Source organism: Rosa rugosa, chromosome 5, assembly GCF_958449725.1.
Source record: "Rosa rugosa chromosome 5, drRosRugo1.1, whole genome shotgun sequence".
Taxonomy (NCBI): domain Eukaryota; kingdom Viridiplantae; phylum Streptophyta; class Magnoliopsida; order Rosales; family Rosaceae; genus Rosa; species Rosa rugosa.
The window spans coordinates 43,423,004-43,533,052 of NC_084824.1; the positions used below are offsets into that span (position 1 = coordinate 43,423,004).

The 110,049-nt window shown below is 38.4% G+C and overlaps 1 protein-coding gene, 1 long non-coding RNA gene and 1 pseudogene across 9 annotated transcripts; 1 reads left to right on the forward strand and 2 right to left on the reverse strand.

Moving 5' to 3' along the window:
- Positions 1-23,183: 23,183 nt before the first annotated feature.
- On the reverse strand, positions 23,184-23,892 carry LOC133707856 (small ribosomal subunit protein eS28-like; annotated as a pseudogene).
- Positions 23,893-28,670: 4,778 nt separating this feature from the next.
- On the forward strand, positions 28,671-65,781 carry LOC133708794 (calcium-transporting ATPase 8, plasma membrane-type-like). 8 transcript variants are annotated; one of them, XM_062134325.1, is made up of 37 exons: positions 28,672-28,962; positions 47,248-47,362; positions 48,697-48,867; positions 52,456-52,613; positions 55,823-55,939; positions 56,020-56,059; positions 56,156-56,265; positions 56,350-56,481; positions 56,598-56,687; positions 56,805-56,874; positions 57,186-57,256; positions 57,335-57,418; positions 57,503-57,580; positions 57,662-57,733; positions 58,221-58,304; positions 58,382-58,464; positions 58,781-58,889; positions 58,985-59,040; positions 59,247-59,289; positions 59,376-59,459; positions 59,605-59,742; positions 59,865-59,930; positions 60,021-60,119; positions 60,398-60,508; positions 60,828-60,998; positions 61,422-61,481; positions 61,758-61,919; positions 62,021-62,137; positions 62,260-62,358; positions 62,635-62,772; positions 62,870-62,970; positions 63,137-63,182; positions 63,297-63,431; positions 63,695-63,802; positions 63,884-63,975; positions 64,116-64,242; positions 64,468-65,781. In XM_062134325.1, exons 4-37 carry the CDS (start codon positions 52,467-52,469, stop codon positions 64,504-64,506), a joined length of 3,279 nt encoding a protein of 1,092 aa, XP_061990309.1. In that variant the 5' UTR covers positions 28,672-28,962; positions 47,248-47,362; positions 48,697-48,867; positions 52,456-52,466; the 3' UTR covers positions 64,507-65,781. The 8 variants fall into 8 exon arrangements, with proteins under 8 accessions (XP_061990302.1, XP_061990309.1, XP_061990308.1 ...); XM_062134318.1 differs by having other exon boundaries at positions 28,671-28,962; positions 56,156-56,481; XM_062134324.1 differs by having other exon boundaries at positions 56,156-56,481; positions 64,350-65,781.
- Positions 65,782-105,886: 40,105 nt separating this feature from the next.
- LOC133708799 (uncharacterized) lies at positions 105,887-106,923 on the reverse strand. Its single transcript, XR_009846052.1, has 3 exons — positions 106,822-106,923; positions 106,568-106,707; positions 105,887-106,393 (listed from the first exon to the last, which is right to left on the reverse strand). It is a non-coding gene; the product is annotated as an uncharacterized LOC133708799 (long non-coding RNA).
- Between the last annotated feature and the right edge of the window lie 3,126 nt (positions 106,924-110,049).

The following is a 110,049-nucleotide window of genomic DNA, read 5'->3' on the forward strand; positions in this document are numbered from 1 at the left end:
CGAAGAAGATCCTTTGTTGAAGAACTCTAATTTTGATTTAGATTTTATTGGATAAGGGCATTTGGAGAAAATTAAAGAGGTATAGTTACTTAGTTAGTGTATTTGGTAATTTTAAAAGTAATCGTGAGGGATAAAGAGTCAAGAGGTCCAAATCTGATAGAAGCACCTTCAAAAAAAAACAAAACAAAGACCAAGGACTGAAAAATCGATAATATCCTCGAAATTCCCGCGATATTTCCATTTTTTTAGAGTCTCGATATATCTTTGACTTATCAAGAGAATATCGAGAGAAATTTTCGAAATTTTCGCGATATTTCAGGAAATATTCAAAATTTTCGCGAAATTTCGAGATTATCGCCACCTCTCGCGATATGTGGCTCGTGAAAACTAGCCCTTTGTCCTTATCCAATCCGACTAAACTGATAATATCTAAAGAGGAAAACTTTAAAAATTTATAGGGTCATGTAATGCTCTTTGTGTCTTTTCCCTCCATGCTTATAAATCTTCTAAATTTCTATCATTTAAAAAAAAAAAAAAATTTACTTAGATCGAAATTTCCTCAATATTTTCATTGAAATTTCTATTTTTTGAACTATCGATATTTTAGTCCTTGACAAAGAGGGAATTAGCATGTAGGAATTATGAAATCCTCACTTTCAATTAAATTCCATCATTTTTTCCCTCATCCAAACACACTCTTACGGTGCGTTTGGATGAAAAAATTATAAAATCCGTAGGAATTTATAAATGATGGAATCTTTAACTCCATCAATCTAAAATTCCATTAATTGCAATTTCTGTTGTTTGGTTGCATCTATTTAGGATTTGAAATGTATAATAAATTAAGAAATTAGTTAAAAAAAAAAAAAAAGATAAAATAGAAAAAAGTCGTTTTGGAAATAAAAAGTGAATACTGCAAAGGAATTCGTAAATGACACATATTTTGATGGAAATTGAAGTGAGGAATTTAAATAACGAATTTCTTCGTTTTTTTCCACACAGAAATTTAAAATTTCCAATAAATTTCCAATCTGATAATGCCAAACGAGGAAATTGGCTATTAGGAATTATGAAATCCTCACTTTCAATTAAATTCCATCATTTTTTTCCTCATCCAAACACACTCTTAATGATTTCCATATTACTTTCTAAATTTCTATCATTTTTTTTTTACTTAGATCGAAATTTCCTCGATATTCGATATTTTAGTCCTTAACAAAGACTATAACCATGCTTTGAGCTCAAAGTCTTAACACTGCAGTTCTAGTCTACATATAGTGGGTTCCACATTTGCCGGGTTAGTACAAACCGACCCACAGGCCTTCCGACTCAACCGCAGTAATCGACTCAGTTTGTACTAATTATTTTTGTTTTTGTTTTCTAATTCTTCGGTTCATGTGATCGACTAGATCTTGGATTCCATATTAAGCAATTTCTTTTCAGATATCAACTTCCCAATCGATTTAGATATCTAGGTTTTCAATCACCAGATTTTATGAGTTAAAATTACGATTTAAATACATTTTCTTTCCATTTTTGTGAATCCAATTTGTTTCAAATTAACTTGTTAATGTAAGGTAACTAATCTTCCATTAATTTTATTAAATTTATTTATTAAAATATTTAAATATTACTTCAATTTACTAGATTTCATGGATTATAATTACGATATATATATATACATACACACACACACACACACACCACATTAATTCTCCAACGAAAATATATAAATTTTTTGGACGAATTATATATATATATATAACTTTTTTTTAACGAATTTTATATATATATACACCCATACTTTTTTTTTAATATGTATAAGAGAAGTTTTAAATACACACTCCTAATTACTTAATACACACTCCATACTTAATACACCACCCATTTAATTTCTCATTCTAATAATTTACTAAATACACAACCAAAGTACCTAAAATACCCTTAATCTCAAAAATCATGAAATATCCTACTTTTTGACTATATTAAGGTTACTATTTAATATGATTAGTATATTCTAGTATATTGACATTTTGTAAATGACCATATTGATTTTTTTTTTTTGAAGAATATCATGTCGATATATATTAATACTTAGGCCAGAAATGACCATTACATATCCTCCCCCTACCATCTCTGGGTAGATAAAGAGTTTGTGAAAAATCACAGCGATACATAGATTAGGTTCGATCATTTGACGGTACCCATGCTCACTTATTCAAGCAAGCCTACAGACTATGAAATAACATAGTAAATAAGCAAGCCCAAAGGTAGAAACTTATAGTTACCCTAAAAACAAAGGAAATAGAGTTCCCTAAAAAAGGGAATTATTGAACAAAGTAAGGGGACAAATAGTAAGCCCAGCCCATCTGCTCTCCTGCCTAGGCCCAACAGTTAAGCCCAGCCCATCTTCTCTCCACAGCCCAAAGGCCTTCATGCTCCACGCACACCTGCAGCGGCTGTGACCCTTCACCGACGCCACCGCCCCGTTCAGCCGCCCAACCATCGATCTTGCGCCACCACCCAGCTAGAAGACGAAGGACGAGCTGCAACACATGTCGACCCCAACCCGAAACAGGCAAGGGTCTCTGCATCGAAGCCTCCAACCCCATCAATGGTGGCCGCAAAGGTCGCCGTCGTCTGGAGCGAAACCCCGCCTCCGTCGTCACCTTCCTTGAAACCGGCGCACAAAACCTCCAGCCCCAAAGCCATCTCGATCCAAATAGGCCCAGCTACAACTGCCACACCGCAGAAAAAGAGATTCCAGAGGTCTAAGCCATATGTTGCCCGTCCGGCAGCATCCCCACGACGTCGAGGCGACGCCGGAGAGCCACCGGACGAGATTTAGTGGTGCCTTGCCCCCGCAACCTTTGTGTCCTCGAGAGAGAGAGAGTTTTAGACCTAGAAAACTAATGTGTTCGTTAGTAATGACCATATTGATTACTTGTGTTAGTTATTGAGAAATCCATAAAGATTTATTATTGTTCCCTTTAAATAGATGCATATAAATAGGCTTTGTGTTATTTGAGCTCTTATCCACCAAACACCATGTTAATCAAGTATAAAATTATGAGTTGAACATTCAACCAAAAGTATACCAGTAGTTTCTCCATAGTGGCGGAACTAAATAGTTGTCATTACATCACCAGATTACATCAATATGGGATAACATTCTCAATGCGAGAACTCCCATTGAACTAACAACTTAAACTGACAGAAATTAACTCATGGAGCCAAGGAGGTCCAACATCCTTGCAAAACATAGCTTGAGTCAAGGACAAGGCCGATCTCGCCAACTTATGAGCCACCTCATTGTAGCGTTTTTTCACCTGTGATGTTTTATATATATTAGAAAATAAAGTGATTAATCATAACTCTTAGAACAAAAAAAGAAATTAACTAAAAAATGGGAGTAGTTTAAAAAATATTTAATGCCATTGATTTTGAAATTCTAAATATTATGGTCTCTAACCTCATCTAATTACAATTTATTTAAGGAAAAATTAAATTAGATAGTTTCTAACTTTATTCTTGTATTAAATTGGGAGGCCATGTATAGAAATTTGTTGTGTTTATCTAACTATTTATACATAAATAGAATAATATAAGGAAAATATGACTATTTTTTTCTTCTTCTAATGCATAGATGTCTGTTTTGGTCATTTAACCTACCTACAAAATCTAATTTGAAATATAAAATAATAGGGATGTGTATTAAGTGATTAGGGGTGTGTATTTAAAATTTCTCTATGTATAATGAAAAAAAATCCAAAATAATGAAAAAGAAAGAAAGGAGAAAAAACCAAACAATATTTTTTTTAGAAGAAAGTCAAAATAATTTAGAGCCGTTATATATATATATATATATATATATATATATATATATATATATATATATATATACGAAAATGTTCTGAAGAGGACGTCCGCAACCCAGAAAAAGTGCGGACGTCCCTCCTTTCTCGGCGATCAAGCTCCGACGGCGGCGGGCCTCTTGCCGGACGGAGGCTACATGCATCCCAGACCAGTTTGCAGTGAAGACGAAGGACAAAGAGATCGAGGTCGGAGGTCTGGGCAGCATAGTCGACTGCAAAGTGATAGTCCGATCAAGGTCAATTGGAAAGTGGTTACCGGCGAGTCCACCCGACTGGAAAGTGGTCCGGGATGTTCAAAGGGTTCGTCCGGCAACCGCAGCGCAGCCATCGCCGCCTTCTCGACGCCGGAGGAGGGACGTCCGCACTTTTTCTAGGTTGCGGACGTCCTCTTCAGAACGGTATATATATATATATTAACAAAAATATATAAATATAAATTTTTTTTAGACGAATTATATATATATAATAAAAAAAGAAAAAGAAAAAAAATAAAATAATATATCTTTTCTAGAAGAAAGCTAAAATTATTTAGAGCCATTAGATTTTGAAATGATAAGATAGCCTTTTTATTCAAGAATGACATGACATGATTTGATAAATTAGTGAGGTATATAGGTGACATGGTGTAGATACCTACTAGCATGACTAGTTTGCTATCTTACCAAGCATAATTAACACCCTCTTTGGGACACCCATAAGCCATGGTGAGGCCCAAACGCTACTTGCATCTTGTAGCCCTATGTTCAAGCTACGCTACGGTATCCGGAAGTCGCAAATCCGTCGCCGGGAAGTCACCTTTCCGGCCTTGCCAAGTTGCCTCCACAATATGCATTTCTATACTAGAATAGTTGTTATTTGTCCCACATCGAAAACAATGTAAAGGAAGAGCATTCCTTCACCTATAAAAGGAATGCCTCCTCCCACTTAAACACGATCCCATTACATCTCATGTAATCCCTTTGGGCCGCAAGGCCCGAACACACTAGTTAAACATTCAAGTGGACGTAGTTTCCCGCTAAGGCGGGAAATGAACCACTATACTTCTTGTGTCGTTCTCTCTCTCTTTCTCTCTCTCTCTCTTTAAAGCTAACTAGAGATCCCACGGATCACTAACGTTAACATTGGCGCCGTCTATGGGAAGCCAACACAAAGGCTTCGTCACTTACCACGAACTTCGACTCAAAAGTATCGAGTCAATGCTCATTCAACATCAAATTAGGGCTGGTCAACGCCCGGCGGGGTTGGTCAACGCCCAGCGGAGCCGGTCAACGCCCGGCGGGATCGGTCAAAACCCATCGGGGTCCGGTCAACTTCTGGTCAACGCTGACAAGGTTGGTCAACGCTGAACCTTCAAAAAAAAAAAATTCTCTGGACACCCAGAAAACTTCTCTGGCGCTTATTCTTCATGGTGGTTCATTGTTTATATTTGGCATCAATATGACTATAAGGGCTCCGGCGCTTATTACTTTGCCAAATTGAAATTCATATTAGCGGCACACCGTCAAATATGTCATTCGTTATCATTACCACTACTTTGTTTATACACTTTGCTCAAATTTTATCAAAGTACATATGCAAAAATACATGCAAATTATTGGTGTCGATTTTACAAATCCACATACTAATCATCCATTTTTGCAAGGAAATTCAACTGTTTCTATCAAGCATTCAAGCGCAGCTACGAGTTGACGGACATTATCGGAATACTTTATCCGCCAGGCAATGGACCGTCATGCTTGGCCAACTCCGCTAGCCCAACTCCGCTAGCCTCCAAATCGGCATAAGATAAGTCACTATCTTATCTTTTACGCTCATGCAATTAGAGCTACTACCATGCCAATACCATGCTTTTACTACTTCTAAGCATGCCTACAACATATCACAATTGATATGCTTTTACATGCTTCCATAAACTTTTGAGCATGCCAACAACATTTCGTAGATTTGGCAACACTTTCTAGGCCTTACATACTAGATATGCCATGTTTCGCATACCGATCTCAAGGATCCTTTAGCATATCTACAAAAGTGCAAAAATGATATTAGCAGCCACATTACAAGTACATGCTGCACATGCCATGCTTCTATTTAATTGCACAATTAAGTAAACATGGGACGCTCATACAAAATATTATTACTTGCTCTATGTGTTTATCATTTTTCATTCAACCGCCAAGCGGTAAGGCAACGCCTCATAATGACAATGACCGCTACGCGGCATTGCAGTCAAGTTTCTCCTCTGAGAAATAGCAAAGGGACTAGTTAACACAGCCCACGGCAGCCATTGATCCGGCAGTTAACCCCGACGCTTGGGTACCAAAGATTGGGCTAGCTACCCAACACCCTCTGCTCTGCGCAGCTCCCCTCATCAAACAATTTTCTGACCATCCGGAGGTCTATAGCCAGGAGTGGGGGACTCCTCGCAGGGCCTAGCAGGGGCCCACCCGAAAGGGCAAAAGCGTTCGCTCTGACCAATTCTAGATGGACGACGCACTCGCACTAATTATGCTTGATATACGGCACAAAGCTACGCTTTGGTATCAACCCGCAAGAACAACCTCCTTGACTGGGGACTTTGGGGACTTGTACATACAGCCCAGCATAATTAGCAACGGTCACGCTCATGCCTCAGGGCATCACCTCGAGCTACCCGTTAATGCCTCAGCGGCACCGCCGAGCTTTCACGCTCTTGCCCCAGCGGCACCGCCGAGCTTTCACGCTCTCGCCTCAGCGGCACCACGAGCTTTTCGCGCTCTCGCCTCAGCGGCAACTGCCGAGCTTTTCGCGCTCGTGCCTCAGCGGCACCGCCGAGTTTTCACGCTCTCGCCTCAGCGGCAACCGCCAGGCTTTCGCGCTCGTGCCTCAGCGGCACCGCCGAGCTTTTCACGCTCGTGCCTCCGCGGCACCGCCGAGCTTTTCGCGCTCGTGCCTCAGCGGCACCGCCGAGCTTTCGCCCTCTTGCCTCAGCGGCACCCCTGAGCTTCCGCTCATGCCTTCCCGGCACCCTTGAGCTTCCGCTCACGAGCTTACCGCTCATGCCTTCCCGGCGCCACGAGCTTCCGCTCACGAGCTTACCGCTCATGCCTTCGCGGCACCCCGAGCTTTCCGCTCATGCCTTCCCGGCACCACGAGCTTACCACTCATGCCTTCGCGGCACCCTTGAGCTTCCGCTCATGCCTTCCCGGCAACCCTTGAGCTTCCGCTCACGAGCTTCCCGCTCATGCCTTCGCGGCACCCCGAGCTTCCGCTCATGCCTTCCCGGCAACCCTTGAGCTTCCGCTCACGAGCTTCCCGCTCATGCCTTCGCGGCACCCCGAGCTTCCGCTCATGCCTTCCCGGCAACCCTTGAGCTTCCGCTCATGCCTTCCCGGCACCCCGAGCTTCCGCTCATGCCTTCCCGGCAACCCCGAGCTTCCCGCTCATGCCTCCCCGGCTGAGCTTTCCGCTCATGCCTTCCCGGCAATCCTCGAGCTTTACGCTCATGTCTACTCGACACACCGCACGTTAATGGAGCATTGAATTTTTCTACCATTTGTCGTTTACCGACCGCGACAAATCAAATTCTTTTCGCGTTCCATTAATACGACCGAAAACCAAACAGACACAAACCGTACGCGCGGTCATCGTTCATGAGTTACAAATGCATACCTTCGCGGCACTCATGCAACTTACATCTCACGAGCGTAACCCCATCAAACTCGACCTCGTTCGTCTCCTTGCGCGCATAACACATTTATCATATGCAATCCATTTGCATCAACATGTATCACGCACCCCATACGTTTATATATGCCAACGCATACCTATACAACTCACATTTGTTGCCCAATGCAACGAGCATTCTACGTATGCCTGTTTCTTTGTCTTTGTTGTGCAGGTTAACGAGTCCCTTCTTGCTTACGGAGTTCGGGGACTTGTAGGGGCTCCGTACCGCCCGGTTACTTATGCTTGGTGACATCATGTGTATAACTCCTCAACCAAGAAGCTCCTCTTACTTGGGGACTTCGGGGACTTATAGATACCTACTAGCATGACTAGTTTGCTATCTCACCAAGCATAATTAACACCCTCTTTGGGACACCCACAAGCCATGGTGAGGCCCAACCGCTACTTGCATCTTGTAGCCCTATGTTCAAGCTACGCTACGGTATCCGGAAGTCGCAAATCCGTCGCCGGGAAGCCACCTTTCCGGCCTTGCCAAGTTGCCTCCACAATATGCATTTCTATACTAGAATAGTTGTTATTTGTCCCACATCGAAAACAATGTAAAGGAAGAGCATTCCTTCACCTATAAAAGGAATGCCTCCTCCCACTTAAACACGATCCCATTACATCTCATGTAATCCCTTTGGGCCGCAAGGCCCGAACACACTAGTTAAACATTCAAGTGGACGTAGTTTCCCGCTAAGGCGGGAAATGAACCACTATACTTCTTGTGTCATTCTCTCTCTCTTTCTCTCTCTCTCTCTCTCTCTTTAAAGCTAACTAGAGATCCCACGGATCACTAACGTTAACACATGGCTTGACACCTAGGATTGAGGCCACAAATCTTAGGTCTTATTGAGGCCCTATATCATTGCCCTAATATTTAATGGTGAAGCTAGGATTTTAAAATGGGGTGGATTAAAAAAAAAAGTAATAAAAGCTTACTAACGCTTTAAATTTTTTTTCTTCTAAGTTTTATTACTAGTAACATGTTTTATTCTTTCCTTAAATTAAACCACATCATATATTAAATACATATTAAATAATCAAATAGCTAACTGATCCACAAAAATCAACATTATAACGTTGATAGAGATTCGATAACAAAAGTCTAAGACAAAAAAACATATCTACTCAAATTTTATCTTGTGCTCATGAATAGAACCAAAAATCTTTAATTATTGAATTTGTATCATAATTTTTAGCCAACTCTTATTGTGATTACCTAAAAAAAGTAAGTTTTTCATGCGAATATGTCTCTTAAAGCATAATATAAAATAAAACACAATCAAATACTTCAAGCAAAGAAACAACATATATATGACCTAAAAAAAATTAACACATGGGCTAACTTTAGAAATTTGGGTGGACTGCTTTTTAATATTTAACTTTTTAAACTAAAATTAAGCTACAAATTAATATATATTTTTTTCTTTTCAAAATTTGGGGTGGGCTGTACTGTGTAGTTTGCACATGCAGCTAGCTGGTTTCTAGAAGAGACTATGGTCCATTTTAACTGGTTTTGTACCCATTTTGTGGTCATGATCGACCATAAAAAAAGAAGAAAACATCCGGCCAGGACCTACTCTTGGAGGATCATAATAACATATAACACTGAAATATATGAGAAACCCCCGTTTGGTGAAAAGATTGATCAATGTTACGTCCACCTCAAGGCCTAATTACAAGGGAAATTTAGAAGAAAACTGAAGAAAAGACTACACGATATATATAATTTGGATGCCGTGTCCTGGGGTTGGTGGAAGACATACGCAAGAAAAAACTTGATCCATTATTCATGTATATCCAGTACTGTCAGTAGCAGAAGTGGACTTCTCCTACGTACTAATTATAACGCAGGTCTTAACCACTGGACTTGGAGAAGAAGTAAAAGTAATTGTAGTAGTTGCTGAGATCAATAAACAGAAAATTATTGTAACGAATGAAGTAGCTAGTATTCGTATTCCTTTATGTGTGTCATCTTGTGTGGAAATAACTCAAGCGCCATGCATGGCCAAAAAACAAAAAAACAAATAACAAGAAGCTCTTAAACAAGCTAGCAAATGCATACACAAGCTTTCGTTTTAGCGTTATCGCTAAGGCTTTGACTTACTAGAAATTACAGTCAGAGGATTTCGAAAGTTAATATCGTGGATTCGTGGTGGAGAAGTGGAGAACTTCGTGGTGGAGAAGTGGAGAACTGATGATGGAGATGGCTGTCTTTATTTCTTTGGATCGAAGCTTTTTTTTTTTTTTTTTTTTTTAAAAAAAAAAAAAAAACCCCACCCCATTCCCACCCTTGATGGGGCTCAACTCCTGACCTCATATATATGAGACCAAAGCCTTACCACCCCACCAAACATACACACCCTGGATCGAAGCTCGAAATTGTTGTATAGAGTAAATTTAAATTAGCATCATATATCCTTCATGCGCATGCTTCATGGCTGGATATGGATTGATAGAGTTGAACATCTGTTAACTATTTATTATTCTATCAATTAACTATTTATGTTAGACGTCAGAAGCATTGGACCGATCGATGGTATATTTGGTAAACTTGATTTAACTTGATTATCTTTGAAAAATTTGCTATGCCTTGGTAGACCAACACCCAATATCGATCTATTATATTTGTAGTCAAATTTTTCTAATAACTAAAAAATACATGTACTTGATATTATCCAGCCAGTCATTTTTGTTAGTGCAAGTACACGTTGATGTTTTGAATTTCTTTCTTACTGTCATGATCATTCGCCATGTGTTAATTAAGTTCTCTCCTATGGTGTTCGAATTTGTTAGCTCAACAGTTCTCTCTGCGACTACGAATTGGTACTACACCAGTTCAACAGATCGATCGACAAGAAAATTATTATATATATCAGCTGATATGGATCGAGGTTCCGATCCTCATGCATGACTTTATTCCCAGCTCCATCTTTTTCTACACATCTGGTATCAAATGGCCGAAGCTCATCCCTTTCCTCGCTGCAATAATCTTCATTGTCGGCCGGAAAATATTCGATATTTTTCAAGTCACTTTCTTAATTACCTGGGTCAACTTCACTTTGACCTCCTCAAATCTGCAGCTGACTGCAGCAATAGGAACTTTCTTGGAAACTTCCTCAGCTTAGTACTCACACCTCAGTTGCTTAAAGCTTTCAATCTACCGCCTAGGGCACCTTGATCGTGACATGATGATCTGTATTTTAAAGAACTCACACGGACATCCCTTCTTTCGAGTGAAAAATATAATGGGACAAAAATCCGCCACACTGCAAGGTGTCGGTCCTAGTACTGCTCAAATGCAGTCATTGCCTTCTGAAGTACCAGAAGCACTACCTCCCTCCCATTATGCCTCATTGACTATTTCAAAGGCACATCACTCGTTTTGCAAAGCCTGCTCTTTAGCAAAAACAGGATCGAGACCTTCCTATGCTAAAGATACAAAACAAAACATTTCATTCTTACAAAGGATACAAAAAGATATATGTGGACCTATCCATCCAGAATGCAGACCATTCAAGTACTTTATGGTTCTGGTGAATGCTTCGACATGCTGGTCACATGTCGTATTATTGTCCACAAAAAATATTGCATTTGCAAAACTCCTAACATAGATTATACGTTTAAGGGCTCACCACCCTGATCACCCTATCAAGTCTATAAGGCTTGATAACGCTGGAGAGTTTACATCAAACGCATTTGATAATTATTGCATGTCTATTGGGATCGATGTAGAGCATCATGTACCCCATGTGCATACACAAAATGGTCTCGCAGAAGCCACCATCAAAAGACTACAGATGGTGGCTAGGGCACTGGTTATGCACATGCCAACCTGCCTATATCTGTCTGGGGTTATGCAATATTGCACGCAGCTTTACTTATTTGTTTCAGACCCACTGCTAGCCAACCATTTTCTGCGTACCAGTTGGTAACTGGATATGAGCCTGAAGTTTCACACTTATATTTGGTTGCGCAATATATGTGCCTATTGTTCCCCCACAGCGCACCAAAATTGGTCCTCAGAGACGATTAGGTATTTATGTTGGATACGAATCTCCAACAATTATCCACTATTTGGAACCCTTGACAGGCGATCTCTTTACCGCTAGATTTGCGGATTGTCACTTTGATGAGACAATCTTCCCCTCGTTAGGGGGAGATAGGAAAAAGGATTTTCCAAGGGAACGACAAGAATTGTCGTGGTTTGTCCCCACTCTATCTCATTTTGATCCCCGCACTTCACAATGTGAAAGTGAAGTGAAAAGAATAATCAATCTTCAGAACGTAGCAGATTCGATGCCTGATGCGTTTACTGATATCGCCAAAGTGACGAGATCATATGTACCAGCTGCAAATGTGCCTGCAAGGTTAGAAATCCCCAACAAGGGGCACGACGCTGCAGATAAAGGCGCTGCAACCACACTTAGTGGAGGTGTTGTTGACGCCATGCCTCCCCAAAGGAAGAGGAGGAGGTCACTTGGTTCGACTGCCACTCACCCAAGGAAGAAGAGGGCGAGTAAGGCACAAACCGATCCATTAATCATCCTGAATCAATAGCATCCTGAGATTGTCTCTGATTATAGTTATGTCCATGAATCAATACTGGAGGACGCTCCGATGTTTGAAATGATTGCAGAGAACAAAGAAATCTCAATGGATTATGAGAGTGTGTATGAGTTGATGGAAAGATTTTCCATACACATTGGTGATGTATTTGCATACATTGTTGCTCAAGAAATCATAGAGCACGATGATATCGAACCACGCTCTGTTGCAAAATGTCAACAAAGAGCATATTGGCCTAAATGGAAAGAAGCAATCCAGGCAGAACTAGATTCTCTGGCAAAGAGATAGCTAGGTATTTGGTCCGGTAGTGCTAACCCCACCAAGTGTAAAGCATGTAGGACATAAACGGGTCTTTGTCAGAAAGCATAATGAGAAGAATGAAGTTCTGAGGTACAAGGCTCGCCTTGTGGCGCAAAGTTTCTCACAAGGCCCTGGAATTGACTACGAGGAGACATATTCTCCCGTAATGGATGTTATAACATTCCGTTACTTAGTTAGCCTGTATTTTCTGAAGGACTGGAAATGCAGCTCATGGATGTGGTTACCGCATATCTCTATGGGGATCTTGATTGAGAGATATATATGAAAATGCCTGATGGCCTTACATTACCCAAGTCAAGTGACTCTAAACTACAGAGTGCATTTGCAATTAGGTTGAAACGATCACTCTATGGATTGAAACATTCTGGGCGGGTGTGGTATACCCGATCTAAGTGACTACTTAATTGGGAAGAGATATAAGAACGATGAATTATGCCCCTACGTATTCATAAAGAAACCAAATTCTGGATTTGCAATTGTAGCCGTATATGTCGATGATATGAACATAATAGGTACTCTTGATGAAATAAGAGAAACCGCGAGCTACTTGAAATTCGAATTTGAGATGAAAGATATTGGGAAATCTCAATTCTGTTTAGGCCTTGAACTAGAACATCGAGTTTGTAGAATACTAATCCACCAGTCTGCGTATGTCCAAAAGATGCTCATGTGATTTAACATGGACAAAGCGCATCCTGTTAGCACTCCCATGATCGGTCGAAGTTTGGATGCAAGAAAATATCCATTTCGTCTAAAGGAAGATGACGAAGAGGTGTTAGGAGTTGAAATTTCCTATCCAAGTGCAATAGGCGCATTATTGTACTTAGCTTAGTGCACTTGACCAGACATTGCATTCTCAGTGAACTTGTTTGCTAGATTTAGCTCAGCGCCAACGCAGCATCACTGGAATGGTATCAAGAACATTTTCCGATACCTAAAAGGAACCATTGAATTGAGACTGTTCTTTCCCTACAGAGAGACAATATGGACTGCAGATGGAACTGCAATCCCTAAAGGAAATGTTGATGGTGAAAGCGCCACCCACTACACTGAAACCTCAAATAATGTTTTGGTTGGTTTTGCTGATGCTAGGTACCTCTCTGACCCACATAAATGTGGTTCCCAAACTGGTTATGTATTTACCATTGGCAACACGGCGATATCTTGGAGATCAACCAAGCAAACCCTTGTGGCTACCTCCTCGAACCACTCTGAGATCATTGCTCTACATGAGGCGGTTCGTGAGTGTATATGGTTAAGGGCTATCATTACACATATTCGAGGGACTAGCAGCTTGAGTTCTACCACTGAACAACGTACTTGCATTTATGAAGATAATGTAACTTGCATCGAACAGATGAAGCTAGGATATGTCAAGGGTGATAATACAAAATACAAATCGCCAAAGTTTTTCTACAATCAGCAACAATAGACTCTCCTCAAGATTCAAGTGAATCAAGTAAGGTCTGAGGAGAATGTGGTAGATTTGTTTACCAAATCATTGCCTAAGGCCATATTTGAGAAACATGTGAAAAACATAGGAATGCGAAGACTTTCGAAGCTCCCTTGACTGATGTAAGGATCAGGAGGGAGGTGTAGACTTCAGGGGGGGGTCTAACACACACATGTCATCATCAAATGTAATAGGTGCGTTTTGCTTTTTTCCTTCGACTAAGGTGTTTTTTTCCCCACAAGGTTTTTATTGTTACTTGGCAAGGTTTTTAGTGAGGCTAGTCATGCACCATTTTGTCTTTGACTTGGCACAAGGGCAAGTGTTAAAGGAAAAACACTTTATGTGTCTTCGTCAAAGTAACTGACGAAGAGGGAATTAGCGTTTACAGCTCAATTATCCATTATTGTCATTATTGTAATTGCTATTACCATTGTAATCCTCACCCTATATAAAGGGACTATCTAATGAAATGAGTAGACAAATTTCCCATTTTACTTTTACCTTTACAGTTTATTATTTTTTATTTTTTTCCTTATATTTATATTTTAGATGATAATTATGACTGCTACTAACATAGAATATTTTCTTCCCTCTTAATTTGGACATACGTGTAATACCCCGAAAAATCCAAATTAAATTCCATGGATTTTTAGAAATGATTTCACGATAGTGGGAGCGAGTACGAAGCTTGAAGATCAAATGCAAAATTGATCAAAAACTCCCTTAGTTGAAGAGAAAACCCAACTAGAAGTTCCTCACACAAATCCTTCACCCTTTTTCTCTTAAGAAGTTCCCTTTTTGTGAAAGAAGTCCAAAGTTTGATCACAAGACCTTCTGAGTTCCTTAAGTAAGTACATGATTACATTCCTATATTCTTTTGTCTTTAAGATTTATCAAATTGCATAATCAATGATAAAATGGAAAAGGATCTGCTTTGCTGCAAACCCGTATTTTCGTATATAACAAAGTATGTTTTGTTAAAAATATTTACAGTATTAAATTCCTCATCAAAAGTTCTTCAGTTTAGGCTTTTGAATCACTAAAAAAGGTTAAGAAATGAAGAAGTTATGGCTAATCAAAGTTTTCAACTTTTAAACTCGCTGGAAATCTCATACAGCCATCACAACTTCAAAAATTCATATCTCCCTCATTTCTTATCCGTTTTCTACAAACTTTATATCAATTTGAAGCTTAGGACCTCTACTTGTGATCTGGAGAGTTTGAGAATTAATGGTAAAATACACAGAACGTAAAGACTTAAACATCAAAGGTCAGTATCAAAAATATCGGTTTCTGTACTGTTATGGTTCTTCACCATTTCTGGACTATATCACTCTGATCTGGACTACATGACTTATTCCATTGGATTCCTTGAGAAAAACCCTTTAAAATGGTGTACTCATTTGACTAATTCGGACTTGTGATGGACAACATAACACATCTTGAAGATTGATGACTCTAATCGGAGAAACATGAATACGATTGATGAACTTCAATAGATTTGAACATAAGGACTGAAATACTAACTATAATATAATTTTTGTTAAATTGTTTATAGTTACTTATTTAATACTTGTGCTTTATTATTACCTATTTTACTTTATTTCAATTATGTATAAGCTTCTTTTTAATTATGTTGTTTGCTAGTGAATTTACTTATTTGTGATATACAATTATGTTACACATGTTTTCATATGAGATTATTCCTAAGTATATGTATCTATATGTGTGAATACATATACATATATTATGATCTATAATTCATAAAGATTGTATGTTGTGAATTTGATTATGTTTGAGAAGTACAGTTGTGAAGTCGGGTGATTAGTACTACCCCGTGCTTAAGTGAATTACTGGTAAACGTGTTTTGGTGTTATGTGGAAGTTAGCCTTGGGCCCTAGTCCCTACAAATAGTGCACTATTATACTCATAGGTATAGTGGACCTTGAGTATACATACTTTGGTATAGTGGACCTTGAGTATGCTGCGGCTTACCCGTGCTTTGGTATAGTGGACCCTAGCATGTGGATTTATGAATTGATACCAGTTAATCCGAAAATTCACTAAGAAGAGAAGTGTACTTATATTATTTTGATCAAATATCTGTCTGCGATATATATTATCAATATGTTATGGTGCTAAGTGAAAAGAGAATCAAGCATGTATTGCTTAAAGTTTATTTCACATATTAATGCTGCAATATTTGTTGGTTCAATAAGGAGATGTGATTAAGTGATTTATTACCAGTCTCATAAACCATTCACACAAATGAATATATTTGTATATATGTGTGTGTCTATTGTGTGTATACATATACATATTTAAGAATTCGTATGAACTTATAAATGGTTCTTGGTACATTTTAACTTGGTTGTCCAAGTTTGATTTCTTATAAGACACATTAATATAAGAATGTAAGTTGTGTACTTACTGGGCTTGTGTTGCTCATGATGATACACCTTCTTGTTTTCAGGTAACGAGTAGACGCTTGGGGAAAGTGGGGTGATTCTCTAAATAAATGAATGTTTTATTTTCTACTACTATTTCAAGAGAAATAATGTAATATATTTTTGTTCAACTTCAGTATTGTAAAAATAATAATTTCAATTCCTAATAAAAGTACTATTCAGACTTATTTACAAATTCTCTTACTTTAATTTATTCTTTGAGGAAGTTTTGTTTGAAACAACCCACATCACGAATTCGGGTACCATATTTCAATATAATATTGGTCTCGGGTTTGGGGTGTGACAATACGTATTTTCCAAATTCAATTTATTAATACTTTTTTTTGGACCAAATTAACTAATATTTGGAAAGAAAATTTATAGGAAAGAATTTAATTAAATAAAGAAAAATATTGGTCAAAGAATTTATATATCTCTTAAATTAATACATAATTAATGGCTTGTTTTAGGAAAATTGAAATTGAAAAAGAATTGAGTTGTGCTTTCATTGATAATAGGGGTCTCTTTATATAAAGGATTACAAGCATAGAATTAGAGTTGTACATGGAAAGGTAATCATACAATGATTGGATATCTACTAAGATTCTCTGAGATTATCTCTAATACAAACTCTATTACAACTAGAGCAAGTAACCTAGAGTTTGGGTCTGATGAATTTACTTGAACATGACTGCTATTAATACAATATTTTTTTTTGTCCCCTAATTAAATTCATTAGTGTCATTAAGTTACCCTATAAAATATAAAGGAAATATAAAAAGATAAAACTGGTGTTGCAAAATTATAATTTGGCAAGATATATTATGTAAAATTGAAAATAAAAATGTGTCTCTACTAACCTAGTACACTTAACGTACATTAAAACCATAAATATTAAACTGTTGTAAATATTATTATCTATATGGCTGTCCACGTAAATACTCATTAGTTGTGTACTTTGATGTAAACCCTACCTCTATATAAATGAGGCTAATGAGACTCAATGAGAACACTTCTACTTCCTCCCAATTATTCTCTCTCTATCTTCTCTCTACTTTATAACACGTTATCAGCACGCTTTGCTCTATATATTATTTTTTCTCCTTTTTTTCTAATAACTCCATGATGATCTACGAGTTCGATGATGCAACTTTGTTGCTTTGACCAATACTCTTGATCTATGAGTGTACTCATATTTATGTACTTGTAATTTGATTATACACCTGCACACACTTTGAATGCTACAACAGCATGTACGCAATCTCAATTCTGCGTACGATGTGGATCTTCGATACACTAATCTCTTATTATGTTTTCTGCGAATTACTTTATTTCATGGGTTTTGTTTATTATGGTCGAGATACATCATGATTAGGCAAATTTGTTTGAATGATAAGTATTTACCTGTCTATGCTTCTAGATATGCAATTTGCATCAGAAGATCATGCACTTATATGCCTATATATAGCAACCCATATATATATGATCATGACTATGCTTGTTTGGTTCGATAAGATGATATCAGTTACATAGATTATGTCTCTAGTATACCTAATAAATTGTTCAATACAAGGGCCGATATTATAAATTGTTTTGTTACAAAGCTGCCGTTATCTTATTTGTTTATCAATCGTCATGTATGGACTCTTTGAATAGTTATTATTTTTTTTTTTTTTTTGTTATATCCTTCTCCACTATCAATGGCCTGGAGCACATAAACCATGACTGATTTGTCTTCTAGCATGATAATTATGTTACTATTCCATTGTATATATGAAAATCATTTCCCGTGACAATACGAGATGTACATATCAATCTCTCATTAAATATATTCAGGTATGTTTCATTATTATGATTGGGATTTTATTTGTTTTCTAAATCCTTCAATTTACATTTGTGATTATGAATATTGTAATCCAACGAGATCGAAACCTGAAGTTTCTTGATCCGATTATCGTATGAACCCCCAAATTTCTCAAAGCTTAACAAGGGCCAGAAGTTCCTCAGAATTATACAATGATCAAAATCGCATGTTGCTTGATCCCTGATCATATGGGGACCTGAAATTCCTCTAGGGTCATGAAATGTAAATTGGAAACTTGTGACATGAAGCCCTTCAGAACTTATGCAATTACGAGGGCCAGAAGATCCTCAAAGTTATATAATCGAGCATACGAACTCACACAATTTTGATCCCCCCAATAATTATAAGAGGGCCGGAAGTTCCTCAAAATATTTGGGTATTGAGGTTCCCTCCTCCGTACGACAATGTGAATTTGAAGTTCAATTTTGAACACTTGGCTAAAGCTAGAAGCTACGTTCTCCACAAGATAAAATTATGTTCTTGTGTGACTGGAGGAGAGAAAAAAGATGATCATTTTGTGAACTTAAGCAAACCAAAAGTTCTGTGTAATTTCTTCATTAATGGAACCAGAAGTTTCCACAGTTAATTTTATTGCATAGTTTATCTATTTATTTTTCTTCCCTGCAATTTTCCTATTTTGTTCTGTACTTTCATTACAGTACTTATCTTTTAAATTAATTTTTTGTTACTCATACGGACCAGCAGTCCTATACCTCGAACATATGAATTTCGAATGTAATATTTTTGAACCAGAAGTTCAAAATTTCATAGTAGAACCTGAAGTTCTAACAGTAAAACTCAAACCCGAAGCTTTGAGTATAAAATATAAATTAGTTAAAAGTGAACTTGAAGCTTCACTTTAGTCACCTCGAGCCTGAAGTTTCGAGCACCAAATTTATTTGAACCCGAAGTTCAAATTACGAAATTTTAGAACCAGCAGTTCTAATAGTAAAAACAAAAAAAACAAAAAAAAAAATCATTAAGGGCTGTATTTATGCTATACCACGTTTCATTATGTATGTCGACAAAGTATATTATTGGCCAAATTGGAAAGAGGCAATTCCAATGAAATTAAATATTTGAAACGTGATGAAATACTTGGACCTTTAACCCTACAAGTTACAAAAGGGTATTTATCAAAAGTGAAGATAAATCACTATGACACAATGTCTATTTATAGAGACATGAGATTGTGAACATCTTCCCTTATACGAATGACAATTTTCTATAAATACAGTGTTACATATAGCTGTTATATTGACGAGAGATTTATGGCACGTTGTCATCGTATATTATGAAGATCTTAAAGACACATTGCTAAAAGAAAAATCTCAAAAGTAAAGTGTCATTATAAGCGTATTGCTTATCAATCCTCAAGGGATTCAAATACATGAATGATTCAAATGCAAGTTCATGAAAGGTTGAAAGAGCCTGAAGCTCACTCATGGAATCAAAGAGTCTACAGCCAGCTCATATGTACTCATTTCGTCCTAGTCAACAAGATCTAAATTGCCTTAATGAGTACTATGACGAGACTACTATCGAATTCGAATTATGATTATTGTGTTGCAACATATTTTAACTTCGCGAAGTTATGAATTACTTAGAGCTCTTGAAGAGCCTGTATGAGACATATCAATACACAAAGATATTGATGTGTATGGCTAGGTATGCCATGATGATTTTTCAATGTTTTAAACTATAAAAAGTTAAATGTGTCAATTTCTTTCTATTGTTTAGCTATTACTTTGTGTATGAATTTGAGCATATGAGATTGTTTCTAACCTAATCATATGAGGTAAGGCTTATTGAAAATCGTCTAGCTTTGTTGGTATTGCTTAACCTTTGCAGGTATGAAAATCTGAGATGAGTCCCTATATGCAAAGCACACATGGTCTCACTTCAGTGATAGACACATCAAACCACTATACATGGTACATGTAGCTTATCGCATACATAATTAAGGCTTGCAACAATCAGGGGGAGATTCTCATCAGGGGGAGCATCCAGAAGCATGCTACCTAGGACATATACGCGTTGTGCTCTTTTTGTCCTTCGACCAGGGTTATTTTTGTCCCACTGGGTTTTTGTTACCTGGCAAGGTTTTTAACGAGGCAACAATAAGCGCGTCCAATATCATCATTCATTGATGGACATCCAAGGGAGAGTGTTGTAAATATTATTATCTATATGGTTGTCCACGTAAATACTCATTAGTTGTGTACTTTGATGTAAACCCTACCTCTATATAAATGAGGCTAATGAGACTCAATGAGAACACTTCTACTTCCTCCCAATTATTCTCTCTCTATCTTCTCTCTACTTTATAACATAAACCTCATTAAATTCCCGATCATGGCCTTTATCATATCCCAATTTTTTTAAACAGAAAAGTAAAATCGACCACTCTTTCATTTCAAGTCTTACACCGAAAAGTTTAAACGAAGATTTGCTTTGTTTAGGGGTCCATTGGAATCTTATCCATTCTATGTGAACATGGGATATCTTTTTCCTCATTGACCTAAACTTGACCTCGAAGAAAGAAAAGGTTCATATTATAAATCATAAACCAGATAATCTGACTGTTTTCCAGCTAAACGCTTTAATTTGTTGTCTTCGTCAACGGAAAACTTTAGACAAGAGCGGGTACTGGTTTGATCGTGGCAGAGCTGGCATACAGTCACGTACCCCCAGCTGAAATTATTGCTTTTATTTAATTACTTCCACTGTTCCACATGCAGCTCCATGCCGATGGTGGGTTCCGTTCGTGAATCGTGATGAAGACTGTATATGGTCCTCGTGTAACCCGCTAGCAGTTTTGCGTCATCACAGTTCAGAAAAGAAGATCGAAAACCATGTAAGGAACTATATTCTTGCCGCGCACCGACACCAAGAGAATGTGGACTGTTGTCCCACTTGTATAAGATCTAAGTCGATGTGGTGTGTTGGTTGAATGGCCTAGTCTGGAACCTCCAGGTTTAGCGTTCGAATCCCAGCTCCATCCTGTGGCCAGCAGATTTGAGGGACCCTTTGGGTTCGTGCGTCTGCGGTGCAGTGGATTAGTCTGGCTTTGTCAGGCTTTCGTCGCAATGTCGGTGCAGGTGTCCTGGCGCTGGGATACCACTGCATGGGTGTGTGAGTTACTAACAACTAACCCGATCAAAAAAAAAAAAAAAAGATCTAAGTCGATGTTCTCCAAAAAAGAAAAAAGAAAAAGAAAAAAAAAAAGGTCTAAGTCGATTCACCGTAGCGCGCAGTTGGCGTAATGTTAGGATCATAACGAATGATCAGTACATGAAAATGTACAGACTAGCCATATGATATATACACTGCCATTAGGAAATATGAGAAAGAAAATTACCAGGAAAAGCTAGGGATGATTATCAATGTACGTGCGTGGTGGAGCTGGAGCATGGAGCACGCAAGAAAGAAACTTCATGATAAAGAATTATAGAGAGCCTGCCAGCCACATGCAGCATGTCCCTATCGTCCCGACTAGTCTAAATTATAGTTGGCTGGGTCACTAGAACGCTGGACCTAAATTTTATCCTGAAAATTAAAAAGGAAAACAGCAGAGCCTCTCATTAACTAGTATTCAGTTTGGTTAAAATGTTCTAATTAACTTGGATTCGTATACGTAGAAAGCATGCATCCTGCTTAGGGACGAAGCACTTGTCTGATTGCAGAACTGCATTAGTCATTCTCCTATAAGAGAGATCACTCAGTTCATAATCCAATCTGATGATCTGCAGACTGCAGAGCTGAATTAGGAATCATTCTCCTGTAAGAGCGATTGCTCAGTTCATACTCCAATCTGGTGATCAGATCTAGAACGGATTTTAAAGTGCAACTATGCAAGATGAGAAAAGTAAGAAACAAAGTACGTAAAAAATTTCATCAACTCAAAGTCAATGCTTTCCTACTAACTAACTAACCACTAGCTGATGTCTATGAATTGGATCGCATATGGTAAATTAAACAAAGCATATATATTCTGTATGGATTTCTATCTTGTTTCTCTTAGCATATATGGAAGTTCATCAGATAATCACCAAGAAACATCAGCAGCGGGATTTTATTTTTCTTTAATCCAACCTGCAGTGTAAATAATTAACTTCAATCATTCTTATATTCATTCTTATATAGGAAACGTATATGGTTGGATAGGAATCGTAGGATGGCAAAGGCATGCGTTGTGATGTTATAATCCATGATATCCACGCCACTAACTTATCATCTACAGCTTTCTTGCAGTGTACGTTCATCAAAACTTCACATTCTCTCGAGAGTAATATTTTTGAATGAAGACGTATTTGATATCAGTTGAGTAATAATATCTACTTTCTGGACACCTAGGATTTAAACATATGATGCGGACACAAGCTTATCTAACTATAATAAATCTGATCTGATCACCAGTGTGGGTTGGTTCATGAAATACAGGTACTTTCACTACCTGGTTAAATAGGTACTTGCACTACTAGAAAAACATGTACTTTCACACGGATGGATTCTGTGTAAATACATTGAAATACACACGGAAATATGTGTGTATGGGTCGTTTCACACAGTACAGTCATGGATTCAGAATTTGTACGTGTTGCGAGCGTTGCTAAATCATTTTCACACGGAAAGCTCATCTGTGTGAGCTATATTAGGTGGGTCCCGTATAAATCCCAATTATATTAACTTCCAAATTTACAAACATTTGAATTTTTGTAATTTCCAGATTATTCAAATATTGAGATATTTATTTTTAGGTCCTCCATTTATTTTCATGTTGTTTTAGGTCCATCATTGAATTTTGCAAATCTGGAGATCTTTCCTTCATCGTTATTCATTGAGATTTTGCAAATCTGGGAATTTTTCCTTCATCATTCTTCATTGAAATTTTGCAAATCTGGGAATTTTTCCTTCATCATTCTTCATTGAACGTTTGCAAATCTGGGATCTTATTGCAGTAAATCATACACAAGTATTGGTACAAATAAGATCCAGTTTCAGCTACTCAATCTCTGACACAATATAGATCAGTAAGTTGGAATCCATATAAACAACAAACCAAAAGTGATTATATACACCTTTATGAATCTCTATTTGTTTGCCGCAGTCAATGGTGTCGATCTGTATGCTGTGAGAAAGAATCACAAGAAAGAGCTAAGTGAGGAAATTGAATTACGGATAACACTACAATAACTAGTCTTTCTTGCTAATCAACACCACAAAAAATAAACCCAGTTAAAAGCAAAGAACATAGCTTTTTTCTTTTCCATCGTTGAAGACGAAGACGAAAACCCATCAACGCAACCTTCTTGCTTCTCTATCGGACTCGAGCAGGGTGAGGATCTCGCCTTCCCGGACAGGACCCTTGACGTTTCTCATGATGAACCGGTTCTGGTCATCGAGAAACTTGACTCAGACTTGGGTCACCTGACCTCTAGATCCGGTCCGGCCCATCACCTTCACCACCAGGGTGGGCTTCACAGTCGATTCCATGCTGAGATTTGGGAGCTCGAGACGAGGGTCTGGAGGAGGAGGAGGCGGCTTGACTAGGTGTCTGGGTATGTATGTTAATATCCCAGCTCGCTATCCATTATTGAGAGAGAAAATCGGAGAGAGATGAGAGATCTGTGAGAATGAGGGAGATGGAGAGAATAGAGTCTTTACTCTTTCGATCGGAGATGTAGAATTAGAATTTTATTATTTATATTTTTACACAAATATCCGTGTGAAATATTAAGTTGATATTAGAATTTTATTATTTATATTTTTTACACAGATATCTGTGTGAAATTAAGTGAGTATTATAAAATTTATTTATATTTTTACACAAATATCCGAGTGAAATTAAGTGAGTATTATAATATTTATTTATATTTTTACACAGATATCCGTGTGAACTAATATTTCACACTGAAAACTGTTTGAATTTTTAATTTACCATCTGACAACTTTATAGGAATTTCTAAATTTGACTTTATTTCACACGGACTCCGTGTGTAAATTGACTTGTAAAATATTGGGTCCCAATTTGAATCCTATGTGGCCACAATAGTCAGTGTGAAAAATATATACACACGGATTTCCGTGTGTACTATAACACTTTATACACGGATATTCGTTCGTGTGAAGCTCTGTGACAATACCATCCGTGTGAAAGTACTTGTTTAACTACAACCACGCCCATACCAACTGATCGATCAGTTGGTATGGGCGTGGTTGTAGTTAAACTCAAATCCAAGTTCGATCCCCGCTACTAGCAATCCTGCATTGAGTTGAGCGATTTGTAATTTCCCGCAAAAATCTATATCAGAGGCTATGGAGATAGGTACGTTTCCCACGTCAGTTCTTCAAAATCGAGGTTGTAGGTCTTCCCTGATGTGGAAGTGTATGATACCCTTTCTCTTTCCAAAATTTTTGTAACAAAAAAAAAAAAAAAATCTGATCTGATCCCTCTGTGCATTCCTCGGCGATCTCGAGGTCTTCTGTTAAGTCTCTATCGAAAAAACTTCTGTTGTTCCAAAAAAATAAAATAAAATAAACCAACTAAGGAAATTTCTCAGAAAGTTGGAAGTAGTACAAGCAAAAGTACATAGGTACTATACAATTCTTGCAATACATAGATTAATGTATATTATAAAGATGATAGATCAAGATACCTTTCATGGAAATTGCACAAGTTGTATTATCTATGTACATATGCTTGGCTTTAATTTGTCCAACAATTAACCTTGTTTAGGCTCAATTAAGTCGTCCTTTTTGGAAAGCTACTTTATATGCATCCAACACGGACCCTGTCAAAAACTTGCATCAATTTGATTTCACAATCCAAACCGACTTTTTCACTCTAATTCAGCTCCAAAACCATCACTTGCATGCTGGAATATCTAGCAAGTCAAAACTACTTTATAGGGAAGCTGTGTTGGAGTTGCTCTAACTTTCTCGAATATGAATTATGAATTTTGCAGTCATTCGATCCTCTCAATTCAATGCTGCTTCTTAATGTATATATTTATTTGGCTAATTAAAGCGAACGTCGTATTGTCCTACATCAAACTTATACCCAATTTTCATACAAAAACTCTCGAGATCACGCCTTCTGTCTTTACATGCGATTCTGATTCCGAATATACTGGATCCCATGCACGTATTACTCTTCACACTATCAGCAAGAGTGCAAGACTCCAAGAGTAAACATACACCTCAAGGGCCACTTAGTATTTCATATAGCTAGGTATAGGTTGGCGCATTGTGAACTGAATAATGAAAACTAAGACATAATTGGGCGCAAGGAGAACGCAAAGAAATTTTTTTGTCATAAAGCCGGCCACTGACTGGCCGGGCGCTTTGCCAAATATTAGTACTACGTATCAGAGTCAGCTTTTAAGTAGGGTGTGTTAATAGAGGAGGTGAAATCATTGTTTCATCTCTTCACTTCAGTTATTTGTACTTATTGCCCATGAAAATGTAATTAGGCAGCGCATTTGTTAGCTAGGAACGTGCTTTTGTTTCCTGCTTTTCGTGTTTGGATTGAGGACGAGCCACAATGGCTATCCCGGGTACTTAAAACTGATGTAACTATCTAAATTGCTTATCAATGCAATGCATTTTTCTTCTAAAAAAAAAATGGCTAAATACTCGTTACTTCTCATAAAACCCTTAAAAACAGTTTAATCCAAATTTTTAAAATTAAACAGTTTAGTCCTTATTCTCTCTAATTTTCACACAACAAGTCCTAAAATGACTATTATACCCCTCACTTCCTTTTTTTTTTTCTTTCTCTTTTTTTAATTTTTCTCTCTTTTTGTTTTTTTTTCTGGTTCTCTCTCTCTCTCTCTCTCTCTCTCTCTCTCGACGCGGTCTTCCTCGATTTCAGGCTAAGACTCGAGCTTTTGCCAGGGTCTTTAGTAACCCTCAATTCATCAATGTTCTGAAGTTTCAAGAAGCAAGATTTCGGGCGATCCTGTATTTTCTGAACAGGGGTTACCTCAAGCTTGCTTGGTCACCGGAACCCGGCAGCGGCGATAATCTCCGACGAACCCAAACTCATACCTTATCGATTAACCTTCGGCCTAGCGCTCAAATTCAAAGACTCCTCAATCTTTCTCAACCCATCGGAATTCTTCACACTCTGCTATGAAGGCTCCATGAAATTTGCCGCCACAACTCTGCCACGCTTCTCCACCACCTTCTGGGCCTTCTCTAGTTTCCGCAATTCCAGCCTCAAATTCAATCGGCTATTCGGCTTATCTCCTTCTCGATTTCCTCAATCTTTGAATCGATCTTCCCCATGTCTCGACCTTTCTCTTCTTCAACCTCAAACCCCATCTTCTTCAGCGCCACAGATAGCCACCGCGAATTTCTGTTCAGTGGTTTAAACGGCTTTGTAGACACCGTGAAAAGAGAGGTTTTTGGAACGGGGCTCAGATTCTCTTTGCTGCAATCGGATTCGAAAGACCATGCCAGGAGGGTTTAACGGCGACGCTGGAGAATTCAGAGCCTTCATTGTCGTCGAAGGTGACGCGGCGCTGTTCCAGACCTAAAGCTCTGGGACGTTAATGGCATCTAGGTATTCAAGAACACTCATTTTCGCTTACTGGGTATGAGAAAATTCGGACAATGATTGATGGGTTTTTGGTTCTCCGCTTTGGATTTTTGTATTGAGTTTGTGTATGTAATGCTCTCTAGTTCTTGATCTTGATTTGGATGAAAACTAAACCCTTTGTATTTCGAGATTTGAGAGAGAGAGAGAGAGAGAGAGAGAGAGAATTTAAAAATAAAAAAGAGAGAAAAATAATAAATAAATAAAGAAAGTGAGAGTATAATAGTCATTTTAGGATCTGCTGTGTGAGAATTAGAGAGAATAAGGACTAAACTGTTTAATTTTAAAAATTTGGACTAAACTGTTTTTAAGAAAAAAGTACGAGAAGTAACAAGTATTTAGTCAAAAGAAAAATAACAAAAAAAGTATGGTGACTATCCAGTACTATTGGCCAGATATTCATCCCAAGACTTCCAAGTATATGTCCAAAAAAGATGATGTGTTTTTGAGGGTTTCTGTTTGCCTTGGCTAGGGTTCGTCTTTTTTTTTTTTTAATGTTATTACCAATTGAACCATCTTTTTTGTTTCTTTCTTGATTTTTAAGTTTGTGTGCTGTAAGTCTGTAGAGTATCCGTTGGTTTAAAACAAAGAGCTAGACGGAAACTTTCTTTTTCTCCAACTCATCTTTATTTTTGCCAATTGTTTTCTCCTTGGGAGTATAGAGACACTGTCGTCGATTTGCTCCGTTCATATACTTGTCATACGCGGCTACTTGTCTACTTGCTCAATTGGGAACCCAAAACCAACTAGAACTTCAACCCTTGGTTGTTTTCACCAATCTATAACTATCTATCAAGTGCCCGGACTAAAATATATAAAAAATAAAAAATTCAACCCTAACTACAGGATAGACCGGTGGTGAATTGGTTAGTGGACAGGTAGTTAGGAAAGTAGGAAACATATTTACTTAAAGCACTAAAATGTGCTGTTCATCAAATTTTTTTTTTTTTTTTGAAAGACGAGTTTATCAAATTTGTAATGTCTTGTTTTACAGACATTATATTCATTTGACATCAGTGATATTAACTAACTATTGATCATCGTACACCAGCAAGCTTATAAAAGTCAACTTTTCTTATACCATAAAAGTAGAAAATTGATGTAATTAAGTAATAAGGAATTTATGCTTTAAAAATGTTCAAAAATCATAATATTTATGAAACATGTCAAATAATAATATTTAATTATAACATGAAATGTATTAGAATAATGTCAAGTAAACCAATTTTTTTCTCAAAAAAAAAAAAAAAAAAAGTAAACCAATTTTTTTAGTAGCACCTGCATGTCACCTTATGTAGCAGTTAATGTGCTACAACCACATCATTTAATGAAATGGTGTGATAGACTGAGTTTTCTACTACATCAGCTGTCACATAAGATAGAATGCAGGTGGTATCCAAAATGGTGGTTTAAGTAGCATTACTATATATACTAATATATTGCGGTTTAACACTAATACCTGCTAGGTTTGTTTACTGTCAAAATTAGCAATTAATAATTAATTAATTAATAACATACTCCAAATTTTAAATACTAATTAATTTGAACACAAAAATAACAAGACACGGAGACAATCCAAGTACAAGGATTAGCTACAGGCACAGGTGGGGTTTTGGTCTGCCTATATCCCAAAGTAAAACAGGGGGTGAGGGGGTGGGGTTGGCCGGTTGGGGTGCAATTTCCTAGCAACTTCGTTATTCCGAAAGGACCTAGGTCCATCCAAGTATCCAACCAATAATAATGACATGAGGAAGTTGCTATGAACTTTACCACTGAAAGCGCGTGGAGGCCGGCGTATATATTTGGAGATATGTTTGATCAAATTGTCGACAGAAAAAATGCAAACCCAGCTGAGGACGAGGATCTGAGCCAATAATATTCGAGGGAGATACTTATGCTTGCCATCGCTTTCTGTCTGTTCCAATTCCTTCTTTAATATACGGTATCAAAATTAAGCTTTCTAGCTATCCAAGTACATAAATCAGTTTGATTCACTTCTCTGCATTTCCTGGTGGCCAAGATATTTGATCTTTCAAGTCAGCATCCAGTCAACTTTTGCTTCCAACTTCCAAAAGGCTTTCTCGGCAACGTCCTCAGTTGCCAGTTGGTTTCTTGATAAGGTAAGAATTTAACTTTTGCAATACCGTACCTAATTAGTATATTTAGCTTGCTTTCATGGTCGGTTTGTTCTTTCCACGGTACATATATATGCTTGCTTTCTCTGCCTTTAGTGAGTGCTGTAAATGAGAAACGAATAAAATGATATACGCTAGCAATGGGATAGATGGATTCTAACTTTGTCTATAGTCAACGAACTGATGCTTTTCTTTTGAAACTAAGGTGCGTCGTATTGACTTTTCTGAACCTTTACATAGTAGCATTGCGAATGGAAATGCGACTGACTGAAAATCTTGGCTAGAAAGAATATATACGGATCGAGAACAAAGTGGAGACCTCTACTTTGCATCTTTCCCTGGCTATTTTTTTCTTCAAACTCTTTGAAGATTGTCGATTAGCAGTTAGTCTAATAGACCAAATGTTGGTAGAGATCTCAAGTTTTACTTAAAATTTTCCCATACATGGCAGAAAACTCCCCTTTTTTAGAATATATATAAATGGATAAATCACAACCAATAAAAATTTCACAACTCAGCATTCCTTATCAAACTATTTAATCTAGGGAGAATATCACAAATAGTCACTCAACTTTTACTTGTTCGACACTTTAGTCACTCACTTTTTAAATATATCACTTTGGTCACTCAACTTTAACTCTGTTATTCACCTTAGTAACTCTATTAATTTTTTCCGTTAAAAAAAAAACTTTTTTACCCCAATATCAAGTATATTTTGTCTAACTAATCTTGAAAAATTAAGAAGTCTGAATTGGAATGATAGGGAGAAGTAAGATTTTGATAAAATTACCCTCTAAAAATGTATTTTTATAAGAATATCGTATATTTAACTGAGATTTTAACAGAGAAGTTAGCAAAGTGACTAAAATAATTGACAGAGTAATAGTTGAGTGACCATTTGTAGAATTCTCCATTTAATCCAATCTAGTCTTCGGTCCTAGCCTCTAGTACAAACCAGAAATCGAAAATTGGCAAGTTTGCCAATAATTTTGATCTATGAGGTTTTGAACCTAAAACCTTGTGGACGGAGCACATATCCCAACCACTAGACCACAACTTGGTGTATCTGCATCATGTTCGATGTTTGAAGTCTCTTTTTATGAAAGATTTTTCTTTCTTGGCCCTTTTATGTTTATTTTTTATTCCGCATTCCTTCAAGACTTTTAAATGTTCTTATAATTGCATTTTTGGGTCATCTAACCTCTTTTTGATGTACATATATGTGCTGGTTTGGTTGGCTTTATAATTGGTCGACCTGGCTAAATGTGGCGTGTAGTTTCTTCATTCGGTTGCCTTATATAGGGCATGGATGAGAAATGAATGAGTGCAATTTTAACTAGTAATGGTGTACGTAACTATGAGTATGAGAATATACCAGGTTAAGGGCCGCAAAGAAATTAACTTTAACCGATGCTATGAATGTTATGGCGCTGTCATTATGAAGACGACAGCAACAATCCTAGATTCATTGAGGATCTTTGTAATGTTTCTAATGTAGCACGGGGTTCTGCTTTAATGTCCCCCCCCCCCCCCCCCCCCCCCCGATGCATAATTTGCATTTAAATATAAATAACGAGCGTGGGGCTAAGCCTCCCAATTAGGCTGGTTTAAAAAAAAAAAACGTACGGGTATGAAACAATAAAGATTTCTTGATTGGATCTCAGAAGTACAACATTTCTTTCAGATATTGGAAGAAGGTTGCTCTGAGATTTAAAGGTTCTGCAGCTACATGTTCAGATCAGACTAGAGATGATGACTGAACAACATCGATCATGGTAAAGTCGAGTTAGATCTTGGTGGGAAATGAAGAGACTTCTCATGAATCATTGAATCAATTCTATAGTACAGATCACACATGATATATCTATTGGAAGACAAGTGTGCATACAGTAATATATTGGATTGGACTATGACCTCGAGATGGAAATATTGAATTGTTTATGATAAAGACTGCTTGGTCTCAAGGCAGTAGACCTTGATGAAGGATTAAGTAATTAGTATGCACTTGTTGGCCAGGGTAATAATGATCAATATTGTTCGTTTACAAAAGATCGATCAATTGGAATATCCCAAGTTCATGATGTAAAATTCTAGTACGTGCTTGACATACAAGTTAAGTTTCCCTTTGGTGGATTGAGTGAGAGACCGTAAAACATGGTGTCACAAATGTATTCAATGAAATTCGAAGTATTTCACAGGTGCCTGCTGATGTTAATGTAGGTCAAAAGAAATGTCTGACATTGCCGTTATCCGACTAGCTAGTTGGATCCGAGAGCCAAAATTGACTACAGGAGCAAAGTTTAAGCAGGGGCAAGAAGAATCCATTATGGAATCAAAAGGAGCGAGTTGTTGGGATTTAGTGAGCGAAACATGGTGGTAAACATTATTTATTGTTTATTAGCAAAACTATTCTTCTTTTTTTTCTTTAAAAGAACATCAAAGAATTTCACTCCTACCCCATGGTGACTCGAACTCAGGACCTGCAAAACTTGATTTGATTAACCATATCATGAAATCATGTTTCAACATCAGTATATTATACAGTCTATAAACAAGCTAACATGCACATATCGACATATACATTTGCATAGATAAATTAGGATGTAGATACAAAACTTTTTATTCGTGAGTTTTTTGAGGTTAAAACCAAGAATGTATTGCACAGTTACACCAATTTTGAATGGGATCTTGTGGTTCAAGGATAGCTACAAATAAATCCTCTTCGAGTATCGACATGAACAGTAACAAAGTTTGGTCATATATGATGGAAGAGACGTTTGGACTTACTCTCTCTCCTCCCCTCCCTGCTGCACGACTCTAAGGTTAGGGTTTCTTTGAGTCTTATTTTTCACAAAATCATGTCTCCGCGGGTTTTTTGATATCTTAAGGATGTTGAAAGTAATTTATTTTAGGATATCACATTTCTGACAAATAGAATGGTAGCACTAAGAGTGAAACCTAAGGCTTTCGGGGAACACCTTGCGTGCTCTTGGCTTATTAGCCCTCCCATTGGCTTTTGTTCATTTCCTCAAACCAAAAGGATTAGGCTTTCCTCAGTTCCTGTGTTACCAAAGTCAATATCAAAGAGTATGTTTTGTTTAGTTTAGTTTTTTTTCTTCTTTTTTTTCTCATTTTAACAACTGCACCAGCCTCTTAAGTGACTCTCAATTACTTTTAGCTATCTCGCTCTTAAATATAGAGAGAGCTACATGAAGTTCTCTATTATTTTTTTAATTTAAAATGTTTCTTTTAAGTTATTTATGTAATTTAATAAACTATTTTTCTTCATTCAAAAAATAATGTAAATTCAAAAGTAGTTAAAATAGAGAGAACTGATGCATACGTAAAAAACTATTTTTCTTCATTCAAAAAATAATATAAATTCAAAAGTAGTTAAAATAGAGAGAACTGATGCATACGTAAAAGTGCAGCCAAAATGACACTCAATATTAGCTTCTTAGCTATTTTGGAGAGCATGTTTAATAATTTATCAATTTCAGCAGATGCAATAGATCTCCTAAGTGGTTCTTCATTTTAATTTTTAATTATCTCGCTCCTAAATAGATCTCCTAAGTGGATCTATTATTTTTTTAATTTAAAAAATCCATTTTAAGTCATTCTATGTAATTTATTTATAAATACATTTAAAAAAAAAAAAATTTCGTTCAATAGATAATATAAAGTTAAAACTAGCTAAAATAGAGAGAACTTATACAGACATATTTTACAAGTGGCTAGTCAAAATGACTATTTAGCTAATTTTTGACTAAAAAATGGCTAACATTACTAAAGATGTTCTTATGTCGATATTAATTAATATATAAATCTCTAGCCTTCCTGCAGTGTGCGAATTGTTTTGCTATTAAGTACTAAATATATTTTCTTTCTTCAAAAATCTGCTACCTCACAAACATAGATAGTGAAAGGTAATTCTTTGCATGATCTACTTCATTTCTAATAAACTGAAGCATGTAGTGGAATTTTCTTCAGAAGATACGTACTAATTCTCCGTTTTAATATCAATATATAACAATTTCCATATTCTCTAGATAACGTGGTGGAACTAAATCCTAGAATTCTACTTTATTGAATTGGTTGATTACAATATTAAACATATCCACAGACAATAGATTTCTATCATCAACTTAGTCAACAACTTATTGTCTTTGGTTTGTGCTCAATAAAAACATCGAAAAGAAAGGTTTCTGAAACAGAAAATTAAGATATATATATATATATATATTCTATATCAGGCCTTCTCCACTGCGGACGTCCGCAGTTTTTCATTGGTGCGGATTTCCAGTTTTGACCCACTTTCCGATCATATTTTCACATCTTAACCGTTCAGTTTTTAGGTCCTAATGTATAGATCACCTCTGCAAAATTTCAGCCAAATTGGTGATCGTTAAGGCATCCAAAACTGCAATTTACAACAATGTACACGAACGGTTCCGGTTCGGCAGATTCGGTCCGTTCGTGTAAATTGCAGTTTTGGATGCCTTAACGATCACCGATTTGGCTGAAATTTTGTAGAGATGATCTATACATTAGGACCTAAAAACTGAACGGCTAAGATGTGAAAATGTGATCGGAAAGTGGGGAAAAAATGGAAATCCGCACCTTTTTTCTTAGGTGCGGATATCCGCACCTGAGAATGATTCTATATATATATATATATATATATAAGACCTCAGTCAATAGAATGTTGAACTTCAAATTATAACCTCTTAGATGAAAAACATATGAATGCAGATGAATACATCACTAATTAACAAATAGCAGTCTCAAAAATCCTACAAAGACCCAATAAGAGATGACAATGGAAGTACAGCCAACAGAGATAAACAAAATATATACTTTTATCTTAGGAACAATAATACAAACATATCTACATAATTCACCAACAAAAAGTAAGAACTACATAAAAAATTAGACACACCTAATTTTGCATTTATGTTGTCCAATTACTCGACACAGCAATCTAACTCATCCAAAAAAGTAAAAGGAAAAAGAAAACCATAAGCACTGCAACACTCAGCAAGAAGAAAAAGTCCCTATGGTTAAGATCTTTTCATTAGGTGGTCAAAAATTGAAATCAATGGCAGAGTAAGTTTTCTTCTCTACCATTTGGTTTTTCTACAAATTGTGATGGATTGAAATTGAAACTGAATTGAACCGCTTTTGAGAATGTGAAGAAGCCGCCTCGCGTACTTCTCTTTGTTTGCTGCATATTATCCTTTGAATTTCTTTTTTAATTCGTTATTTTATTTTATCTATACTATTATTAAGAAAAGAGTGCTTGTCATTCAAAATAGAATTATTTTTACTGAAATAGCTCTCAAATATTAAAAAACTTTAAGTTTAAATCTGGGTCAGGTCAGCAATACAGGTCGAGTGGCTAATCCGGGTTGCACTAGAGAGAAAGGGAAATTATGTTTTTTTGACTGAAAATGGAAACTTCTCGAAATGGAAAGTTTCCCTTTACACTTGCTATTTATAGGAAGTTTTCAAAATAGTAACTTTGGCTTTTCAGACCGTAATTTCTTCATACAAACTTTGATTCTTGCATGCCATGTGTTCACAGACTCGGTTTAACATGCCCTACAACTTTTTAGAATAAAATTTCCTTAAAAAGTGAACAGAATAAAAAGTAAACTTTTAGCGCCCCTAAAAGTACCGAAACGAAGGTAAAAAAGTAAAGATAATTATCATTTACCATCTAAATGACCAGTAAACAGGTAAATTAGGTACCAGGTGTAACAACCTCCCCACCTTATAAAAATTTCGATGTCCCCGAAATTTCAAGCTGTCAAAGTAGGAGTGGGGCACACACAAATCCAAAGATCTATTGAGGGGGAGAAAAGCGTATCAATCTCACAGAAGAGATGACAACGTCACAACGATAGGAGTATAAGTCTACTCAAGACAAAAGGAAGTGTTGCTCCTTAGCAGAACTTCCCCTATAAGTGAACTACCCAAAACATCAAACCTATAAACAAAAGGAACACTTCCCATACACCAATCAATTCATCTCAACAAGCGAAAGATTTTTCATACCTAAGCCTAACTCGAAGTGGATTAGTCGGAAAACAGCCCGAAAGTTCTTGACACCCGATATATTCAAGCCTTCGATTCTGTTAATGTACTCTATTCAATTCAAGCTAATTGGTGGTTATAGGGATGACCAACGAGATAAGAGCTTCAAAACCAAGGTGGTGGCGTTGCAGGAGGTGGCCGGAATCCAGATATCAAACTGGGTTAGCAATACGGGTCTGTCGTGGTGTTTTTACTTCGATTTGCTTCCATTGACGGTGATAGGAGGAAACCAACGCAGGAAACATGGCCGGAGTGAGGAGGCGCTCCAAATGGGACCGGTCCGGCAATTTGGGGTGGCCGGATGGCCGCAAAACCCGCCGGGTTTGTATTCGGGTCAGGTTGCTAATCCGGGTCGCGCTGGAGAGAAAGGGAAATTAGGGTTTTTTAGCTAAAAACGGAAACTTCCCAAGATGTAAAGTTTTCCTTCACACTCGCTATTTATAGGAAGTTCTCAAAATAGTAACTTTGGCTTTTCAGATCGTAACTTCTTCATACGAACTCTGATTCTTGCGTGCAGCATGATCATGGTCTTGGTTTAACGTGCTCTACAACTTTCCATACGGAAGTTGCCTAAAAAAGTGAACAGAATAAACCCTCAAAATATCGAAACGAAGGTAAAAAAGTAAATATAATTGTCGTTTACTTTCTAAATGACTAGTAAACTAGTAAATTTAGGTACGGGGTGTACCATTATTCTTAGGCCTTATATTCCCCTTGAGCTGGGTTTGGGTACCCCCAAAATATCATTCAAGGCTCTTGGTGGCAATTCCTTTTTTATCCTAAACTTTTGGTCCGGGAGTTGTGGGCCTTTTAGGCTCGCTCTTTAGTTATATGACTAGGTTTTAGCTACTGATTCTTTTTCTATTTAGTCATCCAGGCATTGGTTACAGACAGGCAGACCAAAGTGTTTGTTTGACAATTTATGTCTAATAGTAAATGACATTTCACAATGGGAAGTTTTTGTTAGATAATTTACTGTCTGACAATAAAAATTAAATGGGATTTAAAAACAAAAATGACTATATACAGTAGTAACTTTGCTTAAAATTAATAATGTGATTGAACCAATTTTCATTCTATCTAAACCAAATAATTCTTTTCTTGAGCGGAACACGACAGTTCATTTCTGGAGTCAATACCTGAGTGGCCCAACTAGAAATACGATAGACATAGCATTGACGTTACTTAGGTAGTGTCTCCTACTGTCATGGGCAGAAGAAGATAGTTCATTTATGGAGACTACAACCCTACCACTGCAAAACCATTAGCTTGAAACTCACAGGTACCTAGACCATAGATGGCAATAGTAGAACTGTAGTCATGACCTTATTAAAAAAGGAGTCGACATTAGTGAAAAAGGGGAACATTGAAACCACCAGCAGCTAGCGAAAGAAGACAGTTGATTTATGGAGCCTACAACCCTATCACCACAAGTCATTAACTTGAAACTCATAGCTACCTAGAGTCCTAGACCATTGACGGCAACATTAGAACTGTCGCCATGACCTTGTTAAAAAAGGAGTCGACATTAGTGAAACCCATAAGAAAAAACACTGAAACCTCGACCATACCAAAACCCTGAAGGCCTCGCCAAACAATGCTAATAAGTTTTGCCTCGCTCGAAAACAAACACAAAGGTCCCCTAACTGTCTTAAGAAAAGTACCACCAGAACTAATAAGCAATACTAGAGGGATGGATGTTAGCATGAAAGCCACCCTCAAGTGCAAAAGGTACAAGTTATAGTGTAGGGGGTTTAGAGTAAAGGATATCGTACCCAAGGGATTGGTAAATCCCACTATATCTAGGGAAGACCTAGACGAAAACTAAAAAGAATATGCAAATATACAATTATAAACAAAGGCTTACAACTGAACCCAAGTCATAGTGAGTATATGCAAGATGGTGTGTAGTGATTTGATTTGATGTTGTGAATAGTTTTGATTCAAATTGAAACAACTAGAGCAAGTAAAGTAAATGAAGCTAAACAAGTTGTTATCAAATGGATGGAAGTTAGAGTATAGGTTGTCCCCCATGCATAGCCTCCCTTGCATGCATTGATGTTCAAACCACAAGTAATGCAATTCCAAATACCCAATTACCCTCTTAGCAATCAGGTGAGACTACTAAGGCCTAAACTCTTTTGATTTTATCAATTCCAACCATGTAAGTCTAGAATTAACTACCTAAGAACAAATCCTATTACTGGATAAGTCTCAATTCATTATTCCTAGATGCATAAATATTAGATTTTAGATAACCAAGCAAGAAAACCAATCCTAGCTCGATCTAGGTGATTTTAACTCACTACCCTCACATGCACACATGGTGTACTTTCATGCTCTTAATGTCCAGAGATGACTAATCTCAAAACACTAATCATGAGATGACAAATTCATTATACCTAAACTAGTCAAATTCAAATATATGCATTCACTTTTTTATTCAGCATGTGAAGGTGGTAATGGAAAATTGCATCAAACATAGTATACATCAATATCAAACAAGATTGGATAGGACTTTCAACTCCAGCCCCAACAAATTCGCTACTCACTCATAACTAGATAGACAAACTTTAACATTCTAAGCAAGGACCAAAAAATCGAAAATATCGGCGAAATATCGCCGAAAATTTCTTTTTTTGGAGGGTCCGAAATTATCTTGAGATACCAGCTAAGTTTTGGGCGAAATTTGCGGAATTTCCCGAAATTTCGGGAAATATCGAGATTTTCCCGATATTTTGGTGAAATCTGAGATGTTTCCCGAAAATTCCAACTATAACTCTATAACTGCCTTTTTGCATGTCCCTTTTTTAGTTCCTAAAATTCAATCAAAAAACCACAAAGTCACAAAGTTTCAAACCTCGGTCACAAAGTTGCTACTTGAATGCCTCAGCCAACTGTGCTACACACACGCGTGTGTTAGAGTTGCAACATTGTAATATTTATTTCATTTTGGCTACGAATCTGAAACTTAAGTATGTCCAATCAAAATCAATAACTAACTTTGAATAATCAATTACATATTGAATAAATTTTACTAAATGTTTTAAAAAAAAATTACACCAACATTTTAAATTTTAATCATATAAATAGTTCAAAATTTCATTAATTCCTTGCACCAAAGGAAACTACAAGTTTTTTTCTTCACTTCTGTCTCCTACTACTTCTTCACTCTAAAATGTATATAAGGCGTGATGGTCTAGTTTCTCATTGGGTTTCCGGCCATCAAAAAAAAATTAGATGTTTTAAAAAAATTTCAGAGTTGTCAGCGATTCAGCATTTACCGTTTCATCTTAAATTATTACAAATCACTATATAACAATGTTTATTCAAAGTCTTCTTTTCATATGTAGTAGACAATTGATAAAACAAATATATCCAAAAGTTTAAATCAATTTTCTTGATTATTTATCGAAATCGATATATCCTCGATATTTCCATCGAAATTTCCGTATTCGGGACCATCGATATTTCCTCGAAACTCGATATTTTAGCCATTGATTCTAAGATACATCAAGAATAAAGAGTTAGAGAGTAAAAAGTGACTATTGGTGATGCTAAAAGTGCTGATGGAGATGAGTCTCCAAGATCATGATGTGGTGGATATCTCCTTCTCCTTCCTTCAAGCTTTTGATGATGTAAGAATGATGAAAATAAGAGTAGCTAGTAATGATTTGTGGTGATAGAGGGTTATGAAATTGGTGGGAAGATGAGTTTGGTGGTGGAAATGGTGGTTATAGAGGTGAAAATGGTGGTGTGGTATTGTAGAGAGAGAAGTAGATGTCTTGGTATGATCATTAGAGTCAAGAATGATGAAGATAAGGTCCTTGGCCTCTTTTGATTAGCTATGTCCTCTTTTGATCAGCTATGTCCCTTTGGTCCCAAGATTTACAAGAGATGTCCTTACACCCTTGTCCCCCAAATGGTCCAAAATTTGTAAGGTGACAAAAGGACAAGGTGTAGGGAGATGTTTGAATTTCAAATGGTGAGAGATTCTCACAACTATGGTCTTCCTTGGCTGGACAAATGGTCCTCATGAGTGGCGGCTCGCCGGGAAATATCGTCGGAAAATCCAATTTGCGTTTTTCGCCCAAATTCCATGACTTCTTCTCCTTGGTCCAATTCTTCACATTTTAAGTCTCAAATGGTCATTTTCTTCTCCGTGCATGGTTTCCTAGAAAGAAAATAAAGGAAATAAAATAAATATAAGTGAAACATAATGAAAAACAAGTTAAACTTCAAGGTTTTGGGGCACAATTGCAAAGCAAATTGTGACTCAACAATGGAAAAATCAACCCAAAGATCTAAACAATAGGGAAGGATGAGGTTAGAAAACTTAACATAAGCAGAAAAAAGATGGCACAAAACTGAGGTGAGTCATGGGTTATTGGTCAGATGATCTAACATCGTTAAGGTCATTAGTTCAAATCTAACTAACATCAGGTATGAGGGAGTTTAGGGCGGGAGGAGTTGGGAGGGGAATAAAAAAGAAGTCGTCAAATTGGCGTCCCAAGCTCGATATTTATAGGCCAGAGAATCCAAAAGAAAAGAAGAAATTCATCATTAACCACTTACCAACAATCCAAACTAGATGAAACCACTACATTAAGTGTACAACAGGCACTAGAAAAGACTATTCTATGTTGCCTACCTATTAGAAAACAAGACATTCAGTACCTTGCAAAACACTACCAATGAGTTTTCTCATGCTCGAAAGAAACACAAATGTCCCGTAATTGGATAATCACAATGGAACCACACCGTCTTAAGAGAAGCACAACAAAAAAAATGAGGCAATGCTTAAAGGATGGAAAGACCAATCCAAAGACCCAAAAAATAAATGGTGCCAAATAGACATCCCAGGCCAACATTTAAAGACCAGAGAACCAAAGAGAAGACGAAATATATCATCTTTCACCACTAACCAGCAATCAAAGCTAGATGAAATCATTGCCATAGGTTTACAATAAGCATTAGATAAGGTTGTCCTAGGTCACCCACATATCGACAAACAACACATAGAGTGTCTCGCTAAACACGAGAAAAGGTCTTGCCAAAACTACCAATGAGCTTTCAACTACCCGGAAAGAACACAAAAGTCTTCTAATCGGATGACCATAATAGAACCACACCTTCCTAAGAGAAGCACAACTAGAACCAAGGCGATACCAAAGAGGTGGAAAAACTAATTCAAAGACCCAAACGATTGGGAAGGATGACACAACAAAATCCAAATCTAAGCAGAAAATAGATGGTGCCAAACTGACATCCTAATCCCGGTATTTATAGGCAAGGGGACTAGAATGAGATGAAGAAACATCATCCTTCACCACTAACAAGCAATCCAAACTAGATGAAACTAGGGTATTACGCCATTGATCGCTCAACACATGTACTATTTACCTGCTTATGCATTCATACTGCAAGACTTTACTACTCAAACTGCGTTTTATACTCATCACCAATACATCGCGGGATTCATTATGACAATGACTTTTGCTCACTGAGCTATATTTTTTATTAGAGATTACAACCCAGAACAAAAATGAGGATAATGTACTGTCCTAAGTGTACAAATAGCAGTAGAAGAATGTTATCCTAGGTCGGCCACCTATTGAGAAATAACAAATAGAAGACTCGAGAATATCTACACATGAAAGTTATTCTTGGAAACTAGGCAAACGATGCCTAGAAAAGAAGTATATACTCCTTTTGATGTCCATCGGAGGTACAAGGCAAAAGACTGACCTCTAAATGAGAAAAGAGAGGAGAAAGTGAAGAAACCCTAGCAGAGCACATTGGATTTGTCAGATTCGTTGAGCGCAATATTTTGAGTTATAGTTTCAATGCAATATATACTAATATTTTATCATTCAATAATTGTCACGCCCTTGATTTTTAACACAATAAAAATCGATATATAATCTCATACTTATATATGCGCGATCATTCAGCCATCAACACAAAATACCTGGAAACTTTTTCACTTTAAACTAAATACATATTGATGCCCTGAACCCACTATGTCAATATATATACACTCACCCCACAGAGTTATATACAACACAAGCTTACGAATTAAATTGTCAACAACAAAATAAAACGTAAGTACTCATCAGAGTTTACTACATAGCGGAAGTCACACAATGACAAAGCCAACAAAATTTGCTTCCTACCCGTTCTGCTGCCAACCAGCTACCTCAGCTTCAGCTACGATTATCCTAACCTGCAGGATTAACCCCTACACCGTTTGAATGGTGCACCGGGTTGCCACACAACAAACCCGGTAAGTTTTTGCAAGCCCGTATGAGTAACTCAAAACAACTCACACCAAAATCACGGAATGAACCCCGCACGTTTCAATCAAGAAACCAAATCACGCTTTGATCCTTAAAAACACGAAATAATGGAGAACAACTCACACTTTAATTCCCATTCAAATCGAAATAAAAGAAAGCAACTTACCCCTTGGTTTCTTTTAAAACGAAACATAGAAAACAACTCACACCTTGAATTCTATCAATCATACCATAGAAAGCAACTCACAACAAAACATATCGGTCCAACCTGGACAAAACATACAATACACAAGTCTTCCCCGGACATTTAAAAGAAAGAATCCCCGAAACTCTCTTTTAAAACACGTACTCATGAGCATCAGATAGCTCTCCGCTACCCCCCATGATGTACCATGGCAACACATCAATCAACAGCTCACACAAATCAGCTTAAGGAAACCATGCAACCATGATTCCTTCTAACATTCCATATCCTTTCCACCGAAAGGACAACATAAGTCACCGCTGTGACAATGTTCTATTTTCTAACTTAACCATCAAGAAGCAATTCAAGTCTCATCTAGACAATAAAAGAAGAATACTTTCGGAACTCTCCTTTAACTACATACTTACGAGTCTCCAGCAACCTCAATCGTTACCCCCATAAGCTATAATGGCAGACAGAGTAGAGCTCTACTGAAATCGTAACCACTCGTCCTGTTAAGGACGTGATTACCTATTTCCTGCCTTGGTCACCATCTGCGACCTGTCACCATCTGTGACATATGATTTCAGACCCCGTCTCGTCATAAATCAAACATCAAGGTCACCATCTGCGACTTAAAAACGTTTCAAACATCTAGTTTCGGCTTTCCCCATCTCTGCTCATCATCTGTGGCTCTTGGTACAAGGACCAATACATTTAAAATGAGTCACGCATGACTCCAAAATGTAACATCAAACTCACTACTTTTCAAACAATAGAAAACATCTTTTCCACAATATTGTTTCCTGAAAAGTCACATTCAACAATAATATGAACACCATCATGCATATTATTCATCACACATCATCCACAAGAATATATATATTTCACGTAAATATATATATACGTAGTCATTCGCTCAGGAATGCCTACTAATACAAACTATAGTTTGCAGTTAAATAAATAACGCCAAAACAATAATGGCAACTCTGTTCGTAAATGAACCTCGTGAGATTACTCACCTCGAAACTCCCGCTGCGTCTTCAATACAGAACAAGGCAGACACACCACAAAACAACCGTCCAAGGATACCTCGTCAAGTACCTAATCACATACGGTTTCAACTTAGCAACAATCCACAAACGATTTAAGTCTGAAACCCCTGTTTTGAACTAAAATCCTCAAAGTGACGCCAATCGAGGCAAAACCACATCCGAGACCACCCAATGTCTTCGGAATACTTCTACGATCGATATGCCAAAACCACAAGTTGATCGGATAGTCGGATCCTCAAGGATTGAATCAACGAACGGTCTGAAACCGTAAAAACCCTAACATACTCATATGATCTCCAAAAATTTCAAACAATATATCGAAATGCTCGTATCGACGAGTTGATCGAACTCAGGAACAGAAACTATCCCTGAGGTGGCCGGAAACCACCGGAAAACACCACCACAGTGGCGGCGCCGCCGCCGGCCTAAAGTCAGAATTTGATAGAACTCCCAACACCAAAGTTCTTCATCTCAACTCCAATTTAAACTTTCATAACTAACACAAAGTCTAAATCATAGCCGTTTGGCCGAAATTTACCTCGCAATATCTGAAATTCGATGAACCCTAGAATTTCAAAGCTTCGATTCATCCTCCACAAGTGAAATCATCCCAAGCCTCTTTGGGAGAAGCATCAACGTCCTATGGGCTTCAAAAGCCCTCAAGAATCACCGGCAAAGGTGGCCGGAATCGGAAGTTCACATCTGGGTCCGACGCAGCTCCGCCGCCAAACTTCTCGGCCTTGCACCGCCCTCCACAGCTCGTTTCATGCTCCAATTCTTCCACAGACCTCAAGAGGGGATTGAGGCGAAGAGAACCCACTTTGAATCACGTCCTATGGTGGCCGGAGGAGGGAGAACGAAGCCGGCGAAGGGGAGAGGGCGAAACCGGGGTCGGGACCGAAGAGAGAGAAAAGTTTCCCAAAATGGAAACTCTGATTTTTCTGATAATTTTTCGGAAAAATCCCATATATACCAAAATGGAAACTTTTTCCGACGGCCATTACTTCTTTATAAGAACTCCGATTCTCGCGTTCGACATGTCCACGAACTCGTATCGACGCGCTCTACAATTTTCGTGAAGGAAGTTTTCGAAGATACCCAACGAATAAAAAGTCAACCCTCGCGCCACCCCCTAAAATGATGCTTCTTGAATAATTATTCGCCCGAAACACTTCCGCCCCATCCACGAGCCACGAAATCGTCCAATAACCACTAATTAAATTCCGGAAAATACTCGGAAAATAAATACAAATTTCCGGGGCATCACAATAATCGACCTTGAGTTAAGGAATGAAATATCTATCAAATCGTAAATGACATTTTGGACGGCAACAAACATAAGATAAGCACACACAAAAAAGTTAGTAAAGTGAAGAAAATCTATTGTTTATTGAAATATGGAAGAACAATTCTTAGGTTCACCCCTAGGTGAACTAGCATATTCACCCCCATTGTTGATTAACATACTTTTACTTAATAAATTTATAATCCAACGGTCCATATCTTAAATTAGCATTTAAAGATCATCTCTATAAAAAATCAATCGAATCGGAAATCGTTTAATTATCTAATTGAACCAAACAAATGGATGGTTCTAACAACACTTACTACCATTATGATGAACCGTCCATGTATTTCATAGAAATAAATAACTAAAAGTCTTCAATTTGATTGATTTTTTACAGAGCTAATCTTTGTATTACGTTATACAATATGAATGGTTGGATTATAAATTTATTAAGTACAAATATGTTAATCGACAATGAGGGTGAATATGCTAGTTCACCCTAGGGGTGAACCTAAGAATTGTCCAATATGGAATATTTGAACTAACAATACAAAGTATGACTGGTGCTTTCTGACAACTAAGTCCTAAATAAAATATAATTAAGAATATTTTCTCAAGAAAGCAATCTTCGAATAGTTCTTCATTCTGTCTCAAGCTAGCCTTTCCTTTTATCTTTTCTAGCTAAATATATTGACATTCACGGTTTATATTGTCATACGTCAAGTTCTCTTTGTAGCCAAATTGATTCTCATTTTTGTTTTTTGTTTTCAATTATATGTTTTTTTAATATGATAATAATTTTTTTTTTTTTAAATTATGAATTTCATTGAATTAGCGAGACATATGGCTCGTAAGAGCATCCCAAATGAAGTTGGGAGCATATATGAACCAAGAATGGTCAGTCGCTATACTAGTTACATTATGAGCTAAAGCGTGAGCCAAACTGTTAGCTTTCCTGCTTATGTGACAAACTTTAAACTCAGTATTTTGGGACAATAAAAGCCTCATCACTTCCTCAATCATAAAACCTAGTAGAGAGCAATCCTCTTCAATAGAGTTAACTGCCTGCACAAGCTGTAAGTAGTTGCTTTCGAACACAACTTTGTGGTACTGTAATCCAATTGCAAAGTGCAGGCTAGCATAGAGTGCCAGCAGCTCGGCATGAAGAGCAAAATTGACCAGCTGCACAGACCTGGCAAACACTGCTCTAAAATAATCTGCATTGTCGCGCAACACACTTTGCAAACCACTAACCTTTGGAACAGGAAGAAAGCTCCCATCAACATTACATTTCACAAAATCTCCTTCCGGGGCTGACCGGCCACTTAGGGATAACATAAGGGACTCTAGTAGAGGACGTATTATGTACTGATTTTATATTATGCAAATCAACCAAGAGTAGCAATAGCAATATAGATATCTATCGGCAATCTAGGTCTATCCTCCCAAAGCTTAGCATTTCGATTCTTCTAGAGAGCCTAGAGAAATATCATGAATATTTCAAAATATTCAATGGAGAGTGTAGAAGCACACTCTAATAACCACTCCTTGAAAATAAACAGAAGAGATAAAGGAAAAGTTAACTGCAAAGAAGCATACTCCAATAAATCCTGAGCAACTGGATATTTGAATCACACGATAAGCAAGATGTCTCACCTTCATATCCTTTAGTGAGCAGCCACTCCCTTGTAGGAAGAATGTTTAGGGCAGCCCCTCCATACACTAATAGCCACCTTTCTAGGCACTTTAGACCTTTAGTCTTCCATATAGTTTCCATAACCTTTCAAAACCATCATCAATATTCTCTCCATTACCAACTAGCCATCGACTACCAGTTTCAATAACCCCTTGAGCTCCCAAAATGCTTCTCCAAGAAAAGGATGGTTGAACACCCAATTTAGCCTCCCAGAAAGAACAATCCGGGAAATATAAGGTCTTAATTATAGAGTCTAGCAATTAATGAACCCGTCTTGTGTAAGAATCTCCAACCCTGCTTTGCTAACATAGCTAAATTCAGGAGGTGTAAATCTTTAAACCCCATACCACCTTCACTTTTTGGGATACAAAGATGTTCACAACTTCACATATATGCAAGAATATATACCAATGAATCTTCTTTTTATTCTCATCATCACCCCACCAGAATTAAATGCATAATTAGTGCATATCATCACAGAAGCCTGAGCTAAAACTTATCGACTCTATTTATTTAAATCTATTTTTTTTTATTAAATTAGAGGGAAATCGAATGTTCATAACATAACTTTCAACCTCCCTCACCATTTGGCCAAACTCAAGGCCTTCTCTGAATTGTTTTTCATACTGAAGCTTTTATTATATCGCCTTCTCTTGATTGTTTTTCATACTGAAGCTTTTATTATATCTTAATCTATAAGAGGTTTTCTCCCTTTCTATTATTTATATCATAAATCCTTACAACTTTATCATCACTGCCTAATTAAACTAATCAGAATTAACTAATACAGAAACCTTTGCGTTCTAAGAAGACGGTCTATATGATATGAATGTCCCGTTTGGAGGATAGGTTTAACCACCCTTAATATGATAATAATATATACGAATCAATGATTCACCAACATGTGATACCAAAACCAAATCGCAAGAAAACGCCAAAGCTAAAGCTATCTTACACATTACACGGTTACATATCAATGTGATTGATCAGTATATATAGTTATATTCGTAGTTTAAACGAAAAGCCAAAAGAAGGATGGCGGCAACCGCGTTGGGAATCTCGTACATGACTACTCCAGGCTTTATTGCCACAAATAGCATGCACGCAGCTAGCTTACGTTTCGGATCTTAATTATGCTTTTTTTGATGACATCTTAATTATGCTTTACATTCCTTGAACCTTCGCAAAATTAAGCAGCCCTTGATATAAATCTCTAATATGATTCTTAATCAAATATAAAATAAGGCAAGTTATTCTTTGGAACTGTTCTTTGATTATCGCTTTACATTGAGAATGGCCGAATAATGGAATATTACTGTATATATCTTTGCCTGCCTTTATCAAAAAAGGAAATATTCGACTGGAGATCGACTAGATTTATAAATTGTGCTGCTCTGTAAGTAATTAGTTGTCCCCATGCGCATGAATTTTCTTCGTTTTGAAAGTGAGTACTAATTCCTTATTATATATGTACGTACAGTGGCTAACTTGCAACTCTAAATGATCAAGAAGAATACACACACACACACACACACACACATATGCCAGCTAGATTACGTTATTGTTTTTGTCAATTTCAAATTAGTATGGATATATATACGTGCAGTCATGATCTCATAAGACTTCATCAATCTTCTTGGTCTGATCTGCAGAGATAGATACTGTCATCTGTTTTGAAGATTAGTCTACATTGTTCTATCTGAAGGTTCTGCCAAGTAGCTAACCAGAAAATAGAGGAAGAAGATTCTGCTGTTAAGGTTTGCTTTGGTACGTATTTAAATTTTACAGCATGCATGCATTCGTTCATTTCTTAAAATGTATTACATATCTGTTATTTTCTTCATCAATTAAAATAAATTGAAGCAAGAATAACCTTATGGCTTTATGGGGAGTCATATCTCTTATAGCTTAATTTGGATGTAACCGCGAATTAGGGAGTGGTCGATCAAATTAAGTCAAGCTTGAAAACCCAAAAGTCTTTTTTTCTTTGAAATTTTTTTAGGGTTGCCGGGCATATATTCTTTCATTTTGACTCATTGATTCTTTGCGTGAGATACACAACCATGGAATGCATTCATATTTCCAGGAAATCCACCTTATTACCCGGGACTATAGTATGCTTTTTTCCTTTCAATTGGGCCAGGAGGGTTTGGATTTCATGTCATAGCTGTTACAAGATTACGAGATCTCTACTACTTTGTATCATTAAGAGTGAAACATGCCAAAGATTGCCAGCCAAAAGGGTGACTATTGTACAATAAAAAAAAAAAAAATTTGAAGCGCGTAAATAAATGACAAATGTGAGCTAGAAACCACGTTCAATGACAAAGTAGTTTGTTTACTTCCATTTGAACTTTCTGTTCCGGCCTCCTCCATTTACCAAATTCTTTCATCTCATTAGAAGTCTAGACAGATAGTTATTATCGTTAGCACTACAAGTCTAATAACCCACCATTGGGACAATATTAGCCAAAGAATACAGAGATGGCGAATTTTAGTTAAAAGGCAAATATACCAGTCTAGTTAATCTTTTGACGTGGGACAAACATGGAACCACTATTATAAGTTACTTTCAAGGTTAATTCTTGATTTGATCTTCAATTGCAGAGTCTAGAGTCTGCTGGCTGAAAATCGTTTCTCAGTGTTTTGCAAGGGTAGTAGCCCTGCATTTGGAGGAGGGCCAGCTTAATTATTGGTCTATCATAGAGTTGAGTTTGTTGATTCTTTGATAGTTTGTTTGGTATAATCGGTTAGATGAGTCAGTCCCCATTAATATTTGGCTTGAATATGTCTTTGAACGGAATTTGCAATTCTGTAGGAAGTCATTGACGACGTGTAATTGGACTGAGATTAGGAGTAAAAATAAAATATCAGGTTATTAATTGCAAGGACTCTAATAGGTTGATTGACTGTGTTCATCCTTAGTGTTATTTGTTCTTTTGTGTATGAAAAAAATGAGCAGTGGCCCAGTATAGGGGTAAAATAGGATGTTTGATGAAAAAAAGGAAGCTTATATATAGACACGCATGTTTCTTCAAAAACATTTAAAACACTACGCGCTTGCTAAAGCTTTGCTGCATCATTTAAATTGTGAATCTCAGTTAAAACAAGGAAGAATTCGATCAGACGCTTATAAGTTGGACATAGATCTCAATCTTCTTGGCCATAGTTCTCGATCAGCGTCATTTTCTGGAGATATTATACAGCTACGGATCAATTGAAGAGAAACAACGCGGCTGTTCTCGATCCATTAATTTCTGCTCAATTTCCTGGTACGTATGAATTCACTGAACTTTACACAGCATTTATTCATTCCTATTTCCTTTCTAGACTTCTTTCCAATCATGCCATCCTTTCTTATTATCTGGCCTTTCATTAGTTTCTTCCGGCTGTAGCTGTTCATTGTTCTCCATATTATTATATGCTACTGTCCAAACTGTTATATCGATCATTCTGCTCCAATTATGTTCTTCCGTACTTATCCAAAATTTATCGATCAACTTATCAAAACGTACAAGCACTTCCATAATAATCTTAATTTGCATTTGCACGAGAGCTAGGCGCGAAGTCCGTCAGAAACAATAGGTGACAACAAAGAAACCGTTGTTAGTCAACCGTGTTTTTTCGACAAATTAAATACGATGGAAACTTTGTCGGCAAAGAGCATCTCCGTACGTACTGGTTATAATAGACAGTGTGGTCGTTGGCCAGTCACTTAGGATCAATATTCGTTGGCCAGCTCTGATATATATGATCTTGTTGCAGTTGGAAGTTAGGCATCTCTGGACTCTGGTATCCTTCCTACGACCCTAGGCCATATAATTCTTAGATAATAAAAGATACTAGCATTTCTCTACACATGCAGAGCATGTGTAAGCATTTTTCTTTTCAAAAAAAAAGAAAAAAAATAATGGATGAAAACAGTTATTGCATAGAGAGGATAGAGGGAGAGAAAAGTGGAATTTGTGGGATTTATTTTGTTTATTTTTATTAATAAAAATATAATTTGCAATTGTCATAATGGCCCTTGTGATTTAATTAATTCTCAAAGTATTTTAATGTTTTAAGGTCATTTCGGTCAAAAATTTTGATTTTGGCTAACAAAGCCTCTTCTCTTAATAATAGTATAGATATTCTCTTAAGAAAAGAAAAAGAAAAAGAAAAGCAAAAAGAGCCAGAATCATATTCCCATTAAGGAAAGTAGCAAGTGAAGATGGAAAGCTGATGGTGAATAATAGTATCCAACACAGAATTAACTTGTCCATTAACCCAGAAACACAATCTAACACCAGTTCTGATCCCAAATCATAATCTTCATCAATTACTTTAGCAGTTTAGCTACTTACATCATAATAAAGTCCGTAAAACTCATCATCTAAATAGCTTTGTGAGTCGTCAATTCTTTGCGTCAGAAACACCTAAACCCTAAAATCAGAATGCCAACTTATGGGCGGGGTAGCTCACCACCAATGAAAATGATACTTTACCCTCCAACTTCCCTTTCTAGGTTTACCTGGCCCCCATATATCTACACTTTACCGTACCCCACTCTCTAACCAGCCGTGAAAACTGATACCTACTCTCTAACACACACTTGGCAACCACCAACCGCCAACAACCGACCAGCAACCACCACCCAAAAAAGGATTTTTTTTGTTAACGGCCATGACTCGTCTAAGCTTTTAGACCTGGAATTGAATTATTAGAGGATAAGGGACGGCGAGACAGAGGAGAGTTGTCTCGGTTCTTCGTTTGTCCCAGTGATGTTGAATTTCTAATGCCACTCGAGTTGTCTGCCGACGTCTTCTGCCACCAGGCACTCGTATATTTTGCCGCTTTACCGCCCAATACACGTCCTCCACTAAACAATTTCTGCAGGGACACGAGTCGGCAGATATATTTGACCAAAAAAAACAAGAGAGTCGACAGATATATGGATCTCTACTTTTAAGTTTTAAATATATGAAGGACCAAATCTTTGACAATAAGTTAAAAGAAAAACAATATTTGGCCAAATCGTGATGGATGTTTCTCCATCTGGCAAAGTTTGTTATGATTTCATATTAACTTTTAGGCCTCGTTTGGTTCGCGGAAAGTAAACATCAGGAAAGGAAAGTTGTTCCTTTCCTGTGTTTGGGATGCAAAAGGAAAGGAAATACTTTCCTGAAGCAAAGGAAAATAGGGGGGAAAATGGTTCCTTCCATACTCCAAAGGAATCACTTTCCCCCCTTCTTTCCTTACATTTATTACTCACAACATATTATTTTATTCCATTAATTACATACTTTTTAACAACTTTCCGGATAACTTTCCTTACATTACCAAACATCGGAATGGAAAGTTATTCGGAAAGTTCATTTCCCTTCCCATGGGAAAGACAAAGGAACTACTTTCCTTTCCGCGAACCAAACGAGGCCTTAGGGTTTTGATTAATTTCCTGCCTGAAATTGAATCCATCTGAAGATCGTACGTATCAGATGCTTTTGTCGTCAAAAGTTCAGGTCGGTCAGGAAATTTGGTAAGTTGGGACATAATTCCAGCGACTCAACATCGTGTAAGCAATGGATTGCTTAGACATAAAGTTTTGCCAACTTGTAACTTTCGTAATATTTCATAAACCATTACAGTGTTCGGTAAGTGGATTGTAGTCTGGGTAAATTCGTTGGACAAAGTGGTCATCCATTTCATGGTTTGATCTTTCGATGTCGCTTTTGATGTTATGTGACACGCCCTCTTTGTATGACTTACTTTTTGACAAACTACAAATTTCTTATACTAAAGTCTAGCAATTTATTATATAAGTCAAAATTTTGAACTCGTAAACGAGAAATTTATGCCAATTGTAATATTGATATGATGACATAGTTAGATATTATTTTTGTATCATATGTGTAAGTGGTAATTTTTTTTTTCTACGGTTAATTCTTCATTCTTATTTTATAAGATTAAAAACACTCCGTATCCAAAAAAAAGATTAAAAACACTCAAGGAAACAGCTAAATAAAAAAAAGGAAAAATCTAAATAAAAATAATCAGTCAAGCAAGTAAAGGAAAGCACAACCCATGATCTTCTTAATTATGTTTTGCCTTTAATCGTGGCGAGAGCAACGGAAAGTGGACTCTTCAGCTCACTATAACGCGTAAAAGCGTAACGCGTTTTTACCGAAAACGGCAAACTTCACGCTCCCCACAAAATCTGGATACCATTTCCTGTATCTTCTACGAAGTTTCTCTGACCAAAAATTTAATGAAATTACGAGGAACGAGAAGTTGTTGGTCATTTCAGTATCTTCTGCGAAGTTTCAACGACTAATCTTTCATATAAGAGAATGTTTGCTCTGTAGTTTAGTTAGATTTTTATATTCATCGTTCTTACTCTCAACCACCGTAGCTACATCTTTATTGAAGAGGACCACCGGTATGGAGATTTTTAACACTGTAGTACTGTAGTGTTTTAAGCTTTTGTTTTTAACTGAAACGGCCGGCGTATAAAAACGAAGTCAAAACGTGTTCTGCTTTACTATATAGTATCGATATTTTTCCTTATCGCCGTTTCGAAAACCCTATTTTCTTTTTGTCTCTACTTACAATCTGTGGATGATATTGAGAGATTTTACCGACTGGGAATACTAGAGTAGTACGGTAATCGCTGCAATTTGAAGCCGAAATGGGTTAGAATTTGGGGAGCGGAGTTTGAAATTGCTTTATGATTGAAGTAAAGTCGGTCAGATTTGAAATCCAGAGAGGGATAATCGGAGTTTGAAGAAAGCGAGGGTTTCTGTGTGTGTGAGATTTTGATATGAGTGAGGACTACGGAGCGGTTTTGAGAAAAACTGACGGTGCCATCTCTCCTGCGACAGGTTACTGAAGGATGAGTCATTCAACGGGCTCGCCGAACCAGATAAACTATGATGTGGAAGCCGGAAGCAACCGTTCCGGCGACGACGAGCAGTCGTCGAATGTTTTTGATATTACCAGAACTAAGCATGCTTCCGTCGAGCGTCTCCGCCGTTGGAGGGTATGGATTCTTTATCTCTAATATATTTTGCTTTCTATTTCTGTTAGAGATTATTTCTTTTCCATTTTTTTTTTGTAATGAATATTTTCGGTGTTGCTTTTTGTTATGAATTTGCTGCCATTTGGTGTGGCTATTTAGTCAAATGAGTAGCTGTGCGCATCTAATTTCCTGCCATATATGCCATGTGTGTGTTCTTCAATTGGTTTATTCTTTAGTTTCTATTTCTGTCAGTTTTCGCTTTTAGATTTGCCCTACAGTGGGCAACCTTTTATGGCAATATGATGTTTCAATTGGTGTTTTGGGTTCGGGTTGGTTTCGCTACCAATTCATCATACATTCCACTTCTGTTATTGAAGACCAAAAAGCCAGATTTCAGAGATGGTGTGATGTCTCTTGAACTATACCTTGCATCTCAATGACCATTGAGTTGGAAATAATTTGTCGTTAGGTTTGTTCTCAGAATATATACAGAGTATTGCATTTAGAAAATAAAGGAGCAACATATTGACAAGAAGTGTTTGATGTACATCATTATCTGAATACAATTTGCCGGGTTCAGAATGCAAACCACTAAAAGAAAGAGGCTTATGCGTGTCCTTGATTATGCCCAAGTGGGCATATACCCTACATTACATTAATGACTGTGCCAATTAAGAAGTTGAATACCAGTGGAGGTAGGCATAAAAATAGCGAGCCCATCTTGTTAGGCTGAAACTGCAAAGTGGGAACCCCTACCTGCTCCTTACTTTGAACAATGGAAGTGGATGGGTTATCTTGTGGGATTCTTCTTTTTCTGAGCTGAACGATATATCAAGTGTGGATGAGATTGACATTGACACCTTGTGGGGTAAATTTTGTTTCTGGGCAGCTTTATGTCGGGCTCATCAGTTTTTAAGAATAGCTCATTGTTTTTGCCATTCATTTAGATTGGACTGCTGCAGTTAGTTAATTATAGTGGGCATCTTATCCACTCTTTGCAAGTTTTCTTTTATTAAATCAATAAAATTTCGTTTATTATAAAAGACGAAGTATAGGTCCATCTTTTTAAGTTGTACAGTGTATGTCTTTTCTAATATAAACTATGGAGAAAGTCATTGTCTAGTCTTAAAAATCAATATTGAAATAGCAAGCATTTGCGTTTGTATTGTTTTCCCTCTTGTGATGCATCTAGTCAAAGCCATTGTGATGATCTATGTGTTTATTCTGCATGGAAATGCATTATTTTCTCGTCATTTGCACCTCAATGCATTAGTGTTAGCCAAATAGCCACTCTCAAATATAAGGGTCAAGTTATAGTGTAGGGATTATGAGTAGGGGATATCGTACCCAATAGATTGGAAAACCCACTCTAGCTAGGGAAAACTTAGAGGATGCTAGATGAATATGCAAATGTACAAATCACAAACAAGGGCTTACAAGTGAACCAAAGTTCATGGTGATTATATGCAAGGTGGAGTAGTGGTTTGATTTTGGTTTTGGAGATGAATTGATTCGAAAATAACTAAATGAATACTTGAAATGTAAACAAGGGTAAGATAAATAGATGTAATGAATGGATGAGAGTTAGGACTTAAGGTTTTCACCTCTAGCTTCTTTGCAAACAATGATGCTTCTATAGTGAATGATGTCATTTTAATTAGCCAATTTCTCCCCTTGCATACCTCTCGGGTATGACAAGGGGCATGCTCCTTTGATGATATCAAGCAACCCCTCTCGGGTGTAGTATTTAACTACTTAAGTCATGCACTTCAATCCGGTTAATTATCTAATGCATTTACCTAAGTGCATAAAATTTGGAGATGAAGAGATTATGCAAACCAATCATGCTTATTTCTAAGTGATTGTAGTTCACAACCCTAACATGCACATATGATATGCTATCATGCTTCAAACAACTAAGGTTAATCAAACCCTAATTGTTTCTTATGTCATGACAAATATTCATACTCAAATTGATTAAGTTACGCATAAACATTCAACTCTTGAACTAGCATGTTAATGTATTAATGAAAAATGCATCAAACATAATATTTACATCAAAGTCATAATCAAATACATAAGCTTTAACATGTTTATGAACACCAAACTAGAAAGTAGGGATAGAGAAGTGACTGATGATGATTAACTTGAGGATGGTGTAGATGAACTCATGAAAGCATTGACATGATGCTAATGGTGATGGTGATGATGATTCCTCAAGTGATGTTAGACTCCTCTCATTCTTCTTTAAAGCTTGATGATGGAATATGAGATATAGAGATGATCTAGTGGTGAAATGGTGGAGTGGTGAAGCTTTATGCATATGAAATTGAATGGGTAGATGGAATGATGAATTTGGTGGTGGTGGTAATGGAGGTTATGGATTGAAGGTGGTGGTGATGGAGGTTTGTGGAGGAGATGCTAGTGGATTGTGTAGATAATAGAGAGAGAAGAAGATGTAATGACTAAGTGTGGGTGATGTCTCTTCCTTATGAAGAATGAGTGCTTAAATTGATAGAGAGGATGTGAAAATGGTGTTGTGAAGTCAAGATAACAGCTAGGTTTTTGAATTGAGCAAAGAGGTGGAGTATAAGAATAGTGATAGATCCCAAAAATAAGGGAAAAGAGTATGAGAGTGATGGTGTAGGTTAGAGTAGGAAATGATGAGTGAGGGATGATGATTAAGTCTAAAACATGATAGATATTGAAGTGATGATGATGGTGTACTTTTGGGTAATAGGGAGTGTTTGGTTGAATTGGAACAAAAAAATTTGGAATTTGGTTAAGATAGAATGATAGTGAATGGATGTAATGGAATAAATGCTATGGTACTCTTTGCTCCATGAATATAGCCGAAAAATACATGGCACCACCGTGAGTGGTAGTGCACGGAAAATTTGCCGGAATTTCACTTTTTTCTCCTCTTCTCAAGATTTTCTATAAAACATGGAATTTGATTAGTCAACATTAAATTAGACTTTAGAACAAGTAATTTCCATGTTTTAGGGCACAAATATGTAATATGTATATGAATTATGATCCAACAACTAGTACATGCAATCTTGCTATATCTGTCCGCAATGGTCTGTCTTATTTTACGGCCAGTCTCTGTATTTTGCTTAGCTAATAATAAAGTTTCTGTTGGTTGCTCAATTTACCATGCTTGCGAATAAATTCATCTGTTTCATTTAATCAAGGTCTGGGCTAAACTGAGTTTTATTTCTCTGTAGCAAGCGGCACTTGTGCTAAATGCTTCTCGTCGATTCCGGTATACCTTAGACTTGAAAAAGGAGGAAGAAAAAAATCAGACGTTAAGGAAGATTAGAGCACATGCACAAGCCATACGAGTAATTTATCTGAAAAGAAAAGCATTCAACGTTTTGTCATTTGCTATTCGTATTATAATGCTTGTTTTTTGTTGTATTAGGCTGCATTTCTTTTTAAGGAATCCGTAACACAGGAAAATGGTACTTCCCATCTGGATTTTCTTTCATCTATTTTTGTAATACAATTTAATGTGATACATTTCCTTCTATAACTGATTTGATACTTCATATTTTCAGGAATTGTGCCACCAAAACCAAGTTGTGCTGGTGAATTTCCAATTGGACAAGAAGAACTAGCTTCAATTTCAAGGGATCATAATTTTACTACTCTGCAGCAATATGGGGGGGCAAGTCTACCAAGGAACTTCTTTTGTTATCTGACTTTGTATATTAATGAGTTTTCTTATTCTTTTGTTGTTTCTTTACATCAGGTCAAAGGCCTCGGAGAATTATTGAAAACAAGTTTAGAAAAGGGAATTTCTGGAAGTGATGATGATTTACTAAAACGAAAAACTGCATATGGATCCAACACATATCCCCGGAAAAAACCAAGGAGTTTCTGGGTACAGTTGGTTACTGATTGTGAATTTTTGCAGTTATTGTATGCAAAATTAGCCTAATGTACATATTTAATGCGATATTGTTATATTTATTTTTTCTTTCTTTTTCTGTTTGATAGAGATTTCTCTGGGAAGCTTGCCAAGATCTTACTCTTATCATTTTGATGGTAGCTGCTGTGGCTTCTTTAGCGCTGGGTATAAAAACAGAGGTGAGCTTAGTCGGGCCATCTAAAAAATAAATAAACTAAAAATAAGGAACACTTGTAAATAACAGTGTGTTTTGGACATCAATGAGTGTTTAGCTTTTGTTTCTTTGTTTGTGATAGGGTATAAAGGAGGGATGGTATGATGGGGGCAGCATTGCTTTTGCAGTTCTCCTAGTCATTGTTGTGACAGGTACTAAATGAACATCTGTGTCAAAGGATGTGTGTAAAATCTGTCTACTTTGATGCCATTTTCGTTTACCACATATTCATTTATTTGCTAGTAGGTGAAATTTATGTTGCATGTACTTTAAGCTTGCTCAAATGTTAAGCATTTTTTATATTTAATGGTTTTTTTTTCTTTTTTCTTTTTTTCTTTTGCTATGATTCTGTTGGGAGTAATGTTACTTGAATCCTGCTTTAAATACATTGGGGGATCTAGTCTTTGAAGTGATGGACAACAGTCTTATCAAACTCAACTGCATGTTTTTTCTTTACCTGCAGCCATTAGTGACTACAAACAATCTCTGCAGTTCCAGAATCTAAATGAGGAAAAGAGAAATATACAAATTGAGGTGTGTTTTCATTGTCTCATTATATCGTACCTTGATGTCTTCTTTTCTGTGTCATTTCATTTTTTTGGTTATATGCAGGTTATCAGAGGTGGTAGACGTGTTGAGGTTTCAATTTATGATCTTGTTGTAGGTGATGTTATACCCCTTAACATTGGTGATCAGGTATTTGTAGCTGGCAGTCTTATTTTGTTGTATATAAGACCATTGATGTTCAAAATTCGTTATCTATCTGATTCTATTTTTCAGGTTCCTGCTGATGGGGTTTTAATCACTGGTCATTCACTTTCAATTGATGAGTCTAGCATGACTGGCGAGTCCAAGATTGTGAGCCTTTATGCCTGTTCTCTGTTCCCTTTTTTAGTAACCTTTTCACTTTTGTAAAGTTGTATTTTATTTCTTTTGCAGGTTCGCAAGGACTCCAAAGAACCATTTCTAATGTCCGGCTGCAAAGTAGCAGATGGAAATGGTATAATGCTGGTAAGGATCCTAATGTCTATCATTTCCTTTTTCGCATGGTGAACACTCTAGTTTTCTCTTCCTCTAGTGCACTATATTATCCCAAGTTCCCAACTTGCGAGGCAAGTCTTGGTTATGAAAGGTTGTTTAGTATCATGTCTGATTGGAGTACTAGCATGGAAGGTTCATAAAGAAAAATGCCACAGTTGTTTAGCAGGTTTTCTCTATATTTGAGTTTGATTGAAACTGTTAAGTCACAGGATTCTGTTCTGATTGTGTGGAAAGATAATTTTCAGGTCAACTATTGTTTGTTTATTCGTTATGTGTTTGGTTTTACAAGTTATGTTTTGTGTTTTGTTTTCATTGTTAGTATGTATGTTGACCGTCAAGAGGTCATTTGAAATTCCTTGTCTAAGTTGGTTCTTTGTTTTCAATTGCCTTCTATTTCACATAGTAGTACTCAAAAGAACTTTCAATATTTTGTTATTTGTTATTATTCCATCTTCAGGTAACCAGTGTTGGGATTAATACTGAATGGGGATTACTCATGGCTAGCATCTCGGAAGACACTGGTGAAGAAACACCCTTGCAGGTCAGTTTTGATAAACTATTATTCAAAAGTGTTTTGTACATGGTATGCTGTACTAACCTATATTCGACTCTTATTAGGTGCGCTTGAATGGGGTTGCTACCTTCATTGGTGTTGTGGGACTCACAGTAGCTCTCCTCGTCTTATGTGTCCTTTTGGTCAGGTGAATACATCTTAAATATGAATAAAATTTGTCATGGTGTATCCCAGTCATATCCTTTACATATATGTCTCATACGGAATGGACCCAAGCTAAATATATGTGGACTTTTCTGTTAAGTTGACTATTGGATATTCAACTATTATTGAATTTTAAATCATTCATGCTAAATTTGTGTGGATTTGATGACTATGATTTGTTGTGATAATGTTAACATTTTACCAAACTACATATATCTGAGGCCGTATTCGGTATCTGTGTGACTGTTAGTACATTACAGAAACTGACAATTTATGATCATATCACAAATTTTCTGCAGATACTTTACTGGCCATACAACAAATGCAGATGGAACTTCTCAGTTTGTTGCCGGAAAGACAAAATTTGGGAAAGCCATAGATGGAGCCATCAAAATTGTCACTATTGCAGTATGTCAATATCTATGACTTATTGTGTCCTGCTAATCATTTACCAATACATGTGTTCTTGTGCGCGTTCCTGACTAATGGGAAAAATATTATAGGTCACCATTGTAGTAGTTGCTGTTCCTGAAGGCCTCCCCTTAGCTGTTACCTTAACGTAAGTAAGCTGAATCTATGATGCTAAAACTAATGAAAAATATTTTTGGTCGTGGGTCTTTTAATTCTAAATTTGAGCCAAGTATGCAACTCAGGTAGTCGAACCTCATCAAACAAGTTATAGAACTCTATATGTGCATTTTGTGTGTACTATGTATTCTATTATTCATTCATCTTTCATCATTCCTTGTTTTTTCCTCTTGACAGACTTGCTTACTCGATGAGAAAAATGATGGCAGATAAGGCCTTGGTATGTGTATTTTTCCTTTTTATATGTATACCTTCATTGATTCTGAAGTAGATCGTATGTAACTAAAATGGAATTTAAAAATGTAGGTACGTAGGCTTTCTGCATGTGAAACAATGGGCTCGGCCACTACTATATGCAGTGATAAGACTGGTACCTTAACTTTGAACCAGGTGGGCTATATTAGACTCTAATTATTTTCCTTATATTATTCATATTTTTTGGGAAGGTTTCGACCTCCTATTAGTTAGATTACTGCAGATGATGAGCTAAATGTCAACCCTATTGGATGATTTTTTGTTTTTGTTTTGAGTGTAGATGACTGTGGTCGAGTCTTGTGCATGTTTGAAGAAAGTCAATGACTCTGATGGCAAGCCAGACTTGTCACCAAAGATATCGTCTTTGATTATTGAAGGCATAGCTCAGAATACAACTGGCAATGTTTATGTGCCTGAGGTATGCATAGAAGTATTTGTCTTGCTTCTCTGTGTACGGTTAGTCTCTGGTAGGATATTAAGCTTTTCCGACTGTAGTAAAATAATTTATGTTTTGTGGCCGTTTCTTTTTTTTTTTGTTAGACTGGTGGTGATGTAGAGGTTACTGGATCACCAACGGAGAAGGCAATTCTGCAGTGGGCACTCAAGGTTCTTTTTTGTTCGGTCTTTCAATTTCATTTCATGTCAGTTCTTGTTGGTAACTTTTAAAAACTGTTTGATATTGAACCTTATTTGCAGCTTGGGATGAATTTTGAAGCCACCAGGTCTCAATCTTCAATTCTTCATGTGTTCCCATTCAACTCCGAGAAAAAACGAGGCGGTGTAGCAGTTAAATTGGTAGAGTTGACTGATTATTCTTGGTTACAGTCACTTGATTGAGTTTCTGCATCAGATTTCTTAAGGATTACTTATTGTATGCTAGTTGTGGTTGTGCTTGCACTTTAGATAATATATTTTCAGTTCTATAATAGTTTCACAACCTGAGCATTGTTGTGCCTCTTGGGCATCTCGTAAAGTGAAAGACATATATTAGAATTTCATTACATTAGACGGAAAAGGATGGCATTTTAATTATTCCCATTAACTGTTGTGTGATTCTCTCTCTGTATATACAGCCAAACAATGAAGTTCATATACACTGGAAAGGGGCTGCTGAAATAATCTTGGCCTCATGCACAAGATATATTGAGGACAATGATCAGGTGGTAGCAATGGACGACAACAAGGTTGGCTTTTACAGAAACAACGTAGTTGTTAACACACACACACACACACACACAGACTAAAGATACACCATTCTGATTATTTGTTTATATTTTAATTTTTCCCAGCTGAGTGATTTTCACATGTTAACTTAATTTTTCAATCTCAACTTTTCCTTGAGCCAAAAGAAAATTGTAACTGGTCCAGAATTTAAACCATTTCAAAGAATATGACAAATAAGGACTTATTTGTTTGTGTTTTAAATGGTGGGGTTGTTTACTTGTTTATACTTCATAAATTTTGTTAAATGCTCCTTCTAATAAGATATGCCTTTGTTTGCAGCTTATGCTTTTCAGGAAATCTATTGAGGATATGGCTGTTGGTAGTTTGCGTTGTGTTGCTATAGCATATTTACCATATGAATTGGAAAATGTTCCAACTGGTGAACAACAATTAGCTGATTGGGCCATGCCTGCAGATGACCTTGTTTTACTTGCTATTGTTGGTATAAAGGTAGTGCCTCCACAAGTTCACACATACGCACATGGACACATAGTTGATGCATTGCTACTTTTTGAAAGCTAATTGGGAGTCCTACTGTGATATACAATTATTTTGCTAGGTTTACACCTCTAGCTTGTTTTCCTCTATTTTGCAAATTGATTGGTTCAGGTGAGGGTTGTGGACTGATAGCTGTCGTTTTATCCTAGTTTTCATTCTGGTTTGATGTTCCGCTTGATTGTATCTGATACATTTTTATGCAATTATAATGCTTCCTACAAAACAAAACAGCTCTGCTTTTGGTGGTAGGCAGTCTAGTATTGTTTTCTGGGCTCCTATGTTTAGCTGTTATTTCCATACTGATTTTTTTTTTTCTTTCCAAATAGATTTCAGTAAGTTTAACTTGTGTATCCACTCTATATTGAAAAAATGCAGGATCCTTGTCGACCAGGAGTCGCAGATGCAGTGAGACTATGCCAAAATGCTGGCGTTAAGGTATACTTCAACTCATTCCAAATATACTGTAAATGTTTATTCTTCAAACGAAGGGATGTTTACATCTGATTAAGATAGGGTTCAGGGACTAGATTTTCTCAGCTTTGTTTAGCGTCTCTTGCTCCAATGGGCCATTTTCCCTTTGTTAACCGATCATTTATAGGGTTTCCATAACTACTTAGCGGGGATTTCTTTTAATTAGACATGCTATAAAAGCAGCACTTGGATTTTGGGTTGGAGTTTTATGTTTCCCTTCCAATTTTATATATGTGATAGGTACGCATGGTTACTGGAGACAATGTTCAGACTGCAAAGGCAATAGCATTGGAATGTGGTATACTGCGTGCTGATTCAGATCTTAGTGAGCTTCTAATTGAAGGGAAAGACTTCCGTGAGCTTTCTGATAGGCGCAGAGAAGAGGTTGCTGAGAAAATCTCGGTAAGATCGGAGTAATGGATTATCTACTTGTTTATTATCTTGAATCAACTGATGCTTGTGCGTATATAAAACGATTTATTTATTATTTATTTTATGTATAGGTAATGGGACGATCCTCTCCTAATGATAAGCTTCTGCTTGTGCAAGCGCTAAGGAGAAGGGGACATGTTGTTGCTGTTACTGGAGATGGCACTAATGATGCTCCTGCACTACATGAGGTTTGATTCTTTTTTTACTTTTATTTTAATTATGTTTTTCGATTCTTTGGTAAGTTGTATTGTCATTTTTACTCGAGTGTTCTAGGTTATAATGGTTTGGTTTTTTTTTTTTTTTTTACCAGGCCGACATTGGTCTTGCTATGGGTATTCAAGGTACTGAGGTTGCCAAAGAGAGTTCTGATATCATTATCTTGGATGACAATTTTGCTTCAGTTGTGAAGGTTAGTATTTATATTTAACCTTTTGTTTTCAAGTTTATGTTGCTCTTTAGTTTCAGCGGTCATAACTTCTCTAGTTAAAGTAGTGATCATGAGATTTGATATGCGTGAGGCCTGCAATTCCAATCTAAGGCCCCGAGTTTGGGAGAGTTGGATATGAACAGTTTTGTTTTTTGTTGCTGTCGTTATTATTATTATTGTTGTTATCTTTATTGTGATTCTTAATCTTATTCTCTAATGCTGATTCATATATAATTGAAATTTGCTTGATTGGTGTAGGTTGTCAGATGGGGACGTTCTGTATATGCAAATATTCAGAAATTCATCCAATTCCAACTCACTGTCAATGTTGCCGCACTTGTTATCAATGTTGTGGCAGCGATTTCCTCTGGTGCAGTACCACTAAATGCTGTTCAGGTTCTTTCTCTCTCTCTCTCTCTCACACACACACACACACACATTTATATCTTCATTTGTGCACCTGTTGATGTGTCTTTGCTTCTGGTTTGTCTAGCTTCTGTGGGTGAATCTTATAATGGATACTCTTGGAGCACTAGCATTGGCTACTGAGCCTCCTACGAATCATCTGATGGACAGACAACCTGTTGGTCGAAGGTAAGACTTCTTTGAGGGTGTTCACCTTTTATACTCAGTTACTTACAGTGGTTGAAGGACATACCACTGTAATTGGCCTGTATTGATTGAAACTTCATGACCTTCAAGCAAAGCTAAATTTGGCTGGGCTGTTCACCTCTCTGATTTTAACGTTATGGTTTTACAGGGAACCGCTGATAACTAATATAATGTGGAGGAACTTATTGATTCAGGTACATGTTTTTTCTCAATTTCCTCAAGCAAAAGTAGTTGTTATTCCTGTCCTCGTGTTTTGTTTTATTGCAGAATATGCCAATGTTTAATGTTTTTTGGTTATTCCAACACAGGCTATCTACCAAATTACTGTCCTTCTTATCTTTAATTTCCGAGGGAAAAGTATTCTCAATCTGGAACATGATTCTACTGACCATGCAGACAAAGTGAAGAACACACTGATATTCAATACATTTGTCCTTTGTCAAGTAAGTCCTTACCTGTTACTGAAAAGTAGTTTATATTTCCATTGTATTCTGGCATCCACACATGTATTGTGTTGAATTCTTTCTTTAAAATGACCATAAAAGATCCATAATAAATGGTTTATATCTCTGTTTCAACAAGGGCACATTTGTGGCTTGTTTTGGGAGTATACCTGTATAATTGAGTTTTAGTTGTATTTTTCACTTGTTCTTTCTGCTATGGTATGTTACTCTACTTAAATAAAATTTCATTGTGCCAATTGCAGATTTTCAATGAATTCAATGCCAGGAAGCCAGATGAATTCAACATATTCAAAGGAATTACCAAAAATTATCTCTTTATGGGAATAATCGCAGTGACACTTGTACTTCAGGTGAGACCTATATCCTCTTGTTTTTGTTTTGGGGCCTTAATGGTACTGGCAGTGGTTTAAAATTTTCTTGTTTTTATATAGATTCTCATTGTCGAGTTTCTGGGGAAGTTTACTACAACAGTCCGGCTTAACTGGAAGCATTGGTTGATTTCTGTTGTCATCGCATTTATCAGGTAACTCCATAACGAAACTGGTATTGACTGCAAGTCTGATTCGTGCTATTGTTATCATAAAAGAAACACAAATGTGTTAGCTGTTTCACTTTATATTTACATAATTTTGAAATTCATAGTACTCTTTTCTTTTCTTGCAGTTGGCCTCTTGCTGTTGTTGGGAAGTTTATTCCAGTACCTGAAACTCCTTTCCACAAGTATTTCACTAGGAGTCCTCCCTTTAAGTTTATCACCCGAATATTCCATTGGCGAAGAGAGAGAGCAGAGGTGAGAGCATTAAGCTGTGTACATGTTTTTGAGCTTCAAATTATTGTTTATCCGTGTTTTACCAGCTTCTGATTTATTTATTTATTTTTTAATTGCTTATCTTTCAGGGTAGTCAGTAGGAAGTGTGGAGTACTAAGCATCACGGTTTTTGTGGATTTCCATTTTGTTTTTGGCTAACATGGCGAAGCATTTTTTTCACGGAACGTCAAATCTTCTGTTGAGTAGGTGATTATATTTGATGAGAGAGAAGAAAGAGGCCGGTGACAAACCTTTCACTACCAGGATGTTAGCAGAGCATGGAAGTGGAACAAGTTTTACCTGATGATGAATTTAGAGTGCGTGGTGCTCTGAAGCGGCGGTGCTGACTGCATCTTGACGGCGCTGGCCAGGAGCGGAACATGGACACGACAATGGAGGGAGGCACTTATGATGACGTCCTGGAGGAAAACGACCTACATTTTGGTTTGTTGATGAAAGCGAGCACGGTTGAACTGGATGAGACCGGCAGTTATCATCAAAATCAGTTTTCATCCGCAGACCGTAGAGCTGAGATCCTATCTCCTGTGTTGGAGGACGCGGGCTATGACACGTCAACTCCGCAGTTTGCATCTCCAATGGATCCTGGGAGAAAAGCAGAAATTACGGCAGTGTATAAAAAGAGAGGTAATGGGCCTGCAAGAGGAAAACAAACCTGGGCCTGAGTCTGTACTTTCGGATGCTCCCAAAACAGGAAAGCATACTGCCTTGAGAGATTCTGTTGTCCATAAGCAGTCTATTCAGCAAGGAAGTCTGGAATCACGTACTTCTATGACAATTAGCAATCAACAAGCCGCCTGGGCCACTGATGTTGTTTCCAAGAAAATGTGAAGAGAGGTTTTTTGGTTGGCAAGCATTCTGGAGGGTGGTGTTTCATTCTGCAAAGAAGAGTTCTTAATGTGCTTCAAATCGTTCCACCGTGATGGGTCCGGTTTCATTTCATCACGAGAAATGAATGTATTATGTTGGAACTGCCATATTGGGAATTCTTGGACAATTAATTCTCTTAAAGGGCTGGTTTCCCTAAATAGTCCCATTGTTATTTTTCTTTGTGAAACTAGGGGGATGTTTGGTATGAAGGACTGGACGGGATTGGCAACAATCGGGACTGTGTTAAATGAGACTCTGCAGTCCCTAAAACACAGCTGAGAGCTTTTACGAGAGTGACGCCAAAACTCATGGGATTGTGGAAGCCTATTATCGTTGGTTCTGCTTTTCGCCTCAGAATTACTCCTGCCATTCTTTTGCTTCAGCCTCCTTCAACAGCTCTTATTCGAGTTCAATTTCATGATCTCTCTTTGCAATGATTATTTTTCACTCTCTCCTTGAACCCCTCTACCTTCTTCTTTCTCTATCTAATGTATTATAGATGATTTGTTTATGGGTTGTAATTATTTTAAAGGTTTGGTGTCTGGGTAGCTTGGCCTGGTAAGAATTGTATCAATTTCACATTTTCTTTCTTTGTTTTTTTTTTTCCTGGTTTAAGGATTGGTTTTTGTTGAAGGTTGAGATTTGTCTCTGATTTTTGCATAGTTCCCCAAGGTTTGGTTAATCATTAATGGGAGAATATCACAAATGGTCACTGAACTATGACGTATTCGACACTTTGGTCACTCAACTTTCAAATATATCACTTTGGTCACTCAAGTTATATCGTCTATCACTTTAGTCATTGCCTGTTAAATTGAGGGCAATTTTGTCTAGTCACTATTTTTTTATAAGAGAAAATTAAAAAAAGTCTAAAATTTACTATATACTATTTCTCAACGCACTGTTCATCGGCTTATGAACAGTGACTGCTCTAGCCGAGCCAGCCATGGATGAAAAAGTCGATTTTGCCCATGCGTGCTGTTTCTTGCTTCGACACCTTGAGTGTTGTTTCTTCCTCCGACACCTGGGGTGCAACTCAATGCTATCGTGTCTTTGCCTACTTCACTCCACAGAGAGAGGTAGATAGTGAAGGAAGTGGTGTTGAGAATTGCACAACCGAGCTTAGATTTGGAGAAATTAGCATGTTGTCATCGAGCTTAGGGAGAGAGTTGCAGAGAATAGGTTCTGGGTTTCTGCATGTTGTCATCGAGCTTAGCTTTGGAGAAATTAGCAAAGATGGGTTAAATTTGAGGGCGATTATCAGTAACTTTGTTGTTTTCAGTTGTCGTTATTGCTCGATCGAAAGAGAGATAGGAGCAGAGTATTTTTTTGCATGTTTTCATTCTTCTGAAGTCTACTAAATCCGGGTCCGGCACCGACAATACTTCCAATTCTGAGGTAAACTATTTCAATTTCTTGGTAATTGATTGTTGGGTTCTTCAAAATTGAATCTTTAGTTTTGGTTTGTGGATATGACTTTCGTTTTGCGGGTGATTGAGTATTTTTCTTTAAAACTGCAGTTGTGCTTTTTTGCTGGACTTGCACAGGGAGAGAACAAGGTGTGGACTGCTCTTCTCCATCAAATTGTGACGGCAAATTCTATTTCCAGACTCAGTTTTGTATGAGATAAATTATGGGTTGTGTTGATTATCTTTTGCATGTGTCTCGTTCATCTTTTGTGTTTTGATTTCAATTATAGGGTTTTCTTGATAGTTTTGATGTTTTTTAAGCTGAAATTGTCACTTTCTTAACTATTGTAGAAAATTGTAGTTCATGTAAAATATTTCTATGTTTGATTCAGTTTCAAGGTTGGAGTTGATTTTCACGTTTGCGGCTTTATAATCCTTAAAGTCAGAAGAGTTTTAAGGCTTGACATAGTCTAAAAGCCATGTGAGAATGTGTTTCAGTGTGTCTCTAACAATATGAGTATATTCCAATTCCAATTCCTTCAAACCTGTTTGGTCTTTCCTTTCATGATATCTGTTTTTCACATTTTTGGTTTCATTTTAATTTTTTTTTGTGATTTTAGTCTGAGCTGTATTAGTGCCATCTAAGCTTATTTATTTAGCTGGCAATTTGAATAGTTCTCTGTTTTTTGTAAAATTTTGGGGTTCTGTCAGACAAAGAAATGTGTTATAGGCCTAACTTTGTTTTCAAGAATTGACCCTATAATTTGAAGAAAGCTGTGATTGATTTGTGGCTGTGTTTTGCAGGAGGTTACACATTTGAAAGGGAGATTTGAATAAGTAGATGAAGAACTTAGTGATGGTCATGAACGACCTATAGGCTTTAGGCTTCGATGGCTGCTTGAAGGACGCAGGTTGGGAAGTTGGCTGTGGTTCGTCGCGCATTGTGCAGATACCCCTATCGCGCAAGGTATGCTTAAAGTTGTGTTTGTGTATGAGTGCAGACCGGTTGTTTCTGGAAAATATTGATTGAGTTTTGTGTGAGTTGCAGCAAGTCTTATGTGTTTCTTCTATATATGTCTGTGTATAAATTTGAGCTTTTGATCAATCAGTGATTGGATTTCTCTGTTGGGTTGTGATTTGAAAGAAGTTTTCCATTTTTACTAATAGAATATTGTTCACTAATGCAGATTCTGTTTTTTTTTTCCTTCATTCTTAGTTTTGTAAATTCATTCTTTGTTCTTTTTTATCTTGAACAGTTGCTGGGTTTGTTGGTTTAACATTTATTTTACGAATTCTTTCTCTTAGTGGGAATGCAATGACTGAAGCAGAATTTGGTGCAATTAAAAAAAAAACAATCAATGATTATTAAACCAATGAGTCGGGTGACCAGAAAGAAAAGACTCTTATCAATGATCATACTGTTCATATCTGACTGTTCACTACTTTGCTTTTAAGGTTCTGAATGTCTGCCTACCTATCTTCAAAACAAACTCTGTTTTTTATGTTGCTGATCAATCTTTTACTGATGTTGGTATATAGAGTTTGGTAGTCTCATTCAATTTTTGAGATATCATTTTGTGTTTTTTTTTTCCTCCTTTTGTTTTTACTGTATAAACTTTGTATTCAAGTTAATTTTGGTTGTTTCATAATTAATTTCAGAATCTCATTGTTATTTTGTTTCTGTCTTGCAGATTCTATGCAAAAAAGTCTGCACGTGATTTTGTTGCCACTGTTCCTTTGTATGTTATTCAGTGCTATCTTGATATACTATTTTCATTCAGGTAGAAAGTCTACAGTTTATTAGATAATTGTTACACTCAATTGGTTTGCATAAATGTGGTGATAATGGATTGTCTGACTGCTGCTATTGCCTTATGTAGATTCTGTGCCATTCCACCACTTCATTTTGGGTTTTGTCCCCCTTTTCTCGAGCATTCGATTCAATTCCATATTTCCTCTCAAGCTCTTCTCTATTTGGGATCCACACACACACACACACAGGGGGGGTTGTACATATTGAAATATATACATCAATACGGATAAGGTTTATCCAAAACCTAATCTCTTGGCTAACATTAATGTCTTATTTAAATCTATAGTCAATTGGAGGAAGTACAATTTACTCTTAGGTGCATTAACATATTTGCTTTGGAAATATGCAACTAATCATTACAACCATTACCCACAATATTCAGACCATACAGGATGTAGAAACATAGTCCACAAAGCTGTGATATACACATAATCAAATAGGATGTAGATTGATGGAGATGATGGCTTAATGTAGGATGGAGATGCTGGCTTAATGTAGGTTGAAGGGTGCTTAGACATGGTAAGAGGTTAGCCAAGGATTAAAGCCAAAAGTTGTCTTCCTTTGTCCATCGAGGTCTGCATGTTACCAATTTGTTCTTATTTTGCCTCTCTCTTTGCAAAAACGAAATGCTGAGCTTTTATATTTGATCTCACATATTCTAATGGGAGTGGTTCTATTGAGATAACAGGCGCGCTGCTTGCTTTTCTGAGGTACTTTCTTCTTCCTCAATATTTACTAATTCCACATTTCAATTCTATTTTCATGCTCATGACTTCTTCTGCTTCTTTTATCTACTCAATTTGAACATTGAAGTAACAACTGCTATAATATATATATATATATATATAAAGATAAATTTTGTATGGACTATGAGTTATCTGCGTAAGATTAATCTGTACAGTGTATCATTAGTACTTTTGCATTGAATCCAACCGATGAAATGGAATGCCTTCAATTTTGTAGGGAAAGAAACTGCTTTTGTTTCATTCTATTTTTATCTAATTATTGACTGTGAATCCTCTTTTCTCCTTTCAAAATCTACAATTTTCTTATTCAGTTCAGATTATGGGGCTTTATGTCAAAATGAGGTTGTTATTAGAGTTTGAGTTGATAGGTTTGTGAGGCCAAGTTTACAACAATCATACAACTATTCAGATCACTCTGAAAAGTTCAGTTTTTTGTGTTCTGGGTTTTATTCAAATGGTCAAATTCTGGGGCTTTATGTAAAATGTAGTTGTAGAAAGTAATCTATATGTGATAAGAAACTTATTGTCAGAGTCTGACATAATCGGTGTGTGAGGTCAGGTTTACTACAATTATACAACTACTTTGTTAAGCTTATTTGGTTATTATCTGATTTTCTATTTTTATTGGCATTACTATAGTGGGATTTCAAAGAAATGGACTTCATTTTTTAAGCTTCTCATTACCCGCAGGAGAATCTGTATATAAAATAAGTTGTATGTAGGGTTAATGGGTTTATGAGGTATACTACAAAACAATATGGGGATGTCATCCACTAGAAACTCAGTTTATGGATTTAGAACTTTTTGAACTGGCCAAGATGAGTGTAGACCTTTAATCAAGTGAAGTCAATATAGAAAAGTTTGTATTCTGTCTCATTTTGAATCTAAAAATCTTCTAAGTTTTGCCGATATCAGTATTAATATAATTTCTCACTTTCACAATGACAGGGAAGGCAGCATTGAACCCGCAACATCATCTATGGAGTACTTCAACAAGGAGAAAACCGACTGAAGTATGATGACACACTTTGTGTAAACAGAACTGGAGGGAGCAACTTTTTGGACAACCTCCATAACTGCCCATCATTAGGCTAACAACTTTCCAGCATACACCTATTTTTGGCAAGCAGATCAGGCAGTGATTGTAACTAAGCTAGCTTACAACTAAAACAACCTATTTTCTGCAAGCTAATCCAGCAGCAACTGTAACTATGTTAACTTTAAACTATGAAAACCTATTTTTTGAACATTACCACATCTATATTAGTGGTAATGTTAGTAGGACACAATCAACATCTTCTGTTATAAATGATTTGTCATCAGAATTTACTTCTCAACTACATTCTCTATCCTTCTAAACTTTCAGATTTTATTCCAAAACCCGCAGCAACGCGCGGGAACAAATTCTAGTAATATCTATTTGAGGGTTGTTGGTTTTTTTTTTTGGTCGAAAAGAAGAATCTCTCTCTCTTTCTCTCTTTGTGATTAGCTGAACATAGTGAACTACCAGTATCCCACAATATATATAAATTTTAAGGTTATCTTGCTCCCTCTCCCTTTGTTCCCTTTGATCTTGGTTCTGTTTCTTTTTTATTGTTATTGTGATTGTGGATTTCCTCTCCACGTCTGTTTGACTGTGGGTACTCCCCATGTTTGTTTGATTGTGGTTTTACCCTTCACGATTGGTTAATTGTGGGTTCTCTCCACTTTGTTTGATTGTGGGTTGCCCAGATCGTGAGTAACGGTTATTGCTGTGAATCTAAGTCAAATTCAAGGGCTTGTCTGCAACCCTGTGTTCATAAACTGAAACCTGAAGTCCTACAACCACAATTGGAATTGGGGGAGTTGGTAAAAACAGCAACGTTTTGGCGGTGATTGAAGTCATCAGGAGTGGAAATTTGTGTTTACATTTTAGGGGACGTTGCAGTCAATGATGAACATGCCAGTTTTTTCGACGGCGAGAACCAAGCCGTTGAGGCCGGGGCCGCCGACAATGATGCCATTGGTGAGGGAAGCTCGGAACTGGACGCAAAGAAAAAGAAGCCGATCTAAGCCTCCAAACCCATATTTCAAATCCCACTTTTGCATCTAACTTAAGTCAAATTGGAGAAAAAGAAGCTCCAAATCCAAATGCCCAGGGTCATTCATATTCCATTGGTTCACCAACATATTCAAACAATGGTTCATGCTCCATGCGCGGATCAAAGAGTCCAGGGAGAGGAAGAAACAAATAAAAAGCAGAAAAAGAAAAAGAAAAAGAAAAAGAAAAAAGTTTAATTTTTTAGTAATTTGACTAAAATATCCTTGAGATAATATATTATTTACGAGATTTCGATTGATAAGATATATGGAAATAAACAGAGTGACTAAAGTGGTAGACAATATATAACTTGAGTGACTAAAGTGATATATTTGAAAGTTGAGTGACTAAAGTGTCGAACACGTCATAGTTCAGTGACCATTTGTGATATTCTCCCATCATTAATTGAGTTGGTTCTCCTCAGTTAGTTTTCAACTCCACTCATCAAGCTGTTCTTTCTTCTGTTGTTGCTCTTTCTTATTATCAGTTGGAGCACTAAACATGGGTCAATTATTAGTATAGCACTAGTAAATTGATCCGCGTGATGCTGCGGTTTTATTTTTTATTTTTTCAAGTTTCAAATATAATAGATGAATATTCACAATTTAAAAAACATCGACGCTATTTAGAATATAATTTGTTTTGTTGTTAATAATAGATTAGCAACAAATACACTTTTACCAATAACTCTTTTTAGGGAAACCCTAGAGCCTAGAGTGGCGGCACACAACCCTCTTTGGGTTTTCTCTGATCTCCGTCTGAACTAGCAACACCGCGGCTTCTCGTTGTGGGTGTTGGGCTATCATCATTGAGCAGTGGTGGTGGGTGTCGGGATTTCTCTTATCTGGCAGTAGAGTTCTATTGGTTTTCTTCTCGCTTTGTTGGGATCTTTGTCGTGCGTCGAGGCAACACAGGGTGAGGGAGAGGCTGGATTGTCATTGACCGATTCCGATTCCGATTGAGACAACATCGTCACCCCACTGAGATCAAAGGCAACCCTGACAGATATGCGTCACCCCACTGCAGTAGAGTTGAGGTCTGACAGTACCAGCCGATATTCTATCGAGTTTTGTCCCTGTAAGGCTTGTCAAAGAAAGATAGTGACGATTTGCCTGGTTTTGGTAGTCACTAATCGAGGAGAGATGGTGTGGTGGAAAGGCAAGCCGCCAGATCTGTGGCAGGCGGCGGCGGCGATGGCCTTGCAGCGTGATTGGGCTTCTATTTACTTAGCTCGGGCTTGGGCTTGGGTCGTTAGGCCAGGGCTCAACTTGAGTCAGCAGATTTCAGAGAGCAAGAAGACCAACCTGTTGCCGAGGTTGTTAGATGCTGAGGGGACTGAAGATGGTACTACCTCCAACCCTAAGGGGAAGGAGATGATGCTTTCCTAGATCTCTATGGTGCCTAGACATCTGGATGCAAGTCTTTTAATGTAGGAATTTTCTCTATGAGCTTTTCTAAGATGTTTCTAGTCTTTAGTTTGTACCACAATTGAGTGTTGGCGGATTAGGCTAGATGATTGATTTTTCCTTAGGAAGCGAGTTATTCTTGCTTAGCTAGGCTTGCTCTCAAGCGAGCGTCCCTTTCGACTTTAATGAGTTTAGTATAGGCTTAGATAGGATATCTGGTGTTTGTACCAGGTTTCTTGTGTAAGTACTTGTTAGACTTTGGCCTGTTTTCATGGCTTTGATTTCTAATAATATCAAATCCTATTAAAAAAAAAAAAAGATTAGCAACAAATGCAAACAATAATAAACTTTTTTCATGATTTGTATAAATTTACAAATACAAAACAGAATTGTTCTCCCTTAAAAAAAAAAAAAAAAAAAAAAAAAAGATATGGCAAAATTGTAAAAAAAAAGAAGATAAAGGATATGGCAGAACTGTAATTTCAGTTAAAAATTAGGGGCAAAACGGTCACTTCACTGTTACATGAATAGTAATAAACAATGATGAACAGTGTAACCACCTTTAGTATATGTATAATAATAAGCCGGGTTAGAGGAGTCCAAGACTATTATAAAATTTAAGGTGGAGGATGATAGTCCTGTGAAACAAACATCCCCTAGGTGTACTGCTGCGGAGGTGGTGCCTATAAGACGTCGGATTGGTTGGCGAAATGTTTTTTTCTGTAAATTTATAAATAAAAAGAATGATAAGGGTGTTAGCAGGTTTGGAGGTATTAGTTTGTTATGGACGGAAGATGTTACTGTTTCTCCAAAGTCTTGCTCTTTTAGCCATATTGATGTGTCTGTTAAGAATGACGGGTAGGATATTTGGAGGTTTACTAGCAACTTGGCTAAAGAATCACCCTCTCTTGCGATTAACGCATAATATTGATGACCTTTTAATTATTCATTTCTATTAAATACATGGACGGTTCATCATAATAGTAGCAAGTGTTGTTAGAACCATCCTTTTGTTTGATTCAATTAGATAATTAAACGATTTCTGATTCGATTGAACTTTGTACAGAGATGATCTTTAAAGGTTAATTTAAGATATGGACCGTTGAATCATAAATTTATTAAGTAAAAGTATGTTAATCGACAATGAGGGTGAACCTAAGAATTGTCCTAATTTTAGTGAAATAATTTCTACATCTAAAAAGGAGGGAGCACCTCTGAAAAGAGGTATGTTGGTAGCTTTTCTTTTTTTTCAATTCCATCATGTATATCTGGAAGCAAATAATGTTGCTAATAAATTAGCACACCTTGCTAGTATTGATTATTTAGATGAACTATATTTAGATGAAAGTCTTGTTATCATTCGTGATATTCTATATGAGGATTATTGTTGTAATTCACGGGGCTTTGGCCATAGGGAGAGGATCCTCTCCTAAGCTTCTTATCTACCTAACCTGCCTAAGCTTTTAATGGCAAATTGACACGTGTATAAAGTCAAATCTAAAGGCTGATATTGATTTGCCCACTATACTTTCAATCCTTCCTCTATACTTTCAGTCTCTATTCGCGACCAAGTCTGAAACTCTTCACTAAAGACTTTCTTAGCAGCCATAGCCACCTCTGGCGACGGCACTAACGGGCTTTATCAGTGCCGTGGTGACCTCTCCCCTGCCGAGTGCAACACCTGCATAAGCAAGATTTCCCCTTTTGTCAGCCAACTCTGCTGAAAACCTCCACCGATTAATTAGCCCTCTGCTTTTCTCTCTCTTATCATTCATTTCTTCTCCTCCTAATCAATCAGCATGAACCCACCCATCTTAGATAGAACCAAAGGTTGGTAGAATTGAAGATTTCAAGCAAATTTGAAATTTCCTTCCATGAGAGAGAGAAGATCTGGAAACTGTGGCAAAGAAGAAGTCAAAACATAGTAGGTAAAGAAGGCAAAGAAGACCACTTATTTTTTTGCCTCAGCAGCAAAAAATAGATAAAATAGTAGGTATTTATGAAAATCAATATAAGTCGTTGGATCATGATTTTATACACGTGTCGCTTTGACATTGAAAGCTTAGGCAAGTTAGGAAGATCCTCTCCCTTGGCCATATGTCCTGTTGTATGAATAAGATTGACAAACGTTTGGTTGAAACTCCTAGCTGGGCTAGGTTCCAAAATAAATAAATAAATAAAAAGATGTTAGACTTGCCCAGCTTATGGTTTAATATTTACTAATTGATATGTTGTAGACATTATCGATTACAAATCTGAGCAAATGAAATACTATTGCATCACTTGGTAAATAAAATTTAAGAAGTATAAAACGAGCTCTGCAATTACCTGAAAACACTTCATGAGATACCATCTATACCTGTAATTTTCTCAACTTCAATCATTTGATGATTAAATAATATTCAAGTGGGCTATTATTCTCCATACTAAATGCATGTCGGCCAGCCCTCAACATTTCATGGTCCATTTCCGTCTACACCATGGTCTATTTGTAGACCAACTTATGAACTTTAAACCCTCAAAACTGATTTTAGTAATAGACCCAGATGAGGTTTAAAATTTAGACTTTGAACCTACGAGTGGAGATAGCTTAATGAGTATTTACGCGGACAGTCACACACACACACACACACACACACACACACACATATATATATATATATATATATATATAATATTTACAACATATTTCTTTATTCTCTCTAATACTCTCTAAATTATTTTATTTTTTTTTGTGAAAGAAAAGTTCATTGAATTACCGATTGAAATCGCTCAAGAGGGCATTCCAATGGGGAGCATACAAAGACTAAAAACGACTTGGCCCTAGAGCTAAGGTAGAACAAACTAGAAGGTGTACTACACCAACCAATTGTCCTTGTACATTATAACAATGCTCTAAAACTTTTCTACAAAAACTATCAAAAACTGAAGGTAAATCTTCAGCCTCCTCAAGATAATTACCAACAATAGAACTATTGTCACGACCTTGAGATTTGTAGACCCAACCATCAGAATCTAGAATCCAGGCATACAAAGAATCGATAGACCAATCAAAACTAAACTCGTCCCAGTATAAAGAATACTGCTAGCCAAGGCACTCAATTGTGGTACTCACAATGTGATTATACTGAAACTCCTTGTAGAATTTAGAAATGAGCATTCCACCTGAAAGAAAAAGCAGCACACCCAGGGAACAAAAATAGCACAATTGAGCAAAAAACCTGGTAGAAGGTCTCCTGGATCCCATATGCAGACCCATGGAGATGTTTGACCCACGAAATGGTGAAAATGGGTAAAAAGAGTGACATAGGCCCGATAGCAGCCCAAAATCTGGGAAACCCAGATTGATCTGTACACCCACAGTAGGGCACCCAAACTCAGCCACCCCCCACCGTCAGACGACGTCTGCCTCCATCCTAGCCACCAAATCAGAGACCACTACCTCCTTGGAAAGCCTCTATCAGTCCCAGCGGTAACAACCATGCATGCCCAAATTGATCTGAACACCTAGCCATAACCACCAATCTCCCTATTCATTGCCACTGCAAGCAACGAATTCAGTACCGTCGCGACCCAGCGTAGCCATCACAGCCACCAAAGCATAAGCCAACTGCCGCCCAGAGATCGATGACGGAGACGGCCACGTCTAGGCCATGGCCAGAATGCACCCAGCCCAATTGTGACCATCAACCATAGCCACAAACAATCCCCGAATCGGAGAAAACTCGGCTTGAAACCTGTAGGCGCGGTGGCAAAAGTCGTCGCTGTGCTTGGCCGCTGGTGCGACTGTTGGTGGGGAGACACTGAAGGCTCCCATAGATGTCGTTTGTCTTCGGCGACACTAGGGCAGTGAGAGCTTTCGCTCTCGAGGGTTTTCATTTTTTTTATTACGAACGGATGGCTACAGCGTATCTCTAAATTATAATTGTATCAAACTTTCTAACAAACTTTGAAACTCGAACGCCAAACCGAGTTCTATAAACAAGCTTATTTGATTGAACGAGTTCTGTAAACCGATCGAGTTGATGTAGAGCTCCTCATTCCCTTCTGGTCAACAAATTATGGTTGCGAGATGGACACTGCAGCCCAAAATTATGCCAGGACCTAGATCGACTATTATTCACTCGAGCTACACAAAAATCCGAAACAACTTCCTTTTCTTCTTTTTTTTTCTTTTTCCTTTTGAGAGTTTCTATTTATACCTCCTGATTTCATGCATGCTGGTTTGCATAAGGGGGCGTCTTTTACGTGGAGGAGTATTATGCATGGGAGGGAATTGTTGAAAAAGGGTTTGACATTTCAGGTGGGCAATGGGGAAGATATTTCGCTTTGGAATGATCCATGGGTGCCCTTACCCTATCATTTCAAACCTTTTTCTATCCCCATGCAGGGTACATAGGAGTTTAGAGTTGTGGATCTTATTGATGAAGAGACTAGGGATTGGCAAGAATGGTTATTACATGAGCTGTTTACACCTATAGAAGTGGTGAATATTATGAAAATTCCTCTGAGTCTAAATGGAGGGGCTGATAGGCTTGTGTGGCATTTTGATAACAAAGGAAGGTATAGTGTGAAAAATGGGTACCATGTTGCTCGCGTTACGGACAGTTTGGAGAGAACGGCTTCTGGCTCAAGCTTAGGGGTTGACCAAGCAAGTTTGTGGGGAAAGCTATGGAAAGTTAACGTACCACCTAAGGTACGTATGCATGCATGGTGTCTGGTCAAGGGAACGTTACCCACTCGAGCTTCCCTAATTAAGAGGGTCCAGCTCTTAGACGTGAAATGTGTGTACTGTGCTAATGGGATAGAAGATAGCTTACACTTGTTCAAAAACTGTGATGCTTTGAGAGCCTTCTGGAGGCATAGTTCGCTGGAGTTACAACCCGGTAAGCACCCCTCTATGGTTATTGATATTTGGTTTTGGGATATGATTGATGCACTTAATGGTGAGAAGTTGGAATATTTCTTGATGGCCCTGTGGGTGATTTGGATGGAGTGAAACAATATGGTTTGGAAAGGGTCAGTTTTCAACAACAATAACATGCATGCATGGGCTACGTCTTTTCTTGATGAATATAAGCAATTACATAAACGTCAAGGAGGCAAGGCCAAGAGACCTCTCACCAAGTGGACTTGTCCACCAAGAGGAATGTTGAAAATTAATGTAGACGGAAGTTTTGCGTTGAAACTGGTGGAGGAGGTGTGGGGGTTGTGGTCAGAAACTTTGAGGGAGCGTGCATAGCTAGTTTTGCAAGACCTTTTCACTCTGCACAGTCAGCCATTCATATGGAAGCTAAAGCTCTAAGGGCAGGATTGTTGATTGCAATTCAACAGGATTGGAAGGAAATTGAAGTTGAAAGTGACTGCGTGAACTTGGTGAGTGCATTACATGCAACTGATGAAGATTTTTCAATCATTGGAAGGATCTTAGATGATTGTAGAAGGTATGTTAATGCTTTTACTTTGTTTCATTTTCAACATATAAGTCGTGAAGCAAATGGTGTGGCCAATAGATTAGCCCACCTTGCTAGATGTGGTCATTTAGATGAGTTTTCGTTAGAGGAGACACATGTTATTATTCAGGACGTTCTCTATGAGGATCTTTGTAATATTTCTTATGTAACTCGGGGTTCAGGTTATATGTCCCCCCCCCCCCCCCCCCCGATGCAAAATTTTAATTCAATAAATGGAATTGGGCGTGGGGCTGAGCCTCCTAGCTAGGCTGGGTTCCAAACCCTTTTAAAAAAAAAAATTTGTTATCTAGACCTCCCAATTTTTTGATAATTTTTAACATCTTATTTTGGCCTTAAGGAAAAAAAAATCCAACGAAACTGACAAGAATGAAAGGTAGGATCAGTGGAGTAGATATAGATGAGTAATTTTGGCAATATCCTTTAGTGGATCTAGCACAGCGGGCCGATACCTGCGGCCCAAAAATAAGCCTACTAGGGTTTGGGTTATAGCTTCGCCCATTCCGGAATCCATAAGGAAAACGAAACCTTATTGGAATCAAGTAGCAGAGATTGACTAGGAAACTTCAATCAATAGTCCTTCTACAACAAGGAGCAGTCAAAACCCTAGGTATATATACCAGGTTTCAAGGAAGAATTAAGACAGCTCTCATATCAATCAATCCTAGCGATTACAAAGCCTCCCCGGAGCAAACCTTCAACCTTGTTGAAACCCGGTGATGTTTGGCTCCAAAACCAGTTGGCTTGCAAACTGTCTCTTTTGAGCGAGTGATTGCGCAGGCGTGCCAGCACCGCGGGGTGCAGTCGTTGGGGTAGTCCCTTGACCTGACTTCTTCTTCAAGCGCTGTGGACGAGGAGAGCACCAACCTCGTCACAGGGTTCTTCTCTAGCCTTTCGGAAAAGGACTTTTGCCTTACGGATAAGGACTTTGGTTGTGATCTCTTGCGTTCACCGAATCGATACTTAGTGTTGTAGACTAAGCAGAGCAATCACTGGGAAGTTGGGAGAAAGCACGGGTTTGCTAAAGCGTGACTTTAGCTTCGCTGGGTTGCGAGGGCGTTACCCTTGCTTCGCTGGTAGTAACGGTGGCGGTTGCGCTCGCAGTCGGCTCGCTGGGAGACTGGGACTGGAAGTACGGTCGCCGGGTTGGTCTGGTGATGCTGACAGTCGGCTCTTGGAGAGACTAGGACTGGCGCACGGTCACCGGGTTTCAACAAGGTTGAAGGTTTGCTCCGGGGAGGCTTTGTAATCGCTAGGATTGATTGATATGAGAGAGGTCTTAATTCTTCCTTGAAACCTGGTATATATACCTAGGGTTTTGACTGCTCCTTGTTGTAGAAGGACTATTGATTGAAGTTTCCTAGTCAATCTCTGCTACTTGATTCCAATAAGGTTTCGTTTTCCTTATGGATTCCGGAATGGGCGAAGCTATAACCCAAACCCTAGTAGGCTTATTTTTGGGCCGCAGGTATCGGCCCGCTGTGCTAGATCCACTAAAGGATATTGTCAAAATTACTTTTGGGCTCAAACATTGCCCCCCAGGCCTCGAAATCAGGCTTATGAAAATGCAACTGATTGAAGGGGCCTAAAACGACGCGTTCAATGCTTGAAACGATGTCATTAATGAGGGTTGCGTCCTTTCACTCGCGAAACGCCTTTCTGTCGTATCGTTTCCCTCACAAAATCTCTTATTTAAACCCGCAGCCACTTCAGACCTGTCACATCAGAAACTCTTTTAGTCTCCTAAACCCAGAAACCCTCTTTTGCACACATCTTCCTCATCGAAACCCAGAAATGGCTCCCCCGAAAAAGATAGTTATCGATCAAGAAGAAGAACTGAATGAACAAGCCGCCCATTCTTGGGGAGCCAACATCGGTGCCAGCCTGATCCTCCAGACCATTATCCAGAGACCCCTGCTCCTCAGACTCTCGAACAACCATGCCGGACTGGGTCCAACGCCGCGGGATTCTTTCCCGGCTGACGCCATCGCCTTCTATGGCTTACCTGTTCGCCGCCCCATCCCAGTCCTCCGAAGGACTCCTGGGGATTTTACCAGTTGGAGTGCCCCTAATCATCGATCAAAAATAGGGCATTGGCCATCTTTTATCAGTGCGGCGGAGCTTTCCTGGTATCGTGAAGCGCGAGCTCGAGATCTGGCTCGCTGGAACGCAGCAGGTATCACCCATACTATCGATCTTTGTTTTCGTCTCCCGCGCGGTGGCAATCGTTCGCCACTCGCCGCCTTTCTCTGTTTTTGGAACACTGCCACCAACACCTTCGATTTTTGATTTGGCCAAATGAGTATCACTTTATTGGACATTCTCACCATCACTGGCCTACCCATCGACAGCGAGCCTTATCTGCATGGCCAATTCGACTCTGATACATTTACTTCCACCATGGCCCAAAATGGTCGCAGCGCTCATAGCGGCTCCTATCCGCGGTGGTTGGCTTATTACCGCCAGGAGCACAACGCGACTGGCGGGATTGCTTTCTTGGAGTACTGGCTTTGTAAGTTTATCTTCTGTACTTCCTCCTGTAAACCCACTGGTGCCTGGACCTTGCTGGCAACGGCCCTCTACAACGGCTGCCGCGTGGGATTAGGACAACCAGTGCTGGGTGCCCTCTATCGAACTTTGTACCAAGCCACAATGCATCCCTTCGAGACTGGCATCTCTGGCCCTTTTTGGATTCTTGACTTCTGGATTCAAATTTACTTCCCATATTATCGTCGCGACGACATCCCATTGCTTCCACCTACTGATCAACTCCTGGGACGATGGCTCTGTCGCGATGAAAGGTACACATCCCCTCCTTATTCTGAGTGTTTCACATACTTGTACCTTCTGCACGAGATGCCATACTGCGACTTGGTGCTGAGTCGAAGATTCCCGGCTCCGCTTGAACACGGATTTCTTCCTGGCGCCTCTCGCTACAGTGATCGCGCTCGCTTGGCCTTTCGCCGCGCAATCTCCTGTTCTGACATCAGGATTGCCGCTGACGAACTTAGTTATGAACTCTATGCTCCCAACCACTTCGCTCGCCAACTCGGCCTTGTTCAATTAGTTCCATTCCCTCTGTATGATGCTTGGAACTATAACACCTCTTGGCGTAGATTTGGGCCTCTTTCTGGGCCTCCGCCAGCACAAAGCACCCTCGTACTGGTTGACCTCCCTGACTGGGCTAGAGAGATTGACTCTGTGGATGGGACTGAGGAAGGATACGAGGCATGGTGGGCAGAAGTTTCTGTTAACTGCTGGAGGCAACAGCATGATGAGCTATTCGCTGCCATTTTCGGGGAACTGCGATACCCCTACCCTGCCGACGTTGATCTACTTGCTCGCATCCCTGAAGACGCTGCACAAGTTCCTCCTCCTGCTGCCGAGCCGGCTCCGCGACCCGCGCGAGCCCCACGTCAGGCCCAGGCTGGTATTGTAATCCGCGAACCCCCTCAAGAGGTAAATATCCTGATTCGTGTCTTGTCCTTTGTTCATTTTCTCTTCCCTTTTAATTCAAAATTTTGCTATTCCAGGGAAACGCGCCAACCTCTGGCAGTCGCGCCGCCAACGCTTCCCAAGCCACTGGCCAGTCTGGGAAACAAAATGCAGTAATGACAGAGCCTGAAGACAACGAATCCTCCTCTGATGATGATGACTCGCAGACGGTAAGAACTTTTTGTTTGAGTAAAACATACTTCCTCCACGAATCAAACCTAATCTTCTGACCCCAACAGATCGCCGCCCTCTCGGCTCGGAAACGCAGTCGCTCCGATCCTCGAACTGACCTATGGGCAGAAGATGAACCAATCGCTGACCGATTGGTAAGACACAAGCCTACTCAGTACTTGTTAGCAATTTCTTTCCATTCTATGCGACCATGTAACAATCCTCATTCGCAGGTTCGCCATAGGTCCTTGAGACACACTGAAGAAGGATCTTCAGCTGCTGGTGAAGGCACATCTGCTTTCCAAGCCCAAGCGCCAACTATTGTGAACAACTCTCCACCTCCTGCGGGCGCTGCTAATAATGCACAGTTGGCCTTGATCCCAGTGCAGATCATAGATGATAGCTCGCCTGAGGCCGAAGATAGAGTACCGCTACCGGATGCACTTCACGAGGAACCAAGCGATATACCTGTCCTGGAACAGATAGCGCCTGACTCAATTCTTGTTCCCAGCGAAGCTAACCCAGAGGCAATGCCAGCGGTCGTTGAACGTGAGCCCCCAGCCGAGGAGGTATTTCCTTTAACCAACTAATTCATTATTACTTCCTGGCTTAAATATTCTCTTCTGACAATACCTTCTTCCAGAATCCAAATGCCTTCAACACTGAGGACGCTGAAGCTGTAGAGGCAGAAGCTGTTGAACCCGCTCTTAATATGGTTGGCCAAGAACTTCTCCCCCCTGCCCCCCAAGTCACTGAAGCCGGAGGATTGGGAGACCTTCCTGAACCAATGCCAGAGGCAGTACCAGTCGCTGAACCTCCTGAGGTCCCTGTCGCTGAGCAACCAACTCCCTCAACTCTGGAAAGGTTAGCTCGTGTACTCGAAGTGACCCCTCCTGGGGTCGTAAATGAAGCCAGAGAAGGCCTTCGTCGCTTCATGGGCCCTGATATCCTGATTCCTGGTGCGCCCGTGAGAGTCTTAGAATATTTGAGGGTACTTCTCCGCGAGGGAGCCATCACTGCAGATCAGTTCCAAGAGGTTGATCAACTGCTGCAAAACCTCCCTCAAGGGCTCAATGAGCGGGCAGTCGTGAGCGCGCAGGCTAGGCAGACCGAGACGCACTATCAGAACCTCACTCAACAAACGGAGACCGTGCGCGATTTCTTGGGTGACCAAGCTAACCTCATCAGGGAACTGACGCTCGAAAGGAACCACTTGAGGTCCCAGATTCAGGCTCTTCAAGCCCGGTTAACTGACGTTACTACCAGGCTTACTCACGCGGAGCCTCAGTTGGAACAACCCCTCGCTGCCTTTGAGACGCTATCCCAAGAACTGGCTCAAGCTCGCGTGGCAGCCCAGCAAGCCGCACAAGCCACTGCGGATGCTAGTTTTCGCTTAGATGAACTTTTCCTTCGCCTGACCCATGCGGGCCGCAGACTTTTGGGCCTCTAGAATTAAGCCCATGTTTTGTATGAACAATAATATTATTATTAACTTAATATTTAGCCCACATTGCTTGGCCCAAATACATATCAACTTAACTTCTCGAACTGTTCAGCGCTTTAATTTGTTTTAATGCTTTTAAAACTGTTTGAAAAGATTGAAAAGATAATCTCGAAATGGAGCGGTTACCTCCTTGGAGACTGCCCCGCCTCCCACGTGCTTTCAATTATCTTCATTTCCGAGATCTTAGCATTTAGCACCTATTGATACGCTCATTGATGGCAATGAGAATATCACAACCACCCATCGTACGGTCAAGGCCACTGAGACTGGCACTATAAATACCTGCACTCTGGGGAGATGATATACACAATTGAATATGGGTTCCCCAGAGATAGTATCACAATCTCTACTTCTCTTTCTCCAGTTTCTACAATCTTCTACTCACGATATTAGCCTTAGCCTCAAATTCTTAGGCCTTATGGCTTAACCTCAATACCTGGGTAGGTCTTATGGCCTAACCTCAGGTCCAACCACATGTCTTTGGTCTCTGGAAGTCGCGGTGAAATCCACCGGTTTCATTTAGACTGAAGAACATGTGGTGCTCCCGCCGCGGCGGAACCCGATTCTGAGGGGTCCCCTCTCTCAGATTGCCCGCGTGGAGCAGGAGGAAGAAGGGCGGAAGACCAATATGGGTCGCCTGTTCTTGCTCCGTAGCCTACCTCCAGGGTCTGACTGCGTGACTTATGTTTTTCCCCTGGAGGTAGATGTGGTTGTGAGTCGCGCTCTCTGTGAAGACCATCTCCATCCCGGAGGGTAATCCAACCAAAAGGGTTGCGATGGATTATTTCCTTCCTTTTTGGTCCGGTACAGACGGTAGCGGCTGCAACTCAGATCAGAGGAGGCAAGTGGGTGAAGAGAGGGAGAGTATGAATGCCCGAGCACAGCCCCTTCGCTGCCACAAGATCAGAAACTCTCAGTAGATCTGTAACTTTATGGTTTTTACTCTAAGCCACTTCTGGCCTTGTAAACCGCAAATGTAATTATTTTGATTTGCACTTTGTATTGCTCTTTGGCCGCGAAGCCACTTTATGAATGAAAGTTTTTAACACTGTTTGCAAAATCAACCTATAAAATAAGGCCTCAGGTATAGGCCATTACATGCATTCTTAACACCATAATGTCAAAGAAAAGAAAAATTGACAACAATAACAAGAAATTTGAAATTGTCGACCGAAACTAAAGTCTCAAATAAGGCCAAATTTAAAGCCTCAGATAAGGCCTGAATGTACAGAGTGTTGCCCCCCTAGTATGCGTAGGTGAAGCAAGTACAGGATACTAAGGCCACGGAAAAGGCCTGAATATGGATGAAGCGAACCTGGGGAGACTAATGTTGCCCCCCGGTCTGAGAAGAAGGTTGTTTTGGTGGATCTTCAAACTCCCAAACACTAGGGTAATATTTCTTCAGGAACCGCCCGTTAATGGGATTGCGGTGGAGGTCGCCATCCAAATCTTTGAGGTGAAAGGCCCCGCGCTCCAGAATGCGATGAACAACGAAGGGTCCTTCCCATCGCGGAGTCCATTTACCGCGACCGGTCAACTTCTCGCCAAAAGGCAAAACAGCCTTCCAAACCAAGTCACCCTCTTTGTAACTACGGCCACGCGTCCTCTTGTCATAGGCGCGAGCAATCCGTTGCTTTTCCAAAACCAAGTTGTCCAAAGCTGCCAAGCGTTGCTCGCTGAGATCTTCGTGTTCTTGCCACATCGCCTGAACGTAATCTTCCCCGATCAAGTGATGCTGATCTTGGACGCGCAGAGACTGGACGTTGATCTCCAACGGTAAGATGGCATCATGACCGAACATTAGTGCATAGGGGGTCGTAGCAGTGGGATTCCTCTTGGAGGTACGATAAGCCCATAAGGTCTCATACAACGTATCGTGCCACTGTCTAGGGTTTTCAACAAGCATCTTCTTGAGCAAGGTGATAATAATCTTGTTACTGGCCTCTGCCTGACCATTGGATTGGGCGTAATATGGTGTGCTGTGGACGAACTGGATGCCCAAGTCCTTGACAAGTTTCTCTACCTCGCCGCCCATAAATGCTGCCCCCCTGTCTGAGACCAACACTTCTGGAATGCCAAACCTGCAAATAATATTCTGAAAGATAAACTGGCGAATGGTAGCGCCGGAAGCTTCCTTCAAATGTTCAGCCTCAACCCATTTCGTGAAGAAATCAGTGGCTACAATGATGAACTTATGCTGGAGCGAGGAATGAGGGTGAATCATCCCAATCAAGTCCAAAGCCCAGCCTCTGGCAGGCCAAGGTTTAATAATGGGTTGCATGGGAATATTGGGAATGTGTTGCACTGGACCATGCGCCTGACAGTCTTGGCAACCTTTCGCGAACGCGATACAGTCCTTCAAAATGCTGGGCCAATAATACCCATGTCTTCTGATAAGCCAACGCATCTTGGGGCCTGCTTGATGGGCACCACATACTCCCGTGTGCGCTTCGCGCATCAACCTCTTGGCTTCGCGGCCATAGACACAGCGAAAGTCTACGCCATCTTCCTCACGTCGTCGCAGCTCGTCACCTCTGAGGAAATAATTCAAGGAAAGAAAACGAGTCTTCCTGTCTACTGTAGGGTCTGGTTGCTTGAGGTAGTCAATCAGCGGAATGCGCCAATCGACGTCAATAGGCTCGAGAACCGCGACAACTGGATCATCCGGTGGGTCAGGCCGCGCGAGCCACGAAGGCAGTGTGCGGCGCTCGACCTTCAGGATGCGCTCGCGAACGCCATACTTCAATGTAATGCCTGTAGCCAATTGAGCGAGCTCATTGGCCGCAAAGTTGCGCTCACGGGGTATGTGCTCCAAATCTGCCTCATCGAATTGATCCAGAAGCTCAATGGCGCGATGCAAATAGGGTATAAGCAAAAGGCTTTCACACTTGTACTTTCCTTGGAGCTGGTTGATTATAAGCAAAGAGTCGCCGTGTACCTGAACGTCCCTTACTCCCAACTCTAGCAGAACCTCTAGGCCAATGATCAGGGCCTCATACTCTGCTTGATTGTTTGTACATTTGAACTCCAGCTGGAAAGAATAAGAAAAACGATCGCCCGCTGGATTCTCCAGAACGATCCCTGCCCCTGCTAACGTTTCCGTTCTTGAACCATCAAAGTACAGTATCCAGGGCTGCAAGGAGACTGTGGCTTGATACCGGACAGCGTATTCTGGGATGCGCGCTAAATCTGGCCGAGTGATGGTTACAACTGTTATCTCTAACTCCTTCACTACGGGGATGTCCAAGGTAGGGTGGTGTGCCAGGAAATCTGCGATAGCCTGTCCCTTTACGGCCTTTTGTGGCACGTACTGTAGCGAGAATTCAGATAAAGCCAATACCCATTTGCCAATGCGGCCTCTCAGAATAGGCCGCGACAGCATGTACTTGACCAAGTCAGTCTGAGCGATGATGCAAGTGGTAAAGGATAACATGTAGTGGCGCAGCTTGCATGCTGAGAAGTACAATGTGAGACACAGCTTTTCCATCGGAGTGTACCTTGTCTCGCAGTCTGTGAGTGTCCTACTAAGATAGAATATGGCATGTTCGACACCACCCTCATCGTCTTGGGCGAGCAGGCTGCCAATGGAGGCCTCAGCTGCAGAAATATATAGTTTTAATGGGAATCCAACCCTAGGAGGAACGAGCACTGGTGGGCTCGCCAGGTAGGCCTTGATTTTATCAAAAGCCTCTTGGTGTTTATGCTCCCAGACGAACTCGTTCTGGCCCTGTAGCTTCAACAGAGGAGAGAAAGGCTGGATCTTACCTGCAGAGTTAGAGATAAAGCGTCTCAAAAAGTTGATTTTACCAAGCAAACGCTGCAGCTCCTTCTTCGTGCGTGGCGGAGATGCGTTGATGACTGCGCTCGCTTTGTCTTCAGGGACCTCAATTCCCCTCTGATGGACAATGAACCCAAGAAAGTCTCCTGCTTGAACCCCAAAAACGCACTTAGCGGGATTCATTTTAAGCTTGTGCTGTCGCATGCGCTCGAATACTTTCCTGAGATCTGTGATGTGATCTCCTCTTTTCTGAGATTTGACAACCACGTCATCAATGTAAACCTCCAAAATCTTTCCAAGAATGTCATGAAATATTAGGTTCATGGCTCTTTGATAAGTCGCACCAGCGTTCTTCAGTCCAAAAGGCATAACCACATATTCAAAAACGCCCGCGAACCCAGGGCAGCGGAAAGCGGTTTTGTGTCTGTCTTCTTCTGCGACCGGAATCTGGTGATATCCTGCAGTACCGTCCATGAAGGACAATAATTCATGTCGCGCAACGGCGTCGACCAACATATCCGCGACCGGTATGGGGTAGACATCCTTAGGTGTAGCAGTATTAAGGTCTCTATAGTCTACGCAGACCCTCATCTTGCCATTCTTCTTGCGGACAGGCACTATGTTAGATAGCCACTGATTGTATTTGGCCACCCTGATAATGCCTGATTTATGCATTTTTTCAACCTCCTCTTTGACGAGGATTTGAGTTTCTGAATTCATTCTTCGCGGTTCTTGTTTCACAGGCCTCTTGTCAGGGAGTGTTGGTAGCTGGTGGCAAACCAAGTCTGGTGACAGGGCGGGCATATCCTCATACTTTTCCGCAAAGCAGTCTTTGAATTCTAGCAATAAATCGATAAGCCTCTGTTTCTCGCTAGGCTCTAGGTAAGCGCTGATAGCCACTTCCATGGGCTCATCTGCTGTCCCGAGATTGACTTTCTCGGTAGGGTCTCTAACTTTGGGAGGCGTGTCGTCCAACGCTGCCGGAGCGAGCTGAATCTCCACCTCATCCTCTTGTTCCTGATCGGAGAGTTCTTCTTCAATGATTTCCAAAGTCGCGATTCGCTCATAGGCCTCTTTTTCCACTAGATATGATGATAATCTTTCGTACAGCGAGTGGAGGGCCTCTATCCCTTCCTCTGGAAGGTCGTAATCCATTAATCGTTTAAGGGTTTAGGCACAGCGTGGCCAGGCCTTTCCAAGCCTTCTTTTGCAAGCGTAAGCCCCCACTGTGCCAGTTCAGAGGCCGTCACCCCTGTGGGGCGGCCTTTGTTATCGAGGCCACTGACTTGCAATGGAGCGATAGGCTCCAAATAGTACCTGGCATCTACATAGTTTGCGGATACTGAGAATGGACGAGGATCCGCTTTGATCACCTCAGCTTTATCTGTCTCCCTGTTCCACATAATAAGTTCTTGATGGAGGGTTGACGGAACACAGTAGCTCCGGTGAATCCAGTCCCTTCCCAGGATAGCGCTGTAGGCCGCATAGCAATCTGTCACAAAGAAAGCATAAACTCCCTCTGCTGGACCTACCTTGATACGCAAGAAAAGTAATCCCAAGGTCTTTGTTACAGTCCCCGCGAAGTTCTTGAGAGTGAGAGACGTTGACTGGATCTTCTCCTTCTTGATTCCGAGCAAGTGCATGGTTCTAGTAGTAATGACATTAACCGCAGCTCCAGTATCAACCATGATCTTGCTAACTTTGGTACCGCCAACGTCCGCCGTGATGTATAAAGGTCTCATGTGCTGGACCATAGCAAGCGTTGGCCTAGTGAAGCTCATGAAGAATTCTTTACTGTTGGCGTCCTCTGTTTCCAGACAGACAATCTCTTCTACCGGTGTTGGGACCGCTGACGTGATCTGCAGGGGCTGTGTATTACATTCCTCAGTTTCTACGCATTCCTGAGCCGCGACCGGTATTGCATACCGCGCTGGGAGCACATAAACCATATTGCAGGACGTATCTAATTCACATGTGTCATCCTCCAGGTTGAGCTTGGGTTCGTTGACAGGGATAACCGTGTTGAACTGTTTAGCCAACCTGTCTACTAAGGATTCCTCAGTGAGGCCTTTTATCTCACACTGCTCATGCTCCTGAACCACGGGAGCGTTTCCAGGGGAAACTGATTTTGGTTCCCTAGCAGAATCTGCCTCTAGGGGAGCAAATACTACACTCTGGACTTTTTTAGGTCTCCACTGTAAAGTGTCGGTAGTCCTATCCTTGCCCCCCAGTCTCTCGAAAACTGAGGGCTTGGCTTCTGGTTCATTACGAAACACACGGCGCCTGACGTGCGGTCGCCTGGACGGTGAGCTCTCCTTTCTGGCTGGCGGAAGTGTTCTCTCCTTGGTAATTCTGCAAAAAACACTGGGCTCAGAAACCCCTATTGCTGAGCTCGCTTGCTTTCGCAAACTACGAGGGGCCACTAATGGCTTGGCAGCAAGTGCTTCCATCTCCCTATGATACTGCTCAGGCGATTTGACCAATTGTGAAGGTTTGATCAGGCCCTGGTCTAAAGCCTCGAGCGCGCGCTTGGCTTCCCCAAACCTGCGCTGCAGTTTTCGCTTTCTGGAAGGACTTATCTCCACTGCCTTCCCCTTCTCCCTGGTGTACCACCTCCCTTCCTTGATGGTAGCGGTTGAAGCCGGTGGGATGTAGGGTTTTGTCAGAATGTCTTTGTGCTTGTTGGCAGCCTTCGCCTCTGTCTGCTGATCAACCGTAGCTGCCCTCAGCTTTTTAAACAGATTGGAGTCCTTTGTAGGTGACCCCATTTCCTCCCTTTCTCTCGGGCTGGAAGGTTGATAGTTTCGCGATGGCGAAGCCCACTTGATGGGCGGGAGAGAGCCAAAACGAAATGTCTGCTCGACCTCTTCGTGCGACACTTGGATGCCACACTCTTCCTTGCACCGCGAGCATAACACTACGGGCGAGGCCTGACCAAATGGTTTAGCCTTCTTCTGGGCAGGGGCCTCGTTAAGCTCTCCTTCTCGCCCCTTTGTGTTCAAATCCAGGGTTGGTTTCCTCTGGTTCTGCTTGGTCCAATTCACATCGACCATGTTGATCCCCGTATCAGGAAAAGGGTTTAGGTCAACAAGCGCTGCTGCAGTTACTGGAGCCTCCACTTGAAGACTACCGTTATTGAGCCATACCTGAATCTGGTCCTTGAGCTTCACACAGTCAGCTGTATTATGGTTCCACAAGTTATGGAATTTATAATACTTCTTTCCTTTCAGCTGATCTGGTCGAGGGAAAGGTCCAAAGTCGGTCTTCACCATCTTCGCGGCGATCATCTCATCTAGAATCTCGTGTGCCTTGTTGGCATCATATGTATACGCCGCGAACTCAGGTTTAGTGAAGGCCATCGATTTGAGCTTGACAAGTTCCTTGGAGATTTTCAGTTGCTTCAAGGCTGGGTTCTTTCTCCCTGTCAGTTCATAAGCAGCGATGTCGCTTTCATCTTCCTCATCGTCCTCCTGAACCAAATCCTCACTATGATAGTTATAGTAAGGATCATACGTAGCCGGCTGGTAGCTCAGGGCCGCTATGGTGCGATTTTTCCCGGGTACATACGTCCCTCTGGACGCATTCTTCCTGGCGTCAGTTTCTCTGAGGAGATGTTCGAAGCTTCCCACCTCTGTGATGAGCTCTCCCATTGACTGAATCATGCTTCCATGCTGCTTCTTTCGCTGGCGCGGCTCTAAGCCTTTGATCGCCAACTTGATCAACTCTTTCTCCGGCAGGATCACATTCAGTTTGGCCTTCTGAATCTGGAAGCGCTGAAGGTAGGCCACAGCGGACTCTGTGGGCTGTTGGGCCATCTGGGTGAGAGAAGCCAAGTCTACCTCAGGCTCTGTGGCCCCAAAAGTCTCTCGGAAGAGCTTTTCCATTACAGGCCAATCTGCCACAGTTCCTGGTCGCAGTTTGGAGAACCACCTAAAGGCAGCCCCTGATAGAGAAGTACCAAAGATCCTGCACTTGAGGATGTCGTCATTCTGGTACTGGCCGCATTGTACCCTGAACCTGGCCAGATGAGTTGCCGCATTCTCGGTATCCTCCCCTGAAAAGGTAGCAAATATGATGTTTTTATAACCCCTGGGGAAAGGCGCGAGCATTATGTGCGGTGGGAAAGGTCCCTCATAGACCCCATCCATCTGGGCCCTAAGGTTAGCCTGTCTGATCATCTCCTTTACCTCATCTCGTCTCACATACTCTGGACCCGGAGGAGGAGGAGGTGGTATTGCCATTGTATGGCGAACAGGCTGCGCAGGTATTGCTTGGTTTACCGTCGCTATCCCTTCTCCTATCTGCACAACGCGGGTTGCAGCTGGTTGTTGAAGAGTCACTACTGGCATAGGCATCTCTTTTGCCAAAGCTGTTATCTTGATCGGGTTACCAGCCTGGTCAATTCCATAATAGCTTCCTGGCAGCTCTTGGTATACATTCTCTACCCCATCGCTGTCGTACTGAATGAACACAGAGGGGTCGGACGAAGTGTCAGCATTTTTCGATGCTTGCTGCTTCTGTCTGGCGGTCTGTCCACCTGACGGTGTGGTTTTTTCCTTGCTGCCGCCAATAACCAGAGCTCGCTCCTTATCTCTCACTTGCGTGGTAGCAGCGGTCGCGGCAGGTGTAGCGGTACTGCTGCTACCCTTTTCCCGCTGATTTGGCGGTACATATTTACCTGAACCAGATGGTTGGCCCAGGGAACCAAGGATAGCGTTAGGATCTCCTAACGTCTTATTCAACACTTCTTTAGCTTGGTTCAACTCAGCTCTTTGCATGGCCACCTCGGTTGCGAGAGTTGCTCCATCTTTGCGAAGACCTGCCATATCTGATGTTGTTTGCTTGGTATGATTCGCCAGAGCATCAATGATCTTTTTCTGCTGCTGACTCTGGGCATCTGCGATGCTTATAGCTTGAGCTTTCAATGCATTCTCAGTTTGCGACATCAGTTGCTCAGTTTCCATAGCTTGTTGGGAAATACGCTGGTTTATTTCGCGTAAGATTCTATCTGTTTTCGCGTTCTCCCTTTTCAGATCAGCAGCCATCTTCTTGCGATGGTTTTCAATGTTTTCCGAGATGATCGCGCATGCAACCTCGACGGTCGCTCCCTCTGGAATAGGTTTCTCAACGAAATCCTCTGATTCTTCACTCCCCACCGTATTGGAGACAGGGGTAACGACAGGCTCACTGGCCTGATCAGTGATGACAGTCTGACCCTCAGTAGCGGTCGAGTGACTCTCTCCCTGTTCAGTTGACATATCGGAGAACTGGGGACAAAGAGAGAATCTTTGAATTACTTGTTCTTCTGACAGACCACGACAATCCGCGCGAGGATGCGGTTTGTAACTGGAGGTCTTGTGTTTTGAGCAGTTAGCGTAGCCCTTTTTGTAAGGGTTTTCGCTTGACTTCCCAATGGCTAACGTTCACGAAGAGACACTTAGTTGGTCCCACTGGGCATGCCAAAATGTTTGGCTCCAAAACCAGTTGGCTTGCAAACTGTCTCTTTTGAGCGAGTGATTGCGCAGGCGTGCCAGCACCGCGGGGTGCAGTCGTTGGGGTAGTCCCTTGACCTGACTTCTTCTTCAAGCGCTGTGGACGAGGAGAGCACCAACCTCGTCACAGGGTTCTTCTCTAGCCTTTCGGAAAAGGACTTTTGCCTTACGGATAAGGACTTTGGTTGTGATCTCTTGCGGTCACCGAATCGATACTTAGTGTTGTAGACTAAGCAGAGCAATCACTGGGAAGTTGGGAGAAAGCACGGGTTTGCTAAAGCGTGACTTTAGCTTCGCTGGGTTGCGAGGGCGTTACCCTTGCTTCGATGGTAGTAACGGTGGCGGTTGCGCTCGCAGTCGGCTCGCTGGGAGACTGGGATTGGAAGTACGGTCGCCGGGTTGGTCTGGTGATGCTGACAGTCGGCTCTTGGAGAGACTAGGACTGGCGCACGGTCACCGGGTTTCAACAAGGTTGAAGGTTTGCTCCGGGGAGGCTTTGTAATCGCTAGGATTGATTGATATGAGAGAGGTCTTAATTCTTCCTTGAAACCTGGTATATATACCTAGGGTTTTGACTGCTCCTTGTTGTAGAAGGACTATTGATTGAAGTTTCCTAGTCAATCTCTGCTACTTGATTCCAATAAGGTTTCGTTTTCCTTATGGATTCCGGAATGGGCGAAGCTATAACCCAAACCCTAGTAGGCTTATTTTTGGGCCGCAGGTATCGGCCCGCTGTGCTAGATCCACTAAAGGATATTGCCAAAATTACTTTTGGGCTCAAACAGTAAATGATTAAAGTTTATGAAGAATTAAGAAGGACGAGGGAGTTAAATTTCTAATTCCCTCAAGTTTCAGTCAATTTCCAACACCACCATACGAAACCAGTGTCTTCTATTTTTTTTTTTTTCAATTGGAAATAAAGGGAACCAGACTTGGTTCCTTCAATAGAAGAGAAAATAGATCTTAGCAGCCACGATGAAGGAGATAAGGGCCAGGCCATCAGGTCTTGATGGCAGTAGTTTCCAGCAATTGGTATGTAAGGTAGAAAAGATCAGTGCAAATTGAAAAGAAAGAAGGTACAGAGAGAAACACTAGTGAAGGATAAAATTGGAAAATTTTGAGGAAAAAATTCAGTAGAGGTCTAAATAACAATTTAGGAGGTATGAATAGAAGCTCTATTTCCTTTTTTCTTTTTCCAGCAATAAAAACTCTTATTGAGCGTGAACTTTCAAATCATTTTGTTTATATTTTACGCGGCTTTCTGTTTTTCATTCCTTTTGCGGTGCATCATTTATCCATTAAGAGATTAAGGATGAGCTGGGTTGGGCTGTCTTCGTTTTCCTTTTCATTTTCTAAGTATTTAGGGTTACTTTTCCTTTTCATAGTTCATTAAGTTGGGTGCGGAGAAAGTATTTTCAGGTCAGAGGAGAGTCCTCGCAAGTTATTTTTTGATAATTACATACGAATATGATAGTATTATGATGCCTTGGGTGGTATAAGGCCATTGGGTTTGTAGTGAGACCAGGTGCTCATAGTCCTTTTCTTTTGTGTATGTGTGTATTTATTGTGATCATAAATAGCAGACAATGTTGATGGGTCTTGTAAAACCTCATTAGAACTAGACATCAACATTGTCTAGTTAAGCTGATATTTTTGAGAAGTTTAGAGTTCAAATAAATACTAATACGTTGCATATATAAATTTGTAATCAAAAATAGTTATATATATATATATATAATTATATATATTGAAATTTGTTTGAATTTGAATTTCAAATTGTGTGGTTATCAACATCAAACCAATCTGACAAGGAGAAGGAAGTTATGCAGCAGTTCCTTAATGCACTGAACTGCATAACTGTTTTGTCTGATATAAAAGATAAACAACGCCTGCATTGATCCCTGCTATAACACCAAACCTCAATCAAATTGTCCCATTAGCAATCTGAGATCAAGGGTTGATCTAGGAGAAGAACAATGGAAGGAGGCCGTGAGACCTAGTTAGTGTCTCTACACACCCTTTGTCTTTTATGTCAATTTATATCGTTTACTGCCATATGTATGTTATTATTGTGTTATAGGATTGCAATGATTTACGCATCCTAACTTAGGATTAGTATACTATATCAATCATATATTTGTCATAGTTGATTTTTATTCATGTAAATATACATGTTGTCCAGTTTACTTCTTACAAATGGTATCAGAGCCTACTATGCTCAAATTAGGATTGATTATGATATTGTTTCAGTATGATCAATATGAATATGTTTTTGATATTGCTGCATATGAAATAACATGCTCTCTTGTTGTGTTTTTTTCACTTTTTGATCTAATAAATGATATTTACATTATATATATTCCAGTTGATACATTCTGGTTATATAGGAAGTACATTTGTATCATTGTTTCACACATTATAATCATCTGCAAAGTTATTATATAAGATTATACTTACTGATATGCATAATGAGAAATCCCATAAAATGCTGCATATGTTTCATTGTATCTTAGTATGCTGCCAAAGTAGCCACTAATACAAATTCATATGCATCCTGCAATGTTTTCTAGAATAGTTCATACACATTATACTTCCTGCCATCAAAGTGGCTGCTATGTAAATGCATGAATTAATTCATTTATCAACAGAGAACAAAGACTCAGATAAACTTAAAATAAATCTGATGATTCTGATTTCCAAAGAAGTTAGTGATAAGACATTTGGTTATTTAAGTTAGCATATGCACTGGAATGAACATTCATATGATATTACAGAAAAGTGTGTTACAAATAACACCAAAATTTCTTGAAAATACCATAGTTTGTTGTATTGTGTATCTGCATTTATTCAAATGTTATTTCATATCTTGATATAGCATTTTGGACATATATATAATTCTGGTGTACGTATTTTTCAAACACTAGAATGTCATACTGACTTAGATTAATTGCATCACATAACAGCAATGCATTTTCCCACGAGCATTAATCATATTGAGTTGCTCAATGGACTGAACTACAAGAAGTGGAAGAGTGATATATAATTGAATCTGGGGATCTTAGACTTTGATCATGTGTTGAGGGAGGAACCACCTGCAGAATTGGCTGCAAATGCAAGCAAAGAAGCAAAAGACAAGTATGTTCAGTGGCATAGGCACAACAGAATGGCATTGATCTGCATGAAGAAGAGTATGATAGATGCAGTGAAAGGAGGAATAACTGATTCTTAGTATGCTAGAATTTATTTTAACTCTATTGCAGAGAAGTACAAGGTGTCTGACAAAGCAGAAACATGAAATTTGATGAACAAACTTATTAGGATTAAGTTCACTAGCCAAGGGAGCATCAGAGAGTACATAATGAAGGGGATAGACATCGCTGGAAAGCTGAAAGGTCTGAACATGACCATTGAGGACTCTTTTCTAGTACACATACTGCTCAACACACTGCCAGACCTATACAGCCACCTCAAAAGTCTCTACAACACTCAGAAAGAGAAATGTAGTTTGAATGAACTCATTTCAATCTGTGTGCAGGAGGAAGAGATAATCAAGAAAGGCAAGGTAATAAGTGTGAATCTGATCACAAAGCCAAAATTTAAGAAAACCTTTGGCAATAAGAAAGTCAAGGGAAGCACCTCAAAGAATGTTGTGAAACCTGAAAATGATAAGGGAAAATGTCTCAAAATCTCAGGTCTTGTGAAATGTTTCTTTTGCAAGAAGTTAGGCCATTTCAAGAAGGATTGTGAGGGATTCAAGAATTGGTTGAACAAGAAAGGTACATTTATGTCAAAAACTATTTTTCTTGTAAAGTCTAAAATTTTTAATTTTGACAACTCATTGTGGTTTGATATTGGCTCACCTATACATATTGTCAATTCACTACATGGATTATCAAGGATAACAATCCCAAAAAGGAATGAGACAAGAGTTTGTGCAACAAATGGCCAAAGGGTGGCAGTTCAAGCAGTAGGAATTGTTGAATTATGTTTTAGGAATAAGTTTATATTAGTACTAAACAATGTTTACTGTATTCCAGTAATAAAGAGAAACTTGATCTTAGGTTCTCAATTTGTATTAGGTGGTGACTATGGCTTTTCTAGTAATAATATAGATATGTATTTCTATTATAAAAGTGTTTGTTTTGGTGATGCTAAGTTGATAGATGGTCATTGGTTAATCGATTGTGTCAATAATGCAGTATCCCAACCTCTGGATGTTCTGTCAATAAACAAATTATCAGGATCCAAAAGGAAAAGCAATCGTAGTTCGTCATCTTTTCTATGGCATGAAACGTTGGGACACATTTCTAAGTCTAGGCTGCAAGAACTTGTCAAGCAAAGTATTTTACCTCAATTAGATTTTGGTGATTTTGAAACACATGTGAGCTGTTTGAAAGGCAAGATGACTAATGCTAGAAATTTTGGTTCTAAAAGAGTTGAAAACTTGCTTGAACTGATTCATACAGATGTATGTGATCCTTTTCCAGTCCAAACCATTTGTGGAAATTGTTATTTGTCACCTTCATAGATGAATTTTCTAGGTATTGTTTTGTTTATTTAATTTCTGAAAAGTCTCAATTCTTAGATGTTTTTAAAGTATTCAAAACTAAAGTTGAGAGACAAACTGAAAAACTTATCAAAATGGTAAGATCAGATAGAGGTGGTGAATTCCATGGAAAGTTTACGGAGAAAGGACAACACAAAGGTCCTTTTGCAATGTATTTGGAAGAATGTGGCATTAAAGCTCAATATACAACACCATACACACCTCAACAGAATGGTGTTTCTAAAAGGAGAAAAAAAAAAACTTAATGGATATGGTAAGGAGCATGTTTGCAAGAGCAGGGCTTCCAAAGTATTTATGGGGGGAAGCCTTAAAGACGGCCAACTACATATGCAATAGAACACCAAGTAAAGCTATCAAAGGAACTCCTTTTAAGCTTTGGTGTGGATACAAGCCTAGCTTGAATCATATGCATGTATGGGGCTGTAAAGCAAAAGCAAGAGTCTATAACATGGAGAAGAATGATAAGTTGGACTCACTCTCTGTCAGTGCTCATTTTATTGGTTATTGAGAAAAATCGAAGGGATTCAAGTTCTACAACTCAAGAAGAGGCACTAGAATTTTTGAAACTCACAGAGCCACCTTTTATGATGAAATATTTGATGATATTGAAAAAACAGATGAAGGCTCAAGCACAGAACAAGCACATCAGAATATGGAAGAATGGTTCGTGTATTACGACTGCAGTGATGTTTCATTCCTAAATCAGGGATGTAGTGATGTATCAGTCCTAAATCAGGACTGTAGCATTGCATCAATCGCATATCAGGATTGCAGTGTTACACCAGTCCTGGACAATGGAACACAACTTGCAGAAGCAGTAGCATCTGAAAATCAAAATACAGTAGCAGAAGCAGTAAATGAAAATCAAGTTCAGCATTGTGAAAGTGTGGAAAACTCAAAAGTTGATATTGCTGGTACATCAAAAGCAGTGAGAAGATCTACTTGAACCAGAAAACCAGCAATTTCTAATGACTACAAGTTGTACTTAACTGAAGCTGAACTTGATTTGGGGGAAGAAGATCTTGTATCACTAACGGAAGCTATGCAATCAAAGCACAGTGAGCAATGGAACATGGCAATGCAGGATGAGCTTTTGAGCATGTCCAAAAATGAAGTTTGGACTTTGGTGGATAGAACAAAAGATATGAAACCCATAGGTTGCAAATGGGTTTTTTAAACCAAAAAGTATGCAAATGGAAAGGTGGAGAGGCACAAGGCCAGATTGGTTGCAAAGGGATATAATAAAAAAGAAGGTATTGACTTCAATGAGACATTTTCTCCAGTTTCAACAAAGGATGCATTCAGAGTGATCATGGCTTTGGTGGCACACTAAAATTTGAAGTTGCACCAAATGGATGTCAAGACAGCTTTTCTGAATGGAAGTTTGCTTGAAGAGATATACATGTTACAACCAGAGGGATTTGTTGATGATGAAAAGAAAGTCTGCAAGCTTCAAAAGTCCATTTATGGACTCAAACAAGCATTCAGACAATGGTATCTAAAGTTCGATGAATTCAATCACTATCAAGTTTAGATTTGAAGAGAATAAGTTAGATGAATGTATATACTGCAAGGTCAGTGGGAGTGAGGTGGTGTTTTTAATCCTATACGTAGATGATATTTTGCTAGCCAGTAGCAATATCAATCTACTGAAATCTACCAAGGAGTTTTTGCTGCAAAAATTTGATATGAAGGACATGAGAGAAGCGCATTATGTTCTTGGAATTGAGATTACCAGAAATAAAACCTTGTGCACACTTGGTTTGTCTCAAAAAAACTATATTGATAAGATGCTACAGAGGTTTGGTTTAGAGAAATGCAAGTCTGATGAATCACCTATGTCAAGAGGGGATAAATCGCATAAAGGTCAGTGCCTTCAAAATGCATTGCAAAGGAAAGGAATGGAGAAGATACCTTATGCTAGCTTAGTTGGGAGTTTAATGTATGCTCAAGTTTGCACTAGACCTGACATAGCTTTTGCTGTGAATATGTTGTCAATATACCAATCTAATGCAGGACATGAACATTGGGTGGCTGGGAAGAAAGTTTTGAGGTATTTGAAGGACACAAGAGATCATATGCTTGTGTATATAGAAAGTTGGAGGATCAGAAATTGAGAGTAGAAGCTTACACTGATGCATCCTACAAGCAAGGCTTAGATGATTTAAAATCCACATCAGGTTATATTTTCATGCTGACTGAAGGTGCAATCTCTTGGAAAACAAACAAGCAATCCTTGATAGTCACTTCAACGTTTCAAGCAGAATACATAGCCATTTATGAAGCTGCTTTACATGCTTTATGGTTGAGAAATTTCATTTTGAGATTGGGCATGGTAGATTCCATAGAAAGACATCTGCCTATCTATTGTGATAATGCTGCAGCAGTATTCTTCTCAAAGAATAACAGAAGGACATCTGGTTCTAGAAACATAGATGTTAAGTACTTCTCAGTTAGAGAAAGTGTCAGAGATAAAGAAGTGGAGGTGATTAAGATAGGCACCAAAGAACAGCTAGCAGACCTCTTAACCAAGGCATTATCAATTTTTGTTTTCATTGATCATGTTAAGAATATGGGAGTGTTAGACTCCATAGATATGTGATGCATTTTATGTGAACTAGTTCTATCAACTATTATATTTTAATAAGTTAGTATCTTCATGAAATTCATCATTTGATATCTTATCATTTGAATAAAATTAGTTTTCAACATTTAGTCACTGTAGGTAGAACATGTACATATGCAGAACCATGTACATATAAGGAACTTGAAACTGATATACTAAATCAGTGAATATGTACATATGTAGAAGAACCTAATACTGATATGCCAAATCAGTAAGATAATACAGCTCTTCATCTTCTTGAAATTAATTTTGGATCAAATATATGTTACAAATCTATTACTGTAAATATTAAACTGGCCGGTACAAATCACACTTGAGGTAGTTCCTGTAATTTTGCTTGCTATATTGTGATTGCAGAAGATCAATGTTTTGCGAATTCATTATAGTCTTCTGTAGTTCAATGTAGTTAAGGAAAATTGACATAACTTTGAGTAGGGTTGTCAATTCCGACACGACCCGATAACACGACTCGAAACCCGCACGAAATAAAGCGGGTTGGCCGTGGGTCAACCCGCCATGACCCATTTAATAAATGGGTTGGCCACGGGTTAACCCGCCAACACGAAGTGAACCCGTATAATCCGATTAGCTATACTTCTTGAAATTTTGGACGTTGAGAGTATTTGATCATAGGATTAAACAATTTGAAATATTTTGCTTCATAATTATTGGATTTAATTATTTATGAATTATATATAATTATTTATATTCTTCGTCTTGTGGAGTTTTTAGTAAATTTAATCAATTTATGCATTTTTTAAGTTTAATGGGTTGCATTGTTAACCCTTAAATGAGTCATTTTGTCCAACACGACATGACCTATTTATTAAATGGGTTAAGCGGGTTGGAAACGGGTAACCCATTTAATAAATAGGTTGGGTTTGAGTTTAAATTTCTGACACGATTATTAAATGGGTTGGGAGATTTGGGTTTGTATCTTGCTACACGACAAATACTTTGACCCGACACGAACCCAACCCGACACGACCCATTGACAGCCCTAACTTTGAGGACAGATGGTGTTTCTGAACTCTGGTGCACACTTAAGAAACAACTCATTAATACAATAGATTATGTGTGATGTCTAGTTCAGTGGGAGATTGTAAAACCTCATTAGAACTAGTTGATGTCTAGTTAAGCTGATATTTTTGAGAAGTTTAGAGTTCAAATAAATATTAATACGTTGTATATATAAATTTGTAATAAAAAATAGTTATATATATATATATATATATATATATATATATATATATATATATTTTTTTTTTTTTTTTTTTTTGAAAGGGTGCGGCTATTGCCATCCTACCATTTTCTTAGTTCACCCTACAAACATTTGAATTATTGAAAGACTATATTACCCAAGTGCAAAATGACTAATAAGTACACTAATTTTTTTTTAAATCCTAATCTATATGGAAAATTAAATACATAACTAAATAATTAAATATAAAGACTACTTAATTTTTCATTGAATAACATTAATCTTCATCTTCACCACCCAAATTTGAATGTATTAATATTTTTTTAATATTTTTGTTGCCTCCTCATTGTAATTCGTGTATCAATTCACAAAACTATTAGTGTTAACTTCATCATCTTTGCAATACCCTTTGTAAAACACACACACACACAAAAATCAATCTCTTCTTCGTTTCTTAAAGTTGTTAACTTTACTAATCTTTTAACATGAATTAAAATAGATGAACATTGAAATTGAAAGAAGAAAAAATTAAAAAAAATGGAAGTGAATTAGATTATAATTTTATTAAGAAATTTAATATATTTTATTTTATTTATTGGTATAAATTAAATGAGACATTTTCGTTAAAAAAAATTCTTTAATTGCATATGTCATATAAGGATATTTCTGGAAAGAGAAATGGGTTAGATAAGTAAATATAATAATTGAAATTAATATAGGGTGTAATGAGCAAGTAGGGTGAACAAAGAAAATGGTAGGGTGGCAATAGCCGCACCCATATTGAAATCTATTTGAATTTGAATTTCAAATTGCGTGGTTATCAACATCAAACCAATTTGACAAGGATAAGGAAGTTATGTAGCAGTTCCCTAATGAATGGAACTGCATAACTGTTTTGTTTGATATAAAGGATAAACAACACCTGCATTGATCTCTACTAGAACACCAAACCTCAATCAAATTATCCCATTAGCAATCTGAGATCAAAGGTGGATCTAGGAGGCAGTGGACTTAGTTAGTGTCTCTACACACCATTTGTCTTTTATTCCAATTTATATCGTTTACTGCCATATGTATGTGATTATTGTGTTATAGGATTGCAATGATTTACGCATCCTCACTTAGGATTAGAATACTATATCAATCCTATATTTGTCATAGTTGATTTTTATTCATGTAAATATACATGTTGTAAGTCTCTCAACTTGTAGATGGGTTATAGGGTTATGTTTGGAAAATGATCGAGTGGAACGGTGGGTATAAGCCTAAGACAAGCCACTAATTAATCAAATGCATAGAGTGCTCGAACATATTCTTTACTGCTCTTACATCATGCTCGTAGCTAGCTAGCTTGCGGAAAATACAAGCATTAGAGATTCATTCACACACTAACTATTTCTTTCTAGTAGTTTTTCTGACGTGTTTTTTGACTACTTCTTTCTAGTAGTTTTTCTGATGTGCTTTTTGACAAGGGAAGCAAGATTCTTCGATCGATTAAGAAACTGGAAATGAAGACATGGTAAAGATGTTACATTCCAACGCGTCATGAAGAAAAACAATCTGATTCATCTCAACATCTTAATGCCTATATAGTCTGTGTTTCGGCATCAATTCTATGGACTTTGAAACACGTACAGTTTGACAATGAGCTTGCCTTAAGCACCAAGCAAGCTACTGATGCTAACAGAACTATTCATACCTATTGCTTTTGTGTTTGTCAAAAGAATTCACGGCCTACTTGTCAACAACTGCCAAAAAGATTCAGCAAATCCCTCGCTTCACTTCAAATTAATCCAGGAAAGCTGCTCCGAAAGTTTGAGGCTTTTCCTGGAATATGGGCCGGGGGAATTTGTCAAACATATCACTATAAGCCTTGCCTGAATTTGAAGGAAAGGAATTAAGTGTCGCTACTGTTGTTGATGCAGTAGCAATTTGTAGTATAAGCCGCGTGCTGGAAATTCTGGACCATCTGCAGGCTGGCATTGCTTTGATAACAAAAAATACTAATCGATCAAGAGTATACATCGACTTTAGATTTGATAGAGAAAGGACTTGCGATAATAATCACTTTGTGAAAATGACTTGATTATACGAGTTCAAAATACTACAACCCAGCCGCTTGCTACTGTAGCTAGAAACACTTTATGATCGATGTGCTCGAAAACTCCACGTCATAGGATTTTTCTTTTTGGCCAGTGAGTTGAGATAGGTTAAGGTTAGGGCAGGAATATTGTCTTTCTTACACAAACATGCATCCTTCAGAGAGAGATTTAGCGCATTTTCACGTAGCTCCTGCAGTTGTTGAGTTTCTATAATAACCTCCTACTTAAGAGTACTCAACTAACAGAACTAAGGAAATCGGTGAAAAAGTTCCAAGTATCTATATCAGGGGATTTGTAAAAGTAACAATTTCAGGTACAATAATCAAGCTTAAAGATCTGGAAGCAGGCTAACAGGAATGAGTACAGAAGCAGACGACGTGGTTGTCGTGGTTGTTAGAGAAACAACTCAACCACTCTTTTCTAACTTGATATATACGTGGGGTTTCAATAAAGTTCGATCGTGAGTTGTTGCCAACATCTTTGCCACAAAGTTCAATTCATGACATTAAGTTTTTCTCGTTCAACTGCAACAAAGAAAAGGATTGGCAAAACAAGAAGACGATCGACATCCCTAATTCACATATAACCGATACCTTTTTTTTTTAAATTGAACGAGCTCTGCGAGTTTTCTAGTCCTTTGAGAAGGAGAATAATTATTAATGACCAAGTTTAGTTTGACTATCGATTTGTTTCATCATGAAAATTATGAAACATTCATTTGATTTTGCAACGAAAATACCCGAGTCTTATTAAATTGAATATTCTAGCTTTGATTTTCTTAGCCTTTGGTAAAGACATACACGCAAAAATTAAATAGGAATATTCCAGAAATGCTATGGCAATTGAGTTGTAGAGGAAAAGATTCGGCCAGATATACTTTTATTTTTGTCTGGTATTTGATCTGATTAGGATTGTGATAAAAATAATTCAATTTGGATATGAGGTATGCTCAATTGAGAGATAATTTTGATGAGTTGTAATGGACAAATGAATATGACAGCTGATATTAAATATACAGTTTTAAATTGTTATAATTTCAGTATTTGAATTTAATACATATAACTAAGATTCGTTTGTCAGTTTCGATCGGTTGCTTAAAAAAGATCACTTAGATGTACTCTTAATAATATTGAAAACATGTATGTCATGTATACAGAAATATGACGGTTAATAATGAAAGAAAAATGCTACTTATGAGTTAGACACCATCAAATTACATGTATATATTATATATGTATGTATTTTAGTAGCCCAGTAATTAATATACCAATTACCAAATCCCTACATTCAGGCACGCAAGTGTGTATCTAATGTTTTGGCGGGCCAATCTTATCCGTCCTATATGGCTTTTACATTTCCTTTCTCTATGTGCATCTTCGGATTCAAATTTGCTCATCACCAATACTTTGGTGGTGACACCACCATTCAATATGAAACTGTCAAGTATTATAAAATATAATTATTGTTAATCATAATGTTTTATTAAAAAAAAATATTTTAAGTATTAAATTAATTCTATATGACGTGCCAAGTTTTAATAGGGTGATGATATCAACACAAAATAAAAGTTGTGGGCAAATTTGAATCCGTGCATCTTCAGTCGTAGACTTTGACCTTGACCTCCAAGTCGATCTTCGACCTAGCGTTAGTCCAAACCGACCCACCTATGTTCCGTATTAACCGCAGTAACGACTGACTCAGTATGTCTGATTCTTTTTTTCTTGTTTTATTCTTCGGTGCATGTGATCGATCGACTAGCTCTTATTCGATCGACTACCTCCAACTAAATTTTCTTGTTGGCTACAAGAGAACTGATTACTAATTTGTATATACCATCCCGAACTTAACAGTGTTACTTATTTCGCAAGCAAGAGCTACTTTTCTTTTGGCCAATAAGTGGTGAGTTTATTAGTTAAATGCTAAAGGAAAAAACCCTTGAAACACAATAATTGTGACAACAGTACGTGATGATCCACGAGTAATAATATCTATCCATGCATGACGGATATGGCAGGACGTACATTGCTAGCGAAGGCGAAATGCTTTTGTCGTCAGTGACGTTGATTTCGGTTAACAAGGAGAGCTAAGCAGCTAGCTTTAGACAAGAAGGAACTGGCCGGTTTGGCAATGGCCAGACCGATCGAGCTGGCACACATGCCCTAAACTTAATCGAGTAGTATGGACGTGCAGCTAGCTGGTTTCTATGAGAGACTATGGTCCATGTTAACTGGTTCTGTACCCGTTTTGTGGTCATGATCGACCACAGAAAATAAGAAAACATCCAGGACCTACTCTTGGAGGATCATAATAACATATAACACTGAAATATATTAATTGACCCCCGGGTGGTGAAAATTTGAGATTGATCAATGTTACGTCCACCTCAAGGCCTAATTTCAAGGGAAAGTTAGAAGAAAACTGAAGAAAAGACTAGACGATATATATATAATTGGATGCCGTGTCCTGGGGTTGGTGGAAGACATACGTAAGAAAAAACTTGATCCATTATTCATGTATATCCAGAACTGTCAGTAGCAGAAGTGGACTTCTCCTACCTACTGATTATAACGCAGGTCTTAACCAATGTTTTAAAAGGCTGAGGAGTAGCCGTGGCGTTTTCAGGAGAGACTCAGCAAGGCGTTCGCCTTGAGGCGTAAGGCATAAGTCTTACGTATAAATTAGCTGTATTTATGTATAGAACTAGTCTTATATATATAACATGTATATGTAAACAGAAAAATTCTATAATACATACCCGTATATCATACACACATTTACAAATGTGACAACAAATTTGTTGTCAAAGTGGTAACCTGAGTCATATTTTGTGTTGTCAATATTGTAATTTTGTTTTAATTATATGTAAATAGTGTAAATGAATATGGTAACTTTGTTTTCAATATTGTAATTTTGATTCATATAAATTGTAATTTTTGTTCAAGTAAATGCAAAATGAGTGTATGATAAACATCACAATACCATAGCTTGTCTCTATGTAAACATACATTGAACATCTATAAATTAGCATGATCTTTCTTTGTTGTCCCACTGGTACTAGAACTCATTGTGCCTACACAATTTCAAGGTATGTACAATTATAATACACAACTAGCTGGAAGAAATTAGAGTATTTACACTTGTAAGTAACCAATTAATGAAATGGAAGATCCACAAAACAGAATCTGAACCTAAATTTTTAGAAGGCAATAGGAAGGGTGGAGCACCCCAAATGATATGGATGAGACTCTACTGCCCCTAGAAACTTACAAGAACTCTGTTATAGATCTATAATGATATAGAATCATATCATGTGTTTCTCCAAGAGTGACCAATATTCTGATATTCTCCACATGGCCTCTCAAAGTGAAGTTTATAGCTCTGCTGCTTCTGTATAGAGGAATTCAAAATTTAATACCTCCAATGAACGGAGAGTTCTAACAAATGAGAGTTTTCAGTATCATTCGGGAGAAAAGAAATGAATGCATCATAGTTAGGTCATATTAGTTCGGAGATTCCAAATGTATTTCTCTTCTTATGGTTGTTTCCCCAAAAAAGTACCTGCCATGATGCTATAGGACATATTTTTCATGATGCTATAGGAAATTGCTGTTCTACTGGCCTCAAGCAATTAACTAACCTAAGAACAAAGCCTCCCCAGAAATCTTTGAGCCAAGAGCTATAAGAGTTTACTGGTAAACCTGATGAGACAAGGAGCAGGACATAGGTTCAATGAAGCACAGAAACCACACGTACAACAATTATTACAAAAAGCTGACCAGAAGATAATTAAACAATTATTACAAAAAGCTGACCATAGGTTCAATTCCATGAATCTCTCAAGATCTTCATCACCTTAGCTGAATCAACACTAATAAATCATCATCTTTTAGACATATATGTGTGCAAGATGTTTCATTTTACAATCAAAATTCTGCCAAAGCTATATGATACTTGACATAAGAATAGTAACACAAACTATACCTAAATTTCCGATTTATTAGGATATGAATGTATGAACAATAAGCAATTAAGCATCGACTTTTTTAGACTATACTGTCATTTTGGTCCGTAAGAGAGGAGATCACATGAATCCCTGCAGAGTATAAAGCAAGAAAGAGTAGCAATCTCATAGTTGCCGTGGTAGCAGCTGATACAAATCAAAAGGAGACAGCAAGTGCAGCCCTTGATTTTTAACGAGGACTTGTACATTAGGACCTAAAAACTGAACGGTTAAGATATGAATATATGATCGAAAAGTGGTCAAAAATTGAAAATCCGTTCCCAAGGCTAAGGTAAAGATATCCTTACCTGAGAAGGACTGTATATATATATAGAGGACCCTTCTATTAAGGGATTTTTTTTTTGGCCATTTGAAGGGATCTCTTATGGAACCCACTTTTCAATCGCATTTCGACATCTTGACCGTTCAGTTTTTGTCCTAATATATAGATCGAATTTGCAAATTTTCAGCCAAATTGATGATAGTTAAAATATTGAACTACTTTAAAGGACTAAATTCTGCTTACTACCCTGTACTTTCAATGATTCATCAGTTCAGTCTTTGCACTTCTAATTTAATCAGAAAAGTCCTTGCACTCTCCAATTTCATCAAATCGATCCAATCCGTCACCATTCCGTCAATTTTCAGGGAAAATTTCCAAACTACCCATCTGCATTCACAACACTTACTGGTCGACGGGCTACCTAGCGATGGGTAGTTTGAGAATTTTCCCTGTGAGAAGGTCCCACGTCAGCATTTTAACAGCGAAAATTGACCGAATAGTGACGGATTGGATCGATTTGATGAAATTAGAGAGTGCAAGGACTTTTTTGATTAAATTAGAAATGCAGGGACTGAACTGATGAACCCTTGAAAGTACAAAGTAGTAAGCAGAATTTAATCCTACTTTAAATCAATGGACGAACCAAATCTGTCCAATATGAACCTTTCATGTTTATAATTGTAAATCACAGTTTTGAATGTCTTAATGATTATCAATTTGGCTGAAAATTTGCAGAGGTGATCTACTCATATAGACCTAAACACTAAATGGTGGAGATTTGAATATGTGATCGAAAAGTGAGTCTAACAAGCTATCCCTTAAAATGGCCAAAACAGGAATCCCTCACTAGAAGGGCCCTCACACACACACACACACACACACACACACATATATATATATAGGCTAAAGTCTGTTTAGTCCATGTACTATGCCTCTCTCATCGTTTCAGTCCCTGACATTCCAATTTAATTTGAAAAGTCTCTGAGGTCTCAATTTCCGTCTAATAGGTCCTTTTCGGGGGAAATTATGAATTGGCCTTGGGTGAAATGTCCAATATACCCTCAGTTATTTCTTTTTTCTTTTTTTTTCCTTTTTAATTTATTTTTTTCCTTTTTTTCTTTTTCCTTTTTTTCCTTTTTCCATTTTAATTTCTTTTTTTTCTTTTTTCTTTTTCCTTTTTAATTTCTTTTTTTCATTTTTTTCTTTTTCCTTTTTAATTTCTTTTTTCCTTTTTTTCATTTTTCCTTTTTTTTTCATTTTTCCTTTTTAATTTCTTTTTTCCTTTTTTTCATTTTTCCTTTTTAATTTTTTTTCCTTTTTAAGTTCTTTTTTCTTTTTCTTTTTGCTTACTTTCTACTTCCTCAACCCACCAATCCCATTCCGATCAAACTCCACAACCCATCTGTTTCCCAATCAGCTTGAAAATTCGCCGCTAAACCACTCCCCTCTTGTTTTCACAGCCTACTTCTCTCTCTCCCACTCAAATCCCACTTTCTCTCTCCACATCAAGCCTCAATTTGGAAACTTTTCACTGAAAATTACCATTTTTTAACTTTTCACTGAAAACTACCATTTTTTCAAACTCTGAGGTTTTTGGGTCTTGCTCAAAATGGTGATTTGGATTTTGGGTTTGGTTGAAATGGTGGTTTTTGATGGCCAAGTTGACAAAAACCAGAAGTGAAGAAGAAGAATAGTGATGGAAAAGAAAAATGGCCGCTGGCGTGGAGAACAAGAATTGGAGTTTAGGGTCGATCTGGATTGGTTCGCCAACGTGGCGCTACTGATGCAGCAGAATACGATGGTCATTAAAAAGGAAAAAGAAAAAAGAAAAAAGAAATTAAAAAGAAAAAAGAAAAAAGAAATTAAAATGGAAAAAGGAAAAAAAGAAAAATAAAAGGAAAAAGAAAAAAGAAACAAGAAAAAAAAAAAAAATTAAAAAGGAAAAAGAAAAAAAAATTAAAATGGAGAAAGGAAAAAAAGTAAAATAAAAGGAAAAAAAGAAAAAAAGAAATTAAAATGGAAAAAGGAAAAAATAAAAAGGAAAAAGGAAAAAGAAAAAAAAATAACTGAGGGGTATATTGGACATTTCACCCAAGGCCAATTCATAATTTCCCCTGGAAATGACCTATTAGACGGAAATTGAGACCTCAGGGACTTTTCAGATTAAATTGGAATGTCAGGGATTGAAACGATGAGAGAGGCATAGTACAGGGACTAAACAGACTTTAGCCCTATATGAGATATATATATATATATATATATATATATATATATATGTGTGTGTGTGTGTGTGTGTGTGTGTGTGTGTGTGAGGGCCCTTCCACTAAGGGATCCTTTTTTTTTTGTCTTTTCTAGGGATAGGGCATTATACTAACTTTTCGACCACATTTCGTCATCTCAACCGTTCAGTTTTTAGGTCATAATGTGTAGGTCATTTCTGCAAATTTTCAGCCAAATCGGTGATCGTTAAGGTATCAAACTAGATTAAATTAATGGACGAACCAAATCTGTCAAAATTGAACCGTTCATACTTATAATCTTAAATTGCCATTTTGAATGCCTTAACTATAATCAATTTGGCTGAAAATTGGCAGAAATGATCTACACATTAGGACCTAAAAACTGAACGATTGAGATGCGAAAATATGATCGAAAAGTTGGTTAAATGCCCTATCCCTAGAAAAAAATTAAAAAAAGAGATCTCTCACTAAAAAGGGCCATGTATATATATATATATATATATATATATATATATAT

Coding starts and splice junctions, on each gene's coding strand:
- LOC133708794 (XM_062134318.1), top strand. CDS start 52,467: ATGAGTCATTCAACGGGCTCGCCGAACCAGATAAACTATGATGTGGAA. Junction 62,773..62,869: donor TACCACTAAATGCTGTTCAG/GTTCTTTCTCTC, acceptor TGGTTTGTCTAG/CTTCTGTGGGTGAATCTTAT. Junction 64,243..64,467: donor GGCGAAGAGAGAGAGCAGAG/GTGAGAGCATTA, acceptor TCTGTTGAGTAG/GTGATTATATTTGATGAGAG.